Source organism: Equus przewalskii, chromosome 1, assembly GCF_037783145.1.
Source record: "Equus przewalskii isolate Varuska chromosome 1, EquPr2, whole genome shotgun sequence".
In the NCBI taxonomy this organism is placed as follows: domain Eukaryota; kingdom Metazoa; phylum Chordata; class Mammalia; order Perissodactyla; family Equidae; genus Equus; species Equus przewalskii.
In genome coordinates, this window is record NC_091831.1 from 109,370,246 (window position 1) to 109,514,424 (window position 144,179).

At 40.5% G+C, this 144,179-nt stretch overlaps 1 protein-coding gene and 1 pseudogene across 8 annotated transcripts; one reads left to right on the plus strand and one right to left on the minus strand.

Annotated features, from left to right (window-relative positions):
• Positions 1 to 423: 423 nt before the first annotated feature.
• Positions 424 to 108,791, plus strand: LOC103562081 (neuronal acetylcholine receptor subunit alpha-7). 8 transcript variants are annotated; one of them, XM_070620583.1, is made up of 11 exons: positions 521 to 720; positions 991 to 1,130; positions 48,396 to 48,428; positions 51,554 to 51,598; positions 62,024 to 62,133; positions 91,150 to 91,229; positions 95,293 to 95,460; positions 96,734 to 96,928; positions 98,185 to 98,271; positions 101,020 to 101,129; positions 105,251 to 108,791. In XM_070620583.1, exons 1-11 carry the CDS (start codon positions 675 to 677, stop codon positions 105,767 to 105,769), a joined length of 1,533 nt encoding a protein of 510 aa, XP_070476684.1. In that variant the 5' UTR covers positions 521 to 674; the 3' UTR covers positions 105,770 to 108,791. The 8 variants fall into 8 exon arrangements, with proteins under 8 accessions (XP_070476716.1, XP_070476688.1, XP_070476684.1 ...); XM_070620610.1 differs by having other exon boundaries at positions 553 to 686; XM_070620587.1 differs by lacking the exon at positions 48,396 to 48,428 and having other exon boundaries at positions 430 to 720.
• A 19,903-nt stretch (positions 108,792 to 128,694) lies between these two features.
• LOC103562083 (cyclin-dependent kinase 2-associated protein 2 pseudogene) lies at positions 128,695 to 129,079 on the minus strand (annotated as a pseudogene).
• Between the last annotated feature and the right edge of the window lie 15,100 nt (positions 129,080 to 144,179).

Here is a 144,179-nt window from a genome sequence, read left to right on the forward strand (position 1 = left end):
GGCACTTCCAGAACCTAGCTGAAATCGGACTGGTGATGCCCAGCAAGTTGTTGCCAAAAGAACACCCAGAACTGGCGGGAGGTAAGGGGGGCTTCCTCTCAGGTCTGTTTTGCCTGGTTGGAGAGACTTCCGAACCTGGGGGAGCCTGGTTCCCGGTCGCTGTCCAGGAACTGGCGTGGGGAAAAAGAGGGCACTGGAAGACTGGACCCCAGAATTGTCCCAGCTTTCCCCCAATGGCCCTGCGCAGCTTCTGTCTGAGAGCGGGTGGGAGTGGAGTGGGGACAAAGGACAGAAGGGACCAGCAGAGTCCAGCCTTGGATAGCCCCCGGCGTAGCCGGAGGCGCTGTGCAGAGACAGCTCGGTGTAGACAAGGCAGGCGGAACGTGGTGTCCAGACCCTTGCACCAAGGTGCACCTCCCGCTCACACCCGCCGGCTGCAGTTCCCTGGGCGGCCGCCGAGCCACCCGGCTCTGGTGGGCTGGCTGGGCTTCGGGATGGGGGCGCGGGGGCGGGACTCGTCACGTGGAGAGGCGCGCGGGGGCGGGGGAGCGCGCTCTGCTCTTTAAAGGCGCGCGAGCTGAGCCAGGAGAGGTGGCTCCGCGGCTGCAGGCACAGGCCCCAGCCGACAGCCAAGACGCCGGGCGCGGTGGCCCGCGGCAGCTCCGGGATCCAACATGCGCCGCTCGGTATGGCTGGCGCTGGCCGCGTCGCTTTTGCACGGTAAAGCCGCCAGGTCTCCCAGCCTTCCACTCCTCCTCCGCGGGATCCTGGGCACATCCTGGGCGGCTCTGTGTGCCCCGCACCGAGGCCAGGTTTAGGGGCTTGAGCCGGCGAGGGGCAGCGGGGGCCGCTTCTAGGGGCAGTCCAAGGAGGGCGAGTCCCGCATGTCTCCGCAGCAACATTTGGGCGACGGGGGTCGTGGGCAGGGGGCGTGGGGCGCACTTCTGCCGGCCTTCCCTGAGCAGCCTGCGGGGCTCTCCTCTCCTTAAGTGTCCCTGCAAGGCGAGTTCCAGAGGAAGCTCTACAAAGAACTGGTCAAGAACTACAATCCATTGGAGAGGCCCGTGGCCAACGACTCGCAGCCGCTCACCGTCTACTTCTCTCTGAGCCTCCTGCAGATCATGGACGTGGTGAGTCCTGGCCCCAGCCCCAGGGCTGCTGTCTCCCTGCCGCGGGCTCCGGTACTGTGGATACATCCGGTGGCCAGGCAGTGTAACTTGGCCCAGATAGTGTAGCTGGCCGCGGGCGAGGCAGGCCCGCGCTCTGAGCTGACCCGGGCCTGTCCACTACTGCATGCCACAGATTCACTGCCCTCCGAGGAACCGGGCGAAGCGCGTTCCACCGCTCCGGCCACCTGTCGTGGGTATTTCAGTCCCGCCTTTCCCTCAGCTTAGAAACTCAGGGTGAAAGTATCGCTAGCCCGAGCCAGGAATCAGCAAGCACAGGATCCCAGTGGTCATATTTTGTACCACTTATGGTGTGTTGGCATGCAGTCTGTCATTCCGTGTCAATTTAGCCATTTCTAGACTTTTCTGCTGCCTGTGGAATGTAGACTTTTTGGGATAGGGGCCTGGCCCTGGGCTTTGCAGGTGATTAATCTGTCTAGGCAGAGGGCCAGCAGTGAACATTTAGACTCCCCGCCACCCCATTCCAATAACAAGCATTTTTTTGCCTTGCTGGTGAGGGTAGCGCTGGTGTTCCTGCTCTGATGATGAGCAAGCTCCACACCCGAGGTACACTTGTCTGTTCTTCAGAGGGCTGCTCCCGGCCCCATGGGCTTCTTGCCTTGCAGGCTTATTAGTGCTCACTTTGATTGGCAAATCTGTGCAATACTTGTGTAAGTTTGTTCTTTTGCTCTTCTAGACTGCTTTGAATATTTAATTTTCATTGGCATAGCCTTCCTACAACTATTTTAAAAAAGTGTTTAATTCATTATAAGTGGGTTTCAGTGTATAGTCTACACAAGGCATTGGATTCATTTCTGGGGCAGTGTAGGGCAGGGGTGGGACACAGGGACAATGGTGTTCAGGGGGAGAGAAGAATAGGATAGGAAGGAACTATGAGGATAGCCACAACTTCACCTAGAAACTGCTAAGAGCCACTAGAGGGGTTCAGATAAGTGGTGTAAGAAGACAGGGGATATTTCATAACCGTACAAAAAAAGAGTCCCCACACTAATGCGTGCTAGATCATTTCACCTAGTTACAATTGCTGCGATGAATTGCTTCCTTTTTTATACTACACGTGTGTTAAATGTGTACTTCCTCCTACAGATAGAACTGTGCTTTAACACATTCCATGTACATGTGGTGACATGGATGAGTTATGAGGAGAGGAGAACTGTGAAGGAAGACAAGTGCTGTCGCATAGGTTACAAAAGAGCATATTGCTATTTAAAAGGCCTTGGGCTACAGGAAAGGAGAAAGGATGAGAATTTTGAGTTATGGCGGAGGAGAGGCTGAAAGAGAAGCGCTACTGTTGAGCTAAGCCAGGTCAGAGAGAAAGGCAAGTGTGGAGACTTTGGGAGTGGCACAAGGCTGTGGGGCATTTTGGAGTCAAGTACTTGATGGAGCAACAGCTCTGTTACTTTGACGGGCCCCAGATTTGTACTTGGAAGCCTTGGTGGGTTCTGGCTCTGCCCATCTCGGGATGGTTCATCTTAGGTAAGTTTCATAAGTGTCCTGAGTCTGTACTTTCCCGTTTATAAAACGGATATGATAGCACTTCATTGGTCACTGTGATCAGCTAAAGAATGAGGAGGCAACTTTGAGAGATCGTAAAGCTAGATACATGACTGTGATCATTTTCATCAAAACCAAAGAAAACAAAACTACCCTACCCCGCAACATGACAGGGGACCAGGCAGCTGAGCTAACAAGACACTCACTCCACAAGTGGTGCATGATGGGGTGAGAAAGTGAAACCCACCCTACTCGCCCAGGGTTGGCTCTAGCCAGAGTGCTTCATGCTGTGTGTGTGCTCCACAGCTGCATTTCTTGGAGTGGTCCTTGTGCTTGCTGGATGTGATGTGAGAGTTCAGTGCCACTCAGCTGAGGAGCAGGAGCAGGGAGGAAGTGGAGCAGGCCTCCTAAGGCTGTGGCAACCTCTTTTGGAGATGAGGTGCTCACCAAGAATTTGCAGTCTTCTTCCTGGGTGCCACTGCCTCTTTAAGATACCTTTAAGGAATCAGATTATATGAGGGACTTTTGGGTTTTATGAGAAGTTTAGCAAGAAGCTAGGGTTACTCGATATGACTATTGAAAAATAAAATAAAACGCAAACTTTTGTCAAGTTAGGAAACTTAAAAAATAACGTAAATCACGAACACTGTGTGCTGTGTGTCATCAACATTCCAGTGTTAGAGAAACACTTGAAGATGGTTGTTCTCAGACAGAGGTCATGAGAGGGTATGGCAGGGAGAAAGCCTTGGTTTCATCTTGGCCATGGATCTATCCATGAACTCATTGAACTTCCCAGCCAGGCAATGCTGTGAGCTCATGGAGTGACCTTGAGAAAACTACTTTACCTTTCTAAGCCCTGTTTCCTCATGTGTAAAGTGAGAATAGTAAGACCCACTTCAAGGAGTTTTAAGAGGATTAAATAAGAGAAAGTGCTTCCCACATGTGGGTGATTCACTGAAGCTTTGCTTCATCTTATTTATGTAACTACTCAACTCAAAGTTCGAAAAGCTGTTGCCTAGAAAAGTGTGGTCACTTGCCCAAGCTTTGTCATTGGTTAGAGGCAGGGCTATGAGGAAAACCCACATCTAACGCCAGAGTCCTTTGCATCTTCTGCATCCTCAAGAGCTGGTAACTTTTTTTGTGGGACAAGGTCAGCTTTTTTTCTTTAAACTGGCTGAATTGTAACCGATTTAATGTGACTGTCCTGAGATCCTGGGTGAAAAATAAGTCTCTGTATCAGAAATAATGAAATATGCAGCCATTCGTATTCCAGTCGGACTTGGCTCTGCTTGGTTTTGAAGCAGAGACCGGGCTTTCCAGCTGGAATCTCAGAACCCTGGGCAGAGACACAGTAGTTCTCATAAGTGATTCCTGTGGCAAAGTCTTCACTGGTCCAAGATTCTCTTTACAAATTCAATTTCAGGGGTCGTTTGCCCTTTCCAACTGGGCTGTTCCAGAGACCATTCCCCCCATATCTTGTTATTGTTCCTCATTTTACCAGCAGGCATTTCCTGGCTAGAGTGATGGGAAGATGGCACATGATGCTACTTATTTTATTTTTGTGAAAGATTATTTACTCATTCATCAATTTATTCCACACATACTTATTGAGCTCATCTTGTGGACCCTGATAGATTCTGGGAATTCATAAATGCCTAAGGGATGATTTCTACTTTTAGAACTCCCAGTCTGGCTAGAGAGACTGACATGTAAATCTAAGATTACCACATGTGTAATTTAACATAAATGCCTGTACGGTGTGATACATATACACATAGAGGAAAACATTTATATCCAGTTAGAGTGACTGGGAATGGTTTCAAAGGGGAAGTAGTTAGATTTCTAAAAGTGAGTGGGAATTTGCCAATGGGAGGAAGTAAGAAAGGTTTTCCAGGTGAAGGGAACAGGGTGAGGAAAGACTAAGGGTGCGGTGCAGGACAGTACACCTTCAACAAGGTGTGTTCAATGGAACACTGGCTCCCAGCTGATCTTAATCTTGGCTGCAAGTTTTGCTGCAAGACATCTCAGAAAATGTAATGTGCTTATGTTCATTGAGAATTTCTGTAAGAGGCATATAGTATTGACCAACTACTAATTGTTTTTTAGCAGACCCTTTTGTAAGAATTATATTCTTGAAACACACTTTACAGGATGAAGGATAGAATTATTTTTTGGTAGGGGGAAGGAGGTGGATTCAGATAGGGGTGTAGAGCGTGTGGTGTCTTGAGGGCCTCTGCAGAGTTTAGATTTTCCCCTGGGCCCTAGTCTGGGTACCTCCAAGGGCATGAGGAGGTAGTGTGCTAGGGGTTTTGTGAAGCTGCAAGATTAGCTTGCTATCGCATATTTTCCTGGAAATGGAAACAGTCCAAACCATGATATTTATATTAAATCCAACAAGTACAAGTTATAGATTAGAGTGAAAAAATGTGTATATATTTAAAAGACAAAATATACATTTTCAAAGAGATTACTTTACCTGCTGTGGTCTGTTCTAGCTATTCAGCAGGCCCCTTGGTGTGAAGCACTAGGTGGAGAGTGGGAGGGTGTGGTGGATTCTCAAAGAAAGGAGGGATGTAACTAGATCCGCATTTAGATAGAGGATGCTAAGGGCAGTGTGTGTGTTGGGGATAGATTAGAGGAGGGAAAGTCTAGGCCAGGGATGAAGCGGTCAGAACTAGAATAGTCACTATAGGAATGTGGAGAAGTGGACAGAGTCCAGAGATACTTTGGACGTACAATGTATGATATATCACTGTGTATATAAACTTGATGTGGGTACATAGATAAATTTGTTGTGTGAAAGTACCTAAATATTTTCTAAATGCATACTCTGACTTATGGTGATTATTAATTTACATCATGGGCTTGTAACTGAGCTGGGAATGAGATAACACATAAGAAATCATTTTGAAGTGATGCAAATGTAAGGTTCCAAACTGCCAACAGTTTCCATAATATTTCTACTTTATTCATGCCATTTAGTCATTTACCTGTACACACACATCTAAAGGCCTTCTAAGTGTTTATTTGCATAAAATAAATGTGCACAGTTATGAAAGCATGTCCAGAAGGTAAGGTATTTAAAATGAATAATATGATTCAACACTTAATTATACACAAATGTAAAACATAATTATGCATGAATGATTTTGTGTATTTTATAGATTTTGGATTGCAAAGTTTTATGAGCTTTCACCACAAGACAGTAGACCTAAGTGGTCATGCATTTGGGGTTTGCTGCTACAGATGACAGGCATGGTGGTGGAACCTGATAGCCTAAGGGCTTGTGTGTTACCTGAAATCCCTGTGGGGGCCTTTGCTCAATTTGTCAGACTTATGATTTTGCATTTATTAGCCACTATTGAAAATGCTAAAACTCTAAGTTAATGTCAAATATTAACTGTAAAAATTATACACCTTGAAGACAGTCTGTGAAAAAAACCCAAGGTATAATTAAGTAATAATATTTTTATGAGTGATAGTTCTTAAAACTACAAATGTAATATGTTGTGTGCAGGAAACCAAATTAAACAAAAAGAAGGATTGAGGGAGAAAAAAAATCACCCAAATCACCATTACTGAAGGCATTCTGGTGCAGTTCATGCTCTCTTTTCTCTGTGTTTATGGGATGTGTAGGGAAATATTTAAAAATTAGAATAGCATGCTATCATTATGGTGCCTTAAAAATATTAGCAGGCATTAATTTTAAAGTGATACAGATAGGCCAATAGTAAACAAATATGAGTTTTAAATTCTTTCCCCACTATTGTTTAACTCTCACCATCACTATGTATTCAATCCCTATTCCTATTTTTATTTTAGAAATCATTTACAAGTATTTATTTGAATGATTCATGGTATTGCTTCTACATGTGATTGCTTTTTTATTTTGTCCCAAGAATTATATGTGAAAAATTGTAGAGGGGCCGGCTGGGTGGCGTAGTGGTTAAATTTGCGCACTCCGCTTCGGCAGCCCAGGGTTCGCTGGTTGGGATCCTTGGCGATTACCTACACACTGCTCATCAAACCATGCTTTGGCAGCGTCCTACCTAGAAGAACTAGAAGGACCTACAACTAGGATATACAACTATGGATTGGGGCTTTGGTGAGAAGAAGAAAAAAAATAAAGGAAGATTATCAACAGATGTTAGCTCAGGGCTGACTAAAGAAAAAAAAACAAACAAAGGAATCTTAAAAAAAAGAAAAAATTGTAGAGTCAATCTGAGGGTCTTGAGGATACTCTCTTCCTCCAATTTTATATTTGTCTGTGACCAACATCCAGGCTACAGCACCAGCAAGAACAAATCACCTCAATCCAGTTAGTAGTTGAGAAGATGAGGAGCTGGGCTCCAATTCCTGGAAGGGCTGGTCTGTTTCTGATTTTTGTGTACATGTTCTAGGGTGTAAATATAGAGAATTTACTAGGGTCTTCCTTCTATTCAACGAACTCTGAACTCCTGTTTTGTCCCCCTAACTCTCGAGTCTGTCAAGATCTGCTTAGGTTTTTGGCCTCTGAGGCGTTGCTTCAGGAATCAGTGCGTGGTTCTGGAAAAGCAGCCCCACACCCTGGTTTTCTCACAGGCTTCCCCGCTCCTGGTCTTGCACTTCCTCATTGCCCTCTTAGTTCACTGGTGCCTTCAGGAGCATGATGATTGTGTTTTTCCAGCTTTTCTAATTGTTCTCATTGGAGAGTTGGTGAGAATCATGTAGTTCAGCATTGCTGGTAGCGGAACTGAAATTCTAAATTAAAACTTGTTTACAATGTACCTTCACAGTTGATCCAGATCTATTATGGTAGAAATTGTCTCTCTCTCAAACCTCTTTGTAGCTCTGGGACATAAATATCCAAAATTCTTTTATCTTTGTAGACTAAGGATTATAGGCACTTTTACTAAAGGAATCTTTCCTGTAAATGTTGCCTTTCAAGTCTACCACTGAGGATATTCCCCAAAGGGCTCACTTCTCTCAGAGCCCCTGATTCATCCCTGACATGCTGTTAAAGGAAGAGAAATAGTCTTGTCATGGAGGGATGCCAACGAAAATCTCTGCTCTCTTATTGATTTATTAGGATTAGGTAGTGTTTTATTCCTTCTCAGAGAAGAAGAAAGTCACTTGGAACCTTCCAATAGCAATTCTCCTGCCCGTTATTTCAGTGATTTCCTTATTCAAAGTCAACATCAGCTATAATCTATTTTATCAAAAATAAGATCCAAAACTATTGTCAAATAATGTGTCTGTGTGCATGTTTATGTGTGTATAAAGACACACACACCCACACCTGCTACTCTTACCTGTCCTTGTTGATTTTTTTAATCTCGGAATAAGACCACATAATATGTTTAAGTTTCTAAGAGAAAAAGCCATGGAATCACAGCTCTCAGAAAGCCAAAATAAATGATTGAAACTAACATGAGGTTAAATAAGGAATTGTATAAAATCCTGTGTCGTGGGTTAAAAGTCTCTGCAGGAGAATGAGCTGTGGGACTTGAGGCTTCAGGCTCGGCGTCAGGGAGTAGATGAAGGAGCTGCCCTGTCCCAGTTGCAGGTGGAGGTGCACAAAGAGGGGGTGGAATTGTAGCGCTCCTGGTTAATGAATGCCACCTGTGCAGTGATTCAACGTGGGGAATTTACTCTCTGATCACTGAAAGTAAATTGTCTGTAAAGATTCCCACCTGTAGTAAAAGAGGTGGTGTCTGTATGCCAGGGAGAAGGCATTTGAGCCGGAGTGTTTTATTTTGGAGAGAAGGCAAGTGTTCAGGCAGATCTCAAGTTATTTTGAAACTTCAGAATTGTAAAACAGTTTTCTAATCTAATGTGTGTGTTTTAAGAAGCTCACACATACAATGTATTATGCAGGAGGGTGGGGGGTGGTAGTTAGATTAAGAAAATTAAGCTGAGGCTGCTCACTGATTGCAGGGGAAGATTTGATTAAGCTCAAACTGATAAAATTTACAACTGAAATCACTAGTCAGGAAACATTAGTTTATTCACCGTTTTCTGTTATGATGTTCTATTGACATTTGAAGGAACCGTTAATACACTGGCTAACTCAGAGAGTCATGTTTCATTTTGGAAGTCAGTCTTTATTCCTATTTTAAACTTTGAATTGTGCTATATGTATAGACATCCTGAATGTGACACGATATCAACACCAACTCAGTGAACTATCACAAGTGAGCCCACTCACGTTGCTCCTCCCCACAGCTCTTCTCCACTTTCCCGGTGGAAAACTATTAGCAGGACGTCAAGCACCAGGGTTTAGTTTTGCCCTCTTTTCGAACTTTATATTCTCCTCAGAATCATGTGAGCATACAGAATGTATTCTTTTGGGTCTAATGTCTTTTTCTCAATTTTATTTTTGTGAGAGTCACCCAAATTGCCTGTTGCTGTAGTTTATTTGTTTTCATTGTGTGAAAATAACATTTCTTGTTCTATGGATGGGTAGATTGTTTTTAGCTTTTGTCTATTATGAAGAACACTGTCATGAATATTCTTACTGTCTATGACTTTTGATGCTCATGTGTTTCCGTTTCTGTCACATGTATAGATACACGTGTTTGCATTTCTGTCACATGTATAGATGCACATGTGTTTGTGTTTCTGTCACATGTATAGATACAGGTGTTTGCATTTGTCTGTGACGTGTAAAGATACACATGTGTTTGCGTTTCTGTCTGTTACATGTGTAGATGCATAGGGGTGAACTTGCTAGTCGTAGGGAGGCATATGTTTAACTTTTCCGGATGAAGGCCAACAATTTCAAAATGGTTATGCTAATTATCATTCTCCCCAGCAGTGTATGAAAAACTCTCTCTGCTCTACATACACACCCACACTTGGTATGTGCAGACTTTTTAATTTACTGTTCTGGGGGATGTGGAGCAATACTTCCTTGTGATTTTAATTAGCAGTTCCCTGATTACCAATAAAGTTGAAGACATTCTCATTTCTTAATTTTCCACTTGGGTGTCTTCTTTGGACAAGTGTCTATTCATGTCTCTTGCCTATTTTTATCTGGTTTTTCATTTTGTTTTATTTTTCCTAGTCAGTTGTATGTTTCTGCAAATATCTTCTCAGACTCTTTGGCATATATGTTCACTCTTTTAATGCTCTTTCTTTCTCTCTTTTGTAAACTTTTAATTGAAGTAGAATGTACTTACAGATAAGTGGTATCTTTTGATGAACAGAATCTTTTTTTCTTGTTTGGTGAGGAAGATTGGCCCGGAGCTAACAGGGTCTCATGATAAAGGTTGTTGGCTCATAAATGAGAAGCAGATGACTTTGTTTTTATTTTTGTTTTGGTTGCTTATAATCTGATACTGAAGGAAAATAAACATAGAATTTTACAACGTGTCTTAAGAACTTAAAACCTTTCTTTACTGACTTTTCAGACAGTCTTAATGAGGTAGTGAAATTTTTGGTATGTTACCTTAAACAAATATTTATATTCATAGCTTATATATTCAATGAAACATTTTATGAGTTTTAAAAATCAACTGGTGAAAAGCTTTAAAAACTCTTTTTTGAAAGAAAACAAAACCAACATTTAAAAACTTCTTTACAAGATTTTTTTTAAAAAACCAGAAGTGTTACTTTTAGAATTTTCATTAAATGTTGTAGTTACTCAGCAGATTGTGACTGAATCATTTAGGACAATATTTTATATTTACCTAAGATATCTGCAGATTGAGGATCAATAAAATTCCTTGATAAAAACTAAAGAATAACAGATATGTTGATAAAAATGGACAAAGTCCATTGAATCCTGATATTTGCAAACATTCAGGTGTTTCTGGTTATTCTTCAGGGCATATCCTATAGACAATTGGAAGTCAGGAGATACTTTTTTTTAAGCTAGGTAAATTACAGGCAGTGTAGATATTTAAAGCTGGAGAATCTCCCCAAATCTGGGTTTGAGGCTTCTGTTTTTCTCTCTATTAGTGGTCTTGTGTTTATAGCTCCAGAGGAAATAGAATCTGCATCAGAAACTTTTCTCTCTAAGTCCTTAGGCCAGGGCGTGGTCTGTGCTGCCTTAAAGTGCCAGGAGTGAGAGATATTTCATGCAGCAACCTGTACACTGGAGCTGAGCTAGGAGACAGTGCTCAGCCACAGGGAGTTCCTTTTACCTCATTTTCCTTGAGAGAGTGGGGCGGTGGACCCCATCATTCCTGTTCCTATGTATGGAACAATTAATGTGAAGGCTGTGGTCCAGGATGACCCTTTGTCAGTAAACAATGGGTGTGCATTAAAATAACAGTGTGCAGATGATACCTTCAATGTTATGCCAGGGAAAATTATGGGCAGTGGATTAAATTAAAAACTGAAAAAGAATAGTCATGACAGGAAATGTATTTCCTTTCCAGTGGTGTTTTGCATCAGCCAGAGCAGCTGGTCACTGATGTGTCATCAAGCCAGCTTTCCACTGGCTTCCTCTATCTTTCCAAATATCACTTTAAGAAGGCACACAGAATTAGAGAGATGCACTTTTAAAGTGCTTGGCACTTGGTCTCAAATAGAGGAAATGACAGCAGGATGGGATAGTTCGGTGCCTTGGAATGGGTAGGAAAAACTGCATGTATTTCAGAAATGCTACTCTGGGGGAAAATGAGTCTCCTGCTGACTTTACCATTAAATCTGCCAGGATATCTGGAAAGGGATGTGGGTATGGACCTGGAGTGGGAGGGGTTCAGGGCCCATCTCCCTTACTAATAGTTAGCTTTGGTTGTTTGACTTGAGGTGTAAATCTCCATGTCTGTATCTAAAAAGAGCCTTAAAATGACATCATCTATACATATATACCTTTAAAGATTTCCAACCCTTTCACAACCTTATTTTTGTTTCTTTGATGATCATGCAAACTAGGTGTTGTATAATTAAGACCATTCTTGTCTAGGCAGAGAGCATTTTGGGACTTGAACCCAAGTCCTCTTCATATTTTTTGATTCGGGATGTATTTTTAAAAAATCTTTAAATGTATTATACAATATTCAAGGTATTTAAATAGGTGACCAATGAGATTTTATCATCATTTGGAATTGTTGATTTTGGGGTATCTGATGTGTTTTATTTCATTGCAGTTTTGTTGTTCCTGATGCTCAGATTGTCAGGCTGACTCCTCTATCATTTTGGTCTGGTCTCTGTGATCCTTGGTAGCGTCTCTATTTTGTGGCACAAAATAAATGAGGTGTCCCAAGCCTGTCACATACGTCCCACTACAGCCCTGGATCTACCTTTACCAAGAAGCCCTGCAGTGGGAAATTGTATTTGGAAACAGTGATTGACAGTAGATATTGGAATAAATTCTGACTTGAGTCTAATAGAATCTCAGAAAGAGATAACTGAGCAAATGGGAAGTACAAATCCAAAGAAATGATTTTTTTAAAAAAGCTTCTAGAGTTCAAAGAAGGCATGAAAACTTAGATGTGAAAGACCCACTGAGTACTTCAATTTTAGTACACCAAGTATAAGAAAAAACCTTAAACTCATCCAGAACAGGTGAAAATCATTTGCCAAAGAATGCTTGTGAAAATGACATCTGATGTCTTATCAGAAGATTCAAGGTTTGAGGAAACAGTGAGCTATGATGTCAAAGCTCAGGTGAGAAACTTACTGTTAGCCCCCAAATCTCTACGAAGCCAACTAGAAAAACAAATCAAAGTTTTCAAATATGCAAGGTTCCAAGGTTTACAACCTACAAATTATCTGAAAGAGTTGTTAATGTAGTCCAGTTATGAAAAAACAAAAACAAATCAAAGTGGCTATAAGAAATACAAAGTCAGAGATCAGAAAAAAATGTCATTAAGCCTAAATAAATGTCAAACAACAACATCCCTGAAATGTTAACGGAAGTCTGTAACCAAATACACACACACACACGCACACACACACATATATAAAACAAGTGGAAACATGTGTTTTCCAATTTTTAAATAACCACTATAAGAATTGAAACGGGTTATACAATTTTCAAACCCTAAGGGCAAAAATGGAACTAAGAAACTCGAAAATTCCAATAATATTTAGAAGTTGTTTTAGGAAACGCAACAAAATACTATGGGAAAACAGAAACATGTTCTGATGACAGAAACAAGCCTAGTCTGATCCATAATCACTATTTTGTGAAATGAGGAGATACACCTATTTAAAAACAGGGACCCTAGATTCAGCTTTGAAAGTTCCAGCTATATGAAATTTGCAAGTGATAGACAGAAATACTCAGAAAGGCAAAAATAGAGAGACAGACATATAGATAAATAGGTAGATGGGAAAAAGCTACAGCAAGCAGATGTTAATAATAGAGACAGTACTGTGTCTTGCTCTGATGGGACCTCACTATGATAGTTAATTTTATGTGTCAACTTGACTGGGCTAAGAGAGCTTATATAGCTGGTAAAACATTATTTCTGGGTGTGTCTATGAGGTGTTTCTGGGGAAGAGATTAACATTTGAACTGAAAGACTGAATAAAGATTGCCCTCATCCATCTAGGCGGGCATCATCCAGTGTGTTGAGAACCCAAATAGAACAAAAAGGTAAAGGGAGGGCAAATTTGTTCTCTCTGCTTGAACTGGGACATCCATCTTCGCCTGCCTTTGAACATCAGCATGCCTGGTTCGTGGGCCTTTCAATTTCGAAGTCCTGGGGGGAGCTTAACACCATTGGCCCTTTAGTTCTCAGGCCTTTGGACTCAGACTGAATTACACCACTAGTTTTCCTGGTTCTCCAGCTTGCAGATGGCAGGTTGTGGGAGTTCTCAAATTCCATAACTGTATGAGCTAATTCCCATAATAAATTTCTTTATTTATATACGTTATATATATATTCTATTGGTTCTCTTTCCCCGGAGAACCCTGACTAATACATGCATCAAGGAAAGCTATCTGCAACTGGCTTGGGAGGGGGAGGGTGGCTTTGCTGAAGGGTGAAGGCATTGAAGCAGGCATCAGAGTCCGGAGGGAGGACAGAGCACACACATCAAGGGGTGGGAGGTAGAGCTTTGTACCTTGAGAAGCATTGTGGGCCTCGAGGACTCTGAATGCACACCACGGATTACAAGATCAGAGGGATGACAGCAGTAGGAAACACTGATCCCTGTTTCTGCAGGAGGCTTATTCAGTCCTTGCAGCAGCCCTGTCAGATGTACTGTTACGCATCTTTTTGTTGATTGGACACCAAACGTGGCTCAAGTGTGTAGTAGTTTTAATAGTGGAGGCACCATGCAGTGAGAAACTACAGATGACTTACACACTGTTGTGGGCTCAGTAGACCCCCACATCAGGAGTCATGCAGTGGATTGTACTTAGCTTCATCCTTCTCCCAGACCAAACCTGAAGCCAGGGAGTGTCAGGAAAGAAAGGAGGAAAATCATCCAGGCACTTTCCCTGGGTGCAAAAAGCAGCCTGAGATTGCTCAAGGCCTAGTTCAAATGATACTTTCTATGAAGAGATTTCTGGATCCTTTCTAGTCAGAATTAATCTTTTTCATTCCCATGATATCAAAACACTTTACTTGTTTGCAAGTTACTACTAGGAAGATTCAGAGAGAGATAAAAGATTTGGGTCCATAAGAACAGAGTTTAAAACTGAGGTCAAACCCTCCATAATTGTGTGAACTCTGGAACACCACCGTGCCTTGTGGATCTTATTCCTTAAAATTATACTTTCTGTGATAATGTCACAGTACTGTTGTGGGTGGTGATACTTTTTAAAAATTTGTATTTTTGTTAATACAATTCTTGCACGTATATTAAACACTAAAATAGTTCTACATGGCTTATTCATACCTTTGCCTCCATTTGCATTTCCCAGAAGTGATGGATTCCAACTCTTAGCTGTTTCTTTGAGAGTTACATCTGTACCTCTAGATGAAATGCTTATAGTAACTACTTCTTTTCGGTTTAGAGTTATGGTCAGTATCTAAGGACTTCCCATTACTGAAGATAAGGATTCAGTTCTCCATTCACTCTCACCACCAAATAAGTAATACACTTCCCCTTTCCTTCCCATATTCTCCCAATGAAATCATGTCATCATTTTTGGTTAAATTAATATATAGTGTGTATATTAAAATAATTATGAAATGACTCTTCACATGGGAGCCATACAGTGAACTATGATTATATTGATTTTCTAGCATAACTTTTTATTTTCCTCAGAATTAATGCTATTGTCTTTTTCCAGTTGTTGAATTTTTCAAGTTAACAATCACTGTTTCATCCCCAAACTTTCCAGTAGAAGTGTAAATTGCTCTCCTTATGTTCAGACACATGTAGTTTTGTATCTTTCACATTCTTAGAGACATATCTTTTGAAGCATTTTTTCTCCCTGTTTGAAACTGAATTGGTTGTTCCCTAGGCAACAGCTGGTGAACTGCTATTTTCTTTCACTCTTGGGTTCTGTCAGCAAATCTCCTGACACCAACTGGGTGTCCTTCAGTCGAATTCAGTGCTGATCCTAACTACTTAGACTTAGCACCAGATCTAACAAGGTAAAAGGCAAGGTCCCTAACAAGACTGCCCTTAGCAGATGCCAGCCACAAATGGGGACTCCAGACTATCTGCACTTCTGCCTGACTGCCTGCAAATTTGGGGCTTCCCAAAACCCTGTCAGGTTTGATAATTCACTAGAACAACTCACACAACTGAGGAAAGTGCCATACTTAACAATTATTGTTTTGTTATAAAGGATGTAAATGAGCAGCCAGATGAAGAGGTACACAGGGCAAGGTCTAGGAGGGTCCCAAGCATGGGAGCTTCTGTCTCTATGGAGCCAAGTTTCACCACCCTCCTGATCTGTCATGTACCAATATCCATCATGTTCACCAATCAGGAATCTCTCCCAAACTTTGTTGTCCAGAGTTTTTAATGAAATTCCATTTTGTAGGCATGAGTGAGCTCAATTTCCAGTACTCCCTCCCCTCCCTGGACGTTGAACTTGTCAGGGAGGGGAAAATTCCCCCTCTACCCTTCCTTTCTTCTTCTGGTTGGAATAAAAATAAAATTGACACAAGACTAGATTGACAGGAGAAAAACTCAGTTTAATACATATGTATTGGAGATCCTAAAAGGAACGATGCTTGGAGAGTGAACACAGCAGGCAGTATATATATACCTTTTACACAAAGAAAGAAATTCGTGAAGAATGCCAGGACAAAGAAACTTAGATTTGAGGGACGTAATTTGTGAGGCATTTAAGCAGAGTGCAGGCTTTAGTAGTAAATGAGCGAGGTTTGTTTACGCAGCTTCTCAGCCCTGCATTCCCTAGTTCTGGTGGTAAGGACACAGGGAGAACATCTTTCACATGGGAGATTTATTTCCTGCTTCAGGGGGAGCAGAAACAGGAGGGTTAGAATGCCCTTTTTCCTTCTCAAGTAACTAATTCAAAATAATCAGTGTACTATTGTGAGGTATTCTGAAGTGGCCCTGGGCTCCACAAGTTGAAAGTTCCAGTCCTCTAATCTCATCCAGGGTTTTGCTGATGACCAGCCCTCTTCTTGAATCTATTCAGGGGACCTCTGCCATAGGATTCTTAATTAGCATAGCAAAGGTGTTCCTGTCACTCAGGAAATTCCAAGCATTTTTGAAACTCCATGTCATGTCAGAAACCTGGGACAAAGATTAGACATATGTACTTTATATTGTACCACAACTATCAAGTAGAGAGTTACTGTTGCCATTCACCAGTTATGTCCTTTTCAGGGACCCACATCATCATCTTTCTAGAACATCTTTCTATGTTCTTATTCTGGTGGATGGTGTCCATCAGCAGCAGTCTGGAAAAGGGTGCATAGAAAAATATGTTTTTGAGGTCTTACCTGACTGTTTTTCCCTTATACTTGATGGATAATTTGGCTGGGAATAAATAATATTTTCTTAATAATTTCCATTTAGCTAAATATTTTTCCTCAGAATTCTGTTGTTCCTTTATCTTCTGTCTTTTGGTGTTCCAATTTCCAAGAACTTTGTGTCGCACTCTGAATGTTCTTTTTTGGTAGTATCTGCTTCCTGTTGAACCTTGCTTTTTTTTACATTGATGCAATAGATTCTCTTACATCTCTGAAGTTATTTTTTTTAAGTTTTGAAAGTTTTGATCTGTACCCTGTATTGTCTGTTTCTTCAAAGTCCCTTTATTCCTTGCTTATTTTGGTCTTTGTTTTTCATATTAGAAGATGTGTGTGTGTGTGTGTGTGTGTGTATCTATGAATGTGTCAGTGATGGTGGTGGAGTGGGCTTCACTATGAGGATGTGCATCATTTGCCTGGGAAGGTATTTTGGTCACCTTAGTATGATTACATCTTTTCTCATGATCATCAGTTTACCCAGAGAAAGTTCTTCTCGTCTGTACCTGGACAGTATGAGTCTAGCAGTCAGAGTTCTGGGAGCCAAGAGGGGACAGGCCTGGAGGGGTCAGGTATTCTTAACCCCACCTCTATTTTCAGTATGTTACCTCTGTTGTAGCTGTTTGTCATACATAGTCCTGGTCTGTCCTCTACAAAGAGTAAGATTGTAATATTCTGCCAGGGTAGGGAGGAGTAGTTACCAGTTGTGCATATGAGTACATTTGGGCATTAAATGATTCTTATAAATACTTTATTCCGATCCTCCTGTTTTAACCCCATCTACGCTTCTGTTGTCATGGTGACCTTCTCCCTCCAATTTGTGAGCTGTTCTGGCCTCTGACTCAGCTTCCTCTGCATCACCTTAGATTTGCACTTTGCAGACACTGTCATCATTTCTTGTCCACTTGCTTTTCAGATTCCAACTTGTTTATGGTATCTTCTTTCACATTTGTCTTTTTACGTAAGTGTGAATTTGTGCCTTAACATATTTCTGTATTGTTTTTTTTTTAAGTTTGGGAAGAATAGGCTGCATGACCAGCCTCTTCTTATGTCCAAATCATTTTTAATAGGAATCCTCTGAATGGTGGTTCTTAACTGGGACTATGTACCAGAAGCCCAAGAAAAGTTTTGTCAAATATGAGTACTTGAGGGATATAGATGAAAATGGTGGAATAAGGACCTCTGAAAATTATGTTCTACACACAGTCAGGGAGAAAACTGGAAATTTTTTCCAAAAACAACTTTTCAAAAGTTTGGAAATTAAGCAAAGGCTTGCAGAAATCTGGCAAAACATTTATTCACAAAAAACAAGTGATTCTTGGTAATAACAATGAGCTTTGTAACTTGTCCTTGCCCTGTAATTTCCATCTCCCTATCTTCAGCTCCTCAGTAGCCTTGAAAACCAGCAGTCTGCAGTCATGGTGAATGTCATCAGACTAACAGTCACTGACGGGAATAAAATAGTGTTCAGTCAGGTTCCTTCAATATCTCATTGCTAGAGAATAGTCATTATTGTTCCGTCTGGTGATTCATTAGAAAACCTCACTTGCAAGGCTATTTTTAACAGACCTAATCTAAAGCTGGCCCCATCCATAAAATCTTTTCCCTGGGAGCGTTTGTTGAAATTTTTTTTTCCTCTGATAGCCATTTTCATTTTTCTTCTGTGTCACTGTAATTTCTTTGTTTTTTTGTCATTTTGTTAACCTTTTGACCCCCTTTACTCATTCCACATCCCTCCCCTCTCTGCCACCCTGCCTCTGGCAACCACCAATCCGTTCTCTATATCCATGAGCTTTTTGTTTTGTTTTGTTTTTTTGATTCTATGTGTAAGAGAGATCATTTGTCTTTCTTCATCTGACTTGTTTCACTTAGCATAATGCCCTCAAGGTTTATCCACATCATGGCAAATGGCGAGATTTCATTCTTTTTTATGGCTGAATGATATGCCATTGTGTGTATATATATATATATATATATATATATATATATATATATACACCATAATTTCATTATCTATTCATCCATTGATGGACATTTAGGCTGCTTCCATATCTTGTCTATTTTAAACAATGCTGTGGTGCACATGGGGCCATGTATATCTTTTTGAGTTACTATTTTTATTTTCTTTGGATAAATACCCAAAGTGGAATTGCTGGATCATATGATAGTTCTGTTTTTAATGTTTTGAGGAACCTCCATACTGTTTTCCATAGTGGTTATACAAATTTACGTTCCCACAACAGTGCACAAGGGTTCCCATTTCTCCAAAACCTTGCCAATGCTTGTTATTTCTTGTCATTTTGATAATAGCTATTCTAACATCTGAGATGACATCTCATTGTGGTTTTGATTTGCATTTCCCTGATTATTAGTGATGTTGAGCATCCTTACATGTACCAGTTGGTCATTTGTATATCTTCTTTGGAAAAATGTCTGTGTAGATCTTCTGCCCATTTTTCAAATTCAATTGTTTATTTTTCTGCTATTGAGGTATATGTTCTTCATGTTGAAAATTTTAAAATTGCTTAAACTTGAAGCTTTCTGAGGCAATGGATGACATGGGAAAAAATAGCAATCTAATAAAAAGATTAATAGGAAAAGCTGGTGAATTAGATGCCCATAGGGTCTTGAAAATCTCCAAAAAGCATGTTTAAGGCTGTACACATGCTCAGCAAAGACCTGAGAAGACCTTAACATCTCACCTCTGATTGACCTTGAGGCAAGCAGGAAGTGAATGCCAAAGCAAAGTAGTAAACTGCATGGTGAGTGTTGGAAATGTACCTAAATACACACAGAGAGCCCACTGACAAAGATTGTGAGACTTATTGGTTCCAGACATTTAAAGAAATATCTATTCCATCATTAGCTGAGAACGAAACTACTCAGACAGACTTCAGTGGCCACACAAAACAAACAATACAGGCTTTACAGAATTAACTCAGAAGAGTTACTAAATAACTAAAGAACAGCAAGATCAAACCTGAGGGGAGGGAGAATATTATTTCCAGAGTTGTCACATTGTATTATTCTAATGTTCAATTTTCAACAAAATTATGCAAGACATGCAATGAAGAAAGAGAAGATGACCCATACACAGAAATAAAGCAATCAATAGAAACTATCCTATGGAGGTCTACACATTGGATTTACTAGACAAAACTTTAAACCAGTTATCATATATGTGTTCAATGAACTAAGGGAAATTATACGTAAGGAACTAAAGGAAAGTAAAAGAATGATGTCTTACCAAATACAGGATATTAGTAAAGAGATAGAAATTATAAAAAAGAACCAAATATAAAGTCTGGAGCTGAAAATTCTAATAACTGAAATGAAAAACTCACCACTGAGTTTCAACAGCAGATTTGAGCAGATGGAAAAAAGAAACTAGGAACTTGAACATACGTCAATTGAGAGTATCCATTCTAAAGAACTTAAGAAGAAAAAAAGAAAGAAAAAGAACAAACTTAAGCCTCACAGACCTGTTAGACACCAACAAATATACAAACATATGCAAAATGAGAGTCCTAGAAGGAGAAGAGAGAAAGAGAGAGAAAGAATATTTAAAGATATAATGGGTGAAAACTTCCAAAATTTGATGAAAATCATTAATCTGCACATCCAAAAAGCTCAGTGAACTACAAATAGGATAATCTCAAAGAGATCTACACTTAGATACATCATAATCAAACTGTTGAAAGCCAAATACAGTGAGGATCTTGAAAATAGTAGAAGAGAACTGAGTCATCACGTACAAAGAATCCTCAATCAGATTAACAGCAAATTTATTAACAGAGACCATGGAGGATAGAAGTCAGTAGGATGACACATTCAAAATGCTGAGAGAAAAGAATTTCAACCAAGAATTCTATACCCACCAAAACTATCTTTCAAAAATGTAGGAGAAATTAATATAGTCTCATATTGTAAAACTTTGAAAGAATCCACATCATATGTCATCAGGGAAATGCAAATTAAAACAACAATGAGATACCACTACACACCTATTAAAATCGTCAAAATGCAGAATACTGACAACACCAAATACTGTCAAGCATATGGAGCAACAGGAGCTCTCGTCCATTGCTGGTGGGTATGCAAAATGCTGCAAATAGTCTGGAAGACAGTTTGGTGATTTCTTACAAAACTAAACATACTCTTACCATACCATCCAGCAATCCCACTCCTTGGTATTTACCCAAAGGAGTTGAAAACTTGTGTCTGCACAAAAACACGCATATGGATGTTTATAGCAGCTTCATTCATAATTGCCAAAACTTGGAAGGAACTACAATATCCTTAAGTCAGTGAGTAGATTAATAAACTGTGGTACATCCAGACAATGGAATGTTATTCATCAATAAAAAGAAATGAGTTAACATACCATGCAAAGACGTAGGGGAATGTTAAATATGTATTAGTAAGTGAAAGAAACCAATTTGAAAAGGTCATATACTGTATGATTCCAACTATGTTACTTTCTGGAAAAGGCAAAACTGTGGAGACAATGAAAATTTCAGTGGTTTCCAGAGGTTGAGGGAAAGGAGTGATGAATAGGTAGAACACGGAGAATTTTTAGGGCAGTGAAACTACTCTGTATGATACTAAAGTGATAGATACATGTCATTATACATTTGTCCCCACTCATAGAATACACAAAAAGAAAAAAGAGTGAATCATAATGTAAACTATGGGCTTTGGGTGATAATGATGTGTCTGTGTAGGTTCATCAGTCATAACGATTCTGTCACTTTAGTGGATGATGTTGATATTGGGAGAGGCTGTGCATGGATGGGGGCAGAGGGTATGTGGGAAATTTCTGTACCTTCTGCTCAATTTTGCTGTGAAACTATAATTGCTCTAACAAAATGAAGTTTAAAAAATAATCTGATAAAATACATAGTTAGTAAACTTGCCCTACAGGAAATACTAAAGGGAGTCCTGTAGCTGAAATGAAAGGACAGTAGATAGTAGCTTGAATCCACATGAAGAAATAAAGAGCACTAGTAAGGTAATTACCTTGATAAATATAAAAGACAGTATAAATATATGGTTTGTTTTTCACTTTTTTCATCCTATTTGATTTGAAAGACAACTGCATAAAGCAACAATTATAAATATGTGTTGATATGCACACAATATATCAAGTTCAAATGGCAATGACAGACAGAAAGGGGAGAGGAAACAGAGCTATATAGGGACAAAGTTTTTGTACAGTATTTAAGTTAATATCAATCCAAACAGGATTATAATAAATTGTTAATTCTAACCCCCAGGAAAATAGCTCAGAAAGATATGTTAAATTATGTGACAAGGAAATTAAAATAGTATACTAGCAAGTATTGATTTAACAAATTAGAAGGCAGTACAAGAGGGATTGAGTTAGGCGGAGCCACATGAGACATTGAAAACAAATAGCAAAATGGCAGACATAAATCCTACTTTACTCAGAAATTACATTTAATTTAAATGCTTAAGCATTCCAATGAAAAGACAGAGATTGATATAATGGGTAAAAAAGTGATTTGACTGTACGTGTCTACAAGAGATACTCTGTAGAGTCCAAGACACATAGGTAGAGAGAAAATGGATGCAAAAAGATATAACATGCAAACAGTAACCAAAACAGAACTAGAAAGGCTATACTAATACCAGACAAATGGACTTTGAGGAAAAAAAAAAATGTTACTAGAGACAAAAAAGGACATTCTATTATGATAAAAAGGGTCAATTCTTCAAGAAGATAGAATAATTATAAACATATATGCACCTATCCATGGATCCCCAAAATACATGAAATAAAATGATGGCAGAATTAAAGGGGAAAGAGAGACAACTCAACAGGTATTTGGAGACTTTATCACCTCACTTTCAACAATGGATAGAAAAAGTAAGCCAATGATCAACAAAGAAATAGAAAAATAGAAATACAGAAATAAATAGAAATTTTTTTCTCCTGTGTAATTTAAACGATAATTTTGCAGTAATTAAAATCTGGCCTACATTAGACTTAACAGTAGACTTAAAAACCATTAGGCTCATATTAGACCTATCAGACACATCTATGGCACCCTCTACACAACAGAGCAAAGTACGTAGTCTTCTGACATGCACATGGAACATTATTGAGGATAACCCATGTATTAAGTGATAAAACAAATCACAACTGAAATTAAAAGGAGAGAAAAAATACAGAGTATATTCTCTGACCACAACAGAATGAAACTAGAAATCAGTAACAGAACAGAATACTTTTAAATAGCCAAATACTTTAACCTAATGCCAATATACTTTTAATATACAAAATGTTTTACACTTTATTTAACCAAGGATTCGAGAGGAAATCACAAGAGAAATTAGAAAATATTTTATTATGAATTAAAAGAAAAATAAACATAGCAAAACTTACAGGAAATAGCAAAAACAGTGCCCAGAGGGAAATTTACAGCTGTACATGCCCATATTAAACTAATTCTATGAGACAGTTATTACACTAATACCAAAACCAGGTAAAAATTTCAGAAGAAAACTACAGACTGGCATATCTTGTGTGAATATAGACAAAAAAATCCTCCACGAAATACTATAAACCAATTCAGTGACATAACATAAGTTATTGTGACCAAGTGGGATTTATCCCAGAAATGCAAGGTTGGTACAGCATATGAAAATTAATCAGTATAATATACCATGTTCATTGCATAAGGCACAGACATCACATGATCATCTCAATAGACACAGAAAAAGCGTTTGAAATACTTCAACAATGTTTCATGATAAAATTTCTCAATAAACTGGGGATAGAAGGGAACTTCCTCAACCTGAGAGCATTTACAAGAAATGCACGGTGCATTAATGATGAAAGACTAAAGGCTTTCCCCCTAAATTCAAGAACAAGACGGATATCTACTCAACATTGTTTTGGAGGTTCTAGCCAGAGCATTTCGTCAAGAAAAATAGAAGACATGCGGATTGTAAAAGATGAAGTAAAACTGTCTCTATTTGCATGTACATGATCCTGTACATAGAAAATCCCAAGGAACCCACAAAAAAGTATTAGTGCTAATAAATGAGTTCAGCAAGCTTGCAGGAATCATGACGCATATTTATAAATCAATTGTATTTCTATACACTACAAATATTCCAAAATGACATTAACAAAACAGTTCAATTTACAGTAACATCAAAAAGAATAAAATACATAGAAATAAATTTAACAAAAGAAATACAGGACTTGTACCCTGAAAACCGCAAAATGTTGAAAGACATTGAAGAATACCTAAATATTATTTAGGGAAAGAGTATCTAAATGTAATGTACAGCATGGTGACTGTAGTTAATAGCACTGAATTGCACTTTTGAAAATTGCTGAGAGAGTAGATCTTGAAAGTTCTCATCACAACAAGAATAAATCTTGTAAACATGTATGGTGACGGATGTTAACTAGACTTACTGTGGTGATCATTTTGCAATATACAAATATCGGGTCATTATTTTGTACACCTGAAAATAATATATGTCAATTATATCTCAATAAAAAATATAAAGAATACCTAAATAAATGGAAAGACATCGCCTGTCCATGAATTTGAAGATTTAATATTGTTAACACGGAAATACTCTCCAAATTGTTCTCCAGATTCAATGCAATTCCTATCAAGTGCCTAGCTTGCTTTTCTAGACAAAAGAATATTGAAAAATTTAAAAAAAAGTGTTGGAAGACTTGCTTCAGTAATCAAGACCATATGATACTGATGTAAAGTTAGGCATATAGATCCTTGAAATAGAGTTGACAATCCAGAAATAAACCTATAAATTATTGGCCAACTGATTTTTGACAAAAGTGCCAAGATAATGGAATGAGTAAAAATATTCTTTTTAATAAAAAATTCTGGAACAACTTGATATCCATATTAAAAAAATGAAATTAGACTTCTACCTCATACCATATTCCAAAATTAACACAAAATGTATCAAAGACCCTAAATGTAATTGCTGACACTATGTAACTCTTAAAAGAAAACATAGGTGTGCATCTTTACGATCTTGGATTAGGCAAGATTTCTTACATGTGGCATCTAAAGCACAAGCACCGAAACCAAAAATAGATAAATTTAGACATCATCAAAACTAAAAACTATGCAGGAACGGATACCATGAGAAAGGGAAAAGACACGTCGAGGGCCTGAAGATTTTCTCCTGTTTTCTTTAAAAGGTTTATAGTTTTACATTTAAATGTGATCAATTTTGAGTTATTTTTTGTATAAGATGTGAGGTTTAGGTCAAAGTTTCTTTTTTTTTCTTATTGTATCTAATTCCTGCAGCCTCATTTGTTAAAAAGATTATTCTTTACCCATTGAATTTCTTTTGCACCTTTATCAAAATTAGTCGGCCATACTTCTGTGGGTCTGTTAATGGGGTCTTTATTATATTCCATTGATGTATATGTTAATTCCTCTAGTATTACCACACAGTCTAGATTACTGAAACTATTTAAGAAATCTTGAAATCTGGTAGAATAATTGCACTTTTTTCAAAATTGTTTTAGCTATTCATTTTTTTGTCCTTCTACGTACATTTTAAAATAATCTTGTGGATATCTACAGATATCTTTTAGGGATTTTGATAGAAATTGCATTAAACCTGCATATAGATTTGGAGAATATTAGCATATTTATTATATTGGGTCTTCTAATTCATGAATATTTTATAACTCCCCATTTATTTAGGTCTTTAATTTTTATCATAAGTTTTTGTAGTTTTCAGTACATACTTTGTCAGATTTCCTTCTTTCTTTCCTCCCTACCTTCCTAATTTTTTTTGAAAGTAACTGTAAATTCTACTGCATTTTTAATTCTGGTGTTCACGTGTTCATTGCTAGTATATAGAAATAGAATTGATTTTGGAATCTTCATCTTGTATCCTGTCATGTTGCTGAACTTATTTATTACTAGAGCTTTTTAAGTAGATTCCTTGGAATTTTCTTTGCAGGTTGTATGTCTTCTGCAAATAGTGACAGTTTTATTTCACCCTTTCCTATCTATATGCCTTTCATTTCCTTTTCTTGAACTTATTGCACTGGCTAGAACTTCCAGCACTATGTTGAACAAGAGTAGTGAGAGCAGATATCTTTGCCTTGTTTCTGATCTTGGAGAGAAATTGTTGATTCTCTTACCATTAAATACAACATTAGCTGTAGATTTTTTGTAGGTGTTCCTTAGTTGAAGAAATTTCCTTCTATTCCTATTTTTCTGAGAGTTTTTACAGTGAATGGGCATTGAATTTTATCAAATGCCTTTTCTGGATGCAATTGATATGATTGTATGATTTTTCTTCTTTTGCCTATTAATATTATGATTTTAGTATTGATTGATTTTCAATATTAAACCAGCCTTAAATCCCTGGAATAAACCCCAGTTGGTTATGCCACATAATTCTTTTTATATGTTGCTGAATTGCATTTGTTCACGTTTAGCCTTTGAATATTTTCTTGTTCTCCTATTATTATAGATTTCTAGGTTGATTCCATTATAGTTGGAGGACACACACTTTGTATGATTTCAGTTATTTTAAATTTGTTGAGGTTTGTTCATGGCCCAGGGTATGGTCTATAGTCTCGCTTGGTACACATTTAATGGGCACTTGAAAGGAGAGTGTATTCTGCTGCTGTTGGTTGCAGTGTTGTATAAATGTCAGTTACATCATGTTGGTTGTTGTTGTTGTTTATTATTATTTTTTAAATTTTTATTGAGTTAATGATAGGTTACAATCTTATGAAATTTCAGTTGTACATTAGTGTTTGTCAGTTGTGTTGTAGGTGCACCCCTTCACCCTTTGTGCCCACCCGCCACCCCATGTTTCCCCTGGAGGCCACTAATCTGTTCTCTTTGTCTACATTTTTAAATTCCTCGTATGAGTGGAGTCATACAGAGATTGTCCTTCTCTATCTGGCTTATTTCACTTAACATAATTCCCTCAAGGTCCATCCATGTTGTTGCAAATGGGACGATTTTGTTCTGTTTTATGGCTGAGTAGTATTCCACTATATATATATACACCACATCTTCTTTATCCAATCATCTGTTGATGGGCACTCAGGTTGCTTCCATGTCTTGGCTATTGTAAATACTGCTGCAGTAAACATTGGAAAATACTGCTGCAGTAAACATTGGAGTACATAGGACTTTTGGAATTGCTGACTTCAACCTCTTTGGATAGATACCCAGTAGTGGGATAGCTGGGTCGTATGGTAGTTCTATTTTTAATTTTTTGAGGAATCTCCATACTGTTTTCCATAGTGGCTGCACCAGTTTGCATTCTCACCAGCAGTGTATGAGGGTTCCTTTTTCTCCACAATCTCTTCAACATTTGTTACTATTAGTTTTAGATATTTTTGTCATTCTAATGAGTGTAAGGTGATATCTTAGTTTAGTTTTGATTTGCATTTCCCTGATGATCAGCGATGATGAACATCTTTTCATGTGCCTATTGGCCATCCATATATCTTCTTTGGAGAAATGTCTGTTCATGTCTCCAGCCCATTTGTTGATCGGGTTGTTTAATTTTTTGTTGTTGAGTTGTGTGAGTTCTTTATATATTATGGATATTAAGCCTTTGTCAGATATATGACTTGCAAATATTTTTTCCCAGTTAGTGGGTTGTTTTTTTGTTTCAATCCTGTTTTCATTTGCCTTGAAGAAGCCCTTTAGTCTGATGAAGTCCCATTTCTTTATTCTTTCTATTGTTTCCCTTCTCTGAGAAGACATGGTATCTGAAAAGATCCTTTTAATAAGTTCTTTTATGACCTTGCTGATTTTCTTTTTGCTTGTTCTTTGACTTACTAAGAGAGATGAATGGAGAGCTCCACCTATAATAGTGGATGTTTCTATTTCTCTTTTCAGTTTTGTCACTTTTTTTCTTCAGTATGTTTTGAAGTTCTCTTATTTGGTGCAGACACATAAGATTGCTATGTCTTTTTGGTAAATTGACCCTTTTATCAGATTGCTATGTCTTTTGGGTAAATTGACCTAAAATATATATATATATATATTTTAAGATTCTATTTTCCTTTTTCTCCCTAAGCCCCCTGGTACATAGTTGTATATTTTTAGTTGTGAGTCCTACTAGTTGTGGCCTGTGGTGTGCCACCTCAGCATGGCTTGATGAGTGGTGCCATGTCTGCACCCAGGATTCAAACTGTCAAAACCCCCTGGGCCACTGAAGCAGAGTGCACGAACTTAACCACTCGGCCTGGGGCCAGCCCCTTATCATTATATTTTGTCCTTATCTGTCTCTGGTAATTTTCTTTGCTCTGAAGGCTACTTTATCTGATATTAATCTAGTAACTTCTAATGTCTTTGCATTAAGGTTCATATGCTATTTCTTTTTCTATCCCTTTACTCTCAACCTGTCTATACTGTTACATTTGATGTAAGTTTCTTGTAGACAGCATATAGTTGGGTCATGTTTTTCTAATCTACTTTGCCAATCTCTGTCTTAAATTGTATTTAGGCCATTTACATTTAATATAATTTTTGATATCTAAGGGCTTAAGTCTGTCATTTTGTTTTTGTTTTCTCCTTTTTCTCATTTTTCTGCTTTGTCTTACCTGCCTTCCTATAGGTTATTTAAACTTTCTTCACAGTTCCATTTTGATTTATGAGTAGTGTTTTGAAGTGAAATTCATTGTATAGATTTTTAGTGGGTGTTCTAGGTATTGTCTTATGTATGAATAGCTTATTAATGTCTACTGATGTTCTCATTTTACCTGTTTGAGTACAGTGTAGAAATCGTACCTTCATTTGCATCTCTTTACCATCCCTCATTTATAATTATCTTTACTGTGTCTTCTACGTACATTTAACACCATCTCAGACAGATTTATAATTTTTGTTTCAATCTCCAAACACAATTTAGAAAACTCAACAGGAGAAGTAAAGTCTATTGTATTTACCCATATTTGTGCTTGCTGTATTTTTCCCTCCTTTATTTCTGAGCTTCCCTCTTTTATTGTTTCTTTTCTGTTTAGTGAACTTCCTTTAGGCATTCTTTTAAGACAAGATCATTGGAAACATATTCTTTTAGTTGTCTTCATCTGAGAATGTCTTGAGTTTCCCTTCATCCTTGACCAACATATTCCACTGGATATAAGATTCTGAGTTGGCCTTTCTTTCAAGACCTGAAAATGTTGTACCACTTCCTTCTGGTCTTTATGGTTTCAGATGAATAATACACTGTTACTTGCATTGCTTTAGCTATATAGATGCGGTATTGGTTTTCTCTTGCTGTTTTAAGATTTTCTTCATTGACTTTAGTTTTTGGAAGTTTGACTGTCATGTGTCTTAGTAATGATTTGTTTAGATTTATCTTGGTTGAGTTTTGCTGACTTTTTGAATCTGTAGATTTGTATCTTTTTTAAAAATTGGGGAATTGTCAGCCATTATTTCTTTATGCAATTTTTTAGTTCCACCTTTTTGATCCAAGACTCCAATTATATTATTAGATCTCTTGTTGTAGTCCCATAGGTCCCTGAAGCTTTGTTCATTTTTCCTTTTTTTCAGCTTATTTTTTTCTTTGTTTTTCAGATTGGGTACTTTCTATTGTTCTGTCTCCCAGTTCACTCATTCTTTCAACATTCTGCTGTTGAGCCCATCTATTTAATTTTTATTTAGGTTATTTTGTTTTTCAGTTCTAAAATTTATGTTTGATTCTTCTTTATATCTTCTATTTCTTTGCTGAGATTTTCCATTTTTTGTTTATTTCTTTCATGTTAGTAATTGCTTGTTGAAGCATTTTTATAACATCTACTTTAAGATCTTTAACAGTTAATTCTAATGTCTTTCAGTTGTCATCTTGTTGACATCTATTAATTGTCTTTTTAAATTCAGTGTGAGATCTTGCTGATTATTTGTATGATGAGCGATTGTGTTATTATGTTATGAGAGTCTGGATCTTATTTAAACTTTCTGTTTAGCTGGCTTTCTCTCACACTACTCCAACAGAGGGAGAGGGGACACTACCTTGTTACTGCCAGGTGAGGGTGAAAATCGAGATTCCCTACTTGGCTTCTGTTGACATGGGAGAAGGGGAAGGGACGGGCTCCTCCTTACTGCTGGACAGAGATGGGATTCCTGCTGCCCCCTAGATCTCCTGCTACCATCTTGAGACCTCATTATAGTTCTCCACATGGCCTTCACTGACACCATACGTGTGTGTGTGTCCATGTGTCCTCATTACTGCTGGGTGGTGGTTAAAATCTCAACTCTCTGTTGTGCCTCCTGTGATATCATTCCAGCAAGGAGGAGGAGGAGAAGGTGGAGGATTCTTGTTTTTTTACTGCCAAATGGGGGTAGAAGTCAGGTCTTTACTATATGGTCTTCACTCCCCTCATGTCTTCACTAACTTAACTGGGCATAGCTTATTACTGCCTGGTGGAAATAAATGTCATGGCTCCCAAAATGGCTTTCCCTGCCACATCCCTGGTGGGAGTGTTGGGATGCCTTGTTGTAGACTGAAGAGGATAGGGTCTAGTCTTACCAGTTGGTGTTTGCAGATCTGCTTGATCATGGAACCACATTTTTTTCTATGGTGTTTGGGTAGAATAGAGTATTTATTGTATAAAACTATTCTGTCTTGCTAGGATGCTTGCTTCTTGGCTCTTTGGTTAGAGAGAGCAGGCTTTTTTTTCTTTTTTTTTTTGAGGAAGATTAGCCCTGAGCTAACATCTGTACCCATCTTCTTCTACTTTATATGTGGGATGCCCACCACAGCACGGCTTGACAAGTGATGCGTAGGTCCACACCCAGGATCCAAACTGGTGAGCTGCATGCCACCAAAGTGGAACATAAGAACCTAACTGCTGTGCCACTGGGCCAGCCACCAGAGAGAGCAGGCTTTTGTTGGCATTTTTAAATATGTGCCTGATGCTTTTCTGGGTGGCCAGCTTCTTTGTGTCTAAGCCTGGGACATATGAATCAAAAAGAAAATCCTAGGAATTCAATGTAGTGTTGTTCCTTGGCTCCTGAGGACCGTGGACAATCTGCCTTCTCCTCTATACCTTTTAGAGTCTTCTTATGTTTGCTTTATATATAATATCAGAGTGTTGTTTTAGTTGTACTTAGTGGTATGAATAGGAAAAAGTGTATCTACTCCATCTTTCTGGAACTCATGCATTTTTATTGCTCTTGCAATGAGCATTTAAAAATTCTGTAATAGGTCAAAATATATAGTATCAAAACAAAATGAGATAAGAATGTATTTAAAATCATAACTCCTATAGTTGTATGTCTGTTAAGGTCAGTATCACATCTTGCATATATTCTACTTAGCGAGGTCAAGTAATTCTTAGTAAAGCAGTTTGGAATGTGAGAGATTTCAGAGAGCAGTTTAGTATTGAAATACTGAATCGCTCAGATCATATTCATGACTATAAAGAGGATGAGAGATGAGGATCACAGAATAGAATTTAAACAATTTTTTAAACAATTGGGTCATGCTATAAGTACAGTTCTATGGGGTGCTTTTTCCCGATTTTTTGTTTTAATGTATTTTTCATGTTTATATTCTTTTCTTTTTTTTAAGATTGGCCCTTAGCTAACATGTGTTGCCAATCTTTTATTTTTTTCTTCTCCTCAAAGCACCCCCAGCACATAGTTGTAGGTCCATCTAGTTCTGCTGTGTGGCACGCTGCCTCAGCATGGCTTGATGAGTGGTGCTAGCTCTGTGCCCAGGATCCAAACCTGCAAAACCCTGGGCGGCCAGCGTGGAGTGTGCAAATTAACCATTCGGCCATGGGGCTGGCCCATGTGTTTACATTATTTTGAAAATCGTTTAATAATTATGTATTATTCCCTTTTATGGATATGCCACAATTTATTATTATGCAGTTAGCTTGTTTATAATATTATTGGCACTATAAATAACATAATCAATATCTTTGGACTTCCATGTTTATTCTGATGTCTGACTTATTTCTTTAGGATCATTTTTTGTAAGTGGAATTAGTGCAAAAAGTTGATATTTTTTTTAAGTCTGTTGACCTAAAGGTAACTTAAAGGTTGCTTTGAAGACAGTGTGTACCAATTGATTCCTTGACTCACAGTGTTGGAAACTGCCAGTTTCACTATACCTTCATCAGCTCTGAGTCTTATTATTTTAAAATACTTAACAAGTGACTTGGTTTATTTTACATACACACCTTTGTATTAGTACAGATTTAAGGAAATGGTCCACAGTTATGGAACCAATCATTCTTTCATTTTCTCATGATCATTTCTTACTATCTGTGGTGAAAAGTCTATGAGCCCAACCCAAGAGGAGAAAGAGTCCAGAATGTGGAAATGTAGCAGTATTTGGCAGTTGTGCCCATTCTTTATAAATTTAATGTTAGAATTAATCCAGTGAAATGAGAGAAGACAAACATATTAAATGGCAGTCTGTCACACGTTTTCCCGTTTGTATGTTTTGGGAAGCCTCATTTTACCCCTCCACCAACAAGGCAGCAATACATATTCATAACCTTTGTAGTATTATTCCTTTTCTCTTCATTTATGAGTTTATTAGGCAAGTTTCATTCTTGTTGGTGTGTTGTATTCACTATGCAAGAGCCTGAAGAAAAGGTATGTTCTCCATTGGTTAACATCCTTCCCCTGTGCCTTTCTGGTGGAGCTTAGCCACTGTCAGAGATTTTGGGACTAGATAAAAACAGAGAGGTGACTTTAAAACTCCTGGTGGAGCGACTTAGGTGGGATAGTGGGAAGCTCCTCCTGGGGAGGAAACGAGTATCCTGGCATGTGGTTGGATAGGGGGGCTAGGAACTGTCTTTGGTGGGTAAGAAGAGGATAGAGGGCAACTCATTCTGGCAGTTTGTAAAAGCTCTTGAACTAGATTATAAAATGTCAAGGCAGCACTTCCTTCCCTGGCAATCTCCTTATCTCGTAACCTAATCCTCTGTGATAACCTGACTGTTTATGGAGTCCAAGTTAGAGCAAATGCATCCCTTCGTTAAATTGAACAACAACTGGATGTTGTTCCAGAGTAGAATGAATATAAAAATAGGTACAAAGTTATTTTGGTTTGCACGTGAATGTGTGATTGTAGATAGCTTGGGTTGAGGAGGTGGGAGTTACGGAATAGAAATTCTGCTGTGACTATCGTGTGGGTTTAATCACAGCCATCCCCTACACTGAGCGTTTTCTTCCTAGCCAGTTCAGGGTTAAATAATGAAGAAATTTCCCCTGATGCATTAAGTGGCTCACACATAACAAAAGGTCATTTATGAAGGGAGGAATAACTTTGGAACTTTATGCAAACAATTTAATCACCTGAATTACAGAACAGGTCTGAAGTCACTCAGCTCCTGATTTTGTGATAGGAACATTTTTCTTGGTAATTGGGGTAGTCTGCTTCATGGCAGAAGAAGAAAAGAGGTCTGTGAATAGTCTCAATTTGGTTTATTTAGCTTCTCATTGTTCTGAGTAAAATAGGAGATCTGAATATGCTCTGGATTAGAAGGGAAATGGACTTTTGGGCTGGAGAAGGAAGAGGTGTAGAATTGTCCTTTCTTAGTGTTAGAACTCTGCAGTGATTAGTTAGAATGAATTGCCAGGTTATTTCTGTGCACCAGTGACTTACAAGCCTTTTCCAAGTCTGTAAAAGAAGGATCAGAGCCTAAAGATCCATAGGGGACTTATTAATTATAGATTTTACAGAAAACCAAAAAAGATTCTGTAATTCCATTTGGGAAGTGCAAATTTAATTGGGTTCTTTGGGGTTTCTTAGAATCTTCGTGTTAATAGTGTGAACCAGGAATCTGTGAGAGGGCATCTGTCGCAGTGCTTTCTCTCGGTTGATGTACATTGTTCGGGCAGTGCTTTTTAGCCCTTGGGTTTCCAAGGTGACCCCAGCCTGGTTTCACGAGGACAGGACTTTAAAGCAGACTCCTCTGCCACTGTGTTCCTAGGTTTGGAGTTGGGCTTTGTAGCAACATGCATGAGACATAAAAAGAATAGCCACACTGGACCAGGCGGAGCCCTTTTAGGTCAGGCTTGGACCTGTGGAGGCTCCATAGAGGATGAAGTGTTGGCATATACCGCTCTGCTCCTGCCTCTCCCTCAGGTGTCTGTATTGTACAGAGGGGTGAGCATTCAGTCCAAGAATTAGCTTGCAGAGAAAGACACTTGGGTCAGATGCTGTGGGAAACTCATTAGGCTACCTGAGTTCAGTACTGCTGACCCCCTTGCGTGCGTATGTCATGCATGGACTGCACGGTCTGCACCCACACCTGCCCTCAGCTGTTGCTAGACCTCTGACTCCTCTGAACGGGTCCGGGGATATTAGCTTGTCTTCCCACAGAAGCTGCCACCATCTGGCCTCCCCCTTACTAAATCTTTGGTTGCTTTAAATGCCCCTGTTTTCCTTTTCTGTTGTGTTTTCTTGAAATATTTGTAAGAGGGAAATGTTCCCATTTTGTTCCTCACATCCTTCTTGGTTAAAGTGTGTGGGGTAGCATGGTATTTGGAAATGATTGACGATGATGCTCAACTTCTTTCCTGAGTTGCACTTAGTGCTCTGACCTCACCACAATGAAATTCATTTTTTTTTAATTTCTTATAATTTGGCAAAATATTCCTATAAGTTATTCCCATTAGTCTTCTCTTTTAGAACGAGTTTAAGAGCATCTGCAAACTTAGACATTTGTCTGCCTTTCAGATAATTTATAAATATCTCAGCGTGGATTCTGGAAGAAAACCCCGTTTAGGCTCTTTACCCCCACTTGTTTTTCAAACATTAGAGTGAATGATGTCTCTGCTGATTGACATATTTTCTCTAACTTTCTTTATCTGTAAAAACGAATTCTACGCCATAGTCTATCAAGTCTAAAATGTGCAATTTTTCACAGTTTAACTACTTTTTTGAAACAGATGTGTCTTACAGTTGAATGGCATCTTAGATTTGATGAAATAGTGAACTGTAGAATAAATATTTTGTTGGAGGATAAACAATGAAATTGGATTTATCCATAAACTCAGAAATAACCTGAAAATAATTTGTCTTTGTCTTTGGAAGTATTTTCAGTGTTTCACCTACAATGAATCAAATTTTTGGATCCCTCTCTTTTCTTTTGAATTCAGTTGATGCTTTTTCCAGGAGTATACCTGATAGTAGTAACTTCAGTGAGGTGGTGTCAGTGATAAACTATTTATCTAAAAATATATATTTATTTAAATTTTACTCTTAGCTTACAGTTTAGCTGGGCATAAAATTCAAAGTTGAATTTCATGGTTACTCTCCATAATTTGAAAATAGACTTCACTGATTTCTGGCTGTTATCTGTTGTACTTTGCCATCTGCTCTTAGGCCAGGGGTCATTCCCTTGTAGGTAAACTGTCTTTGACTCTGTGTGCTTTCAGGATATTCTTTTTCATATTCTACAGTTCACTACAGTGTGATTTAAGGTTTTGTTTAATAAATACTGTATTTTAGAGTAGTTTTAAAGTTAGAGAAAACTTGTGAAAATACGAGAAAGTTTCCATTTACCCCATACACAGTTTCCCTTATTATTATCGTTGTACATTTGTATGATACATTTCCTTACAATTAATGAACTGATATTGATGGATTATTTATCTATCAATAAGATAAAGGTCAATAATTTAATTGGGTTTTCTTATTTTTTTACCTGATGTCCTTTTTCTGTTCCAGGATCCCATCCAGGACACCACATTCCATTTAGTCATCATGTCTCCTTAGGCTCCTCTTGGTTGTGACAGTTTCTCAGATTATTGCTTGCTTTTGAAGATCTTGACAGTTTTGAAGAATACTGGTCAGGTATTTTGTGGCATGTCCCTCAGTTGGGATTTGGTGGATGTTTTCTCCTGGTTAGATTGGGCTAATGTGTTTTAGGGAGGAAGGGCACAGAGTTAAAGTGCCAGTCTCATCATGTCATATCAAGGGCACATACCATCAATATGACTTATCATTGTAGATATTGACCTTGATCATATGGCTTAAGATAGTGTTTGTCAGGTCTCTCCACCACATAGTTACTCTTTTTCCTCCCTTTCCATACTGTAATCTTTGGAAGGAAGTAACTATGCTCAGACCACATTTAATGAGTAGGAAGTTAAGCTCCACCTCCTTAAAAAGTAGAGTATCACATGAATTATTTGGAGTTCCTCTAGATGAGAGATTTGTCTGTTCTCTCACATTTATTTATTTGTTCAATCATTTATTTGTGCCAGTGTGGACTCATGGATATTTATCTTATACTCTGGGTTATAATCCAATACTACTTTATTAATTTTGTTTCTCAAATGATTCCAGTTTTGACCACTGGATACTCGTTTAATTCGCTCTTGTATCTTTTTGATGAACCACCATCATTGTGGTTGTACTTTTATTTTTTGATCACTTTCTTACTTTCTGGCACTACAAGATGCTCCAGGTTCATCTTCTGTATTTCCTGCCCAAAACCTAGAATCAACCATTTATGAAGATCCCTGGTTCTTTTTATTGGAGAATGATTAGAAAACAAGATCTGAGTGCTACGTGTGTTCATTGATACTATGGGATCATTTCTAGGCCCTCTAAACTGTCAGAATAAGGATATGTTTGTATACTAGCCAATGTATATACACATATCTATGAATATTTCTATATGTAACCATCAGTATCTATATTAAACTAAACATGAGTTCATCCTTATGTCTCCAAGTAATCCATTACCACATAGATTGTTCTTACTTGCTCGCACTCCAATAGTGAGAAACCTGACTGCCACCATCTGCCATCCATTTACATAATTGTTCAATTCGAGTACACATGTATAGTGGTTTCAGAATTGTTAACCCATACATCTGTAGAGAAGAACTTCATCAATTAGAGTATGGTGCTTAGGTACAGTTCCTTACAGACTCCACTCATTTTTGAACTTTCTTAGGTCAGCACCTTTTTCTCCCAACACCAATGGTGAAGTTAATAGTATTGTAATACGTTTTGGTCCATATGTCACATTTTGCATTTCATTCTGGATCCCCTGACTTCCTAAATGATTTTCTTTTAAATTTGCGTACATTAAGGTTTACTCTTTGTGCTGTAAAGTTCTGTGGATTTTGACAAATGTTTAATGTCTTGTATTTACCATTACAATAACATACAGAAGTGTTTCTCTGCCATAAAAATCCCCTGTGCTCCACATATTTATTCCTTACCCCCACAACTGACAACTGCTGATCTGTTTACCAGCTCTATAGTTTTGCCTTTTGTAGAATGTCTTATAATTGGAATCCTACAGTCTATAGCCTTTGTGGCCTGGCTTCTTTCACATAGTAATATGTATTGAAGATCTTTTGTAGTTTGATAGCTCATATTATTTTATCCAATAATAATAATCCATTGTATAGATGTTCCATAGTTAGTTTATCCATTTACCTACTGTGGGATATCTTGGTTGATTCCAGGTTTTGGCAATTATGAATAAAGCTGCTATAATCACTCGCATTGAGGTTTTTGTGTAGATATATTTTCAAATCATTGGGTAAATATCCAGGAATGCACTTGTTGGATAGTATGGTGGCGTTAGGTTTAATTTTGTAAGAAACCACCAAATTGTCTTTCAAAGTGGCTGTGCCATTTTGCATTTCCACCTTAGAAAATGAGAGTTCGTCTTGTACCTCATACTCCCAGCAATGGTACTGTCAGATTTTTTTTAGCTTTTAACCACTCTAATAGGTGTGTGGTAGTATCTCCTTGTTTTAATTTGTAGTTCCTTGATGACATATGATGTTGAGCATCTTTTATGTGCTTATTTCCCATCTTTATATCTTCTTTGGTGAAGTATTTGTTCACATCCTTTGCCTATTTTTCAGTTAGGTTGTTTGTTCTCTTATTGTTGATTTTTTTTTCTGTGTTTTGGATACAAGTCCTTTATCAGAAATGTATTTCGTGAAAATTTTTCCCGGTCTTTAGTTTATCTTTTCATTCTGTGTCTTCGATCAATTTTTAATTTTAATAAAGTTACACTTAGCAATTTTTTTGTCATGGATCATCATCCCTATGGTATTGCATCCAAAAACTCTTCACTAAACCAAATACTATATATTTAAATCTGTGTTTTCTTCTGGTTGTATAATTTTACGTTTTACGTTTAGGTTTATGATCCATTTTGATTTAATTTCTGTGATGGCTGTAAAGTCCATGTGTAGTGTTTTAGATATTATCCTGCTTGGTGTTCCCTCAGCTTCTAGGATTTATGATTTGGATCTGTCATTAATTTAGGAAAGTTCTCAGCTGTTACTACTTTATTCTGTTTACTCTGCTCTCTCTTCTTGTAATCCAATTACACATATGTTAGACCTTTTGAAATTGTCTCACAATTCTGGATGGTGTATTCTTTTTTCCCCCCATTCTTTTTCCTCTTTTCTTTCAGTTTCAGAAGTTTTACTGACATATCTTCCAGCTTACTGATTCTTTCTTCAGTTGTGTTTGGTCTACTCATGAGCCCGTTAAAGGCTTTCTTTCATTTTTTTTTTAAATTTAAAAATGTTTACATTTAATTTACATTTTTGACAAAATATTCAAATTGCATATAGGCATCTTTTATTTCTGTTATAGTGCTTTTGATTTCTAATATTCTCTTTCGATTCTTTCCTAGAGTTTCCATCTTTCTGCTGACATTACCCATCTGTTTTTTCATGTTGTTTATTTTTCCTTTAGATCTCTTTACATAATTATTGTATTATTTTAAATTACTTGTCTGATAATCCCAACATCTGTGTCATATTAGAATGTTTTTTCTGACACTTGCTTTGTCTCTTCAGAATGTTTTTTCTTGTCTTTTAGTGGACTTGTAGTTTTTCTGTCGTAAACCAGAAATGTTCTGTAAGATTATAGGAATAGAGGTAAAAACACATTTAGTGTGAGAATTTGTTATTTTGGCTAGTAGTTGGGCTTTAATGTTTGCTAAAGCTGTAGGTTCCAGAAGCTTCAAATTCCTCCAATGCCCTTGTTTTTGTCTCTTCTCTTGACTCTGGGCTTCCTTAGTGGCTCCCTCTCAGAGTCTGCAGCCTCTCAGCTGTAGTCTTCCGTTGTTACACTGGAGCCCTGTTGGCATGGTGGGAAGGTGTGGGGGAGGGGAAGCAATCTATAATCTTATGATTAAATCTCTATTTTTTAGTGGGCCTGTGTCTCTGGGCTGTGACCTTCACAATTGTTTCCCTAGGATCATAGCTTTTTTCTCCCTCAGGTGAGACAGAAAGTCTACTGGGTGCTGGAGTGGGAGGAATGCCGTTTCCCCAGCTGGCATAAAGCTCTGATACAGCCTGGAGAATAGGCCTTTGTTGTGGAGAAGGCTTATTTGCCAAGAGTTACTCCTCTTCCCATGCTAGAGCTCCAAGGGGACCTGTCTTGTATATTTGCCATGAGAACTTGGTGGGGTTCCTGCAGATAAAAATATCCATGAAAATAGGGGTGTCTACAAGACTGTGGTCCCTCAGGGTTTCTTACTCTCGCTCAAGTTCAGACTCAGCAACCAGAGAGTCATCGAAATGACCATGTAAACCTTACTACAAGTTCATGGTTCAGGTGGGTTTTGCCCTAGATGAGCAGATCTTGGCAGTGACTGTCTGGATTTGCCTCTCTTTCCAGATTTTGGTGTGGCACTTTGCCCTGCAATATCACTCTCTCGTGAGTCCAACAAAAGTCGTTGATTTTCCGTTTTTTTTTTTTTTTTTTCTTGCTGTAAGTATGGGAGTGATTAATTCTGAGCTCTTTACATGTAGGAGCTGAGAAAGGATTAAGTTTTGATTAGTTTTAGAGTCATATTCATCATTTTTATTTTTTTAAACATTGTAGGAACAATTTTTTTGGTGAGGAAGATTGGACCTGAGCTAACATCTGGAATCTTCCCATTTTTTTGTTTTTTTTTCCTCCCCAAAGCCCCAGAACATAGTTGTATATAATAGCTGTAAGTCATTCTAGTTCTTCTATGTGGGGTGCCGCCACATCATGGCTTGATGAGCAGTGTGTAGGTCTGCATCCTGGATCTGAACTGGTGAACCCCAGACCACTGAAGTGGAGTGGACAAACTTAACCACTGCCCCACCTGTCTGGCCCACCCTATATTCATCTTTTTGAGGAACTTCTTGTGGTTCCTTAAATGGAAGATTAGTTAGTCAAATCTGGAACTTTCTAAGCCATATTTCTTTAAATTTTCTCCTTCTGAAAAATTTTTAGATGCTTATTGAATCTGTCCCTTGTATCCTTCATGTCATTTAGGCATTCACATTTTTTTCTCTTTTTTTGTGAGGAAGTTTGGCCCTGAGCTAACATCTGTTGCCAATCTTCCTCTTTTTGCTTGAGGACGTTTGGCCCTGAGCTAACATCTGTTGCCAATCTTCCTCTTTTTGCTTGAGGAAGATTGTCCCTGAGCTAACATCTGTGGCAATCTTCCTCTGTTTTGTATGTGGGATACTGCCACAGGGTGGCTTGATGAGCACTGTGTAGGTCTGTGCCCAGGATTCAAACCTGTGAACTCCAGGCCACTGAAGCGGAGTGCGTGAGCTTAATCACTATACCACCAGGCTAGTCCTCATAAGCCTTCATATTTTCTCTTTATAATTTTTTCCTGTATTGTAGGTCATTTATTCAAGCTTGCCTTCAGCTTACTAATTATCATTTTAGGTCTTTCTAATCTGCTGTTTAACCCATCCATTGAGTTTTTATTATAATGACTACATTTTTCATTTTGAGAAACTTTTTCTTTTCTTTTGTTTTATCCTGTTTTCTCTTATTCTTTTATTGGGCTTTTGATATCTTTAATGTATTTAATTATTTTAAACATATGTATTCAGTGTTATTCCTCTGATAATTCTCTTGTCTGAATTTTTGGGGGTTTATTCCTGCTGATTTGGTTTTCTGTGTCTTCCTCAAGGAAGGTTTTTCACTTACGCATTTTATATTTTACATCAGGAGAATTTAATCGTGGTTGTTGTTTCTGAGCAGAAATGCTTTTCTTTTTTAATTTACTTTTTAGTTAGCTTATTGGTTTTATTTCTTTATTCTCTGCTTCTGTGTGGTGCCTCAAAATTCACTGGCCTGGAACAGCTTTTATGTTACTTTCATGGCTGGTGGTCTTCCCAAGCATTGTGGAATATTTACATTTGAATGCTTCATCAGAAGGAAGATTCATACTTTTGTAGAAATTACCAGTACACACTTTTTTGTCCATTGCCAGCCCAGACAAACTTCCTTTTGTTTCCTTCTGGTGATGGGCTCTTCAGCATTCCTGTGTCACATGGGTGGATGTGCAATGGGAGGTAGGGATCAGCTGCCTTCCACCTGTGCAATCAAAGCCTTGTCTCAAGCTGTCTGTGAATATAATTGGCCACCACTCTCCCCACCCCCACAGCTCTGCCAGGGTCAGCTCATGCTCTTATGGTGTTCCTTTTAGTTTCCTCTTGGATTTCTTGTTTATGAGAATTTCTGTTTCTTTCTTGTGAGCTTAGGTTTGCATTTAAAAAGATATTTGTTTGATTTCCTCCAGCATTCCTAGGTGTTTTGTAGCAGGACAGTGTTCAGGTGTTCAGGTTATGGAGTCTGCTGTTTTGCTAGATCCAAGAAGTAGGTCTCCTGTGTATTATGCTGGAACACCTACTTCTCATGTGTTGTGGTCTCCATTTCAGCTCTGGTGTGTCTTCCTTATTTCACTTCCATCTCCACCCTCTTCTCTGATTGACATAATGTCTTTGTGTGTTTCCTCTGCACAAACTGTGATTATCTCATGCCTTGCCTTCATGCCAGTAACTCAGTTTTCAGCTAGGACTGTTTTGTTCCTGTCTGTGTCTAATTTATTAGCCATGTAATGGTGTTGTTTTGGTTCTTAGTTTATTTACTTAGCTCTGCAGTCTCCCTTTCATTTCATTTGGTTATTTTATAATCTCATCTTTGGAATCATGTTTAATTTGATCCAAGGCTTTATTAAGTTATACAGAATAAAGAATTCATGGGAAGCATGCTCTTCTTGTTTGGGCTGTTTTCCAGACTTTGCTTTGTATTTTAGGTATGCCTATCTGCTTGCCTTCATTTCTTCCTCGCGATTGCTGTGTTAAAAATATTTATTTACTTAGTCATTGATTCATTGATTCATAGCCATACTATGTTCATGTAGTAGTCATTCCAAATTTTTTTTCATCTTTCCCAGGCCTTATGAGGTTGTGCCTACTCATAATTTTTTATTTTTTGTGCTATAATTGTAGTAAATTATTTTTCATAGCATTCTTTCCTTATATGTGGTTCTTATTTCTTTCCTAATTTATTAAACAAATTAATCTACATTACTTGTAGAAATATTAGAAACTTCAAATAACAACAACAAAAATAAAATGTTACTGCTTTTAAATCTTGCTCCTATCTTCCGTTCACGTATCTCATCCCCTTCCCTTCTACCTTTTGAACCAAACTTCGCACCAAATCCACACTCAGGGCTCTGTTGGGATCCCCTGATCTCTGGCTCATGTCTTTAGAGGACCTCACTTGTGATGGAACATACTGCAGCCAGTTTCCGGACAGAGTTCATTGGAAAAGTCTGGTGCTGAAGCTACACACGTTTCCCTAACTCAGGCATTTGTAGGGGTCTGGCTGTGCATGCTGTTGTCTGCTTTTAGTCCAGTCAGATAAAACTTGTTATGTGCTGTATTTGTTGTAAACCATGAAGGAAATGCTTGGATGCTGATTCACTTAGGATGATGGCTTAAGCATAAAGGGAAATATATTGTTTATGTCCAGGGAGAGTTTAGGTAAAACTTAATTCATGGTTCACCCTGTATAACTCAAACCCCATCTTCCTCCCTGTCTTTCTCCTGCACTCCACAATCCCCCCCACCTCGACCTGACCTTCACCACTATCCCCACTTACCAGCTCTGCTAACTCAAAGCAGGTTCTCCTCTCTGTGAGGTTCCACTCTCATGATCCACTTCTCAGGCTTCATTCCTACAGATTTGGTCATTTGGGGGTTGATAGGGAGGCCCTGCCTCTTACAGATTGGAAAGGTCTTTCAGTCCCAGTTGAAAGTGCATTCTTGAACCCCTCCCCCTTCCCAGGGGAGGATGGGGTAGTGCTTGGGATGGGGTCCACCTAGCAGGAGCCAAATGGCCACAAGGTTGGGATGAGGGGGTGGGTCACTTCCCAGGGGATCCTCTTGTACCTCTACACACAGGCAGCTGGAGCAGCTTGGCGATGTGGTCTTGTCCTCTCCAATGTGGCACTGGGCTGCAGGGGAGAGAAAATCAGTTGTGTTGCCCAGATCAAGGCCCTAAGTTCAGGAGACTCACCTGCCCCTTGTTCACCAGATAGGCATACTTCCCAAAGGAGTCAGCCTGATGGGCCAGTTTTCTATGATTTGTTAGGATGTGTCTTACCTGGGATTATGTCAGTAAGGAATTACACACTGACCTGTTGGAAAGAAAAAAATAATGTGTTATACTCTGGCCTAATTTTTTAAAATTCCCCAAGTATTCTAAAGATGTTCAGGATTAACTTTGATAGTTCAAAATAGAATAAAAGAGTTCAAGATTGCTTTGGGGAGTTCTAGACGCAGAAGTTTTCCAAGGACTGTAGTCTCTGCCTCTGTGGAGTTTGTTGGAGCAGCGTCTGTAGTACCAGACTCTTCAGGGTGCTGTGTTTTAAAGAGCCATAGCAGAACACATTTCCTTTATTTGTCAGTATTTAGCAGTACTGTTAGAAATAAGTGTATATCTATAAATAGCTCAGCTGTGATTGAGGTGTTCCAGAACTTTAGCAAGGAAATAGTGAAGTTCCTTAGCTATGCTGGTGGAAGACCAACTTTCAAAGAGTGAAGGGAGTCATGTGGCATACACTCTTTCTGAAAAGATCCATATCTGCACATTCATTCATCACAGAATAACCATTAACCCGTTAAGAAAATTAAATGGTGGCATCCACATATTTACCTTCTAAGCATGGATTTCAGTGAGAATAAAACCACTGTAATTATGTGCCACCTCTAAAAGTAGGTAGTCTGAGGTAGAGAGAAATGGTCAGTTTGGGCAAACTCTCTAAGCCTCTTCAGTACCTTTGCATTGGAGGAATTTTTCTCTGATAATTAAAAGGTGGAGAACTTTACTATGTTTTAGGCACTTTTTATTTTGCTACCTATTTAATCTTTGCAACACTGGAGAGACGGCAATCACTCTATTTTTATAAATAAGGAAACAGTCTCAGAAAGCTCACTGGACCACATCAAGTCCACACAGTACCAGAGCCTGGGTCCCAGGTCTGTGTGTGACGTATAAATGTTTCACATCGTATCCCCAAGACATAGACCCTTCAGCAGCCCACAAACGAGAACAGAGATGGAGCAGGGGTCTGGACAGACCCCAGGGCCCAGTAACTGGGAGATGTTAGGAATGCCCAAGCCTACCCCAGCGGCTCTCAAACTTTGAAGCTCAGCACCCTTTACTCTCATAAAAGTTACTGAAGATCAACTTCATTTTTTTTGTATGTGGGTTTTATCTATCACTATTTACTGTGTTAGAAATAAAAAACTAAGGGGTCCGGCCCTGTGGCCAAGTGGTTAAGTTTGTGCACTCTGCTTTTGGCAGCCCAGGGTTTCACCACTTCAGATCCTGGGCACAGACCTAGCACTGCTCATCAAGCCATGCTGAGGCGGTGTCCCACATAGCAGAACCAGAAGGACCTACAACTAGAATATACAACTACGTACTGGGAGACTAGGAATCTTTGGGGAAAGGAGGAAGAAAATAAAAGGAAGATGGGCAACAGATGTTAGTTTAGGTGCCAATCTTTAAGAAAAAATAAATAAATAAAAACTAAGAGGGGCCGGCCTGGTGGCGCAGTGGTTAAGTGCACATGTTCTGCTTTGGTGGCCCGGGGTTCGACGGTTCGGATCCCAGGTGTGGACATGGCACCACTTGGCAAGCCATACTGTGTCAGGCATGCCACATGTAAAGTAGAGAAAGATGGGAACGGATTTTACATCAGGGCCAGTCTTCCTCAGCAAAAAGAGGAGGATTGGCGGCAGATGTTAGCTCAGGGCTAATCTTCCTCAAAAAATAAAGCAAAACAAAACTAAGAAAACATTTTAAAGTCTATTAATTCCTTTAAAATTATAGCAAACCCATGCTATGTTAGCATAACTAATATTTTATGAAAAATAATTCTATTTTTCCAAGTACAACAAATTTAGTGAGAAGGGTAGTATTGTTCCTTATTTTTGCAAATCTTCTTAATATCCAGCTTAATGGAAGTCAGCTGGTTTCTCTTATCTGTTCTGCATTCAATCTGCCACTGATATATGTTGTCATGTGGCCTCTGCAATGCTCTACCGAAAGCTCATGAAAAGCTGATGGTGAAATAGGCTAATAACTTCTAATGATGTGCCAAAAGTTTTGATTTCACTGATCCTCTGAAAGTATCTTGAATACTCCAGGGTGCCCAGGCTGTACTTTGAGAACTTCTGTGCCATGCAGATACCAGAGGGAACCATTTTCCATTAGCATCACCTAAGCATTCGCTGTTATGACATTGGGGCAGAGTCACGTGGTGGCTCAAACACAGATATTGAGCTAAACAGACAAGGGGTTAGATCTCAGCTTCTATACTGAGCCTAGGGCCGTGAGCTCGTTTTGTTTCACAGTTTCTATCTTTTTTCATCCCTTTCCTCTTGATTATAAAGATGATATATGCTCACTGTAAACCATTCAAACAGAACAAAGACATGTAAAGTTAAATTTGGAAGCTCTCTCATAAGCCCCATTATTAAATGAGAATGCTAATAGTACTGAATTTGCTGGATTGTTGTCATGACGCTGAAATGAGTTTAAAAAAAATGTGTGTTTATGACATTTGGAAGAATGCAAACTCTATTTAAAGTTTAGCTAGGTTATTGTCAGATATCACTTACTGACATACTCTGTGATGAAAATCATGTGCTTGTTCATCTTTTGCCCATTTTTCTATTGGATTGTCTGCCTGTTTCTTATTGATTTTAGGAGTTTATTTCTTATTCTAGATATAAGTCCTTTGTCAGACCTAATATCCCACTGACGCAGGGAAAATCACAGACTCTCAGTTTATTATTTTGTAAAAGTAGGACAAAAATATGGTTGGTGTAAAGATTAAATTAAATAAAAGAAGTAATCCAGAATGCTACACAATATGAATTTATATTATCCAGCAATTTTCTCTGTAAACAAGAATTTAGACACAAATTTATTGTTATCTATTTCTTCTCAGCATCGACACAAAAGCAAAGAGAAAGTGTTGGGAGCTCAGCAAAGTAATGTTGAACAATGTCACCCTATAACTTCTGGAAGAACATCTGCTGTAGAAATTCAAGATATTGTATTAAACATCATCAGAACAGGTCTACTTTAAAGCAGATGCATGATTATTCCTGGAGATTGAATTTAAAAAGCATGCTGCTTAAACTGTACTTTTTTTTGAAAAACCACTTTATTGAGGTATAGTTGACATTGAAAAAACTGTACATATTTAACATATACAATTTGATGAGTTTGGAAATAAGCATATACCAGTGAAACCTCCATCACTCGTGGGGGTACCATAAACATAGCCATCACCTACACATGTTTCCTCTTGCCCTCTTTATCAATTAGTATTTCTGTGATAAGAACACTGCCAAACTTTAAAATAAAACAGCTGGTTATTTTACCAGCAAAACAAGTTTATTCAGTAATAGCCAAAGAATTGCAGTTCAGGATGTGCATGCTATGGCAGACCATAGGCAAATCCAGCAAATAAGGGAGGCGAACTTATTTTATAGAGAACAAAGGAGGAAATTGGGAGGAGTTGTTTTGAACAAAAGTACATTGGAGAAAAGCAAGAGTTCAGCATCATGATGGCTTCTTATTGGCTGGGTTGCTGGGTGTAGTTGATTTTTGTTTGGGATGCAATGTACACTTCTTCCTATAGTTGATGATTATTTCCTGTTGACTGCTTTCTGTTATGGGTCTGTAATTGACTATCTTGCTATAATTGACCTTGAGTGGTACTGCATTGAATGGGAGCTCCCCATTCTGGCCCCATGACTCCATTTTAAATGAAGTTTCCCTTTATTAATTTTCACAACACTTAACATAAGATATACCCTCTTAGCAAATTTTTAAGTATACAATACAGCATCATTAATTAAAGGCTCTCTGCTCACAGGAGATCTCTAGGACTTGTTCATCCTGCACAACTGAAACTTCATACCACTGGACTAATACCTCCCATTTCCCCCTCCCCCCATCCGTGGCAGCCACTATTCTACTCTGTGCTTCTGAGTTTGATTATTTTATGTTCCTCATACAAGTGGAGTCATGCAGTATTTGTCTTTCTCTGTCTGGCATATTTCACTTAGCGTGTCCTCCAGGTTCATCCATATGCTGTCGCAAATGGCAGGATTCCCTTCTTTTTTAAGGCTGAATAATATTCTGAAGTGCTCAGATTAAAAAACAAAAGAGAGGTGTAAATCAGTTGGCTTTGGAGGTGCTTTGCCACACAGGCCTTCTGTGATTCCATGGCAGCCATGGGTCCTGTCTCCTCCTGTCTGGTCGTGGGGGCAGGAAGAAGAGTGGGTCTTGGGGGAGAGCGTGTGTGTGTGTGTGTGTGTGTGTGTGTGTGTGAGAGCAGCTACCCAGGGACAGCCACTGGCACTGAGTCACACTTGACAGCTTGTATGACGCTGCCCTCATCCCTCCCACTCCAGGAGGGGATCAGGGTAGCTGGTATCTCCCCATTTCCCAGAAGAGAACATTGAAACCCACAGAAACCAAGTGCCTGATGACTGGAGAGCTGAGATTGGAGCCCAAAGGGTCTTTCACTGGCATGGAGTCTGCTCCTCCACGCTGTCCTGCCGGGTTGCATCAGGGCAGTGAAGGCTAGTGGTGACCTGAGGGTCTGAAATCACTGAAACCCATGCTCAGATCCTGTGCTGCTTGCTGTTCTTCAGAGAGTGTGCCTGGTTATTTATTCAGAGACCCTTGTACCAAGGTTTGGGACTAGGGTTCAGAAATATTATTTCCCCTCCCTCCAAGAATCCCAGTGTTTGACCACAGTGTCATCCAGCTTGTAAGGGAAGAGACTGTAGAATCCAACTTCATTAGCTGACTCACGATTTCAAACAAGTTCAAGTACAGCACAGGAGACTATTGGCTTTGGTGTCAGTGAAGGGTATTTAGGTGAGAGAGAGAAGGAAATTTCCCTTCTGGGGTGAAGAATTGGGTTTTGTCCTTATGAAGATTCTGGGCAATGGGAGTGGAGACCCTGCCTGCATTGCCAGCAACATCCTTCTGCCCAAGGCCAGAGGGATATCTGGGAACTGCAGATCCGTCTGCCGACTTTCTAAATCAAAGCCTTGATCATTGTCCCCAGTTCTCCATGTCACTTCAGTGTGCACAGTGATGTGCAAACTTTGAGGTACAGTGGCAGTTGGATGCAGAGCTGAAGTCGTGCTGGGCCTCGGCCCTCTTGCAGAAGACTTACTCAGGAAGCAGGCCACTGTGGGAGGGTGGCACGAAGGAAGGGCAGAAGGCCAAGGTAGGGGGTGTGGACATGGGCATCAGGGTGTGGGAGGAGACCTGACCACTGCAGACTTTGCAGGCCCTGAGTCACCTGGGCCGCACCCTCGGAGAGCCACCAAGGGGTGGGGTGGGAGGGGTGTCAGTGTCGTCTCCAGGCAGGTGGCCATCCTCCGTGTTTACCACTCCAGAAACTGGTTGCTAAGTCCTTTCTGAAGTAGGCTGGACTATTGTTGGACAGGAAGGTTCTTCCTCATGTCAAACTGAAATCTACCTCCTTAATTCCTCTGCTTGCCACTCCTGATTCTGCTGTTGGAAGCTGCAGGTCTGCCTGAGTTGCTTGGAGACCCTGGTGAGTCAGGAGGCAGCCCTAGCCCATGCTGCCTGGCTAGCCCTGGGCTTGAGCAGGATAAAGGGGGAGGGTGGGGGCAGGGCAGCCCCAGAGGGTGAGAACTAGCAAGGTGTTGAAGGGTGAGGGGTGTACTTGGAGGGTGTGAGGGGTCATGTCTTTTGGTATTACAGGATAACAGCATGTAAAGATGAAGGGTTGTTCTTAGAACTCCACCCCGCATCACTCTAGGTAAGGTCTGTCTCTCTGTCATCTTCTCTGAAGGTGCTGTTCCTTTCCTCTGGGACCTTGTCACTATTTGTAATTAAGGTGTGTCATTGTTAAATTGTGTAATCCCAACCCCCCATTGACATTTTATATTCTACGAGCTCAGGGACAATGTCTGTTCAGTTCTCACTGTGCATGTCAGACATCATAATGCCTGAAACAGGAAACGCTCCATAAATATGTTGAATGAATGAATGAGCACTTGGCTGAACTATGGCTTGTAGAAAGGGCTTGTGTGTGGTGCTAAAGACTTTAGACTTAATTCTTTGTGCAGTGGCGCTGGAGGAGGCCTGAGAGCCCCATCTGGAACTGAGTGCAGGTCAGACTGTGTCGGGGGCGGTGTGTCAGCTCGAGCTGCTATAACAAAAATACCACAGGCCGGGGGGTTTAAACATCACATGTTTATTTCTCACAGTTCTAGAGGCTGGAAAATCCAAGATCATGGCATCAGTAGATTTTGTGTCTGGTGAGGACCTGATTCATAGAGCTGTCTTCTCCCTGGGTTCTCACGTGGCAGAAGGGGCGAGGGAACTCTCTGGGTCCCTTTTGTAACTCACTAATCCCAGTCACGAGAGCTCCACTTTCCTGACATAATCATCTTCCAAAGGCCCCTCCTAATACCATCACAGTGGGGGTTCAGTTTCAACATAGGGATTTTGGGGGGACAGAAACATTCAGTCTGGGCAGAGAGGCACACTGCACACTAGGGTGGGAAAGAGGTGGAACACCTTGTCAGAGTGCAGACTGAGCAAGCTGAGAGCCTCAGCTAGTGGGTGGCCCTGGGATGGGGAGGGTGGAAGGAGACCCACTCTGAGAGTGCAGACAGCAGCCTCTTCCCTGGTCCTGCAGGCATTTCCTCCCTAGTCTCCATGCAAGGCTCCATTCCTGGCATCGCTGGCTGCGCTCTCAGGTGGTGGCTGGCTGCTGCTCAGTGTTGATTACAGTTTGAAATGCCATACTTCAGTCCCATGCTGCGACACACCACAGAAATTCTGTTTCACTCTAATGAGGTTTCAGTTAGAATGTTGGGAAGAAGAAAGCCTTTTAATTAGATTGGTAATAATTGAGCTCCCAAACCACAGCAACTTTTCTCTCAGAAGATGAAGACACAGAAGCAATTAAAAGAAGGAAAGCCACCTAAATGGAACACTAGCTAATTTTAAATCCATTAAAAGCAACAACTTCTTAATAAGGTGAAGCAACAGATATATGTCCTAAAAGACTTTATCAGTGCTTTTAAATAATATTGGAGATTGAACTAGAACTGGGGTACTCCTGCCATTCAAATGCATGGCTCTGTTAGGACCATTTTCTCAGTACAGAGTACGGAGAAATGTTAGTTCCACAACTTTTTCCACCAAAAACCCTGGCATATTTTATTTTGCAAAATGGGGGATGCATTTTTCTTGTAACAGAATTGGCAGCTGCTTCTGGACACAGCCCCCCGCCTTGGACCCTTGGGACTTGTCGTCTGTTCCTCCCCAGGCAGCTCTGTCTTCTCTGCAGGATTCACAATCCCTGCTCCCCCAAATCTCACCTCCTTAAGGTGTCCAGGATGTGAGCACCTGGGGCAGGGTCATTGATGCATCAAAGAATCTCTGCCAACTCCTTACCTGTTCAACACATTTTTATTTTAATGAGAAGAAGCATCCATTTCTGATTTGCCTCCCTACCCTCTGTCAACGCCTCAGCAGATGTCACGTTCTTCCTGACATCGGGTCTGTTTTTGTGGATGCCGTCAGTGAACCAGGCCAGGTAGCCCCTGTTGCAGGAGCTCACGGTCTCAGCTTCTGTGCACGTCTGCATGGGGACATTGATGAATACTTTCACCTGAAGAGGGTGGCAGTTGCTGATTTATAGGATCCTTTAGGTTGGAATTGAGTACTAAGTACTGAATAACAGCATTCTCAGTGTAACTATTGCAGGAAACTTGCTCCTTTGTCTCTATGCGCACTGGCTTTTGCTAGGCTTTGCTGGGTTTGTCCAGCTGTGATAAAAAGCTGGTTGTATCCCAGTTGGAAAAGCTGATGTTGACTAGAATCTTCTTTAGGTGCCCTGTGCCAGGGAAAAGCCACAGTTGATACAGCAGCCCAAGCTCCAGTTTAAGTGTAGACTTGGCACCCTGCTGGATCCCATACTTAGGCAGTTTGGAAACGAAAAAAGGGGCTCTTGAGTGAGAAGGATCCAAGTTTGAATGGCTCCTTCATAAAATCACCTCACCCTTCTGACTTTCAGTTTCCTCACCTGGACAGGATTTATCTTATGGGTAATTGTCAAGGACCTGGCATGCTGCCTGGTAGATCAATAGGATGAGAGAAAAGGCAGACAGACCCTCAGGGACCATGGAGAACGTGACCCACACAGCACCATCAGCACATGGCAAGGCAGCTGACAGAGGCCATGCACCATTTCCCAGGGAGGGAAACATACAATACTTACAGTTGTTTAAAACCCTGTATGTTCTGGTAATAAGTTTGAATTAAAAAAATTGAAATTTGCACCTAATTTTATATATATTTTTAAGTTATAAAAAATGTACTAATGAGAAAAATAAGCTAAAACATTGGCAGATGTCATCTCTGGAGGTGAGGTTGCGGCGTTTTAATTTTTCCTTTTTATGCTTTTCCATCTTTTGTAAGTACTCTATAATAAATGTGTATTACTTCAGAATAAATAGAAAAGCTTCACTTTGGGGAAATGGTGCTTGAGTGTGTTTGAAAGTGCTTGGTGCATTCTGATTTTCACACACTCCAGCAGTCCTAACAGTCAGTTTCCAACATGAATAATTGTATCATTTCTTCTTTTGTAAACCACATAAACCATATTTCTGATTGTTTTTTTTTTTTTTTTTTCCTTTAAAGGATGAGAAGAACCAAGTTTTAACCACCAACATTTGGCTGCAAATGGTAAGTTGAGACAATGGCAGTCCTCACCCATGGCTCTTCCTGCTCTTGCTTCTGAGATGCTTGTGTTTGAATTGCAGGGAAAGCAGAGGTCCTTTGAGAAAAGCCAGGACTGTCACCCCTTACTCCAATAGTCCAGCAGTGAAGTACAGCGTCCCGCCTTTGGATGTGTCGCTCTGCATTCTGCAAGGCTCACATGTGTTTGTATTTCACTACAGGGTGATTTGGGGAAATTTCAAAAGCACTTCATGCAACACAAATTTTAAGATGTAGATCTGCATTTAGATGTCCACAGCCTGCACCATAACCGGTCCCCATGGCTCAGGAGCGCCTGCCTTGCTCTCCAGTCCCTCCAGAGGTGCATATTTGCATCCACAGGGTGTTGCCTAAGCCAGAGATCTTCACACTTCCTGTTCTGGTGATGCCTGTGAGAATGTTGAAATGTTATATTCTTCCATTCATGGACTTTTAGCTTGACATCCTAAAATTATCATCTACATTTAATTAATTGCTAATTATGTCCCTTCCATCAAACTGTAAATATTGACATTTGAAAATAAAATAGTCTCTATTTTAAGTGGAATCTAAATGCCACAGTAATTTGATGCCCAGATCATTCATTTAAAAAATATACGAACAAGCCCTTCTTCAACTGCCAGATGTTTTACATAGCCCCGTTTTCTCTTTGTGCTTGCATTTCTATTCCACTTTCCACACATAACTTTATCCTAATATGGTATAAATTTTTATTTGAAAGTCCTTTATTAATCATTCTGTCTTGGTTCTCTCAAATGTAAATATTTACATAAAATTATTCCCTCAGAAAAGAAGTGTTAAATTTCTTTCTTCTGGATTGATTTAGAATTACCATGATTATTGGTAATTCTTCGAGGTGATACTAATTACAAATTTTAATAAATAATTATTAAGCATAAAAATTGGAAATTAATCTCTGTATCAAAGATAGGGCTTTGTTTTAAATTCATTTATGTATTCATAGATGACTTTATTACTAGAATCAAGGTGTTGATACAGATTTCACAATCAATTCTATAACTTTTAAAAATAGATGTAGTAAAAGGTATAGTTCATAATGAGAGACATTTTGTCACAGCAGTGTAATTCAATTCCTTGAACTTCTTCTAGATTGCATGCCAAAAATAATATCATTTTCTTCAAGGTATCAGCTCACAGCTTGATTAGTTTCTCCTTCAATTTTGCTGAAAGCAAAGAATTAAAAGAATTAAAGCCCATCTGATCTTTGGAAGTATTTGTCACCCAATTTTTAACACAATTCACATAGATACTGGTATTTTGAATGGACCCTTTATTTGCTTCTGGGGTCAATGTCCCAGGATAAGAGTTGAGATAAGAGAAATAGTTTTTTTTTGTAAAGTGGGGGTAGGAGAAGTGAACTCAGAGGTAAAGGTGACACCCACATGGTTCTTAGGCAGGTGAGTTTTAGGGGTAATACAAGTGGAAGCAGAAGGAGAGAAAAAAGATTCACTTATAGCCATCTGCTGCGTGTCGCAGGGTGCGCTTAGCTGTGTCTGAGACCCCTTGTAGAACCTACCCATAATGGGCAAAGCAGAAACCCTTGGGAATTTTCCCCACAGGATTTAAAGCAACACTCTTCAGTGAGGGAATCCCACCCTCACACCTGTGCCCACTTACCCTTAGCTTTCTTTTGCCGTGGGTGCAGGATCTGTGCTCCCTTTGAAGGCCAGTCCTTCCTCCAGGGGACAAGGTCTCACCTCCTGGGACCTGCTGAGAACCTTGCTTCACAATGTCCCTATGCCTCTGGCATCATCATTCTCCATGTGTCATTCTCGTTGGCAAGCAGGCATGCTGTAGCATGTCCCCGTCAACCCTGCCCAGCGACTCCTTGGTTTCCTCCTCACCTTTACAGCAAGGTTTCTCCAGGCAGTGTCCTCCCATTGTCCTCATTCTCTCTCCTTCATTCTCAGCTAAATTCACCCTTATTTGGCTTTGGGCAAGCAAACCACTAATCCCAGGTTGTTAAATGCTATAAGTAGTGGTTTATCCCAATTTTTTTGATAAAAAATTTTAAAGATATTGAAAAGGTGAATTTACAGTGAGCATCCGTATATCCACCTCCTAGATTCTGTGATTAGCACTTGACTCTGCATGCTTTATCCCATCTCTGGCCATCTGTCCATTTTTCTATTGATCTAGCTTATTTTTTAATGCAGTTCAAAGTAGAATAGTGGACATGGGTGCACTTTCACTGCATATTTCATGCAGATCTTTGAGTTTATATATTTTTTCCTTCCTCTCAAGGCAAAGTTCACATACAATGCTATGCGCATATCCTAAGTGTATCAGGCAATGAATTGCCTGTGATGTCTTCAGGTCTGCAGCCCTGCCCCCATCCGGGAGCAGAACTGCACCATCATTCTGGGGATACTGAGTCCCTTTCCTGCCAATTCCTGCCCTACCCTCACCGCTCCTCAATGGGAAGGAACAGCATTGTTCTGGTTTTTCCAGTGATTAATTTTTTCTCTTTATCTTACTCGACCTCTCAGGAGCATTTGATAGAACTGAATTGTTCCCTCTTCCTTGAAATCCTTCTTCGCTGAGTGTCGGGATAGCTCTCTGTTAGGTTTTCGTCTTAACTCACTGGTGGTTCCTGAGTCCCTTCTGCTGTCTCTTCATGTCTCTCCAGCCATTCATCATTCCAGGAGCTGGAGGATCATTCTCCCGGCTTAAAGCACCTTTGATGAGCTCTAGCTACCTCCTTGGTGTCGCTATACAGGTGTCCAATAGGTTCTTAAACCCAGTATGTATCAAACTATCCCCTCTTTTCTCTTTCACACTTGCCCCTCCCATAGCCTTCTCCATCTGGATAAATAGTGTGTCCATTTATCAATATGCTCAGACCAAAAGCCTCAGAATCACTTGTTACTCTTGTCTTTCACACACACATCTATTCTGGCAGCAAGTTCTGGCAGTGAGACTTTCAAAATAGATCCAGAATCTAACCATTGGGCATCAACCCCATTGCTTCCATCCTGGTATAAGCCAGCGTCATCTCTCACCTCTGTTATTACAAAGCCTCCTAGCCAGGTTTCCTGTGTCAGACCTTACCTCCCCTGGTGGTGCCTCTTCTCATCATAGCAGTCAGTGTGATCCTAGTTAAGAGACGATAGAAGTTCAGCCTTGAGGCTTCTTGGCTCAGACCCCTCCAGGGGTTCCTGCCTCGCTCAGCGGCATATGAACTGAAATCTTTGAAGTGGCTTTTGACTCCCTGCCTGCCTTGACCCTGCTTCCTCTCCCATCACTGCACTCCTGAATGTCCTGCCCACATCTCCTAAGCACACATCCACCTCAGGGCCTTTGCCCAGAAAGCTCTTTCCTCAAGAACCACTTGATTTTCTCCCTCACTTCTTAACAGTCTCTTCCTCAAGGTCACCTTTTCAGTGAGGTCTTCCCTGAGTTCCCATGTACTGTCTCAAACCCTCTCCTCTTCCTGGAGCTCACTCTATTCTCTTTACCCTGTGTCTCAGTCAGCTCGGGCTGCTATAACAAATACCATAAACTAGGGGGCTTATCAACAACAGACATCTATTCCTCACAGTCTGGGTGTTAGAAATCCAAAATCATGGTTGTTGCCAGTGTGATTGGGTTCCGTTGAGGACCCTTTTCCGGATTGCAGACAGGCACCTTTTTGTTGTGCCCTCACATGGTAGAAAGAGTGTGAGCTAGCTCTCTGGCCTCTTTTCTTTTCTTTTCTGGGCATTTCCTATTTTTTATTGTATCTTCCCTCAGTTATCTACACTTTCTTCTTTTTTCTCTGGCCTCCTCTTAAAAGGGCTCAAATCCCCTTCACGAAGGCTCTACCCTTATGACCTAAGCACCTCCCCAAAGCCTTACCTCCTAATAGCATCGCATTGGGATTAGGGCTTTGACATTGGAATTTTGGGGGGAAACAAACATCTCATCCATCAACGCTGCTTCATTTTGTTTCCAAAGCACTTGTCACCGTGTGCCATCCTTCGCACTGTGTATTTGTTGATGGGACCTGGGTCTCCCTCCCTGACTAGGATGTGTGCACGAGGAGGCCAGGGCTCTGTTTGGATACCCCCAGCTCCTAGCCCACGGCAGGCACTGAATGAATAAGTTTTATGGAATGAATGAATGAAACAAAAACCTCAAGGTGAACCCAGGAGGGGCTAAGATACTATGATATGAAATAAGCCAACTCTCAAGTAACTTTTGAACACTGTGGGATAAGATAAAGCTCTGGGAATTTGGGAAGATGATGCAAATGCTTCTGTTTTTACATACAACTATATGTTTCCCATGCCCTGTAAGGTACAGAACTGCTGTTGACATTTTTCTTACAGAGAGAGACATACCTCATATGCTCGTGACATATTAGGTCCTGGACAGGTTTGTCTCCCTGGTGCCTGTATTTCTTACCCCTCAATAAGCAATTATCTTCAGCAATGTGTATGATTTGGCAATTTCTTTTAGAGAGTGATGGTTTCCAGAAAAAATGTATATGGATTATTGCACTGAGTTCTGGTGCTCCATAGATAAGCACCCTTGCTTTGGGTGATGTCACCAGAGACCTCTAAATTTCTTTCAAGCATAACTTATTTCTCATTAAGACTTGCACTTGCGTAAGCATCTGCAGCTTCATTTGTTTTAAAACTCAACTTTTAATCTCTTTGACTGATTCAGCTAATCTTTTTGAGCACCTGCTATATGGAAGACATTGAACTAGGCCATGTGAGGGGGACCCAGAATTGGGTGAGACCAGTTTCTTCTTTCAAACCATTTATAATCAGGCTGTGAAATTTACACTCTAAAAAAAGTTAAAATATCAAGAACAAGTAACTCCCTAGAGACGTGGCAGGAGGCAGGCTCATAGTATGGACAATGGATCCCCCAGGTGGGAGATATCTCTGCTTTACAGGAATGGAAGAGAGAGAAGGAAAGACATAGACTCTTTTAAATGTGAAGATCTGGCAGCATAGGCATTTCTAGGTGTGGCATCATTAATTAATACTTGTTTTAGGCACCCATCATATGGAAAACATGCATGTGTCCTTATAAAGCTAAGTGACACATTTATCTAGAAAATGGCACCTGTAGCTCATGTAGCAGCTGTAACACTGACTCCTCACTGAATCTTAGGGGGTTACAAGTATCTTGGGTTTAGAACAGACCTTAATAGTTATATGATCAGAACATCTGGCCTAGCCAGTGCTTCCCTCTGGAAAGCCATGGCATTCCTTCTGCAGTCACAGCAGGGACATGGGGAACTCAGATGTCACCATGACAGGCTGTGGAAGCTGCCCCGGGGCTATTTAGAAAACCACCACCACCTTGATTTCCGGTCTTCTGTGTTCTCCAACTAGTGGCCAGAATGGCCTGACCCGGCAGGAATCTTGGGTACAAACAAGTGAAGCTCGATATCGAAGGCTAACAGAGCTGGAGTCCCGTGGGAGGACAGACATGAGCAGGAGGGGAATGGAGAGCTTAGGAAATGGCTCTCAGCAGTTGGATTTTCTCTCCCAGAGTTTCATATTGCTGAATTCCTGTTCTGAAAATCTGAATCCGCATAATATTTTCTCCAGGATATTTAAGCTCTGAGGTCAATATTCTGCAAATGATAGATTTTCTGTACATTCAAAATAGAAGAGGCAGAAAAGTTAAAAAAAAGAGTTCTCTTTGTCCTACAGTTTGATTTTGTTTTCATGTCTCTCACTTACCTTGATTTTGTAGGAATTTCCAGTTCTTTAGATTACTAAAGGGAGAGACGGTGGCTTCACCACTTACCTCTTCATATTCCTGGGAGGAAGCAGCAGGTGTATTTTCTCTGTGGGTTAGTTTTATCATTTTGGGAGGCCTGTCAGACAATCTGATTTTAATCCATGAGAAGAAATGAAGAAACCATGTCAGTTTCTGAAGAGACATTTGAGCCATCTGAAGCTAATTGTTTTTTTTTTTTTTAAATTGTCTTATTTTGGAATTTTGACTATTCTTCTGGCTTTACATTTCCCATCCTTCTCATGTTTATTCTCTATTTTTTACCTGCTAATCATGGAGCTAATAGCTGTTATATCGTAGAATGTTAGTTTGTAAACATATTTTTTTCTAAAATGTTTACCTTTTTAATTTCTGCATTCTTTATCACTTTATCTCTGACACACAGAAATGCCACAGATTATGCTCATAGATAAGCCAGCCCTTGGCTTGCTTAGGGCCCTGAGAGTAATCCATGGCTTAGGGTGATGTTTCAATCATTATATCTCACTGAGAGAAAAAACTTTTGGGGAAGTGAGAAGGAGGCCGCTTTCTTCCTCTGAGATCAAAATAGTTTGGCAGGAAGAATTTTCAAAACAGATATATGGGTGGAGTTTTCTAACACCAGATACTTGGTGTCTTCCACACCAACAGACAATTCTCTGAATCTCGGAACACCAACTTGGTGTCCAACCTTTCAATTCGATTCTGACACCATCTACCTGGAGTTAGCATGAGATCTCACAAGTTAAGGCCTCAGTTCCACAAAACTGCCCCCACTTCAGATGCCTGCTGCAAATGGGGTGCCCAGGCTGTGCACACTTCGTCCAGCTGTGTTCAAATTCAGAGTTTCCCACTATCCCCTTTCAGGTACAGTAATTTTCTGGAACAGCCCATGGAACTTAAGAAAACACTTTACTTACATCCACCAATTTATTATAAACAGTACAGCTCAGGGATAGCTGGATGGAAGAGACGCGTAGAGGAGGTATGGGAGGAGGCGCAGAGCTTCTGTGCCCTCTGTGGCAAGACACCCTCCTTGCATCTGCATGTCTTCACCAGCCTAGAGGCTCTCTAAATCTTGTTGTTCAAGGGTTTTTATAACCCAGTCTCCATAGAGATAGGAGTGGAGTGAGGCTGAAAGTTCTCACCCCCTAGTCATGTGGTTGGCCTTTCTGGTCACCAGCTGCAAGATGGCATCCTTGGCCTATCTAGGGGCCCACCCTAAGTCACCTTACTTCATTAGAATAACCTCAGGTGTGCTCAAAGAGGGCTCTTTGTGAGTAACACAAGACACTCCTATCACTCAGAAAATTCCAAGGGTTTTAGGATCCCTGTGCTGGAACCTGGGATGAAGACCAACTATATTTTTTATTATACCATAAAGGATTTTTTCTAAAAACACAGACAACTTTCCCATTCTTCGCTCTTGCTATCTCTTTCTCTCTTGCTATAAAGATTTCCAGACATGCACGTACACACACATTTAAAAAGAGTTTCTAAGAGTGGTTCTAGTGGGCCCAGTTCTCAGCTCCACAGAAGGATAGGGATTCTCTACAGTGCCTTTTAGATCAAGGGCCCCTTCCTGTCCCATGTGTCCCCTTTAACACCCCACACATTCCTGTCGAAGATTGAATGAGAAGAATCACACAGACGTAGGGAGAGGAGGAAAAGCACAGACTTCTGGAGGTGAAGATCTGGGAGTGTTGGCGTTTCTAGATCGATGCTTATTTTCAGGTGCCCATATATGGAAAACATGCCGGGTGCTGTGTGTAGGAAGATTTTGCCCCGTGCCTCTGCCCTCCAGGACATTCCCAGGGATCTGCCTGGCAAGTGAGTGCTTTGAGAGGAAGCAAACCTCTTTCTGGGACTTAATATTTTACAAGCCCCTTTCTACATCGGTCCTTAGGAAACCTTCATGGAAACCTGAGGGATTGTGAGCTCTGCTCCGGCTCCCAGGGCACGCAGCACTGAGGTTCGTGCTCCAACTCCCAGCTCCGAATTGGTGCCCACTCTTCTCCGCCTTTGCCTGCAGCTCAGTTGTTACAGCTCTCACATCCTCTAGGATTTTGTAAAATGGAGGAAACCCTCTTTCTTTTAAAGCCATCATTTATGACATGCCTACCAGGGTCATGTGATGTTTACGTACTGCTTCACACATTATCTCATGACATCCTTGCAGCTCTGTCCTGTGAGGTAGGGCACATAGGAGGAAACGGCAGCTCAGAGAGGGTGATTTACCTGCTTGAGCTCACATAGCTCTTCTCTACCAGAGCCCTGGTGCAAACCTTGGTCTCTCTGATTCCAAAGTGCCCAGCAGCCCTTCTCTCTGCTCCTAGGGTGGAGAGACCCAGCTTGCCTTTGGAGTAAGGAAGGGCACTGTGAGCTGATGGACAGCACTGGCAGGGATGAGGAGCAGCCCACGTGTCGTGGTGCAAAGTCTGCCAGTGCAGAGAGATTGGGTTGGAAGAACCAACGATTGATCACCCTGCTAATGTCAGATAATGCAGTTCTGAGTCCTGAGTCAGTGACTGACTAAAAAGGTGTTGCTTCTCTGTGCCCCAATCTCCTCTTGTAAATAGGAATGTAATCTTGCTGACACATCTGGATCCTGGTGAGCATGGGTATACATACACAGGACCCTGAGCGAGCAGAACGGCCAGGATGCATGCCCATGGGGCACATGCAGCTGAGTAAGAGCAGGATTCGGGATGGCAGGAGGAGATATAAAATTGCTGGGGAGGTGTCCTGCAACTCAGATGTGGAGCTATTAGAAGAGGTTTATGTTTGGCTGACCAAGCACTCCCACTTCCCTGTGCCCATCATTTCAGCAAGCAGGGGAGATGAGTGTGTGCCTACCATGCTCACCTTTCTGGGCAGGTCTGGGAGCCCTAAGGCCTGCGCAGCATGGGGGTGATAGTGACAGTAGCAGGCTGTATGGTAATCTGCCCCCAACTCAGAGAAGCATCCAGGGTGAGCTATGAGATCACAGTAAAGAAAGCACTGGGGTTGGGTCTGAAAGGGCTTATGCCCTGAATGAGGGAGAGAAAAGAAGGGAGCTCTGGCCAAATGGTGCAGAGGCTGAGCGGGCTGCAGCAAACACAGTTTAGCTGGTGCCCAGGCGTTCCTGCAAAACAACTTGAACAAGACTGGCCCTTCCTGGGTGCGATGCTGTCCTGACCTCCCCTCTCCTCTCCTTCCCCTCCCCTCCACCAGCCACACACATCTAATTAGAAACAGCAGCCGGGTGGGTCTCTATCCTAACTGCCCCAGATGATTCTTCAGCACATTATACATTAACAAACACACCCTCGTTCTCAGAGGTCCATGGCTGTAAAATGGTGTTACTGCCCTGCCTATTACCTCGTCTGATTTCAGTCCCAGAACTGGGACAGCCATTCCTGACTTTTGCCTGCTCTCTCCAGAGAATGGTGGGATCTCTGGGACATGACCTTTAACTACTTGTTGCCAGTCTCAACAGCTTTGAAAATTAACTGTTTTTTCTCCCTTAATGTTTTTGTAACTTTGCATCAAATTCATTGGACTAAAATCAAATTGAAATTGCTGTACACTTGAGGCATTTCTTTGTCTCACTTGGTATAAATATGCATGTTTCACTGCAGAAATAATGATGCATTTGATTATGGGGAGCTGCCCTGGTCCCAGCTTGGGGTGTTACATCACATACCTTTCTAAATCTGAGAAAGTCTGAGCTCCAAAGCACAAGTGGCCCCAGGGAGATTGGATGCAGGATGGGGGCCCATCCCAGGGCATGCCCTGATTATGGCACACTTGGTGGAGCTGCTGAGTTCAAACCTGCAGCCTTGAGAGCCGGGCAGGGTGCTATTGGTTGTATAACAGCTGCAGGTGGTTCCTCCCTGAGCAGCCTTTACGGAAGTAGTGAATCCCAGGTAGGCCTGGTGTGTGAGGTCTGGGGAGGGAGGATCCCAGGCATGGCCTTCCTCTGGCAAAGGTCACTTGAGAATGAAATTAGGGCCTAGCCCCAGGAGATGTACTGTGTTTGTGTGAATATTTCCCGAGTCCTCACCTGCATCCTCATGTCCTAATTCAGTGTCTTACCACCAAGGCCGAGTGTTTACATTGTTCATTTCTGCCATCAGAAGCCCCAATCGTGCAAGAAAATAAGAATTCAAGTCTGAAAATTACCCTTAGAAGTTTCTGAGAGGTTCCTATGCAGCTGCACAATGTTGTTTCATGAAAATACATATTCTATATTTCTCCAGCCTGCTGCTTATTCCAACTGAAATAAGTGAACTTGTTTTTCCAAAGTGTCCTTACAATGGAAAACTTTGAAAGCAAAGTAGTTATTCATTTGGCTAGAAATAACCCATCTGCTGTGGGAGGGGAAGGCTTGTGGGCATGCAGTGGGCTGGAATTAACTGGAATGCTACTGTCTGAATGTGGTCATGGTGAAGGCAGGATCTTAAATGCCATTTTTATGTTATACATGGTCATTTTGGAAGGTATTATTGAATCCCCAATTTCCTTATATTTTATAGACAGCAACTCAATTGCATAAATAAATGTCTGGAACTCTCTTTGGCTTTGAACTTACCCAATAATTTCTTATGAGAAATATCATTAGACAAGGAAGCAAAGTGCTGCTTTAATGTCATTGCCTATATGTGTCAGTCTTGGACAGATCACTATTTACAGTGGAATATGTCAGAGTATCCGGGTGTGACGAATGTTCGTTTCCCAGATGGCCAGATTTGGAAGCCAGACATTCTTCTCTATAACAGGTAAGCACAGTGTGCAAAAGGAAAAATGATTTTATTGTGGCATATGTTTAACAATAAAGCATATTTGAGTACTTTATAGAAATGCTGGGTACATTATTTATAATTAGACCGTTGCCCCCTTTGAGGCTCTGTAAGTGGCCAGGTGTTTAAAAATCAGCTCTGTCCCCCCTCCGGTGACCTCTGCTTTGGTGTGCAGGTTTGAGTCACCCGGCATGCTGCCTAAGATGACCATGTCTATAGGACTATGCATCATAGTGCATAGATTATTTCCCTGCATCTTGGCACTGAGGCATTCTTGCATGTGGCAGTACCTTTGCCTCCTGAATGGCACCAGTTGTGTTTAACGGCACGAGAGGTTGCTGGCCTGTAAGAGTGCTAATCGATTTCACCAGTGAAATGGAATGTATTTCCTTCCCAAGTGTCTTAGGCTCCCCCAGAAGTTAACTCCTGACAAGGATGCACACCTGGGGATTTTGAGAGATGTTGAGCTTAATACTCTCTGCTAACGTTCAGGCGCACAAAATGATGTGTTGTCTCAGTAGGCTCATGTGATTGTTCGTTAATGTGTGTGTGTGTGTTGGGGGGTCTTTCCTTAAGGAGGGGGACATGCTATCATTCTGTGTAAGCCACAGTTTTGAAAGGAGCATTGATTCAGGATAGGGGAAGCATTCCAAACATGTCCGTCACATCTCTCACTCTATTCCAGTTTGACATTAGAGTCCAGGCATGAGCCACTAACAGCTTTTGAGAGAGAATACATTTTCCATGCTGTGATGCGATTGGGTCACTGCAAAACAGCCATCTCTGCATCATTTCTGGGATGGGCTGCTTTATTTCCCTGATGGATGGTGAGAAAATTACAGTCGCCAGACAGCTGGCCAGGCTGCTCTGAGGAGAGGATGAGCAGAAAAAAGCATCCTTGCTGGATGCTCATTCCAGGGGTTTCTTCGTTGCTTTATCCTGCTTTACTTTAAGCCTGAAGTTCAAGGATTTTTCTGAATGCAATCTTGCTCAAAGTGAACAGTGATTATAGATGGCTCCTCACCATTTTCACCTTTGGATGGAAGGAAAAGCATTGCTGGTATTGGTGGTTGCTTGCAGAAGAAAGCCTGGGCCCCAGCGACATGTCAGTTGCCGCTACACTATGCAACTGTGGGCAGCGGCCTCAGCCTTTCTGGGCCTCTCTGGGCCTCTCTGGGCCTCTCTGTTCTTGAGTCTGCAGATTCAGGTCTGGCTCTGAGACTGCAGTCCCCTGGCTACAGCTCTCTTCCTGTCACACATTCCCATTACTCTGTGCTGATGGCAGAGCCTGGGTGGGGGCAATGTATGCAGGCCACATTTGGGTGCAGTGTGGTCCAGCCTGTGAGGGCTTGCAGTTATGCTAATAAATGAGTCACCAATGAAATAGAATGTATTCCCTTCCCAGGTGTCTTAGATTCCCCTGGAAGTCAACCCAAGACAAGAATTTGAGTGTGTGTAGTTTATTTGAGAGGACAAATGAGACAGGGAAGGGAGGGAAGCCAAAATAGAATGTCTTAAAAAGCAAACTACTACTGTGCACGACAGGGCTCATTCCTATTGGGTTTCTCTGGGGTATTTATCTGCCAACTGCCTTCTGTCATAGGTTGACAGCTGCTTCCATGGATCTCAGCTCTGGACACCACCTCTGCTTGCCAGCCCCATGCGTGGACTGAGTGTGCTCTGATAGCCAGAGCCTCTAGCCCTCAGCAGGGTTGCAGATAGTTGGAGTAGGCAGCTGTCAGGGCCTTGGGTGTCGGGGACAGCTGTTGACATGGTCACCTGCAGCGCAGATGAGTCACACACTTAGTTTCCAGTTGTTTTCACCTTGGCCTGATTGAAGATCCAATCCCAGCTCCTAGGAGGGGCGGGGAGGACAGCAGGGATGTGATTGGTAGGGAAAGCATCCTAGGCCTCAGGGAGTTTCTCAGCCACAGCAGAGGAGGCAGGTAGATTACAAAGGTAACAGAGCAGAGGCGAGACCCACCTCCTTATGAGTTGCAGCTGCTCCATTGTGGCCTTTGTGTGTTATCATGGTATCACATGGGTCCACATGTGGAATGGGATCTTAGGGAGTGAATCTCTTAGATTCAGTGTTGTCACTGTTAATGGCTCCTGAAGAAGGTTAACTGGTTGCTGCTCAAAGTCTCATTATACAGTCATGGCTGGCCTGGGGTTTGGGGGCCCAGGAGGCCATCACTGAAAGGACATCAGCAGCAGCTCTTGAATGTGGCACAATTCTCCAGCTGAGGAAAGGTAATTTGGGCCTCGGAGAAGGAGGTTTTAGGAGATTCTGTTATGACATATGCATAATCAAATATTCAGACCTAATGTGGAGGGAGGCTGTTTCTAAATAAGGTGCGATGGGAAGAGGGTGGAGCAGTAGCCTGTTTTCAAGAAGTGAGTGGAACTGGCCAACCTATGTTTGCATCTCCGGAATCATCCTCTGAACTGTCCATCCAGACCTCCCCTTCTCACCACCGTAGCTGTTTTTCATTTGTTCATTCACTCAACCAATATTTAGTGAAGGCTTACACACTGTTACTGTGCAGTGTCCTAGCATCCGAGGACACAGCAGTAATCTAACCAGACAAAAATCCCTGCCCTCTAGGGAAAGGTAGAGAGAGAAATGAAGAGGGGAGAGCACACACCGGATTATAGGGGCTTCAAGAAAAATACACCAGGGAGAGCAACGAGCAAGTGCTAAAGCCAGAGGCAGGGCCTGAGACCAGCAGAATGGCTAGGAGGCGGCGAAGGAACAAGTCATACAGCATCAGGGAGGTAAATGTTTTTGGCAGAAAGAACAAGTACAAAAGACCTATCAGGAAAGGTTGTAAAAGACATTGAAATGCCAAAAAAGAAAAAAATGATGAAGAAGAGAAAGATAACCAGTGTCCTGTGGCATGCTAGGTGTGGTCACCTCCCGGGTTATCTGTTCTGTAGTAGACTCAGCCTGTCATGGTCTTTGGACTAATTTTCAGCTCTATAAGTTCTAGAAAACTAATAGCACTGCAGATGATTCTAGTCCATGGAGAAGCAAATGGATCTTGTCTAGTGGACTGATTCCTCTGTTAACAGATTGCATCGACGTTCCTGGTGGCCTGCTCTTTGGATCCTCCTCAGAATTGGTTTTTGACACCTTGCTGGTTCCCTCTTTAATTAATGACTTAAATCTTTGACATGTTCATTTTATGTTTGTGCAAGTGTGATGACTTTATCTTTTAGAAAATTTATCTTTTTCTGATTCCCTTGAGGCAGGAACATGTCATCAGGTCTGTCTGAGGACCAGAAGGGACCCCTGTGTCCAACGTGTGCAGGGGAGAAGGTCAGAGACAGGAGGGGGTGTGGCCCGTGTCTCCCAGGCCTTGGCTTTTACCATGAGTGAGATATGAGAAGCTCTGATCCTTTTTGTCGAATTTTGTTTCCTTTCTTTTTTGCTCTGAGTAGTTGTCAAAATGCTTATTCATATTCTCCTTCTGACTTGCTATCAACTGATCCCCATCCCATGGTTTTCTGGTCAGAAGTTATGATCTGTTCTTCTCTGCTTGTGCACCCCTCCCAGCATGCAGAAGTCGATGTGTTTTGCTTTTGCTATTTCCACTGCTTCTCGGTAAAATTGAGAGAGTGAGGACACAAGATTGCATGTCATCATTCAGCCAGTGTGAGCCCAGTTACTGGTCTGCCTCAGGCTGACTGGGAGCCCAGCCTGTCTGCATCAGCTGGGACTGTTGCTAGCAGACCGTTAGCACCCCTGCTTGGTTCCCCTCTTTCTGCAAAGGGCCCTGATGGCTCCAAAGTCAGTATTAGCATCCACATTTCTCAGAACAGACAACTTATACTCAGAGAGGTTCAGCCACATGCCCAAGGTCACCCAGCAGGGTGTGCCTGACTCCAGAGTCTGACGTACCTCAGGCTGGCCTGCTTCTGGTCATGCTTTTAGAACTCTTGTGTTTTATTTTTCTGCAAGTTAGACAAAGCAAAGTAATTCTTCTCACTGAGTTGATGCCTCTGGGCCTGAGCCTGCTGTCTTTCATTCTGAAAGAGGAGAGCCTGTCTCTTCCCCATATCAGCTGCTGTGGGATTTTTACACCATCACTCCTTGATGATCTTTCCTCAGCATCTGACATCCAACTTTTCTGACCAAATCCCTTGCCAACCAGCGTGAAATGACAAAATGCAAACCGTTGTGCAAGGATTTGAGCAGAATTTCAAACGGCCAAAAATTTCAAACAGTGACTGAAGTTTTCTAGGGATGGTTTTGCATCCAGGATGGCCTGGCAAACTGTCTTCCTGCCTGTGGTGCACGGCCAGTCCACTGAGCAGCCCCACCCCCTGCTCTCTGAGGACCCCAAGACCAGTTGAGCTCGAGAGCATGGCTTTTGGAGATGAGCTTATTGATCTTCGTGACATCAGACACAGAGCCAACGTGGTTGTAAGAGTCTGTGTAATAAATACGGGAGACAGGAATTCAATGGGAAGTTCAGTGATCATCATGAGCTGCCTGAGGGAAGGGAGGGCAGGCACCGCAATGGTGGGGGCCAAGGTCAGGTCAGCCCCCATCCTGTCCCTCCCCAGCCTGCTGTGACAGTCCCTGCGAGTTTCCACTGCCCACCCAGGGCTTTGATCACTGGCTGCCTGCATGGAGGAGCACATAGGAAGCTGTGTTTCACAGGGAAGAGATGGCTGAATGGGGAAGTGGTCTGCCTCTGACCCTTAGGACCTCAGCTATGCGGGGTGCCAGACTCAAGCTGAATGCACCCCATGGCAAGTGTCAAAACCTGGAGAAGCCAAGGCTTGTAGGGCAGGGCCACAGGGCTGATGTAGCTGATGCTGTCAGTTCAGCTCTGGAGTTTTCTGAGGACCCCCTACGTGAGAAGATAGCGTGCTTCTAAAAGGAGAGCACACATTCACTGCCCTAACAACATTCGTAATCAGTAACAAATCCCTTTACCCTGGGTGGTCTCATCTGATTTGATTTCATGACTGAGAATTACTATTAAGGAAACTGGTTCTAAGATTCACAGCTTGTTCACACAGGACCAAGGCCTTGACTCCAAACACTTTCACTTTTCCCCACACTTGACAACCTCTTCATGGGTGTAAGACAAGGGCTCAGAGATCATCTTATGGAGCAGAAGATGACGTGTCAGGGATACGGCATCTGAGAAAGATCTGGAAGAGAGAGATGCTCATCCAGCAGGAGGAGGGGAGAAGTTGTTGGTGGGAAGATGGTGATACCAGACAAGACAGCATGGGATGGTCTTGGGTTATGCTTGCTGTCCTGGCACAGTTGTTAATAGTGCCCCTTTCTCTTGTAAGAGTGACCCATTTTAGACTTAATTTATGTGGTCTCCTCACTTTAGAGCAAGTGGCTACAGGGAGAGAACAGTTAGATTAAGGCCTGTGGGCAGCATGATAGGGCTCCTTCATGGGAGAACACTAAGTTAGGCCATGGCACAGGGCTCTTAGGCGGGCGGTGGGAGATAATCTTGGAAGGGACCAAAGGTTGCAGGGCCCTAAAAGCATTTGTTTTTAATTCAAGGGAGGGAATAATGACTAGGATAATAGGGTCAGGATGAATTACAATCTAAGAAATTCAGATCAGTCCATCCTGGCTTCTCCTCTGGGAGTCTCTCCTTGACTCCCAGCACAATCCCCTCCTCTGGGCCGCTGGGTGCCATGGAGGACTTCATGTTTCTAAGTACCGTGTCGTGTCGCAACTCCAGGTTTAACATTCCTGTTCTCCCTACTGGGCAGTGAATTCCGTTGGAGGAACCAAATGCTATTCTCCAAAAGTTAGTGTGGCAAATAGCACAAGGAAAGCATCAAATTACAGTGAGTGAATGCACTATTGGGGGCCATTACCCTGGTCCAGTAGGAGATTGATGGAGGCCAGAACTTCGGTAATAGCACTTGGAACTCACACTGTCTGGACTGACAGTCAGTCTTCCCAACACCAATAAATAAAAAATAAATGAATTCTGGGTGTTTGGGGCAAGGATGTCATGTATGGGTCATAAAACGTTATGTTGTTTTAGCCTGAGAAGCAAATTAACCTACAGATTATCATTCTCCATTCTCCTTCACTTCCTGTATCAATCTGTTATGAAGGATTATGCAATTTAAATTATTCCAGTTATCTTTTAGCATGATTTATGATCTTTTATTTAAAATAAATTGTACATTCTTAGTAAATCAGATATTTTTATTATTTTTTTTATGTATCCTCTATGGCTCTGCCATTCCATACCAGATTACAAATGTGTTCTATTATAGTGTCTTCTAATAATTTTTAGTAAACCAAATAGTTTACTTTTTATTTTGTGTTTGTTTCTTGAAATTTTGCATATTCTGTGAGGTAAGGGTCTAACTTGACTTTTCTTTAAATGATAAGAAATGGTTCTAACATGATTTATTGAACATTCCATCTTTTCCCCACTGAATTGAAATGGGATGGTTGTATTCATCTATTCACATACAAATAGCATGCTGAGTACTAAGCAAGGTAAACAAAAGGAGACATATATCTTGAGTATCATGCTGAAATTTTAAAACATCCAAGTAAAAGGAAAACTTTTGAAGCACTCAAAGTGAAAAATCAGCAACAAGAAACAATTTGCCTCAGTTAATAGGGCATTACTTTCAAATATTAGAGGGAAATTATTTTTAAAATAAAATCTTTTGCTGAACTGAGCTATCCATGTAAAAACTAAGGCAGTTTCAAACTGTTAAAGACTCAAGTGATTTACATCGTCTGAAAGCATACTTAAGGATATACTTCAGTAAAATGAAACCCAGAAAGATAGACATGGAATATGTTCAGCACTTGTTGGCAGAGGAACCACTAAAAGTCATAGTCAAGTTTAAATACTTGTTAACATTTTTAAATATAAATAATCACTGAGAGATTTGGGTTGGTAGGAACTTGAGAAATAGAAGGAGTAACAGTGGGAGTTTTCTGTAGGGCTTCTCTGGTTCATGGATGATAGAGACACCCTAGTTAGATGTATAAAATGTACAAAATGAAAAAAGATAAAAGTAAATCTGCCTGTTGAATACCAGAGTAAATATCAGAGGAATTGAAATGGTAATATAACTTCCAAACCACTAGACAGAAAATAAAGAATGAGAAAAATTTAGTCAATATGCCAAATGTATGAATAGAAACTTAGGAAACGATGTAAGAAAGTATGATAAAAAATACTGCTAATAACATAGCAGAAATAAGTTAAAACAGTCACTCATCACAAAAATGAAAATAGGTTTAAATCTTCTAACAATTCCAAAAACAAAATAGACTCTGTTTTAAACAATCAAACAAAAACAACCAACTCTATGATATATACAGAAGAGAGATTTTAATCAAAACGAAACAGGAGGAAAATAAAGGGATTGGAAAAGTCGTGTCTGGAAAATACTGTAAAAAGAAATCAGATTTAGCAGCGTTCTTCAACAAATAAAAAATAAAAGCAAAAGGCATGAAGAGGGACAAATTGAATATTTTTATATTGATTAGAGGCAAATTTACTGAGAAAACAAATTGTGTGGCAAACAGTGTAGCTTCAGACTATATGCAGCCAATCCTGGTGAAATACATAGGAGAAATAGACAAAACCCCAATAGCAGGAAAGATAAGTATGGTTAATAGGACGAAGTAAATCACTTAAGACTGAACCAAGAAATATATAGATTTGTACCCAACATATGAAAAGTATTGTTTTAGGGGTTGGCCCCTTGGCTGAGTGGTTGGGTTCCGCACGCTCTGCTTCGGCACCCGGGGTTTTACCTGTTTGGATCCTGGGTGCAGACACGGCACCGCTCACCAGGCCATGCTGAGGTGGCATCCCACAAAGCACAACCGGAGGGACCTACAAGTGGAATATACAACTATGTCCTGGGGAGCTTTGGGGAGAAGAAAATGGAAAAAGATATATACGGTTTTAAACACACTTGAAATATACACAAAAATTATTTTAACCCATAAAAAATATCCAGTGTATTATGAAAAAGTAGATATGATATAGCTTATATTGTCTCACCACAATGATATAAAAGTAGAAATTAACAACAAAGGGATAGGAATACAGTAATGTGTATGTATGTATGTCTATAATCTCCCCTTAATTTTTTTTAGAAACACTCTCAGATTAATCTTGGCTTACAGGAACTTTTAAGAAATGTCTTTTAAGGAATGAATGACAATGAGAATGAACATATGAAGACCAGGGAGATATGTCAAAGTACTGCGTAAAAGTGAGAAAACAAGAAAAGTTTGAAATTTGGTTGATTAAGCTTCTACCTCAAAAAATGAGAATGTGCATATCAAAAAATAAACCCAAAAAAAGTGGCAGGAAAGAATTAGTAAAGACATAAATAGAAATGATTTTAAAAAGATGAAAGACACATGCACATTTAAAATCAAGAATATCAAAAACTAAAATCTAGTTCTTTAAAAATACCAAAAAAATTAATAAATGAAAGAACATATATTAAAATTGAACATATGGTTGAAACGGGTGATTTTCTATGGAAATACAAATTACTAAATGTACCTAGAATGTAGAAAATCAGGATAGATTTAAAAATACATAAAAAATGGACGAGGTGGGCAGAGATCTACATTTTAAGAAAAGGTACATTTGTACATTTGAATTTTATATCTTCAAGGAATAGAAAAATCTATGTTATAGAAATTATTCTTGAGCATGGATAAAGATGGGAAATTTATAAAACTAACATGGCATGTTAAATTTACATACCAGAGACATCTCAATAGAAGAGAAGTGTCAAACAAATCTCACATGTGAATATGAATGCAGATATCCCAAAAGAAATACTGGCAGATGAAACCTGGCAATGCATTAAGTGAAAAATACTAAATAACTTTTATTCCAGGTAGGCATGGGTAGGTTAACTTGGTAGGTTGACTAATGGAATTCACTACATATCCATGGTAAGCAAGGAAACAAAGACTTAATCTCAATTTAGCCTGAAAGATTATTAAATTCATTTCCAGTTCCCGATCAAAACACATTATAAACTAAGACCAGAAGGTATCTTTAATAATTGGGTAAATATTATCTGCAAGAAAACTGCAGCAAACGTAAAGCTAACTGTTGGAAAGTTGGATCCACATCAAATCCAAGATAAGGCGAAGATGCCAACATCCCTGTTGTCAGCAGTTGGCTGGGGAACCTAGCTAGAGCACCAGAGAGCAAATTAACAATAAGAGATCTAAATATTACGGTGGAAAATACAACACTGTGATTACTTCCAGTTGATTATTTACCTAAAAATAGAATCAGCTGACAAACTTCGAGCTAATAAGAGAGTTGAGCAAGGAAGATGAGATAATAACTGAGATAATGTCAGTAAATAACAGTGATGCAAAATGGAAAAAAGGGTCTCATTTACAAGAGTGAGGATAAGTGTGAAATACTGAGGAATCAACCTGGTGTGAATGCACCAGACTGTTGTCTGAGGAAAACTATAAAAAATTCACCAAAGCAGCTCAAAGAGAGTGAAACCAGTCAGAAGCAGCACGTATTTTCCTCCCAGCCTTCTTCCCATTGTGGTCACCCAGATGTCGGAAGCAGGATTGCTGTGGAAGGTTTTGGGGTCAGGCTCTAGAACCGCTCTGCCCAGGTGCAAGCCACACCTGCAGTCTTTCTGCACAATGTTCAAGAGGAGACAGTCAACAAACTTTGAAAGCTTTCAGGCTGCTCAGCCATTTCTTTGGTGGTCCTCTGAGTCATTGCAGCCCAAATGGGTGCTCTATGTCCTGCTGCCCATTTTGACTCTTCTGTTTTGGTTTTCTGACTTCTGCTCTGTCTAGGAAGCTCCAAGTACTTTTTAACAATGGAAACTTCAGCTCTACCTCCCCCAGGGTCTGATGCAGCAGGTGTGAAGTACAGCTCAAGAATCATCCACAGGTGGTCGCTGGACCAAATGCTGAAAGACTGCCCTGCTGGGCATGGATACCAGCTTTTATCCCATTAATTAGGTGGAAGCTGGGAGTAATTTCGTGGCTGGAAGTGATAAATTTCAGCCTGTACACTAATTTCAATTACAGTGTTGTCTCTCTCTTGTTGTCCAGAGAAAATCCAACTGAATGCTGGTTGCTCATACCATTGGTGACTGATGGTGAAAGAAAGAGTGGGAACTTAATTTTAAACATCTGAGTGCTTCTCCCTGGTACTTACCTAGTTAGTGCTTCTCACTTTCCCCAGAGATGTATTAGTGCTCCAGAATTTTAATGAATCATTGCAGGATTCCTTATGCATTTTTTTAATCAACAGGCGAGATGTGTTACGCCTATAACATAGTTAGTTTGGTGTTCTTAGTAAGCAGGATGTAGTGTGGGTTCCATTTTAGAGACTTCAAGACGGAGTCTCTAAAGGCTCACTGAAGACCCATGGCACATAGCATCTGGGTTTGAAGGTGGCAGTTCCTTCTGTCCTTCTAGTAGATGTTGTCACACTGTTTTTTTTATCTTGGCTTGTTGACCCTTACCTCATTCATTATGAAAGGTAACCCAGACAGAGGGCAAAGCAAAGAAAGAAGTCTTTATATTTCAACAAACTAGGATCAATGGCCATGACAAAATCAAGTTGCCTAATTTCTGTCCCTTCATCCCTAAACAGATAAATTTCATTTTGTATATCTTTCTTCAGTCCATCCACTTAATACATTTTTATGTAGTTATAATGACTGCATTTTTCAGTCATCACAAAACTTTTCCATGTTTCCATGGGCTTTTCCTAATCTTCGTTTTAATGGTGACAATATCTCATTAAGAATATGTATTTTAATCGACCATTGTTGGATATTTGGTAAGCTTCTAATTAAAAAAATAATTCTTTTATTTTGAATAATTATAGATTCATGAGAAATTGAAAAAGAACTGTACAAGGGTGCATCTTCCTATCTTTCCTAAATTTCCCTATTGGTAACATTTCAAATAACTGTAGTACAATATAATAACCAAGAAATTGACATTGGTACAATCTACAGAGCTTATTCAGATATCACAAATTTTACATATGTGTGTTTGTCTGTGTATGTGTAAGTGTGCATAATTCTAAGTAATTTCATCACGTGTAGATATGTGTAACTCCCTTCACAATTAAGATATAGAACTGTTCCATCACTTCAAAGATCCCTCCTGCTATCCCTTTATAACTGCATCCTCCTTGTCCCAAACTCCAGGCAAACACTAACAGGGTCTCCATCTCTAGAATGATGGCATTTCGATAATTTTATATAAATGGACTCGAAAAGTATGTAACCTTTTAAGAGTGGCTGAATAGCACTCAATGGTATTGATGTACCACAATTTGTTTTAACTTTTCATCCATTGAGGAACATTTGAGGTGTTTACAGTTTTTAGCTATTATAAATATAGCAATTGTGAACATTCACATGCAGGTATTTATGTGAACATAAGTTTTCATTTCTCTAGTATAAATTACACAAGAGTGCAATTGCTGGGTTGTATAAGTAGATGTTTAGTTTTATAAGAAATTGCTGTACTCTTTTTCAGATTATCTATGCCATTCATATCCCCCAAGAAATGTATAAGTGAGTGAGTTACTCTGCACCCTTGCCAGGATTTGATGTTAACACTATTTTTTATTTTGGCTATTCTGATAGGTGTGTAGTGATATCTCATTGTTGTTTCCATTTGAATTTCTGTAATGCCTAATGATGTTTAACATCTTTCCATGTATTTATTTGTCATGTGTGTATCATCTTTAATAAAATATCTGTTCATGTCTTTTGCCCTTTTTCTAATTGGGTTGTTGCTGTTTTATTATTTATTTTTTTTACTGTTGAGTTTTGAGAGTTCTTTATATGTTCTAAATATGAGTCTTTTGTTGGATGTGTGTTTTAAACATATCTTTTGTCCTTCTGTAGGTTTGTTTTCAAATTCTTAAAGGTCTTTTTTTTCCTTTTAATGAAATCTAGTTTATCAAATTTTTCTTCAATGGATTGTGTTTTTGGTGTCAAGTCTAACAACTCTTAGCCTAAACCTAAGTCCCAAAGATTTTCTCCTGTTTTCATCTAGTTTTGTAGTTTCAAGATTTACATTTAAGTCTGCGATTCATTTTGAGTTAATTATTGTATAACGTGAGACTTAGATTGAGGTTCATCTTTTTTGCCAATAGTTTTCCAATTGCTGCACCTCCATTTGTTGAAAAGGCTATACTTCTCATTCGAATTGCTTCATCCTTTTTCAGAATCAGTTGGGCATATTTGTGTGGGTCTGCTCTTGGGTTCTCTGTTCTGTTCTTTTGATACCTGTATCTCTCCCTCTACCATTACTACACTACCTTGCTTGCTTTAGCTTTATAGAAAGGCTTAACATCGAGTAGCGTATTTCCTCCCACTTTACTCTTCTTCTTCAAAATTGTTTTAGCTATTTTAATTCTTTTGCCTGTCTGTATAAATTCCAGAGTGAACTTGTTTATGTCTACAAAAAATTTTTCTGGCGCAGGCCCGGTGGTGTAGGGGTTAAGTTCAGTGCGCTGCACTTTGGTGAGCCAGGTTCACAGATTTGGATCCCAGGCGTGGACCTATACCACTTGTCAGTCATGCTGAGCTGGCGACACATGTAAAAAATGGAGGAAGATTGGCACAGATGTTAACTCAGGGCTAATCTTCCTCAGGAAAAATAAATTCTGGAATTTTGCTGGGTGTTTTGTTAAACCTACAGATCATTTTGGGAAAGCCAGCCCCGTGGTTTAGTGGTTAAGATTAGGTGATCTTACCACCTCTACCTGGGTTTATTTCCTCGTCAGAGAGTCATACCACCCATCTGTTGGTTATGCTGTGGCAGTTGTGAATTGCTGTGATACTGAAAGCTATGCCACCACTATTTCAAATACTAGCAGGGTCATCCATAGTGGACAGATTTCAGTGGAGCTCCCAGACTAAGACAGACTAGGGAGAAGGACCTGGCCACCCACTGCCAAAAAAAATTGGCCATGAAAATCCTATGAATAACAGCAGAGCATCAACTGATATAGCACTGGAAGGTGAGAGGATGGTACAAAAAGTCCAGTCAGAGTTCCTCTCTTTTGTACACAGGATGGCTAGGAGTTGGAATCCACTGGATGGCATTAACAACAACATTTGGGGGATAATTAACATACTATGTTGAGTCTTCCAATCCGTGATCATGGTATGTCTCTCTTATTTAAATCTTCTGTGATTTGTTTTATCACATTTTGTAATTTTCAGGATACAAGTCCTTACATACTTTATTAGGCTTATATTTAGGTGTTTCTTTTTTTTTTAGTGATTGTAAATGGTACTGTATTTTTAGTTTCTGCAATTGCTGGTACATAGACATACAATCAATTTTTTTATGTTAATCTTGTATCTTCCGATCTTGCCAAACTCATTTAGTAGTTCTAGGAGTTGATGTGGGGTTTTTTGTTTGTTTGTTTCTAGAGATTTCTTGGAATTTTCTACATAGTCACATAGATGATTTCTACCATTATGTCAACTACAAACCGCGACAGTTTTCTTTCTTTCTGATCTCTATGTCTTTTGTTTCCTTACTCTCCTTGTGAGGGCTTCCTATATTATCTTGAGTAAGAATGTTGAAAGCAGATACTTTTGCCTTGTTCCTGATCTTAGGGGCAAAGCATTCAGTCTTTTTACCATTAAGTATGATTTTAAGCTGTAGTTTTTTAGTATATATTCTTTATCAGACTGAGGAAGTTCCCCTCTATTCCAGTTTTCTGAAAGTTTTATTTCTGGATGAGCATTGAATGTTACCAGTCTCTTTTTCTGCATCAATTGGTAAAATCATGTGCTTTTTTTAAGTCTCTTAATATGGATGATTTCATTGATCAGTTTTGAAATACTGATCCAGCCTTGCACCCATGGAATAAATCCCACTTCATCATATCTGTAAATCCTTATATATGCTGCTGAATTGTATTTGCTAATATTTTCTTAAGGATTCTTGTGTCTCTTTTTGAGAGAATGTAGTCTGTAGCTTTCTCTTTTGTTTTCGTTTCTTTTATTATTTTTTTGGTACTGTCTTTGTACTTTTGGTTTCAGAATATTAGCCTCTTAAAATAAGTTGATAGATATTCTCTCATCCTCTGCTTTCTGGGACACAGTTATAGAACTGATATTAATTCTTATTTCATTGTTTGGTAGAATTCTCTACTGAAATAATCAGGATCTAGAGAATTCTCTTCAGGAATTAAAAATATATATATTAATTCAATTTCTTTAATAGTGTTAGGGCTATTCAGCTTAACCTGTTTCCTCTTGGTTATGTCTTAGTAGTTTGTGCTTTCCAAGGAATTGGCATATTTTACCTAAATTGTCAAAGTTATGCGTGAAGAGTTATTTGTAGCATTCCCATATCATTCTTCTGATGTCTCCAGGGCTTGTAGTAATATACTCAGATTCATTCCTGATATTGGTTTGTCAATTTTATTGATCTTCTCAAAGAAGTAGATTTTTGTTTTATTAATTTTCCCTCACTTTCAATCATTTCTGTTCTTATCTTTATTATTTTCTCCCATCTAATTGTTATGGGTTTATTTTTCTGTTCTTTTTCCTAGTTACTTGAGTGGGCATAGATTGACTTGAGACTTTTTCTGATGTAAGCATTTACTACTATGAATTTCCGTGCAAACATTTTACCTGCATCAAACAATTTTTGATATGTTGTATTTTTATTTGCATTCAGTTCAGTGTATGTTTTGAGTTCCCTATAGACTTCCTCTTTGACTCATAAATTATTTAGAAATTTGGTGTTAAGATTCCAAGTGTTTGGAGATTTTCATGTTATCTTCCTGTCATTTGATTCTAATTTGATTCTATTGTGGGCATATATCACATTCTGTGTGGCTTCAATTCTTTTAAATTTACTGAGGTTTGTCTTATGGCTCAGAATATGGTCTGTCTTAGTATATACTCCATGGGGACTTGAAGAGAATGGGTTTTACTGTTGTTGGGGAAAGGGTTTTCGGTTGAGTAGGTCCTATTGGTTGATGGTGTGTAAGCTCTTCCGTATCCTTGCTGCTTTTCAGTCTAGTTGTAATCAGTTGTTGAGGGAGGCACATTGAAGTCTCCAGCTATACCTGTGGATTTGTCTACTTATTTTTTCCACTTCTATCTGTTTTGGGTCCACATATTTTCCAGCTTGTTTGAGAAAGAATTATGATTTCCATGTCTCCTTGGTGAATTGACCCTTTTTCAATATGCAAATTTATGTCTAACCTCTATAATTTTCTTTAAAGTCTACTTTATCTGATAATAACGTAGTCATTCTTGTTTTTTTTGATAATGTTTCCTTGGTGTGTGTGCTTTGGTTGGAAGTCTAGAGTCCTCACTTGATGTTTGCTGATGGGATTGGTGGTGGAACATGATACTTTTTTCTTTGGTGTTTAGCTGAGGCAGGGCTATTGTCTGAAAGTTCTCTGTTTGCCTGGTTGCCCTTTCCTGGTCATTTTGCTAGACAGAGCAGGCACTTGTCAGGACTCCTTTTTTTTTGTTTACTCCTTTCCGTGCTTCTCCAGCGCATAGTTTAGAATATAGAAGACAAATGGAAACCCAGGGACCTCATCTCATTCCATCTACTTTCTTCTCTGCACTTTTTCCAGTCTCCTTATGTTTATTTATGTATTATTTTAAGAGATTTTAGTCATAGTTAATGGAAGGAATAGTTTATTAGCCAACTTGATCTGCCACACAAAAACACCGGACACTGGATGGATTGTGTTGGTTTTGGATTTTGTACCAAAGAAGATATTTATTTGGGGCAGAATCCTCACGCCGTTTCATTTTATTTCTTATTTATTTATATACTGTGTTGTTCACAAGAAGCATTTAAGGAGATTTTAATGTATACGTAAAAATAGAGACTTTATTTCTCACAGTTCTGGGGGCTGGAAGTCCAAGATCACCCCAGCCATTCGGTTCCTCATATGGCAAAGACAGAGAGAGAGGGAGACTCTCTTCCTCTTCTCACACGGCTCCCAGTCCTATCAGATTAGCACCCCATCCTATGACTTCATTTCACCTTAATTACCTTCTGAAGCCTTTAAGCCCTGTCACTAAGTACAGTCACATTGGAGGTTAGGGCTTCGACATATGCATTGTAGGGGGACACAGTTCAGCCCATAGCAAAGAGGTGAAAGTACGTCTGTTCTATCTTTCCGTAACTGAGAGTCTGAGCCCTAATTTTTGTCCTATCAAAAATGGTAATAAACATATCTGTGACTGTAATTATTTTTGTCTTAGATATTTTTCCAGACAGATAATGGGATTTTTAAGTTTCTTAAATGCTCTTATTACATTTTGTGAAATTTCTTTCCAAATATGTTATACCAACTTGGTTTATTCATAAAGAAAATTAGCTCCCTGATCATGTATTCCACTTAATCTAAACCAAATTTAGGTTTTTAAATTCATTGTTAACCTTTCTGCTTCATATTTTGGTGGAAATATTTAGTATAATTTTGGGCAGAAAATCTTTAGATTGACTTCTTGAAGATAAAAACAATGTTTTTGTTTTATCATTTTTAAATTTTATTTATACTATCACAGTAAGTGGTATTTTGGAAAGCATATGCTTAGTTTATTTAAAATTAATATTTATTCAGATTAATGTTTATCAACTTCTTTACTATCTTTAATCTAAAGAGAAAAGCTTCCTTAAAAAAATTAGTCTGGTTACTTTTCAGCCAGTTACTGGGGAACCTCAGGCATGGACTTCAAGCCCTCACTTACGTGGGGGTTCCCAAGGTCACCTCAGTGCCAGGTCAGAGATCACTGGAGCACACATGGGCAGAGGGCAATGTTGTTACCTTTTCCTTTGTGTTTTCTATTCACTCTTCACTCACATGTAATTTTCTGCATGTGGTTTCCAGTCTTTGTATATATAGTAACACAACTGGCAGAACACTTTCTCTTCCACTGGCAGGGGTGATTAGCTTTCCTTTTTGCCCCTTTGTTTCATAGACCTAGAGCCAGAAAGGTCATCATGGGTTACATAGTTTATGAATGGAAAGTTAACTGTCTGTTTCATGGGCCTTTTCACATCAATTTTTATAAGCTACCTGAAACTATGTGTTAGAAGGAATGCTGATGCTATGAGCAGACTCACATGGGTGGGGTTCAGCCCTCTCACGCTGAGCTCTGGAGAGTTCAGTGAACTGTCCTGGTCACAAAACTAATGACCCACTAAGGCAAGAGAAAACCATGTCTCCCTCTTGCCCCATATGAGGCGGGTCGGAACTGAGAAAGCCAGTGCTGCTGTGGAAATGCTGCAATCTCAGTGAGAAATTGGACTTGAAAAGCAGCTACTTTTCAGTGCAGGAAGATGGAAAAGAAGCTTGTCTGTTTGCAGCTGTGCTAGGGAAAACTCAGCATCATCACCAGGGGCCGGGGCGCTGTTCTCTGGGCCTGAAAGATTGAAGATTCATTTCAGTCTTTCTGGTCAGGAAGCTTCAATGGGCCCGGCCCAAGCTCCACGGGTGGTAAATCGGTGTTTGATCCACAAGTTTTCTGCAACCTGACAGATAGTATGAGCTACAGTAAGTGTCCTGGAGTGAGGTCTGTACAGCTGTGAGAAGAAAGCCAACAGGAATCTGCTCTTTTCTCTCCCCGGCTCTTTGGTTCCCTCCACCACCTTTGTTGCTGCCTGTGTCTCTCCTAAGCTCTCATTCTGTGTCACTCTTCATTAGATTGGACAGAAAATGTTACAGATAAAGACTGTATCAGGAGTGAAGCAGGATGGAAAGTAAGATGGAGCTCAATTAAAAAACAAACACAAAAACAAAAACCTTGCTGAAGATGAGTTGAAAATTAAAGGTAAAAAATATATAAAGAAACAGTTCACTTGGAGCAAATATCAGCAAACAGCAAATAGCAGATTTGGCTCTAAGTTTTAGATAACAGAAACTAATAAATAATTTTAAAATAATTAAACACAATTAAGAATTGAAAACACCAGAAAAGAGTAAAACACCCTTTAAAAAGCAGCTTTGGGAAAAAAAATCAATGAAATTAATAGAGATGAGAAATATAATAACCAAAATTAAAAAATCAGTGGAGGTGTTGGGTATCAGATGAGATACAATTGAAGGAGCAGAGGCAATTTCTTGCATGAATCATAACAAGCTAAGTAGATGGAAAATATGAAAGAATAGTGAACAGTTGCAATAATATCTAACACTCCTGTGGTGCTTCTATGTGCCCAGTCCTGGTCCAGTTGTTTTACATATACTAGCAACATTTGGAGGAAGATACTATTATTATTCCTATTTAGCAAATAAGATGAAATAGAAATAATACTAATAATGATAATAATAAAGCACAGTGTATCCAAGGTCATGCAGATATGGAGGCATGAATCCCACACAAGAGAGACCATGTACTTAACCCTGTGAGATGTGGAGTATGGGGTTCTTGCATATGTAGGATAGGTGTTCCCACACACACTTGCTATATTATAGAAAGAAATAATAGAAACAATGTGGGAGAAGTGTTAAGAGATTATTCTCAGAAGAAAGGTAAAACTGTGACTTGCATACAGATATGTAAAATGAACACATTAAAGAATTTAATCTACTCATATGACACAGGGAACTAGGCAAATGCTAGAGTCAGTTCAAAGGAGAAGTCAAATCAGGACAAATTTATATAGAGTAAAGGAATGTCAAGATGAATTTAAGTAGACACAAAACTTGTTTATCTATAGGGTGCAGGGAGGCAAATCACCACCTGTTAAATCATGACCAGAAACACATAATTTATACATCTGTTAATTGCCTACATCTTACAAAGAACTGCAAAATAGCTTAAATACAATAACAGACCTAGAGTAGCTCACCCAGAGCTGTGTGCTATAGAGGATGCGGTTTTCCATTGAAACACAACACTTTTTTCTACAGAGGCCATGTTCCAGAAGAATGGCTGAGAATTTGATGATATAGATGAAAAATATAAATCCTCAGATTCAGGAGATACAACAAGTCTGAGGAAAGATAAACAGTAAGAAACTAGCCCCTAGACATACTGTGGTAAGTGCTGCAGAATACCCGAAGCTAAGGCGATCCTAGGAACAATGAAAGAAAAAGGTAGCTTACTAACAAAGGAAGACAGTCAGACTGACTGCAGACCTTTGAGAGGCGACAATAGAAGCCAGAAAGAAGAAAAGAGTATCTTTTAAGTACTGGAAGAAAATAATTGTCAACCTAGAAATCTGTCCCGAGCTAAACCATTCTTTACATGGTGGGCAAAATCAAGGCATTTTCAGGAAAACAATGCCTAAAAGAGTTTACCATGCAGAAATAAATGACCAGAAAGAAACTCCCAGAAATACTAGTATTAAAGAAACTCCCAGAATATGCATTTAGGAACAAGGTATGAGAAGGAAGGGTGAGTAAAGCAACTGGTGAAAATGCAGGTAAACATAAATAAGTTTGAACATATGTAATGATGATGATGAACTTGAGGATATTAAAAACAAAGTGCTGGAAAATAGTAACATGAAAAGCAGTGCTTGGATATAAAATAGTCAGCTGTAGTGGAGTTGTTCTGGCAGAGCATAGAGCTGTCTGAGTGAAATATACGTGTTAAAAATGTAAGAACAACCGTCAGAAGCATGAGAATAACATGTTCAACATCCAAACAGGTAGGGGGCGAGTGGGGCAGGGATAAAGAAAACGCGAGATACCTAAAGAAAGGAGGAAAGAATGCAAACAAAAGAGATAGAAATCTAAAGCACAAAATTAAATAGAAAGAAAACCAAGCATTACAACTGATAAATTAAAAGTAAATGGATTAAGCAGCTGTTACAAAGACAGGGATTTCTCAGCGACAGTTTCTTTAAAAACTCAACTATTGGCCATTTGGGTGGAACTAAAGCCTAAGTATGCGAGAGACAAAAAAAAGAGGGAAAAAGATATACCTGATAAACAGGAACCAAGATACAATGAGAATGGCTATGTTTACAACAGAATAAACAGAACAAAACACCAGTGTGTGTTGACACATTATAAGGAAAAAGTACAATTACCATTAAAAGTCATGTCATCATGATAAAAAAGAACATTTCTAACTATATATAACCACTTTCACATTCACCTAACAAAATAGCTTCAAAACAAATGAAAACAATTGGCAGATAAATCCATAATTGTGGTAGAAGATTTTAATGTACTTCTTTCAGTAATTGATAGTTCAAGAAGGGAAGCAAGTATAAGAATATAGAAGTTTTGAACTATACAATTAACAAGCCTTAGCCAATATATAGCGATAGATATAGCTATAGATAGATAGAGATAACTGTAGATAGAGAGGCAGATAGACAGATATAGAAATACATGTAACCTTGTTCTTCTGAAAAATAAAGATCTGGGGAACTAAATATCCAAATGTGAATAAAAAACTGTGTGAATGTGTGAGCGCATGTTTGTGTATATGAAGGGAGAAATGCATAGCATTGAATGCTTACATTAGAAAAGATTTAGAAAGGAAAATTTATGAATTAATTACCAATCCAAAGAAGTTAGAAAAAGTAACATTAAGTAAATAGAAGAATAAAGAATAAAGGAAGAATAAAGATAAGAGTAGAAATTCATTAAACAAGAAAAATAAAATAGAAATCAAGAAGGAATAAGTTTATTTTAAAAGGAGCTAATAAAATGAACACACCTCAGGGAATAATCATCAAGAAAATAAAGAAGACACAAACATTTATTAGCTGTAGTTTATAGGGGCCGGCCTGGTGGTGTGGTGGTTAAGTTCGAATGTTCCACTTCGGCAGCCTGGGGTTCACAGGTTTGGATCCTGGGCACGGACCTACACACCACTCCTCAAGCTATGCTGTGGTGGCATCACACATACAAAATAGAGGAAGATTGGCACAGATATTAGCTTAGCAACAATCTTCCTCAAAGAAAAAGAGGAAGATTAGCAACAGATGTTAGCTCAGGGCCAATCTTCCTCACCCCCCAACCCCCCAAAAAAGGGAAAGAAAAAAGAGTTTACAACCATAGACAGGCATTTTAAAAATAGGATATTATGGACAACTATATACCAATAAATTTGGAAATGTAACCAGAATTTATTTTTACTAGAAAAATATAAGCTGATTCCAGACAAAATAGAAAAATGGACAAGAAAATTGAATCAATATATGTATTTTTAAAAGTAGACTTTATTTTTTTAGAGCAGTTTTAGGTTCATAGCATAGCTGAGTGGAAGGTACAGAGATTTCCCATATATTTCCTGTTTCCACACATGCAAAGCCTCCCCCATTAACAACATCCCCCATCAGAGTGGTTCATTTGCTACAATTGATGAACCTACAGTGACACATCATTATCACCTAAAGTTCATAGTTTACATTAGGGCTCACTCTTGGTGTTGTACCTTCTACGGATCTGAACAAATGTATAATGTCATGTATCCATGTCATGTATATTTTACTCAAAGCAGACAGCTCTATGCTCTGCCCGAGCAACTTCAGTACAACTGAGCATTCTACCTCCAAGTACTGCCCGAAAATCCTCTGTGCCACCCCTGTTCATTTCTTCTTCCCCTCAACTCCTGGCAACCACCGATCTTTTTACTGACTCCATAGTTTTGCCTTTCCCGAATGTCATTGAGTTCGAATCATACAGTATTTAGCCCGTTTAGACTGGCTTATTTCACTCAGTAATATGTAGTTAAGGTTCCTCCATGTCTTATAGCTGAATAACTCACTTTTTTTTTAGCGCTGAATAATATTCCATTGTCTGAATGTACAACAGTTTATCCATTCACTACTGAAAGACATCTTGGTGGCTTCTAAGTTTCAGCAGTTATGAATAAATCTGCCATAAACATCCATGTGCAGATTTTTGCATGGGCATAAGTTTTCAGATCCTTTGCATAGATACCAAGGAGCAGGATTGCTGGATCATATGGTGAACATATGTTTAGTTTTGTAAAAAACCACCAAACTGTCTTCCAAAGTGGTGGTACCATTTTGAGTTCCCATCAGTAATGAATGACAGTTCCTGTTAATGCATATCCTTGCTAGCATTTGGTGTTGTCAGTATTCTGGATTTTGGCCGTTCTGATAGGTGTGCAGTTGTGTCTCATTGTTTTAATTTGCCTTTCCCTAATGACATATGATGTGGGGCATCTCATCATATGATTATTCGCCATCTGTATGTCTTTGGTGAAGTGTTTGTCAAGGCCTTTGGCACATTTTAATTGGGTTGTTTGTTTTCTTATTGTTGAGTTTTCTGAGTTTTTTCTATGTTTTGGATAACAGTCTTTATCAGGTATCTCTTTTTCAAATATTTTCTCCCAGTCTGAAGCTTGCCTTTTCATCCTCTTGATCAATGTTTTAAAAAAGAAATTTGAAAAGATGAGTTTTACAGGCAAGTTCCACCTACATACAATGTCATGTATGAATATAAATGTATAAATTTTAACTAAAATATTAACACACTACATCTAGCAATAATTAAAAAATAAATCCTAACAGAATACAAGTTTTGTTTAACTTTAGAAAAATTCATTTATATAATTCATCCTATTAACAGAATGGAGAAAAATCATATGATTATCGTAGTAGTTGGAGAAATATCAATTGATAATATTTAACAGCAATTTATGAAGCAGAAGAAAACTTATCTAACCTGATCTAAGGTCTTTACCAAAAGCTCGTTTAATGCTGAATCATTAGAAGTTTCTATATGTGGAATAAAATATGGATAGCCATTGTCATCACGCTTAAAAAAACCTTAATGGTATGAATTTAAGTAGCAAGAAAAGTAAAAGAATAAAATATTAAGGATTAGAAAGGAATAAACTAAACTACCATCATTCATAGACTATATGAGTTTTTTCTATTAAAAAAACCCTTAGACACTATCTAGACTAAATATGTTGGATATAAGCATAAAAATATCAAATTTATTTCTTTACTCTTGCAAGACAAACAGTAAATGTAATTAAACAAATTTAATTTCCAATATGTGTAGGTGTTAAAAAGTAGCAACAGATAAATCTAAGAAAGACCAAAATAAATGATGAGTTGTATCATATTTATTTCTGGGAAAACTCAATACTGTAAAGATGTCAAGTTTTCCCAAACTGCTCTATAAATTTAATGTGATTCCAACTAAAGTCTCAACAGGGTCTTTGTGGGACTGGAGAAGAGGATCCTAAAATTTACACTGATGAATGAGGGGTCAAGGAGAGCTAAGACAATTCTTAAATGAAAGAACAAAGTTGGGGGACTTGCTCTGCCAACTACCGATATTTCCATTATGTTGTATTGATTAGGAGGATGTTGTGCTGGGTCAGGGATAGTCATGTAGCTCAAGAAACGCAATAGGGAGCGCAGACACTTGGTACATGCTGTGATAACGTTATCCTGTCTTATTTATTACATTGTTACAATCCATCCAATGTTACATACAATTTTTATAGTAACATCCATGTTATATGCAATTAAAACACATAAATTGGTGGATAAAGGGCCTTGAATGGATTCCTGTGGAAGCCTCCGGCTGATGCCAGCTGTCTGCCTCCCAGGATCTCTGACAGGTAGCAATGACCATGAAATTTCTGTTCTGCTCAAGACGTTTTGGACATGGACTGTGACAGGCCACATTGCTGGTTGCAGACCCTTAACATTTTAGAATAAACTTCAGAACCAAATCAAAATATCCAGAAAGAGGACTTATTACTCTCTTTTGAAACAAAACTTGTCTATTCTGAACATACTTTTTTCCCAGTGAAATCAAGGCAGACCCTGTATCAGTGGTGTCTTAACATGTGATTGGCAGCTTTTTTTTTTTTGCCTTCTTGAGAGATTTAAAATAAGTGACACCTTAGATCCACTGTCTTTTGAGATAGATAACTTCCTCTTTTCTACTCATTTACTTTGTTACCCTCCAATATTTTAAATTTTATTATTTCTTTATTGAAATATAATTGACATGTAACATTGTGTATGTTGGCACTGTACACCGTGTTGAGTTGATACACGTATATATTGCAGTGTTGTTACCACCATGGCATTAGATAACACCTTTATCGTGATACATAATCGTTAGTTTTTTTGTGTACTGAGAACAGTTAAGATCACTTTCATCTTTTCTGCTCTTCCCTCTCCCTGTCTTTCAAGGTTGAGGTGAGCTCGGAGGTAAGGGGACTGACTGCACGTGACACCTTATCAGTTAGAGTCCTTATGAGCCAACATATAGTGTCCTCTCTGCAGCAGCACAGTGTACCTAGATCTTTTTTTTCTAATTCTTCGGCATTACCTGGACACAGTCTCATTTGGTGAGCATATGTCCTGTAGGACTTAGTATTTCTGGCCTTCGTCAATGGCTGGCTGCCCTGTTCTCTCTCAGGGCGCTGACAGCTGGACTCTGGAGCCAGAGGACTCTGTCTTTGAGGGTGATACAGTCACTTTCTCTTGCTTGCCTTAGGGTTGAGCCCCTCCATGCTTGGTGATGGGAGTTAGTGCTGCAGGGCCAGCTGAGCAGGAGGCTGTACCGAGGCTGGGATCAGAGGTCTCTGCTCCCAGGGGTGGGACCAGGCACTGTGTGAGACCCCAAAGGATGGGAACAGGGAGAAAACAAGGACCAGACCCTTAGGGTTGACCTGTGTCCTCCTGGTTCTGCCTGCCTATGCCATCACTGACATCAAAAAGCACAGCTTGTCATCCCATAAGTATTGGGCCCCTGGGTCCTGCTGGCACTGCCACCCTCAGTTTGCTCCCAAGCCCCCATTCTAACCTTACTGCTTGGGCCAGCACCTCACTCACCCTTTGGTCCAGGCAAACCATATCTTTCATGAGGCCTCCCTCATTCCGGTTTATCTCCGGGCATGTGATTAGACCATGCCCTCTGCTAGGACGTGTCCACCTTCTTTTCCACCTTCGAGAGTTCTGCCCATCTTTAACGACTGTCCGGATCCCCTCTTCTCCTGACCACCCCACTAAGGACATAGGGCCTGCACCCTGGAATATATGAGTTAAATATCCCTCCTCTCCATGGGCAAGGCCCCATTTCCTTTGTCAACCATCTGTGGTGGGGGTGGGTCCAGAGCTTTCCTCACACTAAGACCAAGCTCATCTGTCCATCGCTGGCTGGACAAGGACCGAAGCAGCTAGAGAGGGGAGCTCTTGAAGGAAGTGAAAAAGCCATGTGTTTGTGTTGTCAAGACCTCTGAGGATATCTATCAGAGTCAAGAAAAAATACACATATTAGACTGTTTTCTAACTGTTTAATACAGAAAGTTTCAAATGCACACCAGAGCGGAAAAAGCAGTGAACTGAGTCCTGTGGAACCAGCTTCCATGGTTTTCAGTATCTGCTGGCTGCAGGGTTGCATCATCATGAGGCCTCAAGGTCACAGTCAGCTGGCACCCGTTGGACACCACTATGTGTGCACAGTGCCAGGTCGTGTGGCCACCAGTACTGCTATGTCATCCTCCAGGCCCTTGCAGTGGTATTGGCCACTCACGTTTCACAGGGACTTCATCCCCTGCCTGTTTTCAGACACAGTTTTTAGCAAGAGGGCCCTTTTCCATAGAAACCGTGTCTCCAATCCTAATGGTCAAAACAGATAAAGTGATATTAATACACATTTATTACAAGAGTTTACTTTGGTATCATTTATGTATAAAATTAATTTACTAATGGGAAAGCACCCTAAAACTGCCATAATGGGTAGTAAGATTTGAATTTTGATAATGATGACAATTTTACAGTACGATTTACCTCAATATTCTGTTTTGGTTGAACCATATTCAGAAATCACTGGATCACACAAGTAAGCCATTGTTAATGGTGACAGATTTTTATCTTATTTTTACCCGTTTGCCTTATGATTTCGAGTCTCTTCAATTAAATTGATCCAAATGCGTAGAGGAAGAGCTTGGAGGAATTGTGTTCTTTTTTTCTTCCAGAATTGAATCACTGATCTAACAGATGGTCATAGTCTTTATTATAAATATGAAGATCAGACGAGAAGAAACACAAACTTAAAATAAGCAAAACTGTGCTTATCCTGTGCCATGCTTTCTGGTGTTGCTGCTACAGTGGTGGGAACATGTGCCAAGTCAGGTGCAGTTTCTGTGCTAAAGTTACAGGCACGATTGTGAGTTCTGTAAAAGAGCAATGCAAAACTGCAGTCTTCCTGGTGACTCACAAGAGGTTCAGATACTTGCACGTTCATGGCAAGAGAAGTTTGAGCTTTAACTTCCCCCTGAAGAGGAGTCAAATGGGCCACATGAATTGATACATTGGTAGTCTCTGAAGAGTTCCAATTTTGTAAATAGTCATTTGAGTGTGTTTGGACTTTTATGAGTTTTTAAAATACAGGGGGAAAAAGATTAGAATCGAATGTTTGCAGAAACCCTGAAGCAGTTCCAGCGGACCTCAGGGTTCCAGAGAACCTGATTTGAAAGATCATGATACTATCCGAAGCAAGTGTGTGAAGGTCCACGTTTTCAGCTGTTTGGTTCCCAGTCACTGTTTATGTGACTCATTAAGACATTTGGGTACAGACTACAGTCAAGCGTTGAATATTTACATCTTGAGCCTACCTCCTCCTCTCTCTCCCTGGGTGTGCTTGGAAGTAAGGGGGTGGATGTGTCCTTCTGCATTTCAAAGGATTTTCCTTTTATGACAGCTCAGTCTCCCTCCCTTCCTTCTTCCTTTAAGCTTCATCACATTTTTGTTTCATATTTAAACCATGCCTTTCTTGTAAAATTTTTTCCTGGAATTCCTGATTGCCTTTTTTCTTACTTATTAGTATATTTTTAAAAACAATCTGTCTTTAATCAAATCCATGGTGTTTTCTAGCTTGTTATTTCTTCCCTCCATTGCTCTGACTTCATTCCCCTCTCCTCAGAGATGCCTCATATCTTGCTGTAATATGGACCCCCTCTTTTTAGGTCCACTACAGAGCTCATCATGGAAATCCCTTTTTCTGGATCTCCGGGTTTAGTCTAAAAGTTAATTTCTTCTTTCTCAGTATTCACCCTCATTTTTCTGGAGCTCATCCTCAAGTCCATGACCAAGAAAATATATGTGGGAAACAAGCTCCCTGAAGCCTTAATGTTCTGGAAAATGCCTTTCTTTGCCTTCAGGCTTGAGTGGTTTCTTTCAGCTCTAAAATTTCTGTATGTAATTTCAGTAATTCCCTCCCTCCAGCTCTTCCATTGTCTCTGGAGCTTCTGTCTCTGGCCTTGTGCTCTGAGGCATTCATCATTTCTGTGCTACATTTCACCTCTGTCATTCTTATCACAACTCCCACCCATTTATAAAAATTTATTTCACAAATCATATTTTTAACTTCCATATTGCTCTTTGTTTTTCTAAATGAAATGTTCTCTTGAATGTTTCTGAGAATATTAACTTAAGAAGTAGCTTTTCATTCCTTTCATTGATTGTTTCTTCTTGGAACTTTTTTTGTGTGTCTAGATCCTTGATTGTGTCTCTCATGCTGAAGGCTGTTCTCAAACATCTCATGCTTCTAAGGTTCCCATTCAGAGGACCTCAGAAATAGAAAAGGCTGCCTGAGGCTCTGGAGAAGTGGGCAGCCCTGACCAGAGGTCCCCCAGTTGCTGAAATGAGGGGAACTTGACTCTGTGGTGCTACCACCTTGACTGGCTGCCTACAAGTTTTCTTGAGGCATGTATTTTTATTTACATGTAGGGCTGTTTTTTAAGGATACCCAGGATTTGTTTTAATCAGGTGTAGTAAGACATGCGGACATGGAAATGACTGTCATGAAGGGAAAAGATTTTACTTCTGGTTCCATAGAAACAGGAGGCACAGCTTGCCAGGTGAGGCCGCATCGGGAAGCACCGGAGTCGGTCAGGAGGTAGAAGGAGTGAGAGGGAAACGTGGGCAAGAGCCTTTATTGTGGTTCCACAAGAAGGAATAGGTGACGTCGGGTACACAGGGTTAAGATTGGCTAGTGGGAATGATTTCAGTGGGCTCTGGGGCATAGGGGCTGTCCCTAGTTGCCTGTACCTGGCCCTGGGGTGATTAGGGCAGGTGGATGGTGGCCCAGACTGTGAGAACCCCATGGAGGAGGTGGTTGGGTGGTTGGAGTATGGGCTCTGGATGGGTTGGTTTGTATTTGACAGGTGTGCTCCTGAGCAAGTTGTTTACTATCTCTAGGAATTGCCTAACCTGGGTGGGTGAGGGGACAGTCCCTCCAGGGTGAGCAAACGCCCCAGATGACAAAGTGTCAGAATACAGAAAATAAAAGACATGGGTAATAAGGGCTGTTGCTCTTGGTTTTTTTACTTCGTGTTTTGTGTCCTCCGCCTTTATTCAAAATGGTCACTTCTGGCTACAGTAGGTTCTAAACCTGGGCAGGGGAGTTGGGATAAGGTGCATTCATCTAAAACTCGTACCTAATTCTGCTCTCTCCACCTATCTTCCTTCCCATCGTTGCTAATCAGGGAGCCCAGTAGCCCTCAGCGGCTCTGCTGGCACCCAGCCCCTTCCTGCCCCTTTCATCTTCAGTCACTCAGGGTGTATTTGTTAAGCACCACCCAAGCCGTGGGCCCATTCAAGAGGCTGGGACTAGAGCATTGAACACAGTGGGTAGAAATCCTGCCCTCGTGGGGCTGCTAGAGTGGCCATGTGCTTCCACCCACTCTGTATCTCCTACAAATTGACTGAAATTTCTCATCTGCTGATGTCTTCCTAAATTGTCTTCAGGTTTTGTTTTTTGTTAAGAACTTTGTTTTATATGCATATGAAAAAAATCATAGTTCCTGAGCAGTGGGGTGGACACTGGCCAATTCCAATCTGTGTCTGAGAAGATCTCCCAGGTCAACTGCAGCTGATACTCTCAGATCAGTGCTGACCCAACCATGAACAAGAACCCCTCTCAAAGCTGCTCAGACTGTGGTGACAACAGACCTAAGGGCACCAGGAAATCCACCGCCTGGCAGTGCTGGCTTACAGAATCCTTTTCCTGTTTCCAGTGCTGATGAGCGATTTGATGCCACATTCCACACCAACGTGTTAGTGAATTCTTCTGGGCATTGCCAGTACCTCCCTCCAGGTAAGATCCACATCCTTTGTCTTCCTAAATTAGATAGTTTAAGCCAGGTCGGAGTACTAGTCTGGACAGTGCTTACATGAGCAGTGGGCCAGCTTGGTGTTCTGGGCATCCTTTGCGTCTGTTCACACCCACCTCCTCCTGCTTTCTTCTCTCTGCTTACCCATATTTCCTGAATGTGACAATGACATCTTCATCCTTTTTGTCTTGGGGTCATGGCTCAAGCTGTCTCTGTCAACACATGGCATTTGTTCTTATTTTCTGCCATACATTCTTTAAAGGTAATCCACAACTAAAGCAAATCTCCCTCGTCAGGTAATTTCTTGCTTTCCTTGCACCCTGCAAGGCAAACACCCCAAGGCCATTTATTCCTCCATTTCAGTGCACCATTTTCCTTCCCACCAGATTGGGTATCTTGGCAGGTGCTGTTCTCCCTGTGTTGGGGGTGAGATGTTGAACTTGCTGGGCTGGTTTCTTGAGTGTGTGCATTAAAGAGCATGGGATGTTTGACACAAGATTAAGTGGTTTCAAAGGAGGGTTCATTAGTCACTTATTCCTGAATGAGCTTCTCTCCTCCTTCTCAACCAGTTGATGGTTAACTGTTTCCTGGGATTGATTCTTTTCCTACCAGCCCATCATTTCTGTGGATTCACAGGGTGCCAGGCTGCTCAGTGAGTAGTCCACACTTGGGAAACAGGCTTTATAGCCTTGAGTCACATGGATATTAACAGGTTTTTAAAAAGCTTTTAGATGATTTTTTACATTTTCTTTTCCAGGATTATCTCCCCCCGCTGCAACTGTTTGGTTTAACTTCCTGCTCCCAGGCAATCTGCAACCACCCCCACCTTGCCACCAATACACACAAAAACACGCCTCTCTCTCCAGCAGTCAGCCGCAGTCTCACGCCTTCTGATTCCTCTCACAGCACACAGGACAGTTGACTGCCTTCTAGGTCATTGTTTATATGCTTGTCCTTGTTAGCACATAAAAGCATCCCATGGACAGAGTCTGTATTTACTCACCTTAGAATCACCACTCATCAACCAGGTACCTGACCCACATGTTGATGAATGAATGAATGAGTGAGTCCTCAACCTGCAAGGCAGATACTTCCCAATAATGTTTGTATAGATTGAAGAACTCCAGATTTTCAGGTTTTCTATCTTAAAGCATGTGCTTCCTTGCTACTTTTCCAGCCCTTTCTCCCTTCCCCCAGGCCACACATGCTTCTTCCTAACAGGTGGCCCCTTGCAGCCTGGGGCTGTAGAATGTGTCATCCATCACACATACATTTTTTTTCATGAGGCCTGTAAGTTGCAGCTTCTGTTATGAAGGCTAATGACCCCCAGTCATCAGGGTAGGAGAATATGTTGCTGAAGATTGTTTTGAAAGTTGAGGCTATTTTCAGCTCCAGGAGCACCGCTTCTGACCGCTGAGCTGTCTGTGTGCAGCAGCCCCCTCTGAGGTTCTGTTCCTGTATCCTGGCCTCCGTGGCCCCTGTAGCCTGATCAGGACAGGACACACTTTACTGTGACCCTGGGAGTTTCCGTTGCATTGGCAGGGGCAGCGTGGAGCTGTCTGCCCTGGGGGTGGTGCAGAACTGATCTGGGATCCAGCTGTGCCCATGCAACTAAGCACAGGCAAAAAGAATGTTTCAGGTATAAGCTAGGAAATAGAAACTGGATTAGGAAATGACTTTTTTTTCCATTTCATATTTTTATTTTTAACAGCTTTATTTTGGTGCAATTCACCCATTTTAAGTGCATGATTCAATGATTTTAGTAAATTCACAGAGTTGTGCCACCATTACCACAATCTAGTTTTAGAACATTTTCTATCACCCTGGAAAAATCCCTTTTGCCTGTCTGCAGTTAATCTCCACCCTCACTGCTAGCCCCAGGCAACCACTGATCTGCTTTCTGTCTCTGGCTTCTCTTCCTCTGGTCATTTGATAGAAATGGAATAATACAGTTATGGAGTTAGATTTTCTAGAAGCAATATGGGTTTGGGGGGACCCAGCCCATTAATGGGAGGGCAGTGTTTATAATGACTTCCTGATTCTGATGAATGCTGGATATAATGCTGCAGATCATATTTAAGAAACTTGAGGGGCAGGAAGTTTACTGTCCTTTCCCAACTTGGCTCTGGGGAGGGGGTGTGTGTTTGCAAGGCTTCTGAGTCCCTTCCTCCATTCATTCTTTCTTTAATTGCATGGCAGAAATTCACAGAGCGCCTGCCCTGCCCCCACAAGCACTGGAACCCTTAGCTATTTGTGCCTTCCAGTCCTTCTCTGGGCAGAACGGAGTAGACGGGCATAAATACTGGAATGGGTTCATCTGGTCCCTTCTTGGTGACCTTCTAGGAAATTCACTTCCATCTTGTCCTAGTCTTGGAGTCACTCTTTTCAGTGGAAACTCTTTGTGTCCAAGCACTATTTCTTCATCTTAAACCTACCAGTCCTTGTTTTGTTCTCAATCTAGAATTCAGACTAGTTAAAATTTTCCTCTACATGTATTTCTGGATAACAAGTGTTTTCTCAATTTTTAACCTAAGGAAAATGCCCACCCTGTTCCATAGCGAACACACACACACACACACACGTACACACGCACTTTTCAGATTTTGTTTCAAAGCTCTCCATTATTTTTGTTAACTCTGAGATTTTTTTTACATTCGTTACTTTTCTCTTATTATTTAGAGTGTGAAGATGTGCATGCATGGTAAGAGCAAGTTTACAGAACTTCTGATTTTCACAGAAATCCTTCAGAACAGTCTGCAACAGAGCATGTCAGTGTTGTCTTTGAATTTTAAAAGGCAGTGAAGCTTCAGCTGAGCTTCTTTTCAGAGATTTTTCAAAAAAGACCCACCTTGTTCTGGACAGGTCTAGCTGTAGTTTGGAGAATCAGGACAAGCAGAAGTCCTTTGTGGTGACACCCAGTCCAGAGGACCTTGTGCCCACATTGCCTCCTCTGGAAGGGAGCTTAAGTGGGCCAGAAAGATGTGTGCACAAAGCACCGCTCAAGAACACATGCAGACCATCATCAATAATGTATCATTTAACTCGCCAATCTTTTATCATGCTAACAAACATTTTACTCCATGAAGATTAGGCACTGCATCTTAGGAACAGCCTTTGACGATAGAGAACAAAGGACTGCCATGTATTTATTTATGTAAATGATCTTCCCAGCTCTATTGAGGTATAACTGACCAAATTATAATATTCTTAAAGTGTAGAACATGATGATTTAATATGCATATACATTGTGAAATTATTTCTACAGTCACGTTAATAAACATACCTATCACCTCACATAGTTACATTTTGTGTGTGTGTGTGTGTATGAGCACTCTTAAGAGCTACTCCTCGGCAAGTTTCAAGTAAACAATATTATTAACTTCAGTCACCATGCTGCACATTAGATCCTTAGAACTTATCTGCTTATAACTGAAAGTTCATACCTTTTTACCAGCCTCTCTCCACTTCCCCCACACCCTAGCCCATCAACCACCATTCTACTCTTTGTTTCTTTGAGTTCAACATTTTTTTGTCTTCAGATTCTACATCCAAGTAATACCATACAGTATTTGCCTTTCTCTGTCTGGCCTAGTTCACTTAGCAAAATGCCCTCCAGGTTCATCCATGTTGTTGCAAATAGCAGGATTTCTTTATTTTTTAAGGCTTAATAATATTCCATTGAATGTGTGTGTGTGTGTGTGTGTGATTAATACGTATACTTTTCTTTATCCATTCATCCGTTGATGAACACTTAGTTTACTTAGGTTGTTTCCATATCTTGGCTATTATAAATAATGCTGCAGTGAACATGGGAGTGCAGCCATCTCTTTAGATAATGATTTCATTTCCCTTGGATATATCCCTAGAAGTGGAATCACTGGATCATATGGTAGTTCTATTTTTAATTTTTGGAGGAGCCTCCATACTATTTCCATAATGGCCTCACCAATTTACATTCCCGCCAGCAGTGTGAGACAACTGTGTATTTAAAGCACATCTCAGTCAGCTTCCATTTTGGTCTCCTGACTGTTCCCATTGCCCACATAGGCATATTCAAGAGCTCCTGCTACATTGACGTGCGCTGGTTCCCCTTTGATGTGCAGCACTGCAAACTGAAGTTTGGGTCCTGGTCTTACGGAGGGTGGTCCTTGGATCTACAGATGCAGGAAGCGGATATCAGCAGCTATATCCCAAATGGAGAATGGGACCTTGTGGGTAAGCCCAGCCAAGACGTGAGACCAGCAGCCTAGAAAAAAGCTGCTTTATTCCTGCGCCAGGTTAAAGTCTGGGATTTTCCACTCTGCTTTTCAGTGTGAGCATTTATTGAACCCTGCAGCATTCTCCATAATTTCCTGAGAGCTATAGGATGAGAAAGAAAAAACAATTAGAAAATTCAGTGCTTTCCATGAGGAACTTGTGGTTATGCACATTTAAACACAAGTCAGTGCTATTAAAGGCATCGCTACATCATTCGAATCTGCTTGATTCCTAACGTCAGGTTGGTCAGCAAATTGCAGGTGATGGGAACCTATCTATATTTGATGATTTTAAATAGAAAAACAATAATTACATTTATAGTGGGGTGAAGTTTGCAATGCATTACTTATAATCATGGTGTCTTAGTCCATTTGGGCTGCTATAACAGAATACCATAGGCTGGGTGGCTTATAAACAACAGACATTTATTTCTCATGGTTCTGGAGGCTGGAAAGTCCAAGATCAAGGCGCTGGCAGGCTGGGTATCTGGCGAGGGCTCACTTCCTGGTTCATATATGGCTGTCTTCTGGCTGTGTCCTCACATGGCAGAAGGGACTAGGCAGCACTCTGAAGCCTCCTTTATAAGGACAATAATCCCATTCATGAGAGCTCCCCTTTGTGACCTAAGCACCTCCCCAAAGACCCACCTCCTAACACTATCACCTTGGGTGTTAGGATTTCAACATCTATGTCCCCCCAATATGAATTTTGGAGAGACAAAAACATTCAGCCTATAGCACATGTAATTCCAATCCATCAAAAAAAATCTGCCAATTTGTTCAAATATTACTAAAATACCCTTAAATAACTATAATAAACCAGAAAGTGCTTATTCGAACAATGATTACTCAATTTTTTAGCACTTAGCAAACTCCATGGCTATGTTTACATGCTATATCCATTAAAATGAACAAATGGGGGCTGGCCCAGTGGCATAGCAGTTGAGTTCGCATGTTCCGCTTCGGCAGCCTGGGGTTCATGGGTTTGGATCCTGGGTGTGGACATGGCACCGCTTGGGAAGCCATGCTTTGGTAGGTGTCCCACATATAAAGTAGAGGAAGATGGGTACGAATGTTAGCTCAGGGCCAGTCTTCCTCAGCAAAAAGAGGAGGATTGGCAGCAGATGTGAGCTCAGGGCTAATCTTCCTCAAAAAATAAAAAAAGAAAAAAATGAATAAACAGGGTGATTTTATTCAAACAACAGCCTCCTTTTTTCCCCCTTCCCATGGAGGAATCCCCGGTAAGAGAAGTGAGAAGTTCTATGAGTGCTGCAAAGAGCCATACCCGGACGTCACCTTCACAGTGACCATTCGCCGCAGGACTCTCTACTACGGCCTCAACCTGCTCATCCCTTGTGTGCTCATCTCAGCCCTTGCCCTCCTCGTCTTCTTGCTCCCTGCAGACTCTGGAGAGAAAATCTCGCTTGGTAAGTGCCTGGACCTGTGGAGGGAGTTTGGGATGGCTGGAGGGCCCTGCCTTGAGGTCAGCTCTCTAGGGCTCACTGTGGACAGCGGAGGGGCACGTCAGGGCTCCAGGTGTGGAGATATTGCAGGGCCTGCTTAGTGCCTCACACACTGACCTCCTAGCTGAGGGCATCTCCCTGCCACCACAGGCTCCTGATTTAGGCTCTGCTGGATGGCCATGCCCTCCTGAGATGCCAATAGGATCCTCTGATTCCACACAGAGGATGAGAACATCAAAGAAGGGATCAGTTCTCCTCTGGGGGCCTGTGCTTTCTGCCTTCCTGCCACCCACCCTGTTCCTTGGTGGCAACCAACCAGCATCGTTGTGGACAAGAAATAGTATCAACCTGCACTTGTATATTGCCTCACAGGGCATAATTCCTTATGATCATCCAATAACAAGATAAGAAAACTCAGATTTAGAATGGTGAAATGAGTTTCTCAACATCTCACAGAGTTTCTAATGATGATATTTAGTACCTGAAGAAGTCATTCTCAGGGCCAGACCAGTGGCACAGTAGTTAAGTTCACACCTTGCTTCAGTGGCCCAGGGTTCGCTGGTTCGGATCCTGGGTGCAGACTTACGTACCGCTTATCAAGCCATGCTGTGGCAGGCATCCCACTTATAGAAAATAGAGAAAGATGGGCACAGATGTTAGCTCATGGCTGATCTTCCTCAGCAAAAAGAGGAGGATTGGTGGCAGATGTTAGCTCAGGGCTAGTCTTTCTCAAAAAAAGAAAAGAAAGAAAAAAAAAGAAATCATTCTCAAACAACTATCTTCTGATTCTGAGGCTCGGGCATGTTAAATGACTTATCCAAGGTCATGCAGCTAGTAAGTAGCACAGTCAAGACTGGATGCCAGGCCTTTGGACTGCATGTTTTCTTTTTCTTGCTACATCAAACTACCTCTCAATACTAACATAATAAAGAAAATGAGAGAGACTAGTACTAAGTTCAATAATTCATTTTGTGTTGTTCTAAAGGTCTGGCTCCTAAACCTGTCTCCACCAGGGACTCTGATAATGACATGGACTGTCCCCAGAAAAATGCCCATGCCCATATGTACAGAAAACCATGCATTCAGTTTCAGGAAAGCCACAGACCCCCGACCCCAACGCCTCCCTATTTCTCTGAATCTCAGGTTAGGAACCCAGTTAGATGGACTTTAGGCCCCATCATCTGTTCTGTCTCAGGCGCTGCTGTGTGTTTGTGTTTCAGGAATAACAGTTTTACTGTCTCTTACTGTCTTCATGCTGCTGGTGGCTGAGATCATGCCTGCAACATCTGATTCAGTGCCCTTGATAGGTAAGGCAAGAGTCGGGCTCCTCTGAAAGAGATAGGCTTAGAGAATGCTCAGGACTTCCTAGCACAGGCAGGGAGCAGAAACGCGTCCTCTGGGGCCCTGGAGAGCGTCAGTTTTTGGAGAAATGGAGAGCCCCATTTTCTGCTGTGAGGATATGACTTGCTTTAACTATTCAGAGTGATCCGTGGCTTCTGCTCACCTGGGCACGTGTAAGGAGAGCGGAGAGTCCAGTTTTGTGGTTTGGCTGCAAGGTGCAGAAATGCCCCCTTCCTCCCCTAATTCTCCCCCTCATGCTTGTTATGAGGCCAAAGATTTTACCACTAGAGATTCGTTATTTTCATTTGTCATTGTTTTTCCACAAATCCTTTGCTAACATGGGAGGAGCACACACTTTAACTCTTAGCCATTGTTTTCTGAGATAACTCAATGTCTCTGTATAAAGATCAAGCATGTGAGGAGATGTGAAGAGGACAAATACGTTTTGGCCAGGACAGATGTAAGGCATGGCATTCTGCCCAGGGAGGGACGACAGAAACAGGGGACAGCATCACTTGTTGCCATGTGCCGCCCTGGATTGGAGCAAGTAGGAGCATGTGGAGGGGTGCTCAATGGTGTAGTGGTTAGGATCCAGCACTCTCACCACTGAAGGCAGGGTTCTGTTCCTGATTAGGGACCAGACCTCTAAGCTAGTTGTGAGGACCAGAAGCAAACATCTCCCAATGGGTATTAGGTTTAATATGGAAGTCCCCCTCCCATTTGGTGGTGGTCAGCCTCAGGAATGCAGTCTGTTATTACTCCTGTTGGCCCATTCCTACCTAAAGGCTGTCCTGTGTAGTTAACTAAGGATGGGTAGGAATGGGGGAGTCTTACATGGATACCCTTAGGCTTCAAAAACTAAGAAACCAAGGCCCTTTGTGTCGAACTTCCTGTATGTGTAATACTTTTGCCAGAGAGACTGTTGGTATGAAAAACGTTTGTGGGTGTCATACTTCTCTTACTACCATCCAGAGAGTGAGGAACTACCTTTCAGTTTGATGGTCTGACCCATTCTTTCTACCTTTCAACACAATGCTGCCGATAGAGACTGACAGCAGAAAGCACCATTAATGGGGCAGTCGGCTGGCCCTGCCTTGACTGGTGAACCCGCTGGGAGAGCCTAGGTTGATGCATAGCTTTCGTCTAGAAGGATGGGATGCTGTTGGTCTCTGACCTGTGGTGTTGGGATTTCAGGGTGTCCATTGATCCTGGTTCCTTCCATAGGTCATTGCATTAGTCTGCTAGGACTGCCATAATAAAATTCCACAGATTGAGTGGCTTACAGAACAGAAATTTATTTGTTCACAGTTCTGGAAGCTAGAAATCCAAGGTCAAGGTGTTGGAAGGTTTGGTTTCTCCTGAGGCCTCCCTCCTTGGCTTGTAGATGGACACCCTCTCGTCGTGTCCTCACTTGGTCTTTCCTCTCTTTGGGCATCCCTGGTGTCTCTTTGTGTGTCCAAAGTTCCTCTTCTTATAAGGACACCAGTCAGACTAGATCAGGCCCCACTCTGACGACCTTATTTTAACTTAATAATCTCTTTAATGGCCCATCTCCAATGCAGTCACGTTCTGAGGTGCTGGGGTAAGAGCTTCAACATAAATTTTAGGAGGACACGATTAAACCATAACAGTCATGGTTTGGTTCACTTTCCTTCTCCTTCTTGGAGGTCCCTGATGCGAACTTGAAGTCTCAAATATCCACCTCTGGTAGCTCCTCGCAGGTACCTCTTTGTCTCCATGGGAGAGCAGTGAGTTCCTGCCTGCCTGGAGAGCAGGAGGTGTTCTTAACCAGGTGTGTGGCCGTACACTTAGCCTCTGTGCCAGGATGCTTTCTGCTTAGAGCTCAGGCCCCTTGGGCAGACAGATACACTGAGGGTTTAATAGAGTTGCGAGTTAAAGAACACCTCCCCTGTGCCAGGCTTTCTCCTAGACCTTTCGCCCATATAATTGCTAATTCCTGCACCAATCTTACATTTCCATCCCTGGTGTACTGCTGAAGAACCTGAGGCCCAGAGAGGCAGAGCAGCCTGTCGAAACTCACAGATGGCAGCCAGTGGACCCCAGGGTGGGGAACTCTTTCAGATGTTCCATGCTCCTTCTCACCTGGGCCAAGGTAGAGTAATACCTCCTTGCCCATCAGAGCTGAAGCTGATATTCTTAGCCTGAAAAGTCACTGCTGCTAACCTCTTCCTCAGGCTGGACAACTAGCACCCCCTGGTGTTTCTGGATAAAAGGGGCCAGACGCATTTTCCACAATGGTCGCCTAAATGTCCAGGCCTTATAAGACAGCCAGGTGATGCGCAGGTTTGTCCTTGTTACGCCCCTGGAGCGCATCTGTGGCCCTTAGTCATCATGATGGTGACCATATCCTCAAATCCAGGTGTTTTCAGTTCTGATAACGATCCATGTGCTTTCTCTTGGGAACAAGATTATCACTGTCCTGAGAGGCCTGTTAAGTCTCAGTGAAGGAGGAGGCAGACAGAGTTCATGAAAGTGCAGTGAGCTAGGCAAGGCTACTCACCAGGATGGGATAGAAAGGCAGATCTCTGTGCTCTGGGCTGGCCTCTGCCTGCTGGTCTGTGGGCGGGGGACTGCAGGCCAGAAGTAGCCCTGCCCTGCTTTCAGGCTTTGTCACCCAGTGTGGGTCTGCCCCTGCCCTGTGATGTTTGTGCCTTGGAGGCCCTGGGTCTCACCTGCATCTGCTTTCTCTGCAGCCAAGTACTTCGCCAGCACCATGATCATCGTTGGCCTCTCTGTGGTCGTCACAGTGATTGTGCTGCAGTACCACCACCACGACCCCGATGGCGGCAAGATGCCCAAGTGGGTGCGTTCCTCCTACCGTCCCCAAAGGAGGCTCCACAGATGATTTATCTATTTCAAAAATCCCACAAACAGCTAGCATTCCTAAACAAATAGCTGTATTTCTTACATGACCTCACCTAGCTGCATCTCTCTCTGCATAGTAGACAGATAGTGAGCATGCTTTTAGGGTCCTGGGCACTGGGCTTACAAACTCACATTCCAGAGCAGGACTCATACACTGACTGTTCATGTATTTTGCTAGCATGGTGTTTTTAAAACTACATTTGCATCTACTCTGGATAACTGTGCAGCTGTTGTAAAGCAACGGACGAGATGAGCACACAGCCACATGGCTGGATCCTCAAAGCAGAATGAGGAGTGATAAGAGTAAGACACAGAGTGAGCTATGCAAGAATATATACATTCAGTACACCTAGGAATGTAATCTAACCAAAACTTATAATGTTAAGTTTAGTAGTTACCAGTGGGGAAGAGGGATGGGATAAAAGAAAATGAATGAAAAATTAATGATTGATTATAATAGTGTGTCGTCTTAGTCTAGGCCACACCTGCCTAGTGCCTTGTGATGTTTGCTGATGCTTGCCCACCCACTCCTTCAGAGTCCTTCAGAGTCCAGGTTCCGAAGCTCTACAACCACCCTCACCTGACACTCAGGAAACCTCGATTAGGGCCGAGCAGGGCCTGGGCTTTCCTCACCTCCCTGTGGTGTAACAAAACCTGGGACAGGGGAGGGCTGCCTCTGCCCGGCCTCTTACTTGGGCCCTGCAGAACTTCCCGTCTTCCTGTCCAGAGCATGTGGCCTGGGGACCACTGGGAGCTAAAGAAACCCTTTCATGCCAAAATGAGCCTGTCTTTGGAGACCCACAACCTTGCATCCAAGTTCAGAAGGGAGTCCAGGCCTCACCAGCAAGCTAAGTGCAGCTGCAGGATGAAAGATGCATTTCCTCAACCTCCAGGAACAGGGAATTCCTAGGCCTTCTAAAAAATATTCATTGTGGGATAATTTACAGTTACCTAAGAGTTAACTTAGGAAAGACCGCTTTAAAAAAAAAACTTGGCTTTACAAAGTTACTGTGTCCCCTTGGGTTCTTTTCCATGGCGAGTTCTTAAATTTAATAAGGACTCTCTCTCTCATAGCTCCTTGCATCAGCAGTAGAGTGAGCTCCCCAAAATGGTGCCACCTCCCACACAGGTCACATCTCTTCAGTGCATGGGCTTGTTTTGAGAAACCCCTCACCTCCTAGCTTAAAAGCTGGGACACATTTGCACACATTCATCTATGTTCTCGTCTGACTTTCTAATAATCCTGATCCACTTTCTGTCTGTCCATCTGTGTGTTTGAAATAGGTAAGACATTTACATGTTTCAAAAGTCAAAATGAAAGTACAATTTTGCATAGAGAAATCCTGCTCCCATTCCTGCCCCTCGCCCTGCTTTCACCACCAATACTGATAACCATTTTAGTTAATTCCCACTTTTTCCTTCTAGTGTTTATTTATGCAAATACAAAAGTATAAACACATCTACTCTCTTATGTTTTGAGTGATGTAAAGATAAGGGAATTAAGACATGAAGACAGAAAACCATTTTTAATGACCTGGTAGCACTTTACTGTTCCAGAAAAATCTTAATTAAGAGCATATGCTAATTATTCACCTCTCAGCACAAGAGCATCTTACAACCAATGGCTACAAATGAAATGTGAAGCTCGGATCTCTCTCTCTCTCCCTCATTTTATATAGCACACTGCATTTTTCTTTCTTTCCATGTGTATCTGAAACATAAGCAGCCTCCAAGGAACTTTTATTATGATCTGTTGCTATGAAGAATATGCTGCTGGGTGCAGTGGCATTATGTGACATTTGCACAGCCAGAATCAAAACTATAACTTAGCAGAAGGGTCATGAGCACAGTTTGATAAGTGCCAAGAGGATAATTTCATCTTTTGAGATTCTTTAGCCTTGAAAGCTAATGATTCAGGCCATGGAATTCAAAATAGACTTAGCTTGAGATGTGCTGAAGGGATATGCAGACCCCCACGGGGAAGGAGAAGTATCAGGCACTTCTGCTCAGCTCTCCATGTGCACGGCTGCCTCTGGGTTTGGACACGCTCACTGCCCAGTGTGCTCCATGGGCTCTGGCCCAGGCTTTCAGGTGCCTTCCAAGTGGGGGTTTGGACAAAGTCACTGGAGGCTTAAAGGGAACCTAGTGGACCGTTTTCTGGATGAGGCTGTGGAAGTCTAAACACGTTAGGTGACTTGCTCACTATGTGACCCTGAGCCAATTTATTAATGTCTTTGAGCCTCAGCTTCTTTATCTGTAAAATAGAAGAATTATAGTCACTTCACAAAGCCCTGAAAGGCTCAAGTGAGATGGCGTGTCTCTTGATCCACATGTGGAGGGCCACTCTCACCCAAGGATTCACATGGGACCATGTGTCCCTGCTCCTTACTGATCATGGAAAATCCTCCAGGGTCTGCAGACAGCCTTTCCAGGCTCTGGAGGTTTCCCCGTGCGATGTAGGCAGGATATAGAATGCCACCTGCTAGGAAGAAAGGGCTATCTTTATAGCTGCAGTGAAACGGCTCTTACGCCTTCTCGTTCTTTTCATTGCCTGTCTCCAGACTGGAGAGGAACTCAGCTGGTCTACTGCAATTATCTTTGATAAAATGTCATAAATGTGGTCACCAAGAAAGTGCTGCAGATATGAACTTCACAACTTACTGCCTGTACTTACAGATGGGAGTCATGCCTGCTATGCTGCTGATGGAATTTGCCCACCATCATAAACCAAAATTAAAATGAAATCAGTATCTGGATGATTTCATGGAAAGGGCCCACTTTTCATGTACTTGTCTAAATAGGCTTGCAGGAATGCTTTTGTAAACCAGACTTGAGAACTCACATGGCTCCCTTCTTTTCATTAGAGGCAAAAAACAAGAAAATGATTTCTCTCTAGCGTCTTCTATGCATGCAGGTAACATAGGTTTATAAAACACTTTAGACCAGAGGTCAGCAAACTGGCCTTGCAGGCCAGATCCAGCCTACCATGTGCTTTTGCAAATAAAATTTTATTAAAAAACAGGCATGTCTGCTCCTTTGCATGCTGTCTATGGCTGATTTTGTACCATATCAGCAGAGCTGAGTAGTTGCAACAGAGCCCTATGGCCCACACAGCTAAAATATTTACTGTCTGGTCCTTTACAGAAAGTCTGCCAACCCCTGCCTCTGGCTTTTCAAATTACTTTCCCGCAAACCATCTTATTCAGTCTTCACTGCATCCTAATGAGTTGGGTTAGAGGTTCCTAAACTTTCTTGGCTCATAGCACCTTAATGTCTCAGGGTTTTTCTCGCAGAGCTCCTAGGGTAAAAGAAATACCTAACAGTTCTGTTTATTCAGTAGGTCAAAACAATTTGCTAAGTATTTATGCCTTGACAATTTAGCCCCTCTTGGCACAGCACAACCTCTTAAAACTTGCGAGCACACTACCCTCATTTGCTATTCCATGTTAACTTTCTTGGCACTTGGTTTTTATTAGAACAACTTCAGAAACCTGCTTTGCAATGATATGACATCATTGCAAGGGATGGAGCGATCTAATATTGCAGTCTGAACCCCTTAAAGCTAGAGCTTCATGCAGAGTCTGACAGATGTCACCAGGTTGCCCTTGAAAAGTTAAAATCTCTCAGCCACGCCTGTGAGTTTGCTGTGGCACGCTGGGCTCCCTCACAGGGAGTTTGGTATGAGAGTCCCTGGTTACAGATGAGGAAGGATCAGAGAGGGAAAGTGACTTGCCCTGTTCACACAGCTCAGGGCTCTCTTTCCAAGACAGCCCTCTCCTCTCATGTGGCTGTCTTCCTGAGATGGCAGTGTCCCTGCCATAAAGAGGAATTCAGCTGCTTCCCTGGGTAATTTTCTGCACTGGTTTTATTCTTGCCTCACATTTGACTCAACAGTTGTAACATTAGCACTGCTTGCCTGTGTAAACTCACCTGGGAAGGAGAAGGGGCCTGTCACCCCCGGAATCCAAGAAGTAGGACTGGTAGTGTAGGATCATCTTGCTATCTGGATCCCCTGATGCACACTTCCCGGCCGCTTCTAACACTCTGTTGTTTCCTCAGACCAGAGTCATCCTTTTGAACTGGTGTGCGTGGTTCCTGCGCATGAAGAGGCCAGGGGAGGACAAGGTGCGTCCCGCCTGCCAGCACAAGCAGCGCCGCTGCAGCCTGGCTAGCGTGGAGATGAGCGCGGTGGCTGGGCCGCCGGCCACCAATGGCAACCTGCTCTACATTGGCTTCCGAGGTCTAGAAGGAGTGCACTGCGCCCCCACCCCCGACTCCGGAGTTGTGTGCGGCCGCATGGCCTGCTCACCCACGCATGACGAGCACCTGCTGCATGGCGGGCAGCCGTCCGAGGGAGACCCGGACCTGGCCAAGATCCTGGAGGAGGTCCGCTACATCGCCAACCGCTTCCGCTGCCAGGACGAGAGTGAGGCCGTCTGCAGCGAGTGGAAGTTCGCGGCCTGCGTGGTGGACCGTCTGTGCCTCATGGCCTTCTGCATCTTCACCATCATCTGCACCATTGGCATCCTGATGTCGGCTCCAAACTTCGTCGAGGCTGTGTCCAAGGACTTCGCTTAACTCGGTCCTGGTTCCCAGTGTGTAGGAAACGCACAGATCAGCGATGTTGGCTTGGGGCGAATTTGGGGTGCTAATCCCACAGCAGCATTAAATGTGAGGACTCTGATGTACGCTTGGCACTGTCAGTGATGGCGGTTACAGTTTCCTTGTTACTTTCAGTGATAGGATCTCAGCACGTTTTTGTTTAATCCTCTCCGTTGGGCTACTTGATATCCTTGGGACACCCTAAGGGCAGCAGGACCACAGAGAGGTCATTTTTCCCTTTCCCCACTGCCTGGGAAGCTCTTCAGAGAGGTCCGGGTAGCTCAGGACTGCCAGGGGAGGCCTGTACAGTTGGTCTGCATGCCTGCATGTCATTTGCCATGAAGGCCTACATGAAAATGCCACATACGCTTTTGCCTGTGTACAAACTTAGATTGAAACTACTAATAATAATAAACCAAACTCACTAAATCCATTCAAATAATTAACTGGTGAAAGGAAACTAAACTAAACTAAAACTAAAAACCTAACTGCTGGTTTTCATTTAATTCAGTTTTTATATTTCTCTACCAAAGATGGTGGAGAGAAACAGTTTTATGCTGTTTCTACTTAAAACAAAAGAACAGACAGTTGGTCTTGTAAATTATATTTTTTCCTGCCTGATTTCTGCCAAACTATCCTGTCAAGGGAATCGGGAGGGACATAGGTGTTGTCAGTTCTGAACTAGGACCAGACCCAGTCAAGTGGGGGATTTCTGTAGATCCCAGGCAACTCTCAAGCTTCCTGTGCTTCCCCAGACACTGGGGAGCCGGTTCAGTGAGTCTGCTCTATTTTGAAAAATCCAAAGGACAGATAGAGTTCTATTAGAATTACCAGCGCAACGTATTAGCTAAATCTAAATTAAACCATCTATGTGTTTTCTGGTCTTTTTTAAATGCATTAGATGCTTCAAATGTAGTGGGGTTGATTAGTGTTAGAAATTCATGGATCTGTACAAATGCACAACATAAAGTAAAAGTATTCTATGCTTATTCTCCATGTCTCAGGGCCAGGGGGCAGAGGCCGGGACCTTTTCTGGTTCCCTGTGTGGCCGGAACTGGGGAGGGGATGGTGTGGCTGATGACTTTCCTGGATGACAGACCAGTGGTGGTCACCAGAAGGGGCTGGCAGGCTAACAGAGGCTGCACAGCCAGTAGCTTCAGTTTCTGGCTTTTGGGAATCTGCTTCTCCACAGCTTGTCCACCCAGCTTCGTCCTAGGAAGCCAGCTGAATGGGTGGATTCACTGGAGATGCGTGTTTTAAAAGCAAGGAAAACTTTAATTTTAAACCGAAGTGGTGACACAATTCTCTGCTTAGATTATCTAGCTGACAACAGTCACCTTGCCTCTTCCCATTCTTCTTATTTTTTAATGAGATCGGAGGGAGACACAAGAAAATCTCTTCTCTTCTATTGTTTCATTCAGTAACTACTCAGAGCTCAAAACTACAGAAGGCTTTGAGCTCCTAGGAATCTTTACTTTCCTCTAACCCCCGGGATGGGTACATCATGAAGGAAGATTAGATTTTCAGAGCAATAGAAACTGCATACATTTCTCCAGCTGTTTATTTCACTCATTTCTGGGTAGTGCACATGGATTTGTTTGCACTGAGGAAGATGGAGGCTTGAGCATGCTCTGTGTGTATGTGTGTGAGCACCTGTGGACGTCTTGTTTACGACAAGAAGGTTGATGAGTAAGGGCATTCCAGCATCACACCATTTGGAGCAGGGTCGTCCTCAGAGTCCGCTCGTTCTACATGGGATGGATGAACAATGCACAATATTTTCTTTCTGTTTTTTTTCTATTAAAGTGTCTTTAGAAACAAGTGGAGTGTTTTGATATATAAAGAGGATACTTCATTTCTTATTGCTATCCAAAAATTGATCCCTGCTACATTTTTGCTTTAAAAAAAAAACACTTTGGTCTTGTATTTTATATAGAAAAACATAAGAAAAGCAAAAGTAGTTCATATTTTTACCATCCAAATAACTACTCTGCCATTTTTAAAAAAGTAAAAATAAGGAAAAGATGCACATATGGTTAGAAAAGTGTGAATGTCTAAACACAAAGGCCTCCCACGCTGTCTGTTTTTTCTTTTCATAGGGACCACCGATGAACTTCTGGGAAAAGGAGGAAAGGAAGGGAGGGAGGGCAAGGAGGGGGCATGAGAGACATTCCTTTTCTAGCACTCATGCTATGCATGGCCTTGCTTTCTTCACTTAGTGTTTTATCTCAGAGATCTTTCCAGAACAACACATAAAGATCTACCTCATTCTTCTTAATAGCTGCTTAACATTCCATTGTTTTGGTGGACTATAATTTCTTTGATTAGTCTTTTATTAGCGAACATATAAAGCATTTCCGTTTTTTATACACAAATCTATAATTACATCCTTGTACTTACATCTTAGCATACTTTTTTTGATTATATCTTGGTATAAATTCCAACTTGGAAATGGAATTGCTGGATTTAAGGCTATATGCATTGAACATTTTCTTAGATATTGCCAGATTAGCCTCCAAAAACTGATCAGTTGATACACCTACCAAGAGTATAATGAAAGGGCTGGTTTCTCAGCTTTCTCAGCACTGGGTATTATCAAACTTAATTTTTTTCCAATATGATTGGTGAAAAATGATATTACAATACTGTTCTAGTTTATTTTATTATGAGTGAAGTCAAAGATGTTTTCAAATGTTTTTTGGTAATTGCAAATTTTGTAAATTTATGTCCTTTCCACAATTTTCAATTAGGTTATTTGGCTTTTTCTTAATTTTCACACTTTGGAACCTTTCTGTCTTATGCCTTGAAAATATTTTTATTTGTTTATTATTTGTCTCTTGATGTTATTGATTTGTTTTTTTGCATATAGAAAGTTTAAAGTTTTATGTTGTCAATTTATCCATATTTTCCTTTGTAAGATCCTGGGATTTGTTTCCAGTTTTAAAAGTCCCTCCCCATTGTGAGATTATAAATAAACTTACTCATATTTTCTTCTAAATCCTTATGGTTTCATTTGTTTACCTTTATATCTTCTAACTCTCTGGAATTCATTTATTGCACAAAATGGAGGTAGAGATGCATTGTGTTCCCTCTAAACAGTTGGTCAGTTCCACCAATAAAATATATAACAGCACATTCCCATAATACAATTATAATCTTTTCTCCCATTCAAAATGCCACCTTCCTTGTAAACTAAATTCCTTTAAGTGTTTGGGTCCATTTCTGTTTCATTGATTTATCTCCCTATGAACGCCTTTAATTTCTAAGCCTTTATTCATAGTAGTATCAATAATTCATGTTAGTATCAATATTTCCAAGTTAACATTCCCCTCAACACTCTGTCTCTCTCTCACACACACATACATCTTTTTTTTAAATTGGGGTCACAATAAATTTGTAGATTAATTGGATCTTCTTATTCGAGAATACTGCTATCTAATGTGATTAGAAAACAACTTTTCTTTTTCTGAAACAATAACTTTGTGTTTCTGAGTTGCTTCCTAGACATTTTACGGTATGGCAACCATGCTCACAGAGGACCTGAGTTTAGGATGGCCACCATAAATTCCCACTCTGATTTTCTAGGGTCACCTTTTAAAATGACCACTGAGAGTTAAGCCTGGGAAAAGTTAGTGACTTTTGCCTCAACCATCTTATAAGTAATAGGTGCTGCTACCCTGCTCTCTATCTCCTGTTTGCCCTTGACCTGGGCGGGAGGGCTGCCCTTTCCCCAGGTCTTTGCACCCCCTTGCTTCTGGATTTGTAATAAATCTTGTGACTCTGCTTCCTTTGTGTGGGTGTATTGAAACTGTGCCTTCAGTCAAAATGACACCATGGGTTTTACTTCCCCAAAGAGGAAGCTTGGATGCTGAGGGAACTATCTGGTGACCTCTGTGGGTGGCTTGTGCCCCCTCATTCAGCAGGTCATAATCTGCATATTCTTAATTCAATACACCAGCTGTGGCTTCTCAACACTAGGCTTGCATTCAAAAACTAATTTTATGTCACTCGGTAAAGTTTTATGGTTTTGTTCGAACATGTCCTATGAATTTCTCATTGTTTATTTCTAGATATTTTATCATTTGACTACCATTTTCAATGAAATGACTTCTTCCATTTTATTTTCTAACTGGATGCATAGAAAAGTTTATTTTGTATATTAATGTCATAAACACCATAACTGTGATTTCTTTCTGTGTCTAAGACTTTCTTTTGCCTCCTTTTTCACTAATTTCCCTTATGTCTCTTAGCCAATTTCATTTGAGAACAATTTTAAAAGTAGTGATTCAGATGACATACCTATCCTGTTCCTCACATTAATGGGATGGTTTAATGTCTCAGCATTTAACTTGTATGAAGACATGCATTTACCTTGTCATAATAAAAAAGTATTTGTGTGTTCTCAAACTGTTATGGCTTTCTGGGGAAAATGTAGATGTTAAGTTTTTGTCACAGCATTCTCAGTATCCATGGAGAGGATCGGAAAGTTTTCCCATTTGCTCTATTAATATGTTATATTGTAGTAATAGAGTCCTTAAGACCATACCCCTATATGTTTCTGAGATGATCCCTGTTTATGATTTTTTCTGTCAACATTCATAATTAAGATTAATCATTCTGTAGCTTGCTTTTGTGTGCTAAACAAACAAACAAAAAGAAACAAAATCTCTATATCCTGCAACCATTTGCTTGGTTGTAGAATTGTCTTTTATTTAAGCGTAAAAGAACTCACCTGTTGGGGTGGGTCTGGGCATCCACTGGTATGTTTCTGGGTTTCTACCATCGGGCAGGTTAGGTTCTCCAGCACTTCTGGAGTTAATTTTAGTTGCTTGATGTTTTATAGAAAATTAATGTGAATCCATTTTTCAGCATATTTGCATAGTTTTGTAATATCGGCACTTAAGATTTTTTAATTGCCTCTATTCGTGGTTATTTCTCTGTTTTTCATTTTTAATTGTGTGCACTTCTTCTTTCTTCATTTTTACTAATTTGACTCCCCAAGGATTTTTTTTTTCAGTTACTGAACTCTTAGATTTATTCATCAGTTTGGGGAACTGGTTGCAACTCCAGATGCCCTTGGGCTGACCCAACCCTTCCTGGCACAGCAGGCGAGCCATGTAGTGGGAGCCACAGCTGGGAGGAGCCACCTTCCTAGCTGGCTCCAGGGCCAGGACTGAAGCTTCACTTGGCAGCAGGAACCATAAACGCAACCAGGCCAGGCAGCACAGATGTGTCAAATGTGGCCAACACGACCACAGTTAGTTAGAGAATAGATGGACTCAAAGCTTTAACCAGAAGCCATCTTGAGGCTCAGGCCTCTGGAAGGAACCTTTCCTCACATAATTTAATGTTCCCTAATTACTTCATTCTTTGTGGCCCAAACCCTCCCCCTTCCTCCCTAGACCTGACCTCACTGCTCATGGATCCTTTTAAAATTACTGTTTACTTAATTTGAATATGGGTTTGACTTTCTAATGTCAGAGCTTACCACAACATGGGGAGGGCATCATGATGTCATGGGACCAGGGGTCCTGTCTGCAGTCAGTCTTCATGAACTCTTGTGGTCAAACCTCATTGTGTCCTCAGCACACCCCACTTTGGGAATCACAGGAATGCAAACATTCCACAATTCTGCCCACTTCACTCTTTCTTATCTGTCTCTTCAATGTCTCATTTAAAATTTTACACTCTTGGGCCAGCCCTGGTGACCTACTGGTTAAGTTCGGTGTGTTCTGCTTCAGTGGCCCAGGTTTGTTCCCACATGTGGACCTACACCACTCCTCTGTCAGCGGCCATGGTGTGATGGAAGCTCACATTAAACAAAGAAGAAGATTGGCAGCAGATGTTAGCTCAGGGTGAATCTTCCCCAGTAAAAATAAATAAATACAATTTTACACTTTCCTAAATTTGTCTTTTTTGGCTAAAACCTTATTGCTAGTCTTTTCTCTGCTGTGTTAGACTTTTGTAAATTCACCTTCTAACAAATACTGCCCATCTACAAATTCTACTGTTATATTTAATTCTTAAATTTCTGCTTTCATTTTTAACATTTCAGTCCTTCTCCTCTACTCGTTTTTTATATTTAAGACTATTTTTTAGAGCAGTTTTAGGTTCACAGCAAAATTGGGTAAGGTACAGATACTCCCTGCCCACACACACGTATAGCCTCCCCTATTATCCACATGCCCCACCAGAGTGGTGTATTTGTTACAATCGATGACCCTACAGTGACACATCATTATCACCCAAATAGTTTACTTTAGGGTTCACTCTTGGTGTTGTACCTTCTATGGGTTTGGACAAATGTATAACAACATATATCCATCATTACAGTATCATACAAAATATTTACAGTACTCTAAAAATCCTCTGTGCTCCAACTATTCATCCCGTCCTCCCCGCAACCTCTGGCAACCATTAATCTTTTTACTGTCTCCATAGTTTTGCCTTTTCCAGAATGCCCTATAGTTGGAATCATACAGTGTAGTCTTTTCAGATTGGCTTCTCTCACTTAGTAATATGCATTTAAGTTTCCTCTATGTCTTTTCAAGATAGCTTATTTCTTTACAGGGCTGGATAATATTCTATCATCTGGATGTACCACAGTTTGTTTATCCATTCACCTACTGAAGGACATCTTGGTTGCTTCTAAGTTTTTGGCAAATATTAATAAAGATGTTGTAAACATTCATGTAAAGCTTTTTGTCTTAAGATGTTTTAAGCTCCTCGGACTAAATACCAAGGAATGTGATTGCTGGATCGTATGGTAAGAGTATGTTTTGTTTTGCAAGCACCATCTTCCAAAGTGGCGGAACCATTTTGCATTTCCACCAGCGTGAGTGAGAGTTCCTGTTGCTTCCCTTCCTCGCCTGAATTTGGTGGTGTCAGTCTTCCAGATTTTGACCGTTATCATAGGTATGTAGTGGTATCTCATTGTTGTTTTAATTTTCATTTCCCTAATGATATATGATGCAGAGCATCTTTACATATACTTGTTTGCCATCTATATATCTTCTTTGATGAGTTGTTTATTAAGGCCTTGGCCTATTTTCTTGTTGAGTTGTTTTCTTATTGCTGAGGTTTAAGAGTTCTTTGTATATATTGGATAGCAGTCCTTTATCACATGTCTTTTTCAAATATTGTCTCCCTCCCTGTGACTTGTTTTTTCATTCTCTTGACATTGTCTTTCACAAAGTTGAGAATTTGCATTTACGTGAAGTCTATTCTAACGATTATTGCTTTCATGGATCCTGCCTTTGCTATTGTATCTAACAAGTCATCTCCATACCCTAGATTTTCTCATATGTTATCTTCTAGGAGTTTTATAATTTTGTGTTTTACATTTTGTGATCTATTTTGAGTTAAATTTTTGGACAATGTAAACTTTGTGTCTATGTTCATTTTTGTTCCGGAGCCATTTGTTAAAAAGACTGTGTTTGCTCCATTGCATTGCATGTAGATATTCAGTTGCTCCAGAATTATTTGTGGGAAAAATCATCCTCTCCCTACAGAATTGCTTTTACCCCTTTGTCAAAGATCAATTGACTATATGTATGTGGGTCTATCTCTGGGCTCTCTATTCTGTTCCATTTGGTTCCATCTCAGTTCTATTCTTTTGTGACCATCACACTGTTTTGATTAGCTAGCTTTATAGTAAGTCTTGAAGTTGATCCTCTATTTAAAATATATTCTATGTATTTTTAATTGTGGTAAAATATATATAACATAAAGTTTACCATTTTAATCATTTCTGAGTATACAGTTCAGTGGCATTAAGTGCATTCAAATGTGCAACCATCACACCATCCATCTCCAGAATTCTTTTCATCTTGCAAAACTGAAATTCTGTACCTATTAAACACTAACTCCCCATCCTCCATCATCCCAGAACCTAGAAACTACCATAATACTGCCTGTTTCTATGAATTTGATTATTCTAGGTACTTCGTATGAGTGGAATCATGCAATATTTGTTCTTTTGTGACTGGCTTATTCCACTTGGCATAATGTCCTCAAGATTCATTCAGGTTGCAGCTTCTCTTCTACTTTAATTATTTTTATTTTTTAAATTGAGTTCATAATAGTTTACATCATTGTGAAATTTCAGTTGTATATTATTTCTTGTCTCTCACCACCTAAGTGCTCCCCTTGAACCCCTGTGCCCACCTCCCACCCCGTTTCCCATGGTAACCATTGAACTTTTTCCTTAGTCCATGTATATGTTTATATTCCACATATGAGTGAGACCATATGGTGTTGGTCTTTCTCAGTCTGGCTTATTTCACTTAGCCTAATACCCTCCAGGTCCACCCATGTTGTTGCAGATGGGATGAATTTGTCTTATTTTATGGCTGAGTAGTATTCCATTGTGTGTGTATATATATATAGATATAGATATAGATATAGATATAGATATGTTCCACACCTTCTTTATCAAGTCATCAGTCAGTGGGCACTTGGATTGTTTCCATGTCTTGGGTATTGTGAATAGTGCTTCAATGAACATAGAGGTACATATGTTCCTTTGGATTGTTGATTTCAAGTTGTTTGGGTAGATACCCAGTAGTCAGATAGCTGGGTCACATGGTGTTTCTATTTTTACTTTTTTGAGGACTCTCCATACTGTTTTCTCTAGTGGCTGCACTGCTTTGCATTCCCACCAGCAGTGTATGAGGATTCCCTTCTCTCCACACCCTCTCCAAAATTTGCTGTTTTTAGTTTAAGTGATTATAGCCATTTTAACAAGTGTAAGACGGTATCTTACAGTGGTTTTGATTTGCATTTCCCTCAGAATTAGTGATGTTGAACATCTTTAAATGTGTTTATTGGCCAACTTTGTATCTTCTTTGGAAAAATGTCTGTTCATATCCTCTGCCCTTTTTTGATCAGGCAGTTTGTTTTTTTGTTGTTGAGTTGTGTGAGTTCCTTGTATATTATGGAGATTAACCCCTTGTCAGATTTTGGTTTGCACATATTTTCTCCCAGTTGGTGGGTTGTCTTTTTCTTTTGCTCCTAGTTTCTTATGCCTTGCAGAAGATCTTTGGTCTGATGAAGTCTTACTTATTGATTTTTTCTTTTGTTTCCCTTGTCTGAGAAGACATGGTTGTTGGAAAGATCCTTTGAGTTTGATGTGAAAAAGTGTACTACCTATATTATCTTCCAGGAGTTTTACAGTTTCAGGATTTATCTTCAAGTCTTTGATCCATTTTGAGTTTGTTTTTGTGTAATGGCAGAGATAATGGTCTACTTTCATTCTTTTCCAAATCGTTGTCCAGATTCCCCAGCACCACTCATTGAAGACACTACCGTTTGTCTATTGTATGTTCTTGGCACCCTTGTTGAAGATTACCTATCCATAGATGTGTGGTTTTATTTCTGGGTTTCAGTTCTGTTCCATTGATCTGTGTACCTGTTTTTGTACAAGTACCATGCTGCTTTGATTACTGTAGCTTCGTAGTACATTTTGAAGTCAGGGATTGTGATGCCTCCAGCTTTGTTCTTTCTTCTCAGGATTGCGTTAGCAATTTGGGGTCTTTGGTTGCCCCGTATGAATTTTAGTGTTCCTTCTTCTATTTCTGTGAAGAAGGTCATTGAGATTCTGATTAGGATTGCATTGAATCTGTATGTTGCTTTGGGTAGTTTGGACATTTTAACTATGTTTATGCTTCTAATCCATGTGCATGGAATCTCTTTCCATCTCCTTATGTCATCATCTATTACTTTCAGTAATGTCTTATAGTTCCCATTGTATAAGTCCTTCACCTCCTTGGTTAAATTTATTCCTAGATATTTTACTTTTTTGTTGCAATTGTAAATGGAATTGTATTCTTGAGTTCTCTTTCTGTAAGTTCGTTATTAGTGTATAAAAATGCAACTGGCTTTTGTAAGTTGATTAAGTACCCTGCAACTTTACTGTAGTTGTTAATTATTTCTAATAGTTTTCTGAAGGGTTCTTTAGGGATTTCTATGTAGAAGACCATGTCATCTGCAAACACTGAGAGTTTCACTTCTTCACTCGCTATTTGGATTCCTTTTATTCCTTTCTGTTGCCTAATTGCTCTGGCCAAAACCTCTGGTACTATGTTGAGTAAGAGCGGTGATAGTGGGCATCCTTATCTTCTTCCTGTTCTCAGAGGGATGGTGGTCAGTTTTTCCCCATTGAGTGGGATGTTGGCTGTGGGTTTGTCACAAATGGCCTGTATTATGTTGAGGTAATTTCCTTCCATCCCCATTTTAAGAGTTTTTATCATAAATGGCTGTTGGATCTTGTGAAATTGTTTCTTTGTGTCCATTGAGGTGATCATGTGGTTTTTATTCCTCATTTTGTTAATGTAGTATATCACATTGATCGATTTGCAGATGTTGAACCATGCTTGTGTCCCTTGTGTAAATCCCGTTTGATCATGATGTATGATCTTTATTATGTATTGCTGTATTTGGGTTGCCAATATTCGTTAAGGATTTTTTCATCTATGTTCATCAGCAATATTGGCATGTAGTTTTCCTTTTTTGTGTTGTCCTTATCAGGTTTTGGTATCAAGAGTGATGTTGGCCTCGTAGAATGTGTTAGGAAGTGTTCCATATTCCCTGATTGTTGGAATAGCTTGAGAAGGATAGGTATTAAATCCTCTCTGAAACTTCGGTAGAATTCTCCAGGGAAGCCCTCTGGTCCTGGACTTTTATTTTTTGAGGTGCTTTTGATGACTTTTAATCTCTTTATTTGTGATTGGCCTATTCATTTTATCTATTTCTTCTTGATTCAGCTTGGGGTGGTTGTAAGAGTCTAAGAATGTATCTGTTTCTTCTAGTTGTCCATTTTGTTGGCATATAGCATTTCATACTATTCTCCTATAATCCTTTGTGTTTCTGTGGTATACATTGTTATTTCTCCTCTTTCATTTCTAATTTTATTCATCTGAGCTTTCTCTCTTTTTTTCTTTGTAACTCTGGCTTGGGATTTGTCAATTTTGCTTATCTTCTCAAAGAACCAGCTCTTTGTTTCATTGATTCTTTCTACTGCTTTTCTTTTTTCAATTGCATTTATTTCTGCTCTGATTTTCATTATTTCTCTCCTTCTCCTGACTTTGGCTTTTGTTTGTTCTTCTTTTTCTAATTTCGTCAGGTGTAGTTTGAGATTGCTTATTTGGGATGTTTCTTGTTTAAGGTCACCCTGTATTGGGATGAATTTCCCTCTTAGTACTGCTTTTGCTGTATCCCATATGAGTTGTTATGGTATGTTCTCATTTTCATTTGTCTCCAGATATTTTTTTATTTCCCTGTTAATTTTTTCAGTGATTCGTTGATTGTTCCATTGAGTATTTTTTAGTCTCTGCATCTTTGTCTCTTTCTCAGGTTTTTTTCTTGTAACTAATTTCTAGCTTCAGAGCACTGTGATTGGAAAAGATGCTTGTTATTATTTCCATCTTCTTAAATTTATTGAGGCTTGCCTTGTTCCCCAACATATGGTCTATCCTTGTCAATGTTCCACGTGCACTTGAGAAGAATGTGTATTCTGCTATTTTGGATGGAGTGTTCTATATATGTCTATTAAGTCCAACTGGTCTAGCTTTTCATTTAATTGCAGTGTTTCCTTGCAGATTTTCTGTCTGGGTGATGTATCCATTGAAGTGAGTGGAGTGTTGATGTTCCCAATTATTTTTGTGCTGTTATTAACACCTCCTTTTAGGTTTGTTAATAGTTGCCTTATGTACTTTTGTGGTCCTGTGTTGGGTGCATTGATATTTATAGCTGTTATGTCTTCTTGGTGGAGTGTCCCTTTGATTATTATATATTGCCCCTCCTTGTCTCTGTTTACCTGTCTTATCTTGAAGTCTACGTTGTCTGTTATAAGTATTGCAACACCTGTTTTCTTTTGTTTGCCATTAGCTTGGAGTATTATCTTCCATCTCTTCACTCTGAGCTGTGTTTGTCGTTGGAACTGAGATGTGTTTCCTGGAGACATCATATTGTTGGGTCTTGTTCTTTAATCCATCTCGCCACTCTGTGTCTTTTTGTTAGGGAGTTCAATCCATTTATGTTTAGGATGATTATCGATATATGAGGGCTTAAAGCTGCCATTTTATCACTCATTTTCCAGTTCTCCTACATTTCCTTTGTTTATCATCCTGTGCATTTTGGTATACCAATTGAGTTGTGTAATTTTTATGTTGTGTTTCTTTGTTTGCTCGTTAGTTACTATTGGTGTCTCTGTTCTGCCTTTTTGTTTAGTGGTTACCATGAGGTATGTATTCAAAATCTCTTGGATAATATAATCCATTTTCTGATGGTCTCTTGTTTCCTTAGACTAAACTGATTCAGTCCCTTTCCTCTTCCCCTCCTATGTTGTCTTTCTCAGATCTTATTCCATCTTGTGTTGTGAGTTTGCAGTTAAAGTAACAAGATTATCTTTGTTTTTGGTATTTTCCTTCCCTATATCTTTAATGTTATACTTGAGTATTTGCTAACCTGTTTTGATGTATAGCTACAATTTTCTGATCTTGTCTACCTATTTATGTCCTTACTCAGTGTTTTGTAACCCCTTTCTCCCTTTTTGTTTCAGTCATGAGGGCCTCTTTGAAGATTTCTTGTAGGGGAGATCTTGTGGCTACAAACTCCCTTAGCTTTTGTTTACCTGGGAAAGTTTTTATTTCTCCATCATATCTGAAGGATATTTTAGCTGCATTGAATATTCTTGGCTGAAAGTTTTTGTTCTTCAAAGACTTGAATATGTCATTCCAGTCTTTCCTAGCCCATAAGGTTTCTGCAGAGAAATCCACTAAAAGCCTGATAGGGGTTCCTTTGTAGGTTATTTTCTTCTGCCTCACTGCCCTTAGTATTTTTTCTACATTTTCGCCAGTTTCACTATCATATGCCTTACATTTTAATGTCTTTTAATATTGACATATTTAGGTAGCCTTTTCCACTTGGATTTCCACCTCTTTCCCTAGGTCTGGGAAGTTCTCTGCCATTATTTTCTTTGAACAAGCTTTCTGCTCCATTCTCCATCTCTTCTCCCTGAGGAGTACCTATAATTCTTATGTTGCATTTCCTAATTGAGTCAGATATCTCTCGGAGACTTTATTCATTAGTTGTCTCTCCTCCTCTATCTGGAGCATTTCAATATGTCTATCCTCAATAATGCTAATTTTCCCTTTTATGATGTCTGCTCGAGTGTTCATGGAATCCATATTTTGTTTGATCTCATTGATTGTGTCTTTCATCTCCACTATTTCTAGCTGATTCTTCTTTATACTTGCAATCTCTTTTGTGAAGTAGCTCCTGAACTTGTTGGACTGTTTCTCTACATTCTCCTTTAACTCATTGAGTTTTTTGATGATAGCTATGTTGAATTCTCTTTCATTTACTTTACATATTTCTGTGTCTTCAGGACTGATTTCTGCATGCTTGTTATTTTCTCTCTGGTCTGGAGATTTAACATAATTTTTGATACTGCTAGAGGGTGTGGTTTTGTTCTTTGGTATCCTGGTATTATTTGGTCACAGTTACCACCTAACACCACTGGGTGGGAGGCAAGAACCGCATATTCTGTGCCCTCTGCATTCCACCAGGATCCAAGGCACTGGAGCCAGCACTGCACATTTGGGTGGGAGGGGCACTTTCTTCTGCATGCTCTTACTATCTGTTCTCCTTGGGTGTTGGCTTGGTGAGCTCACCCTCACGCTTGCTTTCATCTCTGTAGGGGCTTTCCCGTAGGCTGTGAGGGACCTTGGGGGATCTTTGGTGTTCCCATGAATGAGCATCCCCTCCCCACCTTCCCTCTCAGAGGCTATGCACAGTCTCAGGCTGCAGTCTTTAGGGGAGGGAGCAAAGTTTTCTCTTACCCCATTCCATCTCCTCCTTGAGTGTCTTCAGTGTCTCTACCCTCCAACGTGTGGCTGCATGGCTCTCTCGGACGTCTTTTGTGTTGTGTGGATGTCCTTTGCTGGAGTATGAATTTCTTTTTTGTTGGATGGTGGAGAAGAGAGACCACCGAGATGACTCTGCCATGCTGCTGCTCACTCCTCATATCCCAAAACTGTCCATTTTTTAGTGGTAGGCGGTAGAAGAAATAGCAACTTTTCTTCCACTTTTGAGGGAGTGTCCCAACGTTCTTCAGACAATCTAGCCATTAGCAACCTCCCCAACGTCTGGACCCCTGAGTTTTCGTAAAGTTTATCACTCCTCCTCTGCCACACATGTGTCTCATTAAGACATTTAAGGTTGTTGCTATTCCTGATCACTATCCATCATCATGATATTATAGGTGTAGCTCATAAGTGTGTTCTTCTGTGGGCTGTAGAGACTTCTGCACATGGGTCTATCACACAGAGCAGGGCAGTTTGGCCTCATTGGATACTGGCCATCATTGAGTGTGGATTTCACTACACAGCCAAGCAACAGAGAGCTAATCTAAGGTGCTCAAGTTAAGCCATTTGGCCTGAATCTCTCTAAGTGCCCTCACATGGATAAGTTCAACCTTATTCAGCATTAAATTTCGTGCTCCATGGTGTAAGCTCTTAGTACCCATGCCCATACTTTAACCTATGTTTCTAGTACTTTGATTTAGCAAGTCTTTCCCTTTTTGTCTTTTCCATTCCCTTCCCTTTCATTCCCTTCTCTCTCTCTTCCCATCTCACCACCACCTCCATCCCCCATCATAAACAGTCACCTCATGGATCAGACTTTGCATTTGTCCCTGTGAACCCTACTTGATATTTGTGACCCTAATTATGAGTCTCACTGCCATAACAACTGAGGGGCATGGGTCTTGATGACCATAAGCATCACCTTGCAGAGAACTCTCCCATGTAAACTTATTAAAGGATTTTCAGATAAGGCAAGGTTCTTCATACAGCGGGATGGGTTATTTCTTCCAGCAGTGGTGAATCAGAGAGACTTTGGGAGTTTAAAAATCCCCATATTTTCTTGAATCCACACACATGTCTCAATTCCAAGTCTCAGAGTGCCTCCTGTACCATGAAGGTATTAGCAAGTGTGAGAATTCAACTTACATTGTAATTTTGCAACCTAGTCAATTAAATTCTGAGAATGTTTTGCAGTCATATCTGCCTTGCTGCTATAAGAAAAAAAGATGTTTTGTCCTATTTTGTTTTGAGTGTCATTGCAAAAGATGTCTGATTCTCTGATCATGATGGGAGCTGAGAGTTTAAGGTACTGAAAGTATGTCAATCATGTTGTCTGTGAGTGCGCTCCTGTGCAGTCACAAGTGGCTTTCCCATCTGTCCCCGCAGGTGTTGTTATCATCTTCTCCACCGTGAATGTCAAGTACAGCACCCAGAGCACTTTCTTCAATAGGCATTTCTTCCCTAGCAACCTCAGGTGGATACTAATTGAATCCTAATCCCACTGCACACCATATTGGAACCCGATTTTCCACTCGGCATTGCATTCAATGTGAAGAACAACCAAATGAATCCTTAAGTCCAACTTCAGATGTTAATAACAGGCTCACACAATCTACCTTTCATGTATATTTCTCATTCCTAACAAGTCAAAGGGGAACAGTTCTGGGAAAGGAGCCCCATTGCTATCGGAGTTCATGCTTATTTTTAAACTTCGAAAAGATAGGTGTTTAAACACTACTTATTGGGTAAATGTAGGGATATGTTTTGGTCATTGCAGATTTCCTAACAGCAACTATTAACTATAAAACCATGCAAATTCACTATTAAGTACTTATTCGTGCTCTTTTGACTTCATCCCTACCCCAGTGTCTTTGGATAGAACAAGCTGTATTGTAGAACAGTAGACATCCATCCTGAAGTATCCCAGAGGGCTGGCTACACCACAAACGGAATCACTAGCTGACTTGTGTATCAGGAACCTACCTATGTCTAAACTCCAGTGTCCTTACTCAATGATATTGTTGGATGAAGTCTGTGGTCTTGTGGGGTCTAAAATGGCAAACCTGGTTAACTTGTTCATTCAGAAGGAGCAATCTTAATATTGTTAATGTGGCTTGTAGCATCAAAGATATTAAAATTCAAGGTCTTAATAGCTTTCTCCATCTACTGCATCAATGGAAATTATAGGAATTAGCTGAAATGAACTACTGCTTAAATATAATGGAGAAATATTTTGTCTTTTAAGAGAACTCCTCCCCACTGATCCCTACTTCTTTGATATTTAAAAGAATGAGAAAAAATGTGTTATCTCTGGTTCATTCTTGCTGTGAATGTGTGTGCACACAAACACACACACATATACATGTATGTATATAATTTTACCTATATATGTATATATATAATTTAATTTGTCTGAATTCTGTAGCTAGAGAGCTTTATTTTTTCCAGGCCATGTGCTTCATCAGTGGTTTTGGTTTTCTGGCTATTTCTTCAGTGTTGGGACTGACAGGTGCCGTTCTCTATCCAATAGACCTAACGCCTTTTATTTGGGTTCAATCCCTCTGTCATCTCTGAATGGAGCTTCCAGCATCTGGAATTTGGTATCCATGGCTAGAGGTGCTTAGACTATCTATCCATTTTTAAATTTACTGGGCTTTTAAGGCATCCTCTTGCTCATAATTTTTCTAATCTTTTTAGTTATATAGCAGTTTCCCCAAATCCTTGATGCAGTTACTTACTAGTCATTGCATATTTCGCAGAGGTCTTGATCTGTCACATCTTGGTTAAATGAAGGATGGGAGGCTGTTGGGTGGAGCCTGAATCTGGACAAGACACCCACATAACCAAGGAGATAGCTCTGAAGGATTTACTGACACTTAAAGGAAAGTCTAGTGCAGCAGGTATGAAAATGTCACAGAGCAACATCTGCCTAGGGGCAGAGCATGAGAACAGAAGTGTGTTGCTGAGAATACCTAAAAATACAAAGCAGGAAAACAGGCAAGTACTCACCAAGTATGGGTCTCTGGGCTGGTCTGTAGTCCTCAGGGAGGCACCATCAGGAACATAGATTCTGTGACCCCTCTGGCTAAATCCTTCTACTCTTTCCTTTGTTCATAGTGCTCCAGCCACTATGGCCCCTCCTCTTCTTTGAAAATGTTAATCATGCTCCTGCTTCAGGGCCTTTCCACTTGCTGTTCCACCATCATGGAAGGCACCTCCTTTCTCAATACCCAAAATGGCTCACTCTCTCACTTCCTTCACAGCTTCACCCAGGTCATCTTCTCAGTCAGCGGCCTTCTCTAACATATGATTTAAATTTTTGTATTCCCTTTCCCTACAAACCAAATGTTATGTCTCCTTTCTCTGTTTCATTTTCCTCTTTAGCACTTATCACTGTCTAACACACTACCATATATTTTCATTATTTACCTCATTAATGGTGTCTCCTCTGCTGGAATGTAAGCCCCATGAAAGAAGGGTGTTTTTGGGGTTGTAGCTTTTGTTCACTGCTGATAGTATGATGCCTAGAACAGAGCTTGTACATAGTAGAAGCTAATAAATATTTATCAAATAAATGCATAAAAAGATCATGCAAAGTCCTCTCCTGAATACGAACTATTGTTAACACTTTAGCATATGTGGTAGATTGACATATTGGCCCAAGTCCTCCACTTCCGTATGCATAGACTTCAGACCAGCAGTATCTTGACTTTGTACCGGACTGTAGGACTTGTCGTGGACAAGGGCAGGTGGGCAGAAGTGATTGTGTGCCAGTTCCAAGCCTAGACCTTAAGAAGTCTCACATGTTTCTGTTCAAGCTCTTGAGTTTCTGCCACCGGTGTGAGAAATACATGTCCTAGCTAGGCTGCTGACCCAAGAAGGATGAGAAACATGTGGAGCAGACCAGCTTACTTGTTAAGGCAGCTGCTCCATAACCCAGAGATTCATAAGAATAATGGATTGTTGTTCAAGCCCACTGAGTTTGTTATACACAGAATTGTGGCAATAGCTAACCAATACAGTATACATCTTTTCCATTAGTTTATTATGTAGTTACAGAATTGATCATTCTATATGCATTGTTTTCTTTTAATGATATATCTTAGGAATCCTTCAAGGTAAGTACATGTAAGATGATCTTACTCTTTTTAATGGCTACATTGTACTCCACAGTACAGAGGTAGCACAGCTTATTTAGCCAAACCCCTGTTGATGAATATTTAACTTGTCATCTTTGCTTAAATCAGCACTGCTGCAATGAACATTTTTATATATGCATCCCTGTTCACGTAGGGGAATATCTAAGATAGATTCCTAGTGTAAAGTTGATGAATAAAAATATATACACCTTTTAAATTTTGACAAATATGTCCAGTTTTTCTGAAAGACTAGAACTTTTAGACACTCACCAAAGATGAATGAGAACATCCATCACTCTGCATATTTTATATTAATTCCAATCTAACAGATGAGGGAAAAATCTTATTATGGTTTTAATTTTCTGTTTCTTGATTTCGATTAAGATTTAACACCTTTTAACACTATCGTTGGCTATGTCTCAGTCTTCTATGAGAGTCATGTTCACAGTCTAAATTTGTGTATTAAAATATTTTCCTTTCCTAAGCTTTAGATCTCATTATATATTCCAGATATTAACCCTTTATTGATTAAATATCTCGCAAATATCTTCTACCACTCTGTCACTTGTCTTTTAACTTTATGTTGAATTTTTTTTCTAAAGAAGATTTCATGTTTTATGAAGAGAAACATTTTCATTAATTTATGGATTCTAAGTTTTACATTTTGCTTAGAAACACTCACACTACTTATATAATGAAACAACTCTCTATCCCTCTATTTTCTTCTATTAAGTGTACAATTTTTGGTTTTGTAATCTGACCTTTGCTATACTTTAATATTATGAAAACACTCTCTAATATTTTTCCTAAGTTTACAGTTCCACTTTTTATCAGAACTTTATTGTTTTTATAATGTGATGAAGCATTTTTTTCCATAGGGGTATGGAATTATATCCAAATTATTTCTTGAATGTGCTTTCCATTTACCAGTGACTCGCAACATCATGTTTTATTATCATAAGCTACTGTCCTATTAACACAAGAACATATTTTTTTAAATTAGTAAATTTTTAATTGTGGTTAAAAAATAACATAAAATTTACCATTTTAACCATTTGAAAGTGTACAGTTCAGGAGTGTTAAATATATTCACATTGTTCTGCAACAGACCTCCAGAACTTTTTCATCTTGCAAAACTGAAACTTTATACCCATTAAACAACAACTCCCCATTTTCCTCTCCCTCAAGGCCCTGGCAACCACTACCCTACTTTCTGTCTCCATGAATTTAACTACTCTAGGAACCTCACATAAATGGTATCAATGCAGTATTTTGTTTTTTTGTGACTGGCTTATTTCACTTATCATAATGTACTCGAGGTACATTCATGTTGTACATGTGACAGGATTTCTTTCCTTTTTAAGGTTTAATAATATTAAGAATACATTTCTGAATCTTATAATCTGTTTATCTTTTCTATTTATCTACTTTTGTTCCAAATACAACCATGCTTTAATTATAATAGATCCATAGTGATAGACTGTTCTCTTTAAAAAATTAGATATTTACTACCACATGAAATTTAAAATCATTTTATCAGGTTACATAAAACATTCAGTTGAAAATTTGACTGAGATTTCATGTGATTTCTAGATTAATGTGGGGAGAATTTACCTTTTTACATGCCTATATATTTCCATATTGGAACATGATATGTCTCCCCTCTTATTTAGTTATTTTTAATGTCCTTCAACAAAGTTTGAAGTGTTTCTCACATAAGCCTTACATATTCTTTGTTAGGTTTGTGGCAGAATCTGCTGACAGTTCTTCAAAATCTAGTTGACTTTTCTTCTTGGGCAAGAAGTTAGACTTACTGCCCAACATTCTTTGCAATTAGGTGAGGTAACATACTGAGGTCTTAGCCAGTGGAATGTGAGCAGAAGTGATGGGTGTTACTTCCAAGCCAGACCCTTAAAACATGCCTACATATTCTCCTAAGCCCCCTCCAGCTCCTGCCTGCCTGGAATGGCAATCCCCAGCGGGGCCTTGGAAGAAATGTGTTGAAGATGGCAGATCCCTGTCAGGGGATCCCTATATCCCTGAATGATGGAATGGTGCAGAGTTACGTCTTCCCCACCTGGATTGCTGCCTGGGGCTTTTATACATGTTATAAATGAACTTCTCTTGGGTAGAATTGTTATACATCTGGGTCTGTTACCACAGCTGGGTCTACTCTAATCAGTAGAGAAATCTTGACCTTGAGGCTAGCTGATGCCATAGACAAGCCCTGAAATACGTGGCTGAACTTAGTGGTTGGGTGATGGGTATTGAAGAATATCTGAAAAGATAGAGGCCCCAAGCCACACAGTGGTGGACATTTGATCAAACTCTCCATGGTAACTTCAGGGTTGCTAGATTTACCAAATAAAAATATAGGACACCCAGTTTAATTTAAATTTTGGATAAACATTGAATAAGCCTTAATGTAAGTATGGGTGTGATTATTGGCATATGAAATTGACTGACAGACAATCGATCAGAAGCTTACTAAATTTTTGAGGAAATTATATTACCATTGAAATCATAATCTTAAAAAATCCCCTGGGAATGTGAAATAAATTTTGGGCCCCCAAATTGGCACCAGCAGGAAAACTGCTGCAAAACCTGTACACACACTCCTACCCAATGGATGACATATTCTCCAGTGCCCACTCCAAATGTGGTCATGAAGGAAAATGGAAGAGAAAATGAAGCATAGAGCTTCTCAAAGCATAGAGGCAGGGTCAACTGAGAAACATGGGCAAAGGAGATTCTCCTGGAGCCCAGATATCTAATCAGAGTCCTTCTTCCAAGATGCTGGCCCAGCAGCAGTCCACTGTTGCTAGGGATGCTGAGTGCAATACGTCTCCTGGTATTTCCTGTTGTATATCTCCCTATTTTTTTTTAAAGATTGACACCTGAGCTAACATCTGTTGCCAACCTTCTTTTTCTTCTCCTTCTTCTTCTTGTCCCCAAAACGCCCTAGTATATAGTTGTATATTCTAGTTGCAGGTCCTTCTGGATCTGCTATGTGGGATACCACCTCATCATGGCTTGATGACCAGTGCTAGGTCTGTGCCCAGGATCCAAACAAGTGAAACCATGGGCCACTGGAGCAGAGTGTGTGAATGTAACCACTGAGCTGTGGGGCTGGCCCCTATATCTCCCTCTTAACAGCCCTGGGATTACTCTCTGCCTGCTCTACCATGGCATTTAGTGTACAGGTAGCTTGATGATAATGAGCGAGGTCAGGATGGATGGAGAAGACAGGATATCACCCAAAGATCCTAGACTTTGAGCTGGATGGACTTTGGGACTGAATGACTTCTAGATGTGGGAAGAACAGCGAAGAAAGTTTTTCAAGACAAGAGTAATTCAGAGATTCCTAACTGTTAAAAAGCTACTCCCCTTTCTTCTTTAACCGGCCCCCATTGCACTCACACGTGACTGTGTGATTGAGTCTTCGCCAACACAATGTGAATGCAACTTCCAGGTCTGGCTCATAAAGATCTGCCATATATGCTCTTTTACACTTTTCTCCTCTTCTAGCTAACTGAGTTTACAACCTCAGAGTGACCTTGGCAGCAGTGTGTGAAAGATGGTAGAGTCACAGTTGATCTGCACACCAGGATATCTTGGTGCAGCAGAACCTCCACATCGACCTGGAACAACCTAATATTGCCAAGTGAGATGTTAGGTATTTGGGCCTATTTAGGGCTGTCTCATGGCTCAAGAGATATTAACAGTTATTCCTTGGTATTGTCTGTTTTCTTAAAAAATTGACAATGGGATTTATTTCCTTCCATTGCACTTTTTTAATTGATGATTGTTGGTAAGTACTTTTTAAATGTTTATTGTGTGTCACACCACCTTTTTAGTTAATTATATGTTATCAGGTAATTCTCTGGAACTTTGGGCTAGATCATCAGGTCAAAGTTTTTAAAGTGGCAGCTTTGCCTCTTTCTTTCCACTATTTAAACTTTCTTCTTTTTCTTTGTTTGTCAGTAAGATTTTCTATTCAACATTAAATAAAGATGATAATAGTAGGTGTCCTTTTCTTTTTTATGGTTTTAATATAAGTGCAACTGATATTTCACCATTAGCTATTATATTTCTTTAGTTTTCTACAAGATACTTCTTATGTTAAGAAATTTTTTATTTCTAACTTTACTATATTATTTTGTTTACATTTTTATCACAAATATATGTTGAATTTTAGCAAATATTTTCTTGATATCTGTTGAAATTATCTTGTTTTTTTACTTTAATTTGTAGATGCAGAGAATTAATAGATTTTGAAACTATTGAATCATGTGTGTACTCTAAGTATTGTTTTTACCTGACATACAAATTATAAAAACCATTACTTCATAAAATTTGCTAAGATATTTTTGTATCTAATTTCTCTGCCTTTATGTGTTAGTGCTAGTGGCCAATAGGTTTTAGATTTGTGTCAGCCTTGTCTAGTTTTACATTAGCTTCATAGAATCATCTTTTATTTAAACAAAAAGGGCATATTTAGCAAAAGACATACTAAGAAAAATGTCACTATGGCCCAGCAGAGAAAGTAGGGAAGTGACAGGCCCTGTTAGGGAAGAAAGGGCCTGGGATAAATTGGCAAGAAGTACTATGTAAGTGCTGAGTGGTAAGGGTCACAGGAAGAAGAAAGTTCCAGTTTGATCAATACTGTTTGCAGATCATGGGTTTGACTCACAGTGACCTTGCTGCTAACTATTGTGTGGGCCCCAGTTAGTGCTGCTGACTGGAATGAGAGCTACACACTGATTCCTGGAGGTATCCACCAGGGGACACAAGGCAGGAAGCCCAGGATAAGAAGTGTAACTTGGGTGAAGGCTAAGGAGAAGCAGGTATTCTGCAATGGCCAGGAAATGTTCAGACTCAGAGGCCCAAGTGTTTCCTATGGCATGTGCACATTCCACTCTGTCTCTGCTGGACACTCTCTGGCCACGGCCCAGGCATGTGTGATGCCTCCCTTCAGGCACTCCGTGGCACTCTTGCTGCCATCATAGGCAGGCCAGATCTATTTACCCATTTCCTCTGTGACCAACAGCAGGTCTGTGTACTACTCTGGGAACCCTGGGTATTCGGTGACTTCATTGCCTGCACACAGCCCATGGAGGGAGGCCCAAAGTGGTTAAATAATGGTCTGAAAGGAGCAGTGGCTCCCGGGACTGAGCCAACTGTAATGGGACTCTTCCAGCTGTAGTGAACTGGGTGCTGGGCCCAGGGGTACTAGAGCAAAGGGTGCTGCTGGGGGCAGGGGCAAGGTGTTTATAGGACATCCCCAACTCCTGGGTGTGTGGCATAGGCTGGTTGCTCCTCCAGGGTTGGCTGCCTGACCACTCAGAACAGTAGTAACAGTCACCCATAGTCTTCTGTAGATAGCAATAATCTTACCACTCCTCGTGACACAGAAGTTGTATTGTTGGTGTCTGAGGATAATCAAACTGTGTTGTAGGAATATGGTTGTGTGCAATAAAAGCTGCACGATATAATACTGATGTCATTAGATATGTACTATACTTCTCATATTTCTCTATGCTAAGGAAGTTTATGTAATACAACAATGATGTGTATGCTAAGGTTTGGTAGAATTCACTCAAGAAACTATATGAACTTCAAGTCATTCTTATAGACAGATTTTTTTCTGTTCATCGCCTTTTCAATTTTGTCTTGGATTCTTCATCTTTGGATTTTTGTCTCTTAGTAATTATTAGTAAAACTGACAAATTATAGTTTCTTCAAATATTACCTATTTTACATAAGCATTAAAATGTTAGCATAACTTTATATATCTTCTTATATTTTGAATATATCCATATATACCAATTTTTTTCTGTTCATATTTATACAAACTTAGCTTAGAAAATGCTTGTTTAATGTATGCTGTTTTTCCCTGCCAAGAATTGTCTTTTTACTTTAGTGAGCAAATCTATGAATTTTAATTAGCTGTTAAATCATTTTCTGTTTTAAATCTTGTTAAATTCTTGCTTCTCCTTTTTTTAGATTCCTTTTTATTTGATTAAGTTTTTCAGTTATGGAGATTTTTCCAGCTATTACCTCTTCAAATATTTCTTTCCTTCCATTGTCCCTTTCTTTCCTTCTAGAACTCCCATGCAGTTTAGATTCTATCATCCATTCTTCTTAATTATCGTTCATATTAATCATCTTTTTATACGTCTGCTGCAATCTGACTTTCTCAGTGTTATAGTCTAATTCACTGATTCTCTCTTTAGTTGTGTCTCTCTGGTATACTGTATATGGCATCAATTGAGGTTTATTCTTCCTCAGAATATTATTCAGTTCTAGAATGCTTATTTGGTTATTTAAATAATTGGACTGTTCTTTTTTATGCTCTCTTATAAATGCCTTGTGGTACCTATTACTCTTCATTTCTGATCGATTATTTTAGTGATACTGAAAGTCCTTTTCCTTCTTTTCTTTAATATTCCAATATATCCTTTTAAGTCTTCTAATTCCATCTCATTCATATGTTTGCAACTTTCTAATTTTTGCTTTATTCTGACACATTTCCTTTTGTTTACCAGAGTATTTGAAAAATGCATACTCATTTGTGCCACCTGCGGGAAACTCCTGCCTCAGTTTTGAGATCAGGTTTATACACATATTTCACTTTGTGATATTTTATCCAGAATTTCAAAGTTTGAGCTGGTAATGAACTTCATCCACGTCAGCTCCATTCATTATACCAATCAGTATCCCTTGAACATTTTTAATGGTATGCATAATTAATATGCTGTCCATATTTTTACCCTTTTCAGTGTATATCTTGAAGACACTATATTTTCTCTAGCTGAAGCCTTGGCCACGTCCCGTAGATTTGGATTTAGTGCTCTCAAGGTTGTACGTTTCTAAATCATTTGGAATTTTGCTGTGATTTCCTCCTGAAGTTAAGAATTGTTTATAAGACTGGGCTTATTAAAGGAGGATAGATCATTTTTTTTTTTACCATCCTTTTATTCTTAATTTCTAATTTTATTGTTTTATGGAAGGAAATATGGCTTATTTCCTGTTTACTTTCAGGAATTTGTAAAGGTTTTCTTTGTGCCCAGAAATATCATTGACTTTTGTGCCTATCTGGGTGGGCTGGATTTCAGAAATACCTGGAGGTAGGAAGAGGGAGATTTAGGATCTTAAAATTGGGATCAGTCCTGGCTTCCCTGCCTCTCAGCTGCCTAGCTCCAGAAAATGAGTTCCAGGATGAACCCCTGAGTTAAGAACCTCATGTGGCTTCTGTGCCACTGTTTTGGATCAAGAGCTGGTGGACCTATAGAAGCCCCACATCCACCTCTTCCACATGCTCCTCTTGAAGCTGTCTTGAAGGCCAGTGTGGTGATGCTGCTTGTAAAAGCCAGCACTCCTGGGTGGCTACATGCAGAGAGGCCGGCATTCTCACAAGCCCACCTCATATGAGGATGTAGGACTAAGTAAGGGGGACAAGAATCAAACACTAGTTATGGGGCATGGTGCACACTGAGGAAAGCAAAACTTGGATGGAGGAGGAATTTTTAGAACTGAAGGATGGCATGAGTGTCTTAGAATCCTAGAGCAGAAGAGCAACACATAAGGGGGAAGAAAAAGGTGTGAGAGCTCAAAGGGAAAAGGAAGCTCTTAATTGTGCCAGGACTGGCCCTTCCCAATCCCTTTTCCTAAACATCAAGACATAACTTAATGCTAGTCATGTTTTATAGACTGCAACATGCAATTTCTATTTTTCCTGTAATTAAGCATAGGTGATAATGTATTTAAACAAAGGACAAAACTAAGGAGTTCTCTAGCCAGTCTCTGCCAGTAAACACAATACATTTTGTGCTGATAATAGCTACATGTGAATTTTGCCCACACATGTGAGGAAGTGGATAAGGAAGAGGTGCAGTAAAAGCATAAGGAGCAGCAATCAGAGAGGCTAGCAGCAAATTTTGATATTCAGATCTGCCCCGGACACCCCTGTTCCAATCATTTTAAAGTACAAATTATCCATATGGAAACCTGGAGACTCTTTTAACTTTCTATTTCAATTTTTGGTGGTATTTTGTCTTAGATCATTTTCTAAAATTGGATAACCTGGAGACTAATTTATTTGCTTGTCACTTTCCTGTTAGAAGGTTGAATTCATTTCGGTTTTCATTACCGGTACACAGTAGCTTGTCCAAAATTTTCTTCACCCAAATGCCACATGGATGAATTTACAGCATTTTAATAAGATGCCTCTTTACATTGGGAGGAATTTATAATGTGTAAAATAAATCTCCTTATCTTTGCAGTAATAGCCCACTTGTGCTAGCAGACTCACAACACTCAGCCATAATGGCTGGGGGATTAGCTTGAATGTGAAACCAAAGTCTGTCCTTTCTACTTGGCCACAAGACAATCTAGGATTCCTTCTCTAAAAGTTCAATAGTGAAATTGTTATGCACTATTTTATTAGATGATAAAGAGTTCCCTTTCTTCATATATACTCCATAAACTGCTGAGTTGTCAAAGTGTGCCATAAATAATGCAAACCTCTTGCCCATCATTAACAAAAGCCACTGCTAAGTGGACAGAAAATTCAATGATTCCATTTTACGGAGATCACAGGACACATACTTAGCACAATTTGCTGACCTTGCCATCAAAAAATACTGCCCATAGAAACCCTGGCTTGGATTCTTTCACAGTGGAAAATGGAGTTCTGGGGTTTTTGCAGGAAGATACTGAGCACTGGTTAAAACTCTAACTTCACTTTAGAACTGGTCCACTGAGAAATGTTTGGAACTATTGCTTCTCTTCTCGTCCATTCAGAACATGCTCTTTCAGCAAAGGCATGGTGAGTCAGGAATCTGAACTCTTTCAACAAATTAGCTTGTAGGAATTCCAAGTGACGTGCTGAGTCAGTTCCCAGTGTGATAAGCTATATTATCATTCATGATAAGCCATGAATCATCATTCATGTGTCTTTTTGTACCATGACAAATACGGCTGTCAAGCGAGTTCACTGTACATCTGTCCCAAGGAATTCGGCTTGGGAAATGCAACATAAGATAACAGGTGACTTGGTAAATTTATAAATCCAAAAAGAGCAGGTGCCAAAGAAAGTAAATCTGCCTAAGAAAACCAGATATCCATGCACCTGTCTGGACATGCCCTCTATGAGCCCATATTGAGTTCTGATGCTCCCTTTCTCAATATTCTAAGCAATAACAAACCTCAAGTCTGCACTAACGTCTCTGGTCCCTGGTCACTTCACATCTACTCCCTGATTTGGAATAGTCCTCAGTAGTCAGTTGATCCTATATTCAGGAAAGTGCAGTTAGACAGATTGTAATGTTGATGTTCTAGTGACCACTCTGGATTTTTTCCAGTAAATGCACAAGTTAGACTCTAGGAGTCTCCAAGTGCTCCATTCCACAACGTGGAATCCACCTTTCACTTGTTTCTGTCACACAAGTCAGAGTCCAGACTGCCAAAATTCTTCACCTGATCAAATCTGCTAAAAGAATCAGAAAGCTGTTAAGAGTTATTTGCCATTTTCTAACAATATGGCCCACTATGATTAGCCTCTCAAAAGAAAGGCATGTTCCAGAGAAAATGTATTATTTGCCTCCTCTGGGTATCTTTCTTTTTTGTCCAGTTGCATCAGGATCAGCTTCTGGGCATGTTAAAAACTGGATTCCTGGGCTTCACCCTAGACCTACCAAATTAAAATGTCTGAGAATGGGGCTTAGGAACTTTTACTTTTTCTGAGCTCCCAGACACTTCTGTGCTCATTGTAGTTTGAGAATCACTTAGGTAGGTTTTCTCTAATACTGATTTCTGCCCTAATGTTCTGTTGTTATGAAAACATCCAACGATGTTGGTGCGTACTGCAAAGGAGCACCCACAGGGTCCCCTGCAGCCGTGGGCCACCACCATCCTCAGACTGTCGCAGGAATGTGCTCAGGGAGTGCTAGGAAGGGCAGAATGGGGTTGGGGAAGATGTGAGGGCTGGAAATCACAGATCTGGGTTCAAGTTCAGCACCTTCATTTCTGGTTCTGCAGTCTTAGTTACAGTACTTAATTTAAGTTCATGTTGTCTACCTACAAAACGGGAGTGAAAACAACTTGAAAAACAAATTCCCAGATCGTAATGATTAAAGGAAACAGTGAAAGCACAGGACTTTGTGTATAATGGTGCTCAACCGATATTTGATTTAACTCAGTAAATGTTAGTTCCCTTCACAATTTCCTATTGGGAAAATGATGATGATAGTGACCCCTGGTTTGTGGGTTGTTCTGAATATCATGTTAGATGTATGTGAGAGAGACTTTCTACAGATAGCATTGTGAGGAGCAGAGGGCCCTGAATTCCTTTCCTTGACTTGAAAGAGGGACAGACAAGGCCACCAGTTCAATCTGAAAGAAGGGTTGTGTTTGTTGGCTAAATAATGGACCCCTAAGTTGCCCATATCTGAATCCCTGGAATCTGTAAAGTGGCTTTGCAGATATGATTAAGTTGAGGACTTTAAGAGGAGGAGATTACCCTGGATTATCCAGGTGAACCCTAAATGCAATCATAAATGTCCTTGCAAGTGAGAGGCAGCGGGAGATTAGACTATAGAAGGAAAAAGGGAAATGTTATGAAGAAGTAGGGGGAGAAAGAGCCATGTACTGCAAGGAAGGGGTCATGATCCAAACAATGCAGGCAGCTTCCAGAGGCTGGAAAAGGCAAGGAAGCAAATCCTTCCTGAGAGCCTCCAGAGGGAACCAGCCCAACTGACACCTTAGTGTTGTCCCCACAAGATTCATTTCAGATTTCTGGCCACCAGAACTATAAGGGAATACATTTATATTGTTTTAAGCTACCAAGTTTATAATAGTTTGTTACATTGTCCTTAGAAAACTAATACTGGTGGGATTAAAAATTAAACTATTTCTAAGAAAGTAAGGAAAATATTTTAATAACTTATAGAGAAGTGTCTGAAACTCTAACAAGGTAGTTTGAACTCATACATATTTACTACTCCAGTGTTGACAGGGCTCCCAGTAAGCGGCCGTCACTGTGCAATTCACCATCTGCCCAATGCAAACTACAGTGGTGCCTTGCACCAGTCCCTTTGTCCCACCTGAAGCATCTCTGAGAGGAATGGTAAATCCCTCTTCAAACTTCAGATCCAGGATAAAGCCAGGCTGTCACAGTTTCCCCCAAAGCTGGGTTGTAGTATCTCCAAAATCGGCTTCCTGGAAACCTTTCAGCATGTGAGTTTCTCATGTCAGTTCCAGTGACCCTGTCCCCTTGGGGCCTACCCAGGTCAGGAGACCCAGGAGGGAAGGGTAGGAGTTTTCTCCCTATCCCTACCATTTTCTTTGCTAACTAGCCCAATCTTATTTGTTTCCTTTTTGTCTAATTTTTCTTCTTATCCTTGCTCAATCTGCCAGAATCATATTGTCAACATAGCAGAAGGGACATACTTTGGTACAGTAAAGTTTGGTTCTATGGTAAAAAACAAAGGTGATGCAACCAGTTCAATTCATTGAGGCCCCTAGGCTAAGAATAGGATGGCCATATGAGTTATCATCCACACAAGGACTCTTCTGCATTAAAAGCAGCATTGCTGACCTGAGATGGGGTATCTGCTGGACTTGGCAAGATCCAACCAGACAGTGGCACAGCCAGCACAGAGTGGGACCTTGGCCAGGGCAGGGAAAGTAAAAGCAGGCGGTCTCGCTCTCAGGGTCCTGTCTTCCCTTGTCCACGTTGAACACTACAGGACTGTGGCTATCTTGGGCTTCAGGAGAGTCCTCCAGAAGCCCAGAGGGCTGAGCAGAGTCCTCCCAGGGTGGAGAAGCAGGACGTTGGCCTCTTCATTCCTCTTTCTCCAAGAATCACCCTTAGACTAGAGCCAACCACTTTCCTAGGGAGGGGTCTTGACTCAATTCTAGGCTGACCTTCAATTCTAGGCTCTAGTCTATAACTAGACCTTCCTAAAGAGTCAAAGACTGTCTAGAACCCGTCAGCAAGCAGTCCTTTGCCAAACACACTGTTCACAACTTCTCTTTGGCCATCTGTTAAGTTTCTATTTCCAAGAGAAATGCCCAAAGCTCCTAGGTCATTTGCAGAGCCAGCAGGTGTCGCATGCCTTGAATCCAGTCACAGACCAAGCCTTTCTAATTTAGAACACCACCTATTATATTAATATTATTTTCTGTGGTGACCTTCCCACTTTCCTTCCCCCTGGAGGAGGGGGGGCAGATAAAACACAGAATACCCAGTTAAGTTTGAATTTCAGATGAACAACTTTTTTTTAAGTATAAGTATGCCCCATACAATAATTATCCCATTCTTCATTTTTATTTTCTAAATCTATTAACCCTCCATTCCTCCGCCCTCTCTCCCAAAACTCAAAGAGATATTTTCCAAAATCTTATCACGATGCTGTAATGTTAAGGATACATGTTTAAAAGCATTTTGCTTGTTTGGTTAAATGGGTGCATGACATGGGATGAAGTGGTGACTATTCAGAGGGTGTACCCACACCATGAATTCCACAAAGGCAGGGTCATCCAATGGTATCAGCTGCACATGTTCAGATCTTGTGTCTCCTCCATGTATTGTACTCCTGGGAGGAGTGAAAGGAATTGCTGTGCAGATTCCCCCATGTCTTCCTGAGGCTTCTCTAACTCCACCATCAACTCCAGACACAGATGACACGTAGGCTGCTCAGGCTTGTGGGTCAAAGGCTCCATGTGATGTATGAAGGTTCCCTGACTTAAAATATCTTATGAGTGTTATTTTGCTAAAAGTCTGTAACCAGAAACTTTAAGTAAATTTTATTTGTTTATTTTTTGTTTCTTTATGCTAACATATGTGAAGTTAACAATTTTTATGAAATTCAATGAACACTCTGTTGGTGAACATCCATTCTAATGCCTTTTTTTGTTTTTGGAAAAATGTTCTCTGAAATCAGATGCACAGTGATTGAAAATCAATGGAGTGTGTCTTAAGGACAAACAGCAAGAGATGGGAAGCAGAGTTTCAAGGCCTGGGTGGTTCTCATCAGTCACTAGTAGAATCACCAGATTAGTGGATGAAGGAAATAAGATGTACACTTTCATAAAGTTACTTCCGGTGTTATTCAGAAACCACAAAAGATGCAAGGATGTTCTTAGCTCAGAAGTTAAAATCCTGAGTGTTCCAGAATCTGAGGGTTTGGGAAACATTATACCACCACAGAGTTGGTGGTCAAGTAGGTGTAGAATACATAAGCTGTTTTACATATTTCAAAGGGCCTCACGTAAATTAGCCCATGAATGCTACCTGAATATATTGTTACTGAAAATGTCCTCTAGACAGAGACCCCCAGGAGCACGTCTACAGTTGTACAGGTTGGACTAATTCTTCGTTGGAGTGAGAGAGACCACACACAATGCAACCCATGAGGAGCTATGGGGCGTCTCAGTGAGAGGGTGTCAGAAAGGATTCAGTATAGGATCAGGGCTTGTGTTGGGTGATAGGAGGGAGGGTTGAAAGAAGTGGGCTTTACTCTCTATGGGATGCTGTCAGGAAGAGGGTAATGCTATGCTTGGGTTTCTTAATAAATCTCACCTAAGAGGGCAGACTAGAGCAAGGACACAGTCTTTTCATTTTAAAGAAACAGCTTTATCTCACATTAGCTGGGAGAGGACCATGTTTGGGCAGTTTTGTAGCTTGGGCAATGTTCTTGTTTTGTCTGTGTTCAGACTTGATGGCCTAGTGGTCTTGCTCTTATCCTGATCCATCATGCTTACCAAAGGCCTTGCCCGATGATGATGTTCTGTGAGGATGCTTGTGTTCATCAGGAGAGCACCAAGGCCCAGCTGTGAGCACTGGGCCAGCTCCTGCAGGTCTGCAGCTGCTTTTCTCTTTCTTATAGTGAAACAATAATAACCAATGCAAAATATGACTAAATTAGCACTGTTTTGTTCTTGTTTACTGTGGGATTATTATTGAATAATCTTTCACTGCATTCTTTTCTTTAGAAACACTGGTATATAATTAACTGGGTAGGTAAGATATCTCAAATCATGGGATGCATAAGGGAAAAGCAATAAAAAGATCTTGGGCTAAAGACGATCAAATCTTGCCATATACAAAGATACAATGATTGTGCTGCAGCCACTTAACCAAACCCAGGCGATCAGAGGAGGCCGTGTCTGTCCTCCTCAGTCCAGATACCCCCTTCCCCTGAGCATGCTAACCCACTGTAGTCCCCTCACTTGGGCTGCCTCTCTGCCCACAGCACCACAGGTATCTATCCAACATCTTCATACTTCCTATATTCTACGGAATGTTTCCTGGCAGCCCCTGGCAGTACATCCTCCCACCTCAAGGACAATCTATGGTAAAGATTTAAGACGCCGCATCTCACTGCTGGTCCAGTCAAGACAGGTAAATACCCTATCTGCTGCTGTAAGCAAACCCAGAAACCTAAAATAACACAAGAGGCAGAGAACTCTGAAAGCAAGTCAGAGGATGGAGGGCTGACTTGGAACCCGAGGAAAGGAGGAACAGCAACAAACAGGGCAAGTAAGACCCACCACTGGCAGAAAGTGACGCTAGTCCAGTATCTGAAAGCAGTCAGGTGGGCTGGTTCCCCCTCTGATGGAATAGGGGCCCTCTGACAACACCAGCCAAGCCTGAGAGCATCAGCAAAGGGCGTGGGTCCAGAGCCCCACAGGCATAAAAGGCCAGAGGGGGGTGCTTTCTTTCCTCACAGGCTGAGGCATCCCTCCCGACCTAGAGATACCCAGTGAGTGCACAGGGCGACCCCTCCTGGAAAACCTCTTTTTCCAGTGCAGGCTACGCTGCCCCATTGAGAGACACCCAATACAGGGCCTGGGGAAGAAGCTTCTGCCCCTCACCCAGCACCAGCAGGAACCATCAGCAGTAGAAGCAGCAGCAGCAGCAGCAGCAGCAGTACCCCACAGGAAACCCGATGAACCAAGTAGAAAAAAATAACACAGCAGAGATTCTGAAAATTACACCGTCACTGGAACTACTACCCCAAAAATAGGCCAGGAGCCACACACCTAAACAGGCGACGGCCTGCTAAAGTAAAAGATTTTAAAGGACCCAGAGTCCCCTACCGTGACAGACAAAATTTCCACAATACAGAAAAATCACCTTTGGTACCACGAACCAAAAAAAAAATCACAACTTGAACGAGAAAAGACAAGGACAGCCAACATAGAATGAATGAGATGTTGGAATTATCTGACAAGGACATTAAAATAAACATCATAAAAAATGCTTCAACAATGACAAATTCTCTTGTCATTGAATTGTAAATGAAATTCTGGGAAAACCTCAGTCTTCTCCCTAGGCTTCAGGGCTGGCAGCTGCTTTCTGAGTTTGCTGCCTCTCTTACACCTTAAAGATCTTGTTTGCAGCTTCCAGTCCTTGGCCACCTTTTGTCTGTTTAACCGTTCTTCACATGATGGTGGCCATGTTCACATTTCTGGTGTGGTTTCTGCCTCCCGTCTGCACAAACTGAATGAGGGCTATGCAGAGTTTAGAACATATTCATTTGTGGAAGTGGAAAAGAAGGCTTATATTATACTCTCCTGGAAAATTCCCCAAAATCCTCTATTGACTTTTTTGTTCTTCTGTGTCCTTCTGTGCTGGGCTTTGATCAGAAGTTATTCATTCATCAAGCAAGTCTTATTGGCTGCAATCTTCCGTCTCATGTCTGGCCTACAAATCTCTCTCTATAGCATCTTAAAAACAGGGAGAATTCAGCTCCCACCTTCAAACTTGTTCAAACTTCTAGCATAGTTCTCAATAAATGCTCTCTAGAGTGGAAGGGTGGGGAAAAGGGATGGCTGTATCCTGGAATTCTTTTTTGGAGAATCTGAAGACAAATAGAATTATGCCACTGGCCTCCTGCTAACCTTCAGTGCCCCCTCACCCCCTCCACCGCCTGCCCATTGCTCTTGAGAAAAGCAATTAAAAACCCCGACGCAATGACCTCCCTAGCATCACCCCACCCCTCCCAGCTCCTAGCCTTACCTACTTTTCTCTCTGGTGCCAGTATGGGCAGGGGCCTTTGCCATGCCCCAGCCCACTCCTATCCTCCCTTCTAGGTACCTCCCACTCATTCTCTCATCACGTGGGGTACACAGCTGCCCCAGAGGGACTTGCCTGACCCCATTCTTTCCAATCCACTGTCCCAGGTCTTCACACCATCACACTCATCCTGTCTCATTCCTGTCCATGTCACTTTACTAGTTTACCACCCTCTCAACCAGATCCCAGCTCCCTGTGAAGATGCTTCTCCCAGTTCATCTGGGAACATGCTGAGCATGCAGTAGGCATTCAACAACTACTCATTCTGTGAAGGGTCGCTACTGCTTTTCATGTGTGATGGCCCCTTCCTAATGACCCCATCCAGGTTCTCCTGGGACTCATTTCCAAAAACCCTCTCTTCATTTTTGACTAGGGCTTTTCAGTATTTGTGTCCTGGAAAATATCACTACAAAGAGACAACTGACAGTGTCTCTCTAGACAATGCTTTTTCTCAATAGAGAATGTGTTACTGGATGTCATCGACAATGGTAGCAGGAGCAGTTTGTTCAACTTAAAATGGATGCTTGTGATAGGACTGGGAAGCCTGTTTGTCACAAAGCCTTTTAAAACAGGAATAGAATGTCCCCTGTGTGGGACGAGGTTTGACCCTGATGAAAATAAACTTAGCTGACATTTTCTGAGTGTTTCCTGGTTTCCAGGCTGTATCTAGACTTGTGTTTCAGCAAGTTGTATTATTACTCATTTGCTCCTTAAAGATAGGGAAGCCAATGTTTGGATAAGGTAGTAGTGTGCTGGAGGTCATAAGTAGGGGGCAGAATTGGGTTTGTAGGTGAGGAGGCTGACCTGGGTCACCATCTTTAATCACTGTATTAGAGAAATGGCAGCAGATGTGGAGGGAATGGACCTGCCATAAAGTGCCTTGGAGAGGAATTCTTGCTGCCCTCCCAAGCTTATTCTTTCTGTGGTGCCTTAACACAGCCGTGAAACACTCCATGGGAACTTCTACCAACGCGGCCCTCAGGACATTCATTCTCTGCCGACCCCTGACACCCAAGTCCCAGCTAAAAGCAGTTTTAGGGACCAATAGTGTCCTGAAAATCATGGCATTGGAGAGTTAACCTTTCAAAGAAGAATGGTTTCAGCAGAAATTTTTCATTCACAGCACATACTAGTGACAAAAATGGCATTTTGAATGAAAGTTAAGCTAGAATGAACAAGGCAGCCCAAGCACCTCCACATTTCCCTGTCATTCCGTGTTGAAAGATAGGACACCATTCTCCACTCCATGCTATTTCTGAGGGAGGACAGATATGTTTGGAGTAAATGAGAACAGTGTCAGGACATAGATTTCTCTAGTCCTAATTCAAAAACAACCATTTGTGAGAGACTGAGCAAGTTACCTGTGTTGCCCTCATTCTTGCCATCTGATTTTAGCTAGTGTACCATGGTCTCTGGGAAGTCTCCCAGGATTTCCCAAGGCTGAGATTCTTCCCTGTACTGCCCTCATCTACTTATATATCGAAGTCTCTCACTGAGAAAAAGTTGGTTCCAGTTAAGCAACTGTTCTTTCAGATGAGTGATCCACCCTGCCCCCCTCCACCACAGTGCCTGGCAGAGGTGCCATATCAAAAGTGCCTTTATTAGTTTGCTAGGACTGCCATAACAAAGTACCACAGACTGGGTGGTTTACCACTGGGTGGGTAACAACAGAAGTTTATTATCTCACAGTTCTAGAGGCTGGACGTCTGAGATCAAGGTGTCTGCAGGGCTAGTTTCTTCTGACGCCTCTCTCCTTGGCTTTCAAATGACCCTCTTCTCTCTGTGTCCTCACATGGCTGTCCCTCTGTGTGTATCTGTGTCAAAATCTCCTCTTCTTATAAGGACACCAGTTAGATTGGATGAGGGCTCACTCACATGACCACATTTTACCTTAATTACTTCTTTAAAGATCCTATCTTCAAACACAATCCCATTCTGAGGTACTAGGGGTTAGAACTTCAACATACGAATTTTAGGGGGACACAATTCAGCCCATAGCAGGGCCCAGTATGTTTTAAGTGAACGTATTGAATCTCAGCCTGTGTTTCCAATGGGGTCATGTTAATATGAAATCTGAATTTAAGTTTTGGTTAGTTTCAGTCAGTGGGCTTTGGCTCCCCTCTGTTCATCTATTTCTAGGAGTCTAAAAGAATCTCAGGAGAGCTCAGGAAGCCTCTTTGAAGCGAAGCACAATCCCTCCTGACAGCACAGTCCCCATCTCCCTCAAACATAGACACACAGAAGAGACCTCACACTCTCTCATTGGTCCGCTGCCTCCTGAGGCCCTGTCGCTTTGGCTGGTGCCTCACCACTTATCAAGACCCTTTTCAAAACGACTCCTTCACAGCTTCTCTTCAGAGGCAAAGCCAGCCCCCACGGATCCCCACTCTGGAACTGATATTCTTATTTCTTCTCTCTGAAATAACAGTTCTGTTTCATTTTAAGTTTGCAATCTGATGGCATAGATGAGTTCTAAGCTTCTGTATGTTTTGAAATTCAAAATCTAATTAAATATAGTGAACTTACCTCTTTCCACAAAGAATGTGAGACACTGCTTTCTCAAATATACAACCATGTGTCCCTCTATAGATAGTATGTGGAACTTGGCAAATGATGGTGCCTGAGGTTGTCTAATACTGTCACATAGGAACCGGAGACCAAGGATGACAGAGCATAGGGAGCATGCTGAAGTATGGACAGGAATAGATCAGATTGTAATTTTAAGTGCACGATAATTTTCTGATCCTTATTATGTTTGAAAACTGTAACAGCAGTTTATATTGTATAGTAATTACTAAAATGCACAGGAGGAAACATATTTATTTCTGAAAGATTACCCTTATCTTAAGTGATACTTGAAAGTAACATATCTTGGGAAACAACTATGCAGTCAGTATCAATAAAAAGATATTCTGGGCTAGCCCAGTGGAGTAGTGCTTAATTTCACTTGCTCAGCTTCAGCTGGTTTGGATCCTTGGTGCGGACCTACATACTGCTCATCAAGACATGGTGTGGAGGCATCCCATATACAAAATAGAAGAAGATGGGCACCAATGTTAGTTCAGGGCTAATCTTCCTCACCAAAAGAACAACAACAAAAAAGATATACTATAAGAAATGGCCAATTCTTGGTTACATTCATTTACTACAGAGAGAAAAATGGGCAAATGCAGGTGGAGAAATGTTAAGCTCCATAACTCTAAAAGCTCCTTCAACATAGTAATTAACAGCTTTAACATAAAGTTAGAAGTATCTGCCAGAATGCTTCCAAATTATTGTGGCTCTCACTTGCCACTAGCCTTGGTGTTTAAGCATAACATTTACTCTCCACTGCTACTCATTTTTCTGAATACAGGTCAAGGGACTTAAAAAGGTATTGTGAGTGGAGGAAAGCAGGACCAGAGATGCTCCTGCCCCAAACAGCAAAAATCCTAAACAGTAGCAGTGAAGTGAATGCAGTGACAGAGCTGTGTGCCACACTCAAAATGCTGCAGCCAAGAAAAGGGAGAAGAGAGTGGTGTGGATCTGAGAAGCACAGAATTCTGGATATAAATGAGCAGAATAGAGCCAAAGAACAGATGCCTGCACACATACACCTGACTGAAGTACCTGATTCCACTCTCTCCACCCCATCTGCACCAATTTGGAACAAGGTTGACTGGGAAGGAAAGTTTTAATCTGGAAGCTAAAATTTCTAGAAATCCCTTGAGTGTAGAATCCCCTACTGACCCCTCGAGGATCTCAGCAGAAGCAGGAAACCTAGTCTTCATGCTGTCTTTCCAAGACGGGCAGGAAAAAAAGAGAGTGTGATTTTAAGTACCTACAAGAATGAATCAGATCAAAACATAATGTTCCCACATCCCTTCCACTGCTGGAACTAGCAGCCAAATCCATGAGTGTCTTACCCTCTCTGTCCTGATTGTAGGTGGGTTTAAGGATAGGAGTTGGGCAATGCTGTAGGGAGATGATGTTAAAACGGGAGATGAAGCTAAAATAACCAGTTTATGGGAGGCCTAGGATTTCATGCTGAATTAGAGAAATAAACGGCAATGTAAGTCTACCCTCAGGGCAGTATCTCAAATGTCAGCTGCACTTAACAGACCAACAGCTGCAGCAAAAATGTGAAAAAGCATGAAAGCCCGATCCTCCATCCTTCCTCTCAGAAGCTGAGGACAAAGAAGCAGAAAGAAGAGGAGAATTGAGCCTTCACCTCAAGCTTGAATGGAAGAATTATTGGAGTCTTTGGGAAGAGGGTCTGAGACCTTCACTTTCAGAGAAAATAGAAGGTCCACACAGAG

Bases quoted from the DNA above. Each gene is read 5' to 3' on its own strand.
- LOC103562081 (XM_070620583.1), top strand. From the start codon at position 675: ATGCGCCGCTCGGTATGGCTGGCGCTGGCCGCGTCGCTTTTGCACG. The intron at 62,134-91,149 runs GTAAGCACAGTG...TCCTGTTTCCAG, and splicing joins GACATTCTTCTCTATAACAG to TGCTGATGAGCGATTTGATG. The intron at 96,929-98,184 runs GTAAGTGCCTGG...TTTGTGTTTCAG, and splicing joins TGGAGAGAAAATCTCGCTTG to GAATAACAGTTTTACTGTCT.